Genomic DNA, 144,179 nt, shown 5'->3' on the forward strand with positions numbered 1-144,179 from the left:
GTAAAAATAAAACTACAGATGGTTTATAAAGGTGACTCATCCTTCCCCCAACCCAACTCCTTTACTTTACTTTTCTTTCTTTTTATAAAACATTTTGATTGTGAAATCTCCACTAAAAGCGCACAATCTCTATATTCTTCTAGTCAAGGCAAGAAGGTTATACCACTGGAAACCCGTTCCTAGTCTCTTCTAATTGCCATATCTGATTTTAAAGATTTTTTTTTCTAATGTGGAAATTTTTGCAGGGATCTCCTCCATCCCCCACACATACATTTTATACCCCATAGAAGCAAACTTTTCTTGAAAATGAGATAAACAGATCACATACTGAAATACACAAATACGCTGCATCAAAATATCATACTTGCCTTCTAAGTCGACCAGACTATCATACTTGCCTTCTAAGTCCATCACTTAAAACGCATCCAGGGACACAAGCATAGCACACCCCCTGTGCATACGGCTGGCCTGCTCTGCACAGGTCTAGGTGGTGGTTGAAATAACAGGTAATCAGTTTTACATGAAAATGTACTTACCGAATTGGTCTGCATATATACAGTCATCACTGTCTTTGCCGAATTAGAGATGGCATACTTTATGAACAGGACAAATATCCACTCACTGGATATTTGGGGTCAGGGAACTTGAACCTCTCATTGGCTTTCATGTTTGCAGTTGAACAACCTGCGCGCCAGTTCCCTCTGTCTCCCATTCCCCCCACCCATGGTTCTTGCCACCCCCTCCCCACAAGCCGCTGTCCGGAGCCCCTTGCCGGACTGGCTGGACTAGTGGACGGGGCGGGCCTTGGCCGGGTGTTCTCGGGCCCGGTCTGGTTTTGCTCGCGCAGCGCCCGCGCAGCCCGCCAGGGGGACCCCGACCCTCCGGGCGGCATCTGGCGAAAAAGCGTCCGAGGGGCGTGGAGCCGGGGTCCTGCGGCGCCTGCTCTGGGAACACCCCGAGTCGGCTGGAGCTCCCCCGCCGCTCCGGAGAACTGGGGGAGCCGGGTGCCTGGCTCCTGACCCGTGGTTCCGCAGTAGCGAGCGGCGGGCCCCGCGGGTGGGTGTGTCCGCTTCCGCACGCCGGCCTTCCCGCGGGGTAAGAGCACCTAGAAGCGGGACTTTGTTCCTAAAGATGGGTTTTGTCTGAGGGTGATTCGGTCTCTCCAAGTGCAACTTTGTGGCCGGGGCGCGGATCGGCCGGCTTGGGGTCCCGCAGAGGGAGGACTGGATGCTGCCGCGTCCTCCAGGAGGAGGGTCGGCAGGACCGGGGGTTCCCACAGGTTTGGGGCGGCGGCGAGCTTGGCTCCGTCCGGGATCGCCGGCGCGCAGCGACGCCCCTGGAAGCCCGCCCCGGCCCCCGCCCCCAACCCGCCTTTTCGGGGCTTTAAGGCGTGAGGTTTGGGGCTGGAATCCATCTGGAGCCGAGCAGAAAACTTTTCCCCTCCCAGTTCCCGGTTCCTTTTGTCTTTCTTGGCCGCGGCGGCGGCGGCGCCTGAGCCGGGACTCCCTCGCCCCTGCCCGGCTCGCGGCGCCCAATGCCCTCCGAGGGCAGGCGTGCCGGGACTCTGCGCCCCGGTGGCGGCGGCCCGTGTCGAGCACCGGCAGCGGCGCGTCCCCTGTCCGGAGGCCACCGGTGCCCGCCTTCCCCCGGCGCGGGCATAGGGGCACCCCCACCCTCCGCCAGCTCGCGCCCCCCGCCGCCCGCCCCCTCGCCTGACTCATCAGCCCGCGGTGGCCGCACGAGCCCTGGGATGGGGAGGGAGACCGCGGCTGCCCGCGGCGGCTGACATTCCCGCTGACGCCCCCGACCCCACCGCCTTCTTCGTCCGCCTCCAGAGGCGCTGGACGTCCCGACAGCTCCTGAAGTGAGATCAGGACTGAGAACCAGGAGAGGCGACCCGACCCCCAGGACCCGGTGCTCAGGACAGGTGAGGGGAAGGAAAGGGTGCTGCCGGGCGTGGGGAGGTGGGTGGGCGGCCACCGCAGCCGAAATCGGGCACTTCCCTCCGCTGCAGCCTCCTGAGTTAGGTAAATGCTGTCTCTACTGAAGTTTGGGAAATAAACCAAGTCCTCCATTGGGTCGGGATTCCCCAGTGCCCAGAGCGCCAGAGAAGCCGTGCCGGGCAGCCTCGGAGAACCGGGAGTCCTGGAGCGCCCAGCTGGGTTTCTCCAAGCAACACCCTCCTTTGTCTCGGTTCCTAAGAGTCAGCATTCTCTGTAATGTCCACAGCGTTAATTTATGATTGAGCAAAGTATGGTCAGGGTTTCCTAAAGCAGTATCTGGATGGAGTAGAATCTACACAGGCAAAATGGAGAGGCAAAGCAATTATTTGCAAAATTCAGCACTATTCTCCCTGTATGGTCTTGTCCGTAAGAGAAAGGGCTGGGGCTTTCAAGATTTGCTTCATTAATCATTCTTTTGCGATAAATTGTTCAAGCCAACACTTCACATTGTGTAGGCGCAAGGTCTCTGTGTGTGCTTACCACTGTTTGATTTAGAGAAATGTGTGCGTGTGTTTGTGTGTGTGTTTTTAATAACAATTTATTGTTCAGTACCAGGCATTGGTAATGTCAGAGAGAAAGGCAGATGCAGCACATACATGTAATTGACTAATTGGAATCAGCCCCGTTCAATTAAAAGCTAACTGTTGTATTTAAAAAATAAATACTTAGTTTTAAAACTAAATATGTTGTCTGGTGTATTTAAAAACTAAATATGTGGGAATAACCTGTCTCTTGCCTTGTCTCTTCTGAATACCTTCAGAAGTAGTTATGGACATCTGCGTAGAAAACATTTCAAGAATCGATAATTGTTCATTGTGAGAAAGAATATTGAACTCGGTTTTGCCGTCAAACCAAGTTTAAAGGCACACGTTCTGTAGAGCTTGTGAAAGCTAGTTATTTTGTCATTTCTTGAGTTATGGAAACACTTATCAAAAGACCTTCAGTTTGATATTTGGCTATTGACACTAGAAATATTATCATTTTGTGAAAAGTAGACTTAATTTTGAAACTTCCAAAATCTTTATTTTCCCACTACTGTTTGCCTACACAGAAGCAGATGATTGTAGTTTCTTCTTTTTAAATACCTCAAGTGAAGAACATAAGTCCTTCTAAACAAAATAATGCTTCCATTAAGTGGAAACTATAGTTAAATGTTTTGACAATTTAACATTATGATTTTTTTACTTTGAAAATACACACTGAGGTGTTTAGAATGATTTTATAAACCAAGTCCTACTAGACAGCTCATAATTATGAGATAATTTAGCTACAATTTGTAACCCTAGTTATAATTAACTTCGTGAAAAGCCTTCGGCAAAGCCAGTAATTTCCAGGCAGTTAGCACAGAAAGGCTTCACCTGTTGCTTTTGAGACAGGTTTAGGTAAATGTGTATAGTGTCTAAAGACACCCATAATCAGAAGGGATTCTTCAGGAAAGATCACTGTAAAGAGGGATGGCTGCACTTGTTATTTTAACTTAGAGGAATTTTTAGTGAAGCTTTTGAATACTTCAAGAGTTAGATTGCTATATTTGGACTTGTGTAGTTTCAGAATTTTGACAATAGCTCATTGGACAGAAAAGGATAACTACTGACATATAGAGGGCGTGGATCTGAACTGATTGGTTAAATTCTCTACTTATGACTCTTATCATAAAGGAAAGAAATTCATATTTATCTGAGGAAGATAGATAAGAATAAAGATAAAAGCAAGTGTCATCTTTTACATTTCTTAAGCAAAATTAGTAGAGGATAAAAAATAAGTCCTTCTAGTCATACACATTACTTATCAAATAGAGGGTAGAATTTAAAAGAGGAGGCAGTTTAAAAATATATTTCATATAGTGTTACTCTCCCTAAACAAGATCATGGGGAGTCTTTGTTGAGCAAATCACATCTGGAAAAATAACTTGTGTAGGGACAGAAAACCAAACCTGCAATGAGATGGACCTCATTTTATTAAAGAATGTATATATGATTTACAGTTTTATCAAGCAGACCCACTTGTTCCTGGACTTACACTATATTTATCTGATATGTGCTCAAAAACTAAGAAAACGTCAATGAGTGCTTGTTGTGGTGTCATCCTAGCTACCCCTCCAAGACTCTGCTATGGGCTTATAGGCTGATGGAGAGAGGGAACTGATAAATGTACACAGATCACCTGGAAGCTGAGGTGGTCTGAGAGCATCTGGGACCAGTGCAGACTGGGGAGCAGCATGGTGGGTTGTAAAGGGCCCTGGATGGGGAGTTGTCATCTTGACTGAGTCACTGATTAGGTGGCTGTGGGTAAGTTCTTCCGCCTTTCTGGTCCTTGGTGCCCTCTTCTGCTGAATGAGGGCTTTGGACTGGTGAGCTTTATGTTCTCTTTTTAAAATGCTGCAAGGCAAATTCTGGCAGAATTAGAGAAATCACATGTGTGGGAGGGTGGTTTGTAGGGTTTTGGTTGGAGGAAGACAGGCTGGAGGTCTTTCTTGCTAGTTGTATTGAAAGGGAAATGGCAGAGAAGTAAAAGATGTCTGGCCTGGAACATCTAGCCTAACATTGGTTATCTGAAGTGAATATACATAATAAAATAATAAAAATTTATCTTAGTACTGGGTGGTTTTCCACGAATTTTCACAAATAATGGCAATCGATTTTCATAAGAACCCTCAGGAGTAATTAGAGCAGAAAGGCGATGAAGCCGGGACTATGCTGCAAAGCACAACTGCACCAGTGTGCTCCACTGCCTTTCTGCAGGATTTGTAGAGATAGGAGAAGCTAGAGCTCACTTTGGAAACTCTGAGCAAACAGGAGAGAGATAGAAGGTTGGCGTCAGATTTTAGGTGAGGTTGAATTTCTGAGTAAGAATTTAGGTTACATTCTGGAACACAGAAGTCTCCAGTTGAGCTCAAGACTTCCTGAAATGCCTTGAATTCTGATTATTGATGTTTAATCTGATTGCTCCTGTTCTGTCCCCACTCTTCACCTCAGGTCCCCCTCCCCACCCCCCTGCCACTTCCCCAGCAGGAATTCTGGGGGTTTGACTATCACAGAGTAATTGGTATGACTCTTCCAGGAGCTTTTCATGATGCTGGAAAAAGGAAATATATGTATTTCATATTGAGGATTCTGGGGCCATTGTATCATTAATTATTAGGATGCGTTCTGCAAGTTGTGCTTTGGAAACTTTGTCATCAGAGGTGAAATTACACAGAAGGCATAGAAATCTAGCAAGGTGTAGGATGAGCATCTGTACATTCCTTCCTTTAGAGCCCTAATCACTCTGCCCTGAGCATGAAGTGCACCAAGGGGGGACAAGTCCCTCCTTACCACCCAATTCTGTGCTCACCAGCCTGCTCTGTGTTCATGTAGAAGGGAGTTATTCAGGATTCATTTACTTGCATGTGTGAATATTTAACTAGGTAAAGCAAATATTGGCTCATGTGACCAGAAAATCTAAAGATGTTCCTTGCTTCAATCATGGCTGGAACAGAGACTGACACAACTTTGCTGGGGTTCTTTCTTTCCCCCTTTCTCGGCCCTACTTCTCTCTGGATCAGCTGTATTCTAAGGCACTCTTTCTGTGCATGGAGAAAGATGAATGTGGGTAGTTCTAAACCTACATTCCTGGGCTTTTCATCTATGAGAGAGACAGAGGTTGTTTTTCTTCCAGGTCCCAATTATATAAATCTCCTTGAAGGGCTCTGATTGGCTCTGCTCCGTGGTAATTGAATCGGTCTCTGTGTCTAGCAGAGAATGCTACTCTGATTGTATTGGACTGGATTGTGTGCCCAACTCTGTGTATATGTGGTTCCGGTGCTGGAATGAGGAGGAGGAGGTAGGGCACCATGATAGGCATTTCTGTCAAGATTACATAGAGGTGTGGTTCTCCTAAGAAAATAATGTTGCCAATCAAAAACAATATGTCTATTATTGGGAATAATTTCTTCTTTTTTTTGGGACAGCCCTCTGCACAATGCTGTGGAGTTTGCACATGGTAGCAACTGAGATGCCCAAGGCAATGCATATCCTATAAGTGGGACCTTCCTTCCAAGCAAGGTAGAGCCCAGTGATGAAATAATGACCTCACATTTAAACTTTATTAAAAGGAGGATTGTTTTCAGAATGCTATTGAATGGGAAGCCACCATTTATTTATATCTATGCACTTCTAGCAAACATCCCTGTACCTTATTTCCAGCCCAGAGATTTTGTTTCCAAAAGCCCTGCCCATCTAGTGATGATGAGATTGGAGATCCCCTACTTTGGCCATTGCAAAGCCAGTGGAAGTTTGAACGGGGAGCTGAAGTGATGAACACAGAACTATTGTTTATGTAAATTCATTGGATTGTTGGAAATGGGCAGAGGAGAGTGTCAGGCACAGATTAGAATTGTCACTTGGAGGCATAAGATGATGATTGGTTTCCAATTAGAGTATTGGCAGTGAGAATTTGTGAGCAATATTATGAAGTTCTTGTGAAGTCATATTTCAGGATGAAGGAGCATCTGTGTTGACAGAAGCCTTTTTGGAATGAAAGAAACCAGGAGGGACTAGACTAATAAGACAGCCGGGGCCAGTAGGTAAAATGGCTGTGCATGGCAGATAGGTTAATAGAAAATGGATTGTTTAGACAGGAGGCCTGTGGTCACCATGAGTCCTAGGGGCATGTATAGAACTGACATTTGTTGAGGATCTCCTTAGTATGATAGGTTCATGTTGCATACTTTAACGTTATTATATTAATGTTATGTAAATCTCACAGTAGCCCTCCAATGAGAGAAAACTGAAAGTCAGGTAGGTAAATAATTTGCTGAAGGTTACGAGGTCATTACACGGTACAGCTGGAATTCAAACCCTGTGTAGTTGGACAACAAAGACTTGCTTTAACCACTTTGCAATACTACCTCTCAAGCCTAAGGTCAAATCCACTGTATCAGGATAAACTGAAGGACCAGCTAAAGATCGGCCCTTCTGATAGGAAATGAAATTGCCAGAAGTCCAGGTCGAATAGAAGGCATAGAACAGAGGTTATTAGGGTGGAAGTACATAGCATCCACGCATGCTCAGAGCCAACCTGGACAAGAATGCCAAGGTAAGACATTCTTGGAAAGGAAAGAATATCACATGCATCCATTCTGGGTTTGGGGTTTGGGGTATAGCAAGGGGAAGGAAGAATTATCAGGAAGTCGAACAGATGGACGGATCAATAGAACAACTGAGGTTTGATTGTTGATCTGAGAAAGGAATTCTACCATCTTCTGTGGCTTTAAGTATCCATTCTGGTGTAAGTCAATAAGAATACGGAATGGGCAGCTCCTCAGAGGGAGACAGGATTCTATTAACTGACAGGCATTATCAGGGAAAGGAGCTAACATTTGTAGGGTCATGTGCCTTAGATATGTAAGTTCACTAAATTTTCATTATAGTCCCAGAAAGGTAAATATTATGCCTTCCCACCCCCACCACTTTTCTTGAGCCAGGAAATGAAGTCTCAGAAAGTTAAGTGACTTGCCTGAGCTCCTGGAGCTAGACTGGACAGTGAAAGAGCCTCAGAACTCATGGAACTCAGATTTGTTGGAATCCAGACCTCTTCCTGGATCTTCAGGGAGTCATCCTGGTGCTAGCAGGGCAAGGTCAATATCAAGTCTGAGAATAAAATGGGGAAATCAGCAGGGGCATGTGTTGTGCAAGAAGACAGCTAACTTTTAGACATCTGAGTGTAAGATAAGAGCAGACGGTCTGAAGAGAATTGTCCAGCAGGATTATATCCGGCTTTGGCAGAAAACTTAATAATCTAGTAGGTTTTTTCCCCTCAGTACAGGATCTCTATCATTATGCAGGGTAGATACGTCAGCAAGTCAGATGTTTGGAAGGCTTAATTTAAGTCACCGATTTCAGTTAAAGAGAAGGGACCTCTGCCAGCTGCCATGGCCTGAATTTACCTTTATACATGCGGATTCTCTTCCCTGAAATGTGAAAAATAAGAAGTAGATCCGTATAGAGAGGGAGAGAGAATACTCGCTAGCACATGCTGAATGTAGTAGGTTCCTGAAACACACTCTAGTTATAAAGGTGTATACTTGAAGATACTCTCAATAAAATGAGTTACTAATAGGATGTGAGTGACATCATATCATTCCCCAACAAATGCAAGGTCAAATTTGTATCTGCTTAAGTGTGTGACTGGATGTGTGTGCAATTGACTGTGTATATATGTAGGACAGGAAGGGGAATGAGAGGGTATATAAAAATAGACATATTTATGAGAACCTTGTAGCCTCTTCGGAGAGGTAAAACCATCATGTGTAAAAGTTTTAAAACAACTCAATAGAATAATATGTAAACAAATGATTGCAATGCTTTGAAATAAAGCTGGTAGAGAGATGCAGAGTATTAAAGGCTCGTGATACAAAAGCAATGCCTAATAGGAGTAGGCTCTTTTTTGTGAATAGTGAGCTAATCACAGAGGTGCTGACAGACTAGCAGCTGCTGGGGAGAAAATAAAATATTTTTCTTTTGAGAATCAACATCTTTGGGTTTAAATGCAGGGTGAATCCAAAGAATCTCAGCACCATCTCTAAGCTGAGGTTGGCATTGGAGAGAGACATTTTGTTTCCCTTGGTAAAGGAAGTCTGATCGGCTTAGTGAACATACATGTGCAAGTATTTGTAATAAAATGGAGTAAGCATTTCCAGAGAGATATTATATTTTCTAATCATAAAGGCAATACATACTCCCAATAAAAACCTTGGAAAATACATTAAGTATAAAAAGTCAGGGAGAAAATTTGCCTGTAATCCTATGACCCAAAGGCACTCATAACATTTTGGCAATTTCTTTCTCCTTATTTTTAATGATTTTTTCCATATTGCTTAATGGCATATTACAACCTACTCTGTTTGCTTATTCTTATGTCCTAAATATTTTCCAACTTCTAGGCAAGCTTTATTAATGTCAGTATGATATTGAATTATGTGGACATAGCATAATTCATTAACTATTCCCTTAAAATTGGACCTTTAGGCCATTTCCAAATATTTAGTATTATAAATGGCACTTTGATGAATCTTTATTCAAATTTCAGATTCTCTTTTCTGTGCATAAGGGTTATAAATCTATTTATATTCCATTTTATGTATGTTTATCAGATTACTTCTTTAAGAAAGATTCACGGAAGGATAATTCTTGGGTCAAAGGTTATGAACTTTTCGGTCTCTTGATACTTAATGCCAAACTGATTTTCAAATAAATGAAGTTATGACTGACAGTGCATGGAACTACCGTCCACATGCTCTCACTAGGTGGTGGTTTTTGTTTTTAAATTTAAAACTACCATTTTGAAAAAAGGAATAGTTTATGCTAACTGCTGATTTTGTTCCTTTGTTACCAAAATCTCCCTTTTAGAATGTAGACTGTGATTCATTTGTAGATATTGTGATTCATTTCACTTTAAAAAATTTACTTACAAGTGTTTCTGAACATGCAGATAGGGGCCCATGACAGAGGGAAAAGTAGCCAGTGAATGATTTTTTGAAAGCCAGTGTTCTTCACATCCTGTGGGGGCGCTCTTCAGACCCTAGTGTGGAAAGCCTATGAGAGAAGATGATTGATATAGGATGAGAGCCCCTTTTGGCAGAGCTAAACCCCTGACAGCCCCGCCTCTCTACCTTTGGATATTAGGTCCTAGTAGACGTGGAATTTTCTAAATGCACTCTCCACTGGGGCTGTCACCCAAGTGAGAGGAGGCCTGTATCTGTTTTGTCCATGGCTGTATCCTCAACAAGTGACCTTAGACCAAGTTGTACTGGGAGGTAGAATCTGAAAATGCTGGAGTTTTTGTTTCTTTTTCAGACGGGGTCTTGCTCTTTCATCAGTCAGGCTGGAGTGCAGTGGCATGATCTCAGCTCACTGTAATCTCCGCCTCCCAGCTTCAAGCAATTCTCCTCCCTCAGTCTCCCGAGTAGCTGGGATTACAGGGGTACACCATCATGCTTGGCTAATTCTGTTGTTTTGTTGTTATTTTTAGTAGAGATGGAGTTTTACCACGTTGGCCAGGCTGGTCTCAAACTCCTGACCTCAGGTGATCCACACGCCTCAGCCTCCCAAAGTGCTGGGATTATATGCGTGAGCTACCACACCCAGCCATGAAAATGCTTGAGATATTTCCCCTAGAAAACTTCTGTGTTAGTCTCTGATTGGCCAGAAACAAACAAAGATCCTGAATTTTGAAACTTCTGGTTTTACTCTATTTTCCAAAGAAAATTCAACCACGTCACAGTACTTAGTTTTTATGGCAATGAACTTTGACTTATTCCAGAAGAAGGAATTTGGATGTTACACATACCTTTGCGGGATATTTTATTGCCTAAAAAACACTTATTGAGAGTAAAGGGAACTATTAAACTTACTGTAGCAGTCAATTCGAGGTGGTTTTTGAGTGCCAATTTCAGTTTTTCCACAACGATTACATTTCTACAAAAATAATTTACAACTAAAATAAAAAATATTTTGGTTTTCTTCTAAAAGTTGAAGGACAGTATTATTATATTGTAATAACTATTCTCCTTTATGGTCTCAGAAAGTAATTTTGAACAAAATTATTTTCATTCATTCGTTCAACAAATGATTAGGGAGATTCAGCAGGTGCTGTTAAATTATATTTATGACCCATTTTGTCAAATGTGAGACAGATCTTTTTATACAACAATAATGCAGAACCCTGTATAGGAATTCATGTTCTATACATTTGTTTGCTTACTTACAAGACACCTAAAAGCTCTCATAACATGTTTAAAAAGTAAACTTGACTCAGGAGAACATTTATTAATTAATAAGAGATTCATTAAATATTTGTGCTGGCAGCTGGGGATCCAGTAAGGACCAAAATGAAGAGTTATGGAGGAGCTTATATTGTAAATGGAGGAGACAAACAGGAAACATATAAATGAGCAAGGCAATTTTAGTCAGTCAAATGTGCTGTAAGGGAAGTCAAGAAATCTGATGTCATGGAGAGGGCATGGGCTCATTTAGATCAGACGGTCAAAGAGGACCTCTCTGCATTCGACGCATTTGAGCTACAACCTGCAAGATAATAAGGAGCCAGCCTCACGTATCTGGGGAAGGGGGCAATTAGAGTAGGTTTTATACTCAGTGCACTGGAAAGCCATTAGAAGGTTGCTCTTTTGGAGCATGATGTTTGAGGTCATTTATTAAAAATCAGTGTTGAGATGAAGAATGCAAAGTAGTATTTCACTGTAATGATGATATTGGTATTGGGAGCAAAAACAGTGCTCACATTAGAGGCTACATGTAGTTATGCTCGAGATGTTATATATCACTCTATGTATGTCTGCCCACAAAGGAGTTTTAAAATAAATATAATGTGAATATATTTAATAAATATATAAATGAAACTAAATATAAATAGCAATTTCAATAGAACATAGAGAGCTTAGTAAGTCCACCACAGAATTTTTGTTAGGTAAAGCTTGTATTCTTCAATTGAGCCTGGCATTATGACTTGTACATTATATGCATTTGGTAAATGTTGCTGAATTAACCATATGGAATATTCTACCTTTAAGAAAAAAAATTACCATAAGATATAAAAATCACATTAAATTAATTAAATTAATTATTTTCACATTTAATTATTATTAAATAATTTTAACATTCAATTAATTATTTATTTTTTGAGACAGGGTCTTGCTCTGTCACCTAGGCTGGAGTAGAGTGATGTGATTTTGGCTCACTGCAACCTCCCCCTCCCCAGTTCAAGTGATTCTTGTGCTGGGACTCCACAATCAGCCTTCCAAGTAGCTGGGACTACAGGCATGCATCACCATGCCTAACTAACTTTTGTATTTTTAGTAGAGATGGGGTTTCACCATGTTGAGCAGGCTGGTCTTGAACTCCTGACCTCAAGCAATCCACCTGTCCTTGGCCTCACAAAGCGCTGGGCTTATAAGTGTGAGCTGCTTCACCCAGCAAAATCACACAAAACAGTATTTTTAATGAAAAGACTAAGCCATTTTTTTTGAAAAAAAATGAGATAATATGTTGCTTATACTCTAAATGTTAATTTTAAATTGTATTCGAAATGTTAAAAACGGAAATATTGAAAAATAAAATACACAACTTTAATCGTCTTCCTCACATACATTTCTTTTCTTTCCTGGTTAAGTAGAAATCTCTGGAAAGTCCACATTTTAGATAAAGATTTTAGTAATATCACTTGGTCTTATCACACTTTACTTAACATGTGGAAATTCCTTATTTTGTGAGTCTCCCAGTTCTCGAGCTAACCTCTATTCAGAAATTTCTGTGCATAATTGAATATAAGATGATAATAACATGTAATTGAGGCTTGTTAATAAATATTTAGCTCAATGTCTTCTGGGAGATCTATTCAAATATACTTACTAAGTCATCAGACATTTATGGAGAGCATACTTAAGTGCTGGCCATTGTGTTCTCTGCTAAGAGCATCACAAGCTTTTCTCAAGAAACTCACAGGCTAGAGAGCCATCAGGTAATACTCTAAGTACTTAGAGCAAGGGAAAGAGTTTTGCAATAAGATGATATATGGACTCCCTGAGTCTAAGTTGGGGTGGCAGTAATGAGCAGTGAAACGGAATTAATTCAGGAATTCCTTAAAAGTGATTTCAAAAGACATTACAAAAAAGAAGTCAAAGATAAAAAGGCAGCACATAGGCCAGGCGCGTTGGCTCACACCTGTAATCCTCGTACTTTGGGAGGTCTAGGCGGGTGGATCACCTGGGGTCAAGAGTTCTAGACCAGCTGACCAACATGGAAAAACTCCTTCTCTACTAAAAATACAAAATTAGCTGGATATGGTGGCAGGTGCCTATAATCCCAGCTACTTGGGAGGCTGAGGCAGGAGAATCACTTGAAGCTGGGAGGCGGAGGTTGTGGTGAGTCCAGATCGCACCATTGCACTCCAGCCTGGGCAAAAATAGTGACACTCCGTCTCAAAAAAACAAAAAAGAAATAATAAAAGCAGCACATGCCATCCATCTCCAGGTTACAAGGCCACACACATCCCAATTCTCATTTCTAGATCTACTGCCCTAGGGATTCCCTGTTCTCCTGCCCCAACTGCCAGAATCTCATCTGTTTATTTGGCAGGTGACCCATCTGGCTGCAGGCCTCTGGGACTCATCCCTACCTAGAGTCCCATGACCCCAGCCCTCCCTTCTTCATCCTCCTGCATGTGGGGCTGCATATTGACTCTTTTGTCTCAGGGTACAGTGACCTAAGCTTTTCCTCCAAGTCCTCCTGCAGTTTTGGATTGGAAGAGGCCTCCATCCTGCTGCTTTCATTTCCAGTAGAGTCTCACTGATTTATTCCTTTATTTATTCATTCAATAAATATTTTCTGAGTATTTACCATGTACTATTTTAGGCACTGGAAATGTAATAGGAAACAAAACAAATTTCCTGTCTTTATGAGCCTTATACTCCAGCTGGGGAAGACAGGCAGTACACATATAATTTATTGTGACAAATAATAAGAAAAATAAAGCAGAGCCCAGGGACTAAGAGCAATTAGGATGGGGGTAGAGTGGCATGGCCAAGGAAGGCCTTTCTGATAAGGTCTGACATTTGAGCAGAGACCTGCATGATGTGAGGGAAGAAATCATTAGAATATCTCTGGAAGGAGTGTGCCACAGGAGGAATAGAAAGTGCAGAGGCCATGTGGAGTTGGCGTGTTGGGTGGGAGTTGGCTTGGACTGTGGGATTAGCATTAGCATAGAGGCCAGTGTGATTAGAACAAAGCAGGGGCTCACAGAGGGTCTTGGGGTCACAAGGAAACTTTGGACTTTACTCTGAGCTGTATGGGAAGTATCTGCTAGGAGGCTACCTCTATCAATGCCATTTTCATGTGACCACATGATTTCTAAGAATATCGAATTAGAGTTCAGGCCCATCAGTAGGGGTTTTGGTGGGCCCAACTGTCACTTTTATTGTGAGTCTCAGAAGGAAATATACAGTGAGTAAAATCCCAGGTGTCTGCATTGGTTACGGGCCCTGCCTGATGGGGCCTGAACTCAAATTCAATGTTCTTAGAAATCATGTGGTCATGTGAAAGTGATATAGCCCAGAGAATTCCCAAGCCTAATGGGAGATATTTTACTTTGGATGATGTTTTGGTTTATTTCATGCTGCTATAACATGAATATCATAGGGTAATTCAAGAAGAAAAGAAATGTATCATGTTCTGGAGGCTGGGTTATTACAGTGCTGTCAATATCAGGGTGCTGGCAACTGGTGAGGGCCTTCTCACTGTATCATCTCATGACAGAAGGCCGAAGGACAAGAGCATATGGGTACAAAAGAAGAAGAGGCTTGAACACATTCTTTTCATGAAGAAACCATTCCTGTAATAACTAACGCACTCCTTCCATAATGGCAATAATCCATCCATGAGGACAGAGGCCCTTGTGGCCTAATCACTTCTCAGCGGTCCTACCTCTCAACACTCTTGAATTGGGGATTAAGTTTTTAATACTTGAAGTTTGGGGGACACATTCAAACCATAGCAGGTGTGTACAAAATTTTGTTGTTGGTTGAGAGTTGTGAAGAGAATTTTTCGGACAACACTGTGTTAAATTGAAAAAAATTACAATTCTGAAAAGAAGAGGAGACTTTCTTATAAAGGGTTACAGCCTGCAGGGTGGACATTCTGACAGTCTGGGAAGCATAGCCTCCAGCCAGAAGCCAGAAACAGATACTCAGAGGGAGGGACAAAGGGCACAGGAATTTATGCTGAATGTAGTGGCCAAATAAGCATATTCAATAAGCCATAGGAGGAGTCATAAATATTAATGAAGAAACATGCACATGCGCAGTTGAGCTTCATGCCTCTCCATGGGTCTCATATACAAAAAATGGTGGGGGTTAGCATGATCTGTGGGTGGACCTTTACGTCCTCCATTGTCAAATGGTGAAGGACAGAAATGCAGAGGATACAAAAACGCTTACTGTGCATTCTCTGTAGACTGGCTAGAACCAGTCCATATGACTAGTTAGGGCATGAGTTCAGTACCGCTCACATTAAGTTTGAGATGCCTGTGAGACACCTTAGGAGAATGAGCACAGATGGGACAGATGAGGCAGGACCTCAGAGGAGATGAGGCAGGAGCTCAGACAGACAGATGGGGCTGGTGCTCAGATGAGAAATACAGAATGGAGACATAAATTTAAGAGTCATTAGTATGTAGCTGATAAATAAAGTGGAGAGAATAGAGATTGAGAAAAGGAGGAGGCTTAGGAACAAGCTTTGGGGATTTCTATATTTCAGGGTGGTTAGAGAGCACACCAAGCAGCAGCAGCCCTAGTAGTAGGAGAAAAGCTGGGATGTGCTGCCACTAATGAAAACTCCATGATGTTAGCAATAAAGCTTTGTTTGCACCTGGTCCTTACTGAAGCCCTTTTTGAATATTTGGGTTTAGTTTCTTCAATTTACTCTGTAAGTGCAACTCTTAGGCAGTATAACCTTAAATTTTTTGAGTGAAATGGGATTAAAAATTACTGAAAATCTTTTTTGAATTCCATGTCATAGTTGTTGATACTGTTAGAACAGAATAGACATAGTCATACCTTCACAATAAAGTAATGATAGAAGGTCGATTTCATGATCATGCTGATGACAAATCTATTCTTTTTTTTTTTGTTAGTCCATCATTTTATTTTTTTTTAAAAAAAGAAAAAGAGAGAAAGAATAAAAAGAGAGGAAGAAAGAGGAAGAGGAAGAGGGTGAGAGAATGGAGTGTTGCTTTATTCCCCTAGCTAGAATGCTAAAAATGGGTATTGAAAACCTCTTTTATGCCAATAATTGTGCTTACTAATGGAGACAGGAAAAAATGAGGGAAGAAAATAACAAATTAGTAGCCATCCAATGTTTCATTTAAACCTATGAGTAGGTGTGATGTGGTACTGATAAGAGTGTATATTTTGTGTATTTAAAGTGGAGAGCTCTATAAATGTTTATTAAGTTTACTTGTTCTGGATCTGAGTTCAAGTCCTGGATATGCTTGTTAATTTTCTGTCTTGTTGATCTATCTAATATTGATGTTGAAGTCTCTCACTATTATTGTGTGGGAGTCTTAGTATCTTTATAAAAGTCTTATGTATCTGGGTGTTCCTGTATTGGGTGCGTATATATTTAGGATCGTTAGCTCTTCTTGTTGCATTGATCCTTTTACCATTATGTAATGACCTTCTTTGCCTCTTTTGATCTTTGTTGCTTTAAAATCTATTTTATCAGAGGTGAGAATTGCAACTCCTGCCTTTTATTTATTTATTTATTTATTTTTACTCTCCATTTGGTTGGTAAATCTTGCTCCACCCCTTTGTTTTGAGTCTTTGTGTATCCTTGCATGTGAAATGGGTCTAGATGCAGCATACTGATGGGTTTTGGCTGTGTCTTTTGATTGGGGGATTTAGTCAATTTAAATTTAGGATTAATAATATATGTGTTTATTACTGCCATTTGATGTTAGCTGGTTGTTTTGCCCATTAGTTGATGTAAATTCTTCATTAGGTTGATGTTCTTTGCTTTTTGGTATATTTTTGGAAAGGCTAATACTGGTTGTTTAATGCTTCTTTCAGAAGCTCTTGTAAAGCAGGCCTGGTGGTGATGAAATCTCTGAGTACTTGCTTGTTCACAAAAGATTTTATTTTTCCTTCAGTTGTGAAGCTTAGTTTGGCTGGATATGAAATTCTGGGTTGAAAGTTCTTTTCTTTAAGGATGTTGAATATTGGCCTCCACTCTCTTCTGGCTTGTAGGGTTTCTACTGAGAGATCTGCTGTGAGTCTGATAGGCTTCCCTTTGTGGGTAACCTGACCTTTCTCTCTGGCTGCCCTTAGTATTTTCTCCTTCATTTCAACCCTGATGAATCTAACGATTATGTGCCTTGGAGTTGTTCTTCTTGAGGAATATCTTTGTGGTGTTCTCTGTATTACCTGGAGTTGAATATTGCCCTGCCTTGCTAGGTTGAGAAAGTTTTCCTGAATAATATTTTGAAGAGTATTTTCCAGCTTGGATTCATTCTCTTCATTGCATTCACGTACACCTATCAAACGTACATTAGGTCTTTTCATGTAGTCCCATATTTCTTGGAGGCTTTGCTCATTCCTTTTTATCCTCTTTTCTCTAATCTTGTCTTCTCATTTTATTTCATTAATTTGGTCTTCAACCTCTTATATCCTTTCTTTTGCTTGGTCAATTCGGCTGTTAAAATTTGTGCATACTTTGCGAAGTTCTCGTGTTGTGTTTTTCAACTCTGTTAATTCACTTATATTCCTCTCTATATTGTCTATTCTCGTTAGCATTTTGTCAAACCTTTTTTCAAAGTTCTTAGTTTCTTTGCATTGGGTTAGAACAAGTTCTTTTAACTCCCAGAAGTTTCTTATCATCCACCTTCTGAAGCCTATTTCTGTTAATGGAACACAGTCCTTCTCCATCAGGCCTTGTTCCACTGCTAATGAGGAACTGTGATCCCCTGTAGAGGGAGAGGCATTCTGATTTTGGGTATTCTCAGCCTTTTAGGCTGGTTTCTTCCCTTCGTTATAAATTTATCCATCTGTCTTTGTAATTACTGACTTGCTAATTAGGTTTCTGAGTGGACATTTAATTTGTTGATTCCCAGTGCTGGAATCTGAGCAACCCACTGCCCGGCTAAAACAGCAGCATTAAGATTGATGGTGCTGGCCAGGCGAGGTGGCTCCAGCCTGTAGTCCCAGCACTTTGGGAGGCCGAGGTGGGTAGATCACAAGGTTGGCAGATTGAGACCATCCTGGTCAACATGGTGAAACCCTGTCTCTACTAAAAATTACAAAAAATTAGCTGGGCCTGGTGGTGTGTGCCTGTAATCCCAGCTACTCAGGAGGCTGAGGCAGGAGAATTGCCTGAACCCAGGGGGCGGAGGTTGCAGTGAGCCAGGATCGCGCCCTTGCACTCCAGCCTGGGTAACAAGAGCGAAACTCCATCTCAAAAAAAAAAAAAAAAAAAAAAAGATTGATGGTGCTTTTCTGCCCAGGAATCTCCAGTCTGGCTTCCTTCTTGAGTCCTTCCTTCAATCAGCTGAATAGGCAACTCTGCTTTCCCGGAGCTCCAAACGTCGGCCAAAAGGGGACGCAGTCCCGTTTACTCTGCACCAAGAACTGCCACGGCAAGGCGTTGGCAAACCACCACGCTGGTCACAAGAGTCGTGCTGGCAACCCGTGGGGCTCCTCTGCTGGGAGTCTCCTGGTCCGTAAGCAACAAAAATTCGTCTGAAAGTGTGGTGTCCTCTCATTCTCTGAGCTTTCACTGGGAGCTACAATCCCGAGCTGCTAGTGATTGACATCTTTTATTAGTAAGACTAATCTATTCTTACTGTCAACTCCATTGCTTCCTTCCAGTTGAGTAGGCCTTTATACTTTTTTAAAGCATCTGCAGGCTTACTACCATGTGATGTATTATTTTTTGTTATAGATGTTTTTAAGCCACAGATAGAATTTTAAGCTATTTGTCAGGACACTATAAGGAAAGTATAAAATTTAAAAGAGAGGTACTGGAATAGCTAGCAGAAGACTCTGAAGGCTATCCTGGCTTTTATTATGAATGCATTTTAGCTCATTAAAATTGACAAGAAAATACAACTTTTATTGGAGGTTGCTTTTAGCCTTTCCATTTGGGAGCTTATCTTGGCCCATTCTGTATGTGATGGTGGACCCTGAGGGAACATAACATCCTTATTCTTATTTTCCTATAGTGAAATACACACCAGAGAGTCACTGGTAGTACATGACATGAATATGAAAAAATTAAAAATCATCCTTGTGTGCGCATTGTCAAATTAGGGGGTGACTACATTTATTTTACATTTCTCTAATCTACCAATGTAGCCTTTTCATTTTTTACAGTTTTTATACTATTAAAAAATTAAGGCTGGATGTGATGGCTCATACCTGTAATCCCAGCACTTTGGGAGGCCAAGGCGGGAGGAATGCTTAGGTCCAGGAATTCAAGGCTGCAGTAAGCTGTGATCATGCCACTGCATTCCAGCCAAGGCAACAGAGCAAGGCCCTGTCTCTAAAAATATAAAACTTAAGTTTCAGAAGTAATTTTTAAAATGAAGTTATCAAAGCACCTAATAATGTTTAATATACCTGCAGTACTCTCTTAAGTTATGATTTAGAAGTATAAAGTGAAAACTCCCCTAGACATTGGTTGTCTGGGTGTTAGCACGGTGCCATTCAGAGTCTCCTGTTTAATAAGAAGCATCCAGTCAATCCTGTGGCACCTTTCTCTTCTTATCCGAATGCTTAGAAGGGGAACTTATCAGTGGTCCTATCTGTCCTGGCATAAGTATCTGTTGGTTATGGATGACCTTTATCAGCAATGTGTCATAAGAAGCAGTGCTGGATATTGCTGGCTGTATTTGATGATCCATCCTCTTGTCAGCCCCTAACCAAGAAAATATAATTTTGTTTTTTTAAATCTGAGCCTTTGGGTGAACCACCTCTGAAGATGGCCCATGAGGGGAGTGGAGCTGTTTTCCTGATCAGGGAAGATATTTATATTTGTGGAAGTTGACTTCCCTTTGGACACGTACATCAGTTGCAGAAGTTGAGTGAAGAACAAGTATCAGCCTCGGGTTACAGTGCCAGACACTCTAATAATTCTTCTCCCAGTACAATGATCAGAGAATGTCCACCATGTTTCTGTGACAACGGCAGAACGTGGAGGGCGGTCCCAAAGCTGCCTTGTGCTATGCCACACAGACAGGATGATATTGTACCTGGACAATGGGAGGCTCTACTTTCTTTTATTCTGTTGAGATACACAAATTAAAAGTTTATGGAAGGACAGCATCATTTTAATGTTAGCTCTGCCTAGATGGGAAGTCTTTGCTGGGGAAGCATTTTTTGCTCTTCCAGACCCACCTTCCGTTAGTTCATCTCTTCCATGGAGTCTTCTCTGACCTGTCTCAGGAGAGTTGGTTCCACCTTCTAGCACCTTCAGCTTTGCTCATGCCAGCAGCTAAGCTTGTATGAAATTAGAGTAACTGGTCTATCTTCTGTCTTTAGCCTAAACCCAGGGCTATAAGTGGTAGAAGTGGACCTCATGTCCTTAGGACTACAAAAAGAGTTGAGTGGAGAGTGAAACATGAATGATTTTTTTTTCCATTTAGTGATTTTACCACTGGCAATGTTACCAAAAATTAGAGCCCATTTCAGTTCTGTTGATGGAGAATTGAGCGCTTGATTTTTGGAGACTAGTGGATTGAATCAGGGGAATGACTGCAGCCCCACTGAAAGTATCCCCTTTCCTCTGGCCTTCAAGAACTTCTCCCTCCAGCTTCTTGGGATAGAGGCGAGGCAGTAGCACGAAGCAGGAACATTTGTGCTATGTGTGAAGTCTGTGGCCAGGTTCCTCGAGGCACCTGCTTGGGCTCCCTAGTGACTCTAGACCAGGAAGCAAACCATCTCATTCAGGAAACTGTGTGAGTTCCTTGAGGCCACGCATGATGTCACACTGTGTCTGCAACTCCTCTTTATGGCCCCCATCTATTTGTTCAGGCATTATTAAATTTGTCACATTCAATTTAATTAGGATGGCAGCTCCATGGGATTCATTAGTTGTCTGTGGCATCGGGCAGGATGGTGTCATTCAAGTGAGGAACATGTCATATCAAACCAAGGGCATTAATGAGCTTAGAAAAAGCCACCCTAGGCTTAGTGTTTTTCTATTCCTGATTGCTAGGAAGTCAGCAATGTTATCCTGGAGAGAATGAGACACTGTGAGGTGAGCAGCAAGTTCTAGCATGCTGGCATTCCACAACAGCCAGATGGGGAGTATTCATGGCAGGGGATAATCCGCTCCCATTCTTGACCTTATTCACTTTGATGTTTTGAAACATGCATGATGCTATCTTAATAAAATTGAAATGGGAACACTTGAATGCCTGTGATGGAAAATAATCTGGTTCCCATAGCCATCTTCACTCAGCTGTGTATCCAGACATGGTTTTTTGGGTCTCTGAAAATACTGATCAGTAAATTATGAGCTGTTGTGATTTAAAAAAACCAGTAAGTATTTTTAGTTTCCTTTTAATTTTTAGTGTTTTAACAAATCACATTTGGTTGGCATCGATATAAAAATGAATACCAAGACGTGGTAAATATTGTCTTCATTATGAGTACAAAAGATTATATTTTCCTTTTTAATATTTTTTGAATATTTGACAAGTATTAAAATTTTGAAGGCCATGAGACCCAAAGAAGTTTGTAGGAATGATTTATTCAAATTATGTGAGAACAGAAGAGGCCGGGTGCGGTGGTTCATGCCTATAATCCTAGCACTTTGGGAGGCCGAGACAGGCAGATCCCTTGAGATCAGAAGTTCCAAAACAGCCTGGCCAACAAGGTGAAACCCCAGCTTTACTAAAAATCCAAAAAATTAGCCACGCATGGTGGCGCATACCTGTGGCCCCAACTGCTTGGGTGGCTGAGGGACGAGAATTGCCTTAACCTGGGAAGTAGAGGTTGCAGTAAGCTGAGACACTGCCACTGCATGCCAGCCTGAGTAACAAAGTGAGACTCTGTCTCAAAAGAAAAAAAAAAGAATAAAGAGAAAAGAAGAAATCACTTGTTAAGTACTTTCTCAACATTGTAAGCTGTTTTTAACCTTTTATAAGGAATAAGCTTACTGTTTGTGAATGCTTTTTTGTAGTTTATTGTATGCATTTATTATGTTTTTTTGTAAACATGAAATTTTTGTAAGCATGCCTTTCTAAAGGCTGCATAATGTTCTGTTACCTGTATTTTTTATTTTTGTTTCATTTATTTATTAAGGATTTTACTCTGTCTCCTAGGTTGGAAATCAGTGACGTGATCATAGCTCACTGTGTCCTTAAATTTCTGGGTTCAAGTAATCCTCCTGTCTCAGCCTCCCGAGTAGCTGAGACTACAGGTGTATGCCATCACACCTGGGGAATTTTTTTAATGTTTTATAGAGATGTGGGGGGGGTCTTGCTATGTTGCCAAGGCTGGTCTTGAACTCCTGAACTCAAGTGATCCTCCTACCTTGGCCTCCCAAAGTGCTGAGATTATAGACGTGATCCATGTTACCTGACCAAAAAATTGTTTTTAATTAATAAAAAAGGAAATGTTAATTGTTGTGAAACTTCAAACTTTCCTTTGCAATTTCCTTGATTCAGAAAGGAATACCATGTTTTCGATATGTAATCATTCGATATTTTTATTTTCTATCAAGCTTAACCTTTGAAGTGATGATCAAATCACACTGGTCAATGGGTAGATATCTCTCCTCTAAAATTTTCTAGCAGAATAGTTTTCCTTTTTCTTTAAAAGTTTGAGAATGTTAGACAGTTTGGGATTATTTTTGCTTGTCTTCTAGTATACAAAAATTTACATTTGAAGTATATTTATTTGTTATCTTTTTGCAAATTGATTTATCTCTATCATAGCATCTCATCCAGTGGCAGAGAGAAACACGTGACCATTCAGTCATTTCTGACATATTCTTTTGGATGCAAATATGGAAGAGTAGTCAGAAAAAAGTAGTCTATATCTAGAAAGAGGCTTTGCCTTGTTGACATTATGCTTCATGCGTGTGCATCTGCAACATTGTCAGTTATGGAGCTCACATAATAAAAGTTCTTAATTTCTTAGCACATAGAGCCACTGGAAAGGACTGAAGAGAGCCAGGGCTCTCCATCAACAGCAGGGAACGATGTCAGGGACCTGGGAGACCAATCACCACCTAGATGGTGACTTTTTATGATAATTTTTGTAATGGATTTATTCTTCCAGTGATCTGACTGAGTTTATTTAAATTCTAAACAGAGTTTATTGGTGGAACTTTGTCAGGCACTTCTTTCGTTAACTTGGTTAAATAAACCAGATGTCTTATTTGGACATTTCTAAGTTCCTTGAAATAAGCACTTTTAAATTGAGATAGAGATAGGTCTCTGCTCTGGTAAAACACTCACTGTAAAAATAAGTGTATAGGTCATTTTATAGCATAGGCTGTTTTAGCAAGACTGCTCCTCATTCCTCTAATTCTTTTCTCTCCACACAAATCCCCAAGAGAAAGGTCCTTAATTAGAAGCTTATTGTCTACAGAAAAAAATAATTTTCTTTGCTCCTCTGTAATTTCAAAATTACATTTGTTCTGCTTGGAATAAAAGGAGGTTTATAACCTTGTTAACTGTAATCTTTCATGCTGTTTTTCTTTTTGGAAACTTCCTCTAAGAGTCTGAGCATTAGCCATTTCATGATGTTATGTTATCTCACATTATTTTACACAAACCGTAGAAATAATTTTCAGATGAATTTTTGGGGATCACCTTTTGCCCTTTTGGTAAAAGGTGCCTTCAAATGAAAAATGAACAGTTGAGAAAATAATCCTTCAGTTGAAGAAAATCCCATGTTTCTGAAATAATGTTGATATATGAAGAAAATTGTTTTGTATATTTGTAAGGGGACTCTTGAATTATGTAGAATTTTTCTTTATTTCACTTGTGTGTATATATCTAGGTGTGTAACTTGGCTTATAAAACAACTAACATTTAGTTTTGGGAAAAAATAATTTATTGAGATGGCTTTTTGGTTTTTATTCTCTGAAGTAATCCCAGCCTCATACCTCGAAGATAAATGATCTCTAATACAGTAAATCCAGGAGCTTGAACAGGGACCAATCTCGTTCACTGAAGCTCAGAGGAACGGTTAGAGGTACATGGGAGTGGTTTCTGTGTGCGGCACTTGAGTGTTTCAAAGTCTTGTTTGCTAAAAGGGGTAGCCACTGAGTTCGCTTAGAACAGGGCTGGAAGCTGCTGTGGACTAGAATTCTGCTTGTCAGAGCAAACTGATTGCTCTAAAGATGTACTGTTTATAAGCTACTCTGAGAGTCACTAAAGGAAACTGTTATTATCAGCCAAAGACTAGCGTATGGGAATTGAAATTGATGATCTTTTTAGACCAGTAGAGAGAATCTAGGAAAGCGCTAACCTCTTCATCTCAGATGTCTGTTTGTTTTTTCCCTCCACATGGATACAAAATTAAATCCTTGCTCCTTTTAAACGTCAATGTCTAGTGCAGAAAGGAAATCATAGCGCTTTAGATTAGCATTGAGATTTTGTTTTCACCAAAAAATTCCAACAAACAAACCAAAACCCCCCCCAAGAACTAAGAAGAATGTCATCTCAAGAACTAGTAAGAATGTCCTTCTCAGATAGGAACTTGGAGCATTTTCAATTAAAACAAATTTGCCTTGTGTTAACATACTGTTACTTTAAAACTGTGCTGAAAGGCGCATTCCTTTTTCTTTGCCAGCATCATTTGGAAGCCATGTGTTTTATAAGGCACTCCTGTGGTACTCCCAGGCACTTTTTCATGGAGAACCTATTTCTAAACCTGAAACCTTCCAGTTGTGGTGGAGGCAGTCACACAGTTCATTCATCAATAATCCTCGAATGCTATTGAAGTGAGTGGGCAGAAGATGGCCATTAATGATCAATGCTAAAAGGACTTGACCTTTAAGATTCTAATTCTATAATTTTGTGACAATATGTTTCTTATATGAAGGTAGTAGTGCAAGACACTGAGATGCCTAAAAGGAAAGAATGCTTTTTACCTGTGTTTATAGTAAAAATGATATAACATCATTAAAGGCTGTTGTAAAATCTTCTGTAATTCCTTTGTAGCAGAATGGATATTTTTATTTGGATAGAGGTTTTTTTTTTTGTTGTTGTTGTTTGTTTGTTTGTTGAGACAGAGACTCCAGCTTTGTCACCCAGGCTGGAATGCAATGGCATGATCTCGGCTCATTGCAACCTCCGCCTCCTGGATTCCAGTGATTCTCTCACCTCTCCCTCCTGAGTAGCTGGGATTACAGGCACCCACCATAATACCTGGCTAATTTTTGTATTTTTAGTTGAGACAGAGTTTTACTATGTTGGCCAGGCTGGTCTTGAACTTCTGACCTCAGGCGATCCACCTGCCTCCGACTCCCAAAGTGCTGGGATTATATGTGCTAGCCACTGCACCTGGCCTGGTCAGAGTTCTTAAAAGGATACACAACCCTTTTATTTTCTGTTTGAATGCAATCATGTGGACTTGGCCACACGGCTTCTTAAGTCTTGATTGCCATTGGTTAAGCCAACAGACTTCAAATGTGTAAAGGGAATTCTAGATCAAAATTGTAACTGTAACTTAGTTTCCATACCCTTAATTATGTTTCCCAGAAACAGTTATGCATGAGGCTCCTTGGCTACTAGACTTGAGAATATTTAGGTTTAAACTTTCATACTAGAGTGGTTTATTGCCCTATCTAACTTCTGGTGTCTTTTTCTCTTAAAAAGCTTTTAAAATCCTGTTTGCGTTTTTGAAGGCAGGAAAGAATACAAAAGAGTAAGCGTAGGTATTCCTAAGTCTTAGAGCATTGATTTACAGTTAGTTTCTGATTCTCAGAATAATTTTCCTTTCACAGGTAGAAGTTTTCATGATGAGTTATATGGGAGTTGAAGGTAGCATGGCAAGAGCCGCTCAGTAAAGGGGAGAATAACAGTTTAAAACTTAATACATTTATTATACTATGCACTAGTGGAGATCCCTTGGAGATTACTGTGTCGCTTTCAGTAATTAATAAAAAAAGAAGGAAGTGAAGGAGTTGAAGTTCTAGGCAAGCAATAAGGCTTGATTAAGAAGTTGGAAAATGTGAAAGGAACTAGGATTATTCCTGAGAAGAGACGGCTTGTATTTATGGCTTTAAGATGATGTAGGACTCAGATATCTACTTTCTTGAGGAATAACCAGTTAAAAAGGAAATATACTTAAACTACAACATTAGGATATTAGCTATGCAGATGTTTCCCAATTTGATAACTCTCCAGACTGAATTATCAAGAGAGGTGTTATATCTGTCCTCAGTAAGAAACATGAGGCATAGCCTCAGGGTGTGACAATTCATTGTTTAGATAAGTTCTGTTTCTGTAGAGGTTAAAAGTGGATTCTTGCTTGTGCATGTTTTCATTCATGCATAGTATTTCATAATTAAATTCATATGTCCTTTTTTTCTATGTCTTTTAAGATGATTGGTTCTTTTGCTGAGTGGCATAAGTAGATAATCATATTTCTCAACCTTGTCACCAGACATGATGGCTATTCATTTTATATTTGTAAATACACAGTTGACTTTGACAGTAACTTTGACAGTAATCCAGTGCATTACTCAGTTGTAAATACTGAAATTGCCAAGAATGAAAAAATAAAACATTAGAATATCCTTATAGAAAGCATCCGTTTGTGGGAATTGTATCAACACTGCAGGTATGTGTGTTTATAAAATCACCTAACTGATGACATTTGGCACATCAGTAAGTGGCAGTAATTTTAACATCAATTATTATATTTAAGCAAAATTATTTACAAAACCTAAATTATGTTTTAACAATGATTTCTTGAATAAGTATAAGATAAAATGAATTTTATAGAAAATATAAAATAAACATGAAAGTAGCACTATGTTTTAGCTCCATTATCTTTAGGTAAGTCTGTCTTTCAACAGAGTAGCACTGTAAAATAGTTTTAGATTAGAACTATTGATTGTTAGATTTGGATAGACTAGAAGATCTTGTAATATAGTCCCGTGGTTTTACAGATGAGCAAATAAAGATTTAGTACTGGTACCCAGTCATGCAACAAGATATGAGTGGAAGCAGAGGCAGTTGTGGGCTCTCCTGATTTCCACCCCTCGGCACTCTCCTCTGTAGTGCACTGACCAGAAAGTCAAGTGCAGATTTTGAAATGGGCAGTGAGGGCGCATGCTGGGACTCTAGATGCTGAGGAGTGTAGAAACTTTACTCTGCTTGTACCATTAGGTAAAGAGAAGAAACTGGTCATGACCCGGGACCAGGAACTGCAGTTCACCAGCCAAGTCTATTGTACACATGGAAACTCTGTGGAACATCCTTTTAGTATGAAGGGCTATGTGAGATAAAAGTTACTTTAGATTTTGGATTTCATCTTTCTGCGAAGGTAAATGGCTAACATTTATTAATGTGAACTCTGTGTACTTTGCTAAATATTTTTTGCATGCCTTCTCATTTGATTCTCACTCTACTGTGTGAGGTAATGATACTCCACCTAAGAATTTTCTGGAAAGGTGAAGGGACTTGCCCTTGGTTGCCTACTAGGGAAGGTGTCTGTCACCTAAGCTCTTTCTCTTTTACTGTTGCTTCTTCCCTCAACTCACAGCTCTATATCCTATGTAAGGAACAATCAGAGAGAAAAGAGGTTATAGGCTTGAAAGTGATAAAGTTAAATGTATCCTAGGACCCTCTACCAAAATATTTTGAATAGGAGGAAAGCAATAATACAGATTGGTAGAATTTAGAGAAATCATTAATTTTAGATACATACTATCACAGGCGGGATTTTAACACCAGCAGTGGGTTCAGAGAGACACAGAACTTCAGATTTTCTCAGATATTTCAAAATTACTCAGTAAAACTTCCAGGCCAGTTGTGCCAATTAAGGGACTCAGTTCAAGATTCCCTGGGTTTATTACATGGGCTTCCATTGTTAAAATTCTAGGATCTCTATCCAGTTCTATGTTAAAATGTTTTACTTAAGAACAATTAGCCATGTAAAATTTGCTCATATTGATACCTAAGAGTTACTAATAAAAGTTATTTTGCTTAAAAGTTTATTAGACACTTGTCAAGAATGGCCAGAAATGTGTTTTGGTTTCTTTTTTTTTTTTTTTTTCCTTTGAGACGGAGTTTCGCTGTTGTTACCCAGGCTGGAGTGCAATGGCGCGATCTTGGCTCACCACAACCTCCGCCTCCTGGGTTCAGGCAATTCTCCTGCCTCAGCCTCCTGAGTAGCTGGGATTACAGGCATGCGCCACCATGCCCAGATAATTTTTTGTATTTTTAGTAGAGACGGGGTTTCACCATGTTGACCAGGATGGTCTCGATCTCTTGACCTCGTGATCCACCCACCTCGGCCCCCCAAAGTGCTGGGATTATAGGCTTGAGCCACCGCGCCTGGCCGTGTTTTAGTTTCTTAGATGTTCTGTTTAACCATGAATTGCTGTAAATGCTTATCAGTTTTCAAAAAAAGCATAAGAAATGAAATGCCCAACAACCCTCAAATCATTTTTGAATGTAATTTAACCTTTTATTCATTTATTAAATCTCAGAATCTGATAGAGACGATTATGAGTCATACAGTTTTGCTTAATTAATCTCAGTGGTTTGAATGCTAGAGGAATAAGATCTCATACCTCTGTGTCATCTATTACAGTTTTAACCAAGGAGCATTCTGAAGTTCTGTAACTATAGCTGTAGAGCAAATTCAAATGTGCTGTGTTTTGGTGAAATGACCACGGCTTTTTGCCATATCATCTGAATGTAACACACATTGTGTATCAGAGCAGCCCTGTACGGGCTGCGGTATGTCATTTAATCTCAGGGAGCTTTTTCTGACTTCACAGAGTAAAACTAGTACTGCCAACTGGATAGGACTGCTGAGGTGTAAATGATAAAGTATGTTAGAAAGCTTGGCAAGCCTTAATATTCCTTATACACTTAAGGGTACAAATCCTGTTTTTTTATGAGTGTTTCTCTTCCATAGCATAGAGGGCAATGTGTTACATAGAATAGTATTTCTTAACAAATACTGATAATGGAGTGAGACCATGAAAAGCAAATACTGTATAGAAAAAAAAAAAAAAAATCAGGCACTGACACATTAGCCTAGCAAATTGCGCCTTTTGAAGTCAGCTTCCATGTTGGTGAGGCTGCTTTGAACCTCCCAGGTGCCTTTGACTTTTTGTTGACTGCTCTGCTCTTGATCAGCTCACCTTCATCACAGTACGGTTTCTCAACCTCTACACTGTTGACAATTTGGACTGAATAATTTGTATGCATTGTAGGGTGTTTAGTGCCATCTGTAACCTCTATCTGCTAGGTGCTCGTAGTGCTCTACCCCAAGGTGTAGCCAAAAAAAATGTCTCCGGACATTGCGTAGTGTCCTCTGGGGGACAAAATTACCTTGGAATTAGGACCATTACAAGCATACAGCAGTCGCTGCTTTGTGATGTAAGTATCAGTTTACCTGTGCCCCTTCTCACCAGACTGCCAGCCCCTGGAGGGTAGTGCGGTGTCTTTCTCTGGTGCCACAGCTCACACACATGTAGAAGTGCAATAAATATGGAAAGAGAAAAAGGTTTAAGAAAGACTTAAAGAAGTCATCAGTTATAATACCTGTGTTGGTTCATTATATGCAGTGGATTTTTATTTTCTTCTGGACTGAAAGGGCAAGGACTCACTATAACCTCAGATTTCTTTCCTCAAACCATTAATGCCACCACCTTCTCAGATCTTTCTCTTGCTCATGCCCCATCATTGATATAATTAGACAATGTGTTCACTCAAAGAAAAGGGTAATCAGGGATTGGATACCTGAAATGTTAGGCTTCAAGGTCCAGGCAGAAATTAAAGACATCTTTCTCTCTCCCCGTCTCTCTTAAACTCTGTAGTAATTCCCATACCCAGGCTCCAGCAACCACCTATAACCTGAAGATCCCCAAACATATTATCTCTAGCTTAGAACCTACCTGTTAGCTCCGAGTATTACTAGAGGTCTCCTCTTACATTTTGCAAGCTCCAGAAACAGAAACGCAGTATGCATAAAACTAAACTCACCATCTTATTTCACTTCTTCTTTTCTTTTTTTTTTTTTTTTTGAGATGGAATCTTGCTCTCTTTCCCAGGTTGGAGTGCAGTGGCACAATTTCAGCTCTCTGCAACCCCTGCCTCCCAGGATCAAGTGATTCTCCTGTCTCAGCCTCCTGAGTAGCTGGGATTATAGGCACCTGCCACCACGCCCGGCTAATTTTTGGATTTTTTTTTTTTTGAGACGGAGTTTGGCTCTTGTTACCCAGGCTGGAGTGCAATGGCATGATCTCGGCTCACCGCAACCTCTGCCTCCTGGGTTCAGGCAATTCTCCTGCCTCAGCCTCCCGAGTAGCTGGGATTACAGGCATGCGCCACCATGCCCAGCTAATTTTTTGTATTTTTAGTAGAGACGGGGTTTCACCTTGTTGACCAGGATGGTCTCGATCCCTTGACCTTGTGATCTGCTTGCCTTGGCCTCCCAAACTGCTGGGATTACAGGCGTGAGGCACTACATCCAGCTGTCACTTCTTTTAAACCTACTTCAAGATTCTGTGTCCCAGGGAATGGTGTAGAGGCTCTGGAGTGAGAATCTTGCTTTGCTATTTCATAACCCAGTGACCTTGTACGGATTACCTACCCTCTCTTTGTCTCATTTTCCTCATCTGTCACATTGATACTGATCTTCCAGTGTTATTGTGAAGATCAAATTAGGTGATGCATATAAATTACTTAATGAGATAATGCATATAAATCACTTAGAAAACAATGAATAGCCTGCTTAATAAAGGTAGTTGTTATCTCAAAACAAGCTTTAACAAAATACTTGAGAGGCATTTCTTACTTTTGCCCTCACCATTTCTCTGTTCCCACTCAAGTTTCTACATTTTCTTTTCTTTCTTCTCTTTTTTATTTCTTTTTTGAGACAGATACTTGCTCTGTTGCCAGGCTGGAGTGCAATGGTGAGAGGCTCACTGCAACCTCTGGCTCCCAGGTTCAAGCAATTCTCCTGCCTTAGCCTCCTGAGTAGTTGGGATTACAGGCACATGCCACTATACCCAGCTAATTTTTGTATTTTTAGTAGAGATGAGGTTCTACCATGTTGCCCAGGTTGATCTCGAACTCCTGACCCCAGGTGATCCACCTGCCTCAGTTTCCCAAAGTGCTGGGATTACAGGCATGAGCCACTGCGCCCTGCCTAGGCTTCTACATTTTCTTTATCCTGCCTCCCATTCAGTGAAGTAGGCACAGTTCATCCTTATCCATTTCATTTCCAGTGCAGTGGTTTCAGTGCAGACCTTGATCCTTACTTGACCAAATCATTACAGTAGTAGCCTCTTAACAAGCCTTTCCACCTCCAGTTTCACTGTCAGCCTATCTGTCCGGTTTCTTGATGTCTGGAAAGAGATATATTTTTTAGTGTCTCCCATTGCCTAGTAGCTCAAATCCCAACATGCTTCTATGCCTTTGTGCTGGCTGTTCCCTCTCCGTTTTCTTCTCTTTTCTTTGTTGAGCTAACATGTACTTATTTTTAAGATACAGCTCAAGCATTTCTTCATCTTAGAAGTAACACCTAACCACCCTGCCCTGAGATCATTGCTACACTTTGTGCCTGTCTTCTTACCCCAATAACACTTTGTGCACATGTACTTTCTAGCACTTACCATTCATAACTGTGTTTCTTGACTCCTCACCTGTAAATTTTGAGTTTGCGACATCTTATTCATTGTGGTTCCTCATTTGTTTTGGTTTCTACAGTGAGTAGCACATTTCTTGACATGTAGTAGGTGTTTAATAACTATTCGTAGTTGAATACAGCTAGGATTCCATAAGATTGAATCAGGCAGTATAGACATACAAAATCACAGGAACAAAATTGTATAAGAATTCATTGGTGAAATTAACCAGCCAAATGATGAATGAATAAACCATGCAGGCAGCTCTGTTAGATAGAACGAGGAGATCAGTAGATACCCAAAGTAAAGCTAAAAGCTAGGATCTAGTCAGAGATCCGAGCTGAGTAAGTTAATCTGCAATAGGAAGTAGGGAAGGGAAGACCAAGGGCCTATGTATTAAGTCATGCCAGCTTCTTTAGTTGTCCCTAATTTTAAGGAATTTGATCTTGTAAGGGAGAAATACAGAAGAAAAAAAAATTCTAACAATAGAGTGCTATTTAAAAAATATATACCTAGTGTTATGGCAATAGAAATGAAGTAATTTTTCGACAAATGGTGTCATGTCATTGCCTGTGGGCCAGAAATGACCAGTTCAAATATCAGAGGTGAGGGTGCAATGGGCAGCTGTGTCTCATCAGTCTTAAGACCTCCAGTGTCAACACAGCTTCACATGGTAGCCTAAGCAAAGATCACGTTCAAGGGGTCTGAATGGGTTGAGATCACATTGCTTCAGCTGCCAATGGTGATAGCATTTTGTCATTTTCTATGTAAGCATAATTTTTAGATTAGTTTGCTGCTAGGAACAATAGTCTCAAGAGTCATTTTTCAAGATTATTTTCCAGGCCTGTCATGTAAAACAGGGAAATGGTGTACAGTTTTCTCAGCACTGTGGAGATAACCAAAACACCATTTAGTAACATCACTAACCATTTAATGCATGATTTCTTCAAAGAAACCACGTTGTTCTCTTTGGCCCAGGAAATAGTTGCTGCATTGTCTAAATACATCCTCTTTAAAATTACATTTGAAACATCTCTAACCATGGTTTATTTATTGGAATCTCATATCCCACCTTTTGAGTAAGGACTTTTCTTCCTGTCTTGATCCTATAGATTGAATATCACCTATGCCTCTTTGATTGGAATAATGAATGAGTTTCTGTTCCCATTATGTTACGCTGCTTTGCTGTTGAGGTGAAATAGCAATGAATCACATCCCTAGTTGCATTTAGTGATTCAATAAACTGTACTTGGGATTTCGTTGTTAGGGTTCGAAGTCAGTATTTGTCCGTTTCTCAAAACCTTGTACCAATCTCAGAATATTTGGATCTTGATTGTTCTATATTGAGGGAGCCAACATCCTTCTCCTGAACCCAGCCTAGAGTCTCTAAAGCTGAGACTGCTTAAAGAGAAATGCTGAACTGCTATGCAAAAAAAATGAACCTTTATCAAGGCTTGATGTGATCTTTGCTGTTTCACAACTGTCATATTGAAATTCCCTTTGGCACCCACAGAAGGGAATACTTACCTCTGCCAGCAGGTTTCTGTTGGGAGCTGGAATGCATCCCCGTAAATACTCAGAGTGGCAGGGGTGGCAGAGCTTTCTTTTCTCCCCACGCTGCTTCTGCTTTTGGCAAAGGCTTGAATATTGGCAGGGGTGCCCGCCTCTGCACAGTCTGCTCTGGGGAGGTGGGGGATTCCTCTTACTTCCAATTACCAGTTTCTCTATATGTGGGAGGACATTTTTTGGCCAGATTATCCTCTTCTCTTCATGTCTGGCTGACAGCACCCTTGCTAATTTATTTTTTTGGCATCCCTTATGCATGTGTTAAGATGTCAAAAGGTACATGCAAAGCACTGAAGACTGCATTTACATTCTGGAGTTTTCAGTAGGCATGCATGAGATGTTTGAAGCTGTCTGTCTGGTATAGAAGGTATGGTACAGGGTAAACAGAGGATAGTGGGCATGGTTTACTTGCCTTCTTGCAAAAGTCTTAAGGCTCCTTAGTGAACAGTGAATCACAGAATCCTAAACTTGTATGAGGGTAAGGATGTGAAAGTTTGTGTGATCTGTTGCCTCTTTCTCCTGGAAATTGGGGCCAGGAACCGTTACATGGCTTGCTCAAGTCCATCCAGCTGACCCATGCTAGAGCCTCCACCAGGATTTGGGTCATCTCTCTTTGTCCTGTGTTATTTTCACTGCACTGTAATGTTTTGAAAGTAGTAGACACTCGGGAAATATGTATTTGATCCACTCAGTACCTGTCTTCACAGCTCCTTCCTGCATGTAGGTTGGGAAAAATTCCACTCCCCCTTTCCGTCAGAAACATGCACACAAAAAATTCGGAGAAGCTGTCTAGCCATACTGGTTGGATTGCTTATGATTCCTCTAGCTAGATTGAGTTGCCTAGGAAAGTGGTCATTTGAGTAGTTTTTCCCTTCCCAAGTAGGATGGAACCCTTAGTTGAAGAGCTGGTGTCAAAATCAATCTGTCATTTTGGAGGCTGTGGAAAAGCAGCTCCAATCACCTTCCCTGGACAGTCTGTTCTATTAAACTTTCTCAAACGTGAATAGCAGATTTGTGAAGGCATACTCAGAATGAACAGATCTCAAAAACAGTCTCTTCAGAGGGAATAATTATTCTAAACAGCGAATTTGAGGGAATGTAGCCCTGAAAATGTTTTGGGTTATGGTTGAGAATCTTAAGTAGTCAAGTAATTTTTTTAAAAAGCTTTCAATAAACGATATTAGGAAGCGATTAAAAAATAAACAGTTGAAGAACTAACTTTCTGTTTATAACAATTGCTTTTGGATGACTGGTCAGATGGAGAAGGTTTTGTTGTTAATGGTGATAGAACAGGCTCATCCTCCACACTTTCTTGATGGGACTGCGTTACACATCCAAGAAGGTAAGTCAAGCTGGATCAAAGTCATTGAATTTAAAGCAAGTGTTACGCTTAACAGCACTTTAAAATACTGAGGTAGTAGTACTGTGGTCACTTAAGACAATCATTTTGTGATGGCAGTTCTAAAGAGGGCTTGGGTATCCAGCTTGTCATAGTGCCTTTAGTGGCTAAAACTTAACATTTAGACAGCTCCAGCTTTCTCTCTGGAGTAAATATGAAAAGGGATACTTGATGTTGGAATCATTTTCAAAGAAAGGTCTTAGACATGCTTTAATTGTAAACTGTATGCAAAGCTGATACGGTTTAATTCTTTTTCTTTTTGCCTAAAAATAACAACTAAAGCTTTTACAAATTTCTCTACTCCCAGACTTTTTACCTATTATGTGAGTATTTCTAATGCTTATGAACATGGGCCCGCAGTTGCTTGCATGTAATGGGTGCTCTGAAAATGCTAGTGATGATAGAGATTTTTAAAAACTTCAGAAAAACCTTTCGTACTAGTTTTTCAGGTATGTATTTTTGTTTGTTTGTATTTTTATTGGTGCCTCGAAACATGACTGAGAACTTATTTTGGACTCTGATCAGTCTGTTTTCTTTTTAAACTAAGAATATTTTCAATTGGTGAGATAAAGGTTGTAGAGAGTAAAATATCTTAGAAGGAAAGGAGGGAATTTCTTCTTTTGTTGTTAGCTTGGTTTTAGGAAGATAATACTTTTCTTTTTTAAAAAATCAGATAATTTGGAAAAAAAGTAAATAAAAATTGGAAGTAATCCATATTTTGAGCATAGCCTTTAAAAAGTATCAAAACCGGGCTGTGGACGGTGGCTCACGCCTGTAATCCCAGCACTTTGGGAGGCCGAGGCAGGTTGATCACGAGGTCAAGAGATTGAGACCATCCTGGTCAACATGGTGAAACCCCATCTCTACTAAAAATACAAAAAATTAGCTGGGCATGGTGGCGCGTGCCTGTGATCCCAGCTACTCAGGAGGCTGAGGCAGGAGAATTGCCTGAACCCAGGAGGCGGAGGTTGCCGTGAGCCGAGATCACGCCATTGCATTCCAGCCTGGATAACAAGAGCAAAACTCCGTCTCAAAAACAAACAAAAAGTATCAAAACCATATACGTTTTATATATATATATATATATATATATATATATATATATATATATATATACACACACACACACACACACACAATGTATATGTATGCACATACATTTATACTTAGTATATTTTTAAAAACTGGAATCACCCATACTTTTTAATATGCTAAGGTTTTATATTTAATGGTAAAATATTTCAGATATCCAAAACATAGAGGATAGAAGACACCTATGTACCCACAGTCCAGGTGAAATTTAACATTTTGTCATTAAAAACTACGTGTAAATACTTTTTAAGTGAGAAAATGAGGGCACGGAAGGTACTATTGGAGGCTTCTTCCCCCCACATTGCATGTTTCCCCCTCCTGGCAGGCAGCAGGACCTGTGCAGCCTTCACTTCTGCTTCATACTTCTACTTTCTATGTTTGTATTTACACTTATTTACAGCATCGTCTTATGTATTTTTAAATTCATATAAATGATTTCCTAGTTCACATGCTCTTTGCACATTTTGTCATTAAATATATTTTTTGAATTTAACCAGATTAAAACTTGTAGCTCTAGCTAATTATTTAAACTGCTGTGTAGTGTTAGATTACATGGTTATATCATCTGTCCCTTATTGATGGGCAACTAATAATAATTTATTTCCAGTTTTTCTGTATTACAAACAATATTGCAGAGGACATCATGTCTCCTTGTACATGCATGTAAGATTTCCTAGGATTTACATTTTCAAGTAAAATCATAGATTAAGAGCAGCTTTAAACTTAACTAATAATTGCAAATATGGAATTTAAACTGATTATACCAATTTATATCCCCATTACCAAGGATCAGTTTTTTTGTAACTTAGTCCGTTTTTGCTTTTTATATTTTGAACTCATGTTGTTGGATAAACATAGATTTAAAATTACTATATTTTAATGGCAAATTATTTCTTTTGTAATAATTCTTTTCATCCTTAATAATGTTTTCCCCTTCTTTGGAGTCTATTTGGTATGTTAATATTGCTATACAAGCTCTCTTTGGCTTAGTATTTGTCTTTTTCTATTCTTTTACTTTGTGTCATTTATGTTTTAAATTTGGGTGTGTTATTTTTAATCTAATCTGAAAATGTCTGGCTTTTATCTGGTAAATTTAATAAGTGTGGTTTTATTATGATTACCAAAGCATTTGGATTTATTTCCACTATGCTATTTTGTTTCTCTTTTCACCAGGCTTTTTATATGTTTATTTATTGCTTTGGTTACCTTTCCATAGGTTTTCTTTTTTTTCGTTCTGTTGCTTTGGAAGGTATACATTTTAATAATAATCATATCCTTTTCAATAATTTTTATATGCTAATTATATAAAACAATATAAACTATAATTGTATAAAATACAGTAAAATTTTTATTTTAGTGGGTATTCCTAGATTTTTTTACATGAATTATTTTTCTTTATAGATGTTTCTTTTCTCTCTCAACTTTTATTTTAGGTTCGGGGGGTACATTTGTAGGTTTGTTACATGGGTAATTTCCATGTCTCTGAGGTTTGGTGTACAAATGATCCTATCACCCAGGTAGTGACACAGTACCTGACAGGCAGTTTTTCAACCTATGTTTCCCTCCCACCCTCTTCCCTCAAGTAGTACCCAGTGCCTGCTGTTCCCATATTTGTGTCCATGTGTATTCAATGTTTAGCCCTGCTTAGAAGTGAGAACATGTGGTTGGTTTCCAATTCCCACATAGTTCTCTCAGGGTAATCCCTTTCAGCTGCATCCCTGCTATTGCAAAGGACATTATTTATTTTTTGTATGACCATGTAGTTTTCTCTGGTGTATATGTGGTCACATTTTCTTTATCCAGTCTACCATTGGTGGGCATCTAGGTTGATTCTGTGTCTTTGCTATTATGAGTAGTGCTGTAATAAACACAACTGTACATGTGCTTTTTTGATACAATGATTTCTTTTTCTTTGGGTATACACTCAGTAGTGGGATTGCTGGGTCAAATGGTAGTTCTGTGCTAAGTTCTTTGAGGAATCTCCAAACTGCTTTCCACAGTTGCTGAACTAATTTACATTCCCACCAGTAGTGTATAAGTGTTCCCTTTTCTCCACAACCTCACCAACATCTATTGTTTTATGACTTTTTGGTAATGGCCATTCTGACTGGTATGAGATGATATCTCATTGTGGTTTTGATTTGCATTTCTCTAATGATTAGTGTTGATGAGCGTTTTTTTCATGTATCTATTTGTTGACCTCATGGATGTCTTCTTTTGAGAACTGTCACCATCTAATGATATTATAATAATTTTATAGTAAGTTCAGATTGCTATTTAGTGATTAGTTTACCATTTTCTTCATTCCCAATTGCCTCTCATATCTCATTTTTTTTGGTGGTTCAATTTCCTTCTACTAAATTATATCCTTTAGTAGTTATTTCATTAAGATCCATGAGTGTAAACACAATCTTAGTTTGTCTGAAAAAATATTTATGTTTTTCTCTGACTTCAATGGTAGTTTAGCTGGTTTCTTTTCAACACCTTCAAGTTCCCATTCCATTTAACTTCTGACTCTACAATTTCTTATAGAAAATCTAGACTCGGGCCGGGCGCGGTGGCTCATGCCTGTAATCCCAGGACTTTGAGAGACTGAGGCGGGTAGATCATGAGGTCAAGGGATTGAGACCATCCTGGTCAACATTCTGAAACCCCGTCTCTACTAAAAATACAAAAAATTAGCCAGGCATTGTGGTGCATGCCTGTAATCCCAGCTACTCAGGAGGCTGAGGCAGGAGAATTGCCTGAATCCAGGAGGCGGAGGTTGCGGTGAGCCGAGATCACGCCATTGCACTCCAGCCTGGGTAACAAGAGTGAAACATCATCTCAAAAAAAAAAAAAAAAGAAAGAAAAAAAGAAAGTCTAGACTCACATTATTGTTCCTTTGTGTGTAAACTTTTTAAATTGTTTTCAAGATTTTCTCTTTTTTGTGTAATGTTTTACTTCACTGTAAGTAAGTCTACATTTAAAAACAATTATTCAGAACTTAATATATTTCTTCGACCTGTGAAGTCATGTTTTCCATCAGCAATGGAAGTTTCAACCACTATGTCTTCGAACTGCCTCTTTCCCATCCTTGCTGTTGTTTCCTTCAGGAACTCTTAATAGACCAATTTGGATCTTTTGATTCTAGCTACTATGTTTTCTAATTCTTTATTCATGGCATTTTCCTCAGAAGCATCTTTGTGTACCACTTTTATCCCTAGCAGTGACTAATCTGTAGCTCAGTCCAGCCACTGAGCTTTTCATTTATATTTTTCATTCAACAAATTCTGTTTAAAAACACCATTTCTTTTTTTATAGTATATCATTTCTACTAATGTTTTCTAGTTCTTTTTTTATTTTATTTTTTCCCTATTTATATTCAAGTTAAAAACATTTCCATAAGTTATTGGGGTGCATACAGGTAGGTATTGGGGTAGATACTGGTAGGAATTTGGTTACGTGAGTAAGTTCTTTAGTGGTGATTTGGTGATTTGTGAAATTTTGCTGCACGTACCATCCAAGCAGTATACATTGCTCCATATTTGTAGTCTTCTATCCCTCACCCCCCTCCAAGTCTTCCCCCTCGGTCCCTAAAGACCATTGTATCAATCTTATACTTTCGTGTCCTCATAGCTTAGCTCCCACATATCAGCGAGAACTGACAATGTTTGGTTTTCCATTCCTGAGTTACATCACTTAAAATGATATTCTCCAGTCTCATCCAGGTCATTGCAAATGCTGTTAATGCCTTCCTTTTTTATGGCTATGTAGTATTCCATCATACATATACCAGAGTTTCTTTATCCACTCATTGACTGATGGGCATTTGGGTTGGTTCTGCGATTTTGCAATTGCCAATTGTGCTGCTATAAACATGCATGTGCAAGTCACTTTTTTGAATAATGACTTTTTTTTCCTCTGGGTAGATACCCAGTAGTGGGATTGCTGGATCAAATGGTAGTGCTACTTTTAGTTCATGAAGGAATCTCCACACTGTTTTCCATAGTGGCTGTACCAGTTTACATTTCCCACCAGCACTGTGAAAGTCTTCCCTGTTCACTGCATCCACAGCTTTCTCTATGGTCACCTTCCTATTTTTTTTTAATTATCTCCAGTCCTTGGGGTTATGAGTCCTACTGTTTGGGGAATCTCCTGACTCTGTCATAATGACAGTTTAGCTCCTATACTTTTTAAAAAAATTGTGAGCTTATCTTTAACTGGGACTATTTTCATATGTAAGCCCTGAATTATAGTTGTTTCAATAGACTTATGTTTATTTCTGCTGGGTTTTGAGGAGTTTCTTTAGTCCAAGATTAGTTTTTTTAACTATAATTTTGTGACGTAAGATTTTTGTACTTCATTGAGAGTTTAATTTGGTTCTGCCTAGCCACATACTTGGAGCTTCAGTCAAAGATAAGCTTCCTTGTCATTTCACTGAGCCAGTGACTGAAGTTTTCTTGTCTCTTTTCAGCATAATTGACTGTCCAGGGCACAGACTCTATTCTAGGGTTCTAAGTCCAACGCCCTGCCTGTGTGGCCTTCTCATCACACCACCTGACCCCACACAGCGGTTACAGAAGCAGACAAATAAATAAATAAGCAAAATGTAGTCATTGAGTGATGGACCTCACATCTAGGTCTGAAATTTCCCTGAGATACCTTGCCATCAGCTGAAATTTTTCATTCTGGCTTCGAGTACCTCTTCATTTCTGGAAATAAATGGGGAGTGGGGATGTCTCTTTTCTTCATCAGAGCTCACCTGTGCAATAACCTTGTTTGTTTTTATTGTTTATTCAGCAATCCTGTGTATTTCTGGCAAGGAAGTCCATCCTACCTCAGAGTGCCACCTCACTGTATCCAGGTGTCATGTTGTTTAATATCTTGCATTTTTACTTCTTGTATGGTAGGCATCTTTTTACATCAGTAAAGTATTATTTTTATTAGCCTTTTAGTATTCCATTGTTCAGCTGAACCATAAATTATTTGACTAATCTCTATTATAAATCCCTTCCTTCCCTCCCTCCCTTTCTTCCTTCCTTCTTCCCTCCCTCCTTCCCTCCCTCCTTTCCATCCTTCTTCCCTCCCTCCCTTCCTTCTTCTTTCTCTTTCTTTTCCTTCCTTCCTTCCTTTCCCTCCCTCCCTCCCTCCCTCCCTCCCTCCCTTCCTTCCTTCCTTTCTTCCTTCCTTCCTTCCTTCCTTGTTGCCTGCCTGCCTGTGACAGCCAAGATTCCTTGGGATATTTTTTGAGTATATTCATGTAAATATATGATAAGCAGAAAGGATCCTGGGGTCAAATATATGAAAATGTATACCCTCCCTTGGTAATCTCTTTCTTTTCTTTTCTTTTTTCTCCCCTCCCTCCCTCCCTCCTTCCTTCCCTCCCTCCTTCCCTCCTTCCTTCCTTCCTTTCTTCCTTCCTTCCCTCCCTCCCTCCCTCCCTTTCCTCCCTTCCTTCCTTTTCCCCTCCCTCCCTTCCTTCCCTTCCTTTCTTCCCTTCCATCCCTTCCATCTCTTCTGTCCCTTCTGTTCCTTCTGTCCCTTCCTCCCCTTCTTCCCCTTCCTCCCTTCCTTTGCCTTTTCCTTTATCTTTCTTTTTCTCTTTCTCCTTTTCTTCCTTCCCTCCCTCCCTCCCTTTTCTTTCCTTCCTTCCTTCTCTCCTTCCTTCCCTCCCTCCCTCCTTCATTCCTTTTTTTCCCTCCCTCCCTCCTCTTTCCTTCCTTCTTTCTTTCCTTCCTTCCTTCCTTCCTTCCTTCCTTCCTTCCTTCCTTCCTTCCCTCCCTCCCTCCTTCATTCCTTTTTTACCTTCCTCCCTCCTCCTTTTCCCTCCCTCCCTTCCTCCTTCATCTCTCTCTCTCTCTGTTTCTTTTTCTTTTTAACTGTATTAAACAGTGCTGCAACCAGGTATCCATATACACATATTTTTGTGTACTTGTCAAATAATTTTGTATATTAAATGCCTAGAAGGCTGAGCACGGTGGCTCATGCCTGTAATCCAACTCTTTGGAAGGCCGAGGCAGGCGGATCACAAGGTCAGGAGTTTGAGACCAGCCTGGCCAATATGATGAAACCCCATCTCTACAAAAATACAAAAATTAACTGGGTGTGGTGGCAAGTGCCTGTAGTCCCAGCTACTTGGAAGGCCGAGGCAGGAGAATTGCTTGGACCTGGGAGGTGGAGGTTGCAGTGAGCTGAGATCATGCCCACTGCACTTCAGCCTGGGCAACACAGCAAGACTCCATCTAAAAAAAAGTATTTCAAGGTGTTTTCCTGAAAGTTTGTACCCAATGTACTTCCACTTCACACTTTTTCCATACTTTGCCATCAGTAGGTCTTTTCAGTTGTTTTAAATGTGTAAATTTGATAGGTAAAAACAGTGATATCTCACTGATTTTCTTAGTATTTTTTTTATTAATGTTTGTCTGTGTGTGTTTATGAGCTTTTTTTCAGTTTTTCTCTTTTGTAAATTGCCTGTTTATGTCCTATTTTTCTACTTTTCTTAAATCATTGATTTCTAAGAACTCTTTATATGGTAAGGACAGTGTATCTTTGCCTGTCATGCAGTTTTTTTCTGTTTGCTGTTTGTGCTCTAAACTTGACTATGGTGGCTTTGCCTTACAGGAGTTTAAAATTTTGTATCTTCATAGATGCCTTTCTTTAAAGAAAAACCTTAAGTCTTTTGGTTTTATTACTATGACTACAAAACTGAAAAGAAGGAATTTATGAATTGCTTTTATGGGAAAAATTTACAATTTGCCATTCATATAATAAACAAATGGAGCATTATGCAAAAAAGACATAAAATGATGATATGATAAAAACTTGAAAGTGAAACACAACAGTTTCCAAGAAATAAAAATGGAAACACTGTATCCACTGGAGAGAGTACAACACTGTTCAGGGAAAATGGGAATCAGTTGAGCAAAAAGTAAAAAAAGGTTGAGACTCAGTGGATGTAAATAAAAGACACATAAAAATGACAATCAATTTATCTATTTTTATGTTATAGGGATTTATTACTAACTGGATAAGACCTACAAAGGAACTTTTTATTATACTTATAAGAGTTACTTGGGGTCTATTCAACTTTAAATAAACTTAATTTATTATTCAAAAAACATGTACTGATTACAGGCTATGTTCCAAAAAATAATTTTTGGGTGACAATTTTGGCTTACTATATTGATCAGAATGAAATTGCTGATGTTTGACCACTTTCGACCTGCTCTGTCAGCAACTTTATGTGGTTTAACATAACAACAGTTGTTTAGTTTCCTTTTTCTCTCCTCCAGCCTCTTATCCATCCCACCCCAGCTACCAGGAGGAGCCAAAGCTCTTTATCCATCTCAAAATTCCATAGTTTGCCCTCTCTTCCAGAACTTGACTCTGTCGATTCTTCCTGTCTTTTTATACCTTTGATATTTCCTTTCCTTTCAGCTTTCATCCTTCAGCATATATGATAGCGAAGACTTTTCTTTTTGCTATCTACCTATAGAATATACTGCAGACACAAAAGAGGAATATAATGTGTGTAAACAACTCATAATAAACTCAAGGAATTTCTATAAATCTTTGGTTTTCAACTTTTGTAATTGTACAGGAAGTTGATATACAAACTTTATTTAAAGTATGTATGTTAGATGAAGTGAAATATCCCTATCCTCTATTAGAAGTTTTATTTATAAATATCCCTATCCTCTATTATAAATTATATCATAAATGTTTGTTATTGTAAAAATGTAGCCTCTTTATGTTATCTGCATGTATGCAAGAGTCCATTTCCATCTCTTTATGCCCCCATATCACTTTTAACTGCAATTTTTGCAGCTTGCTTCTAGTTACCACTCTCCATCTTCCAAATCTGCATTGGCATAATTTCCATCCCTGGCTGTCCTGCTTCTTTCTTTATATCTCTAAGTGCAGCAATACCAGGTAAAACCACTTGTTTTAACAGTGAAAAACATTTGGGTAGAAGATGGTCCCCTCCATTCTGAGGGGCATCCGTCATGTGACTACATTAATGATCACTAATTACTAAATTGAACTCTGGATAAATGTAGCAAGCTATTCATAAGCCATTTTATAATTAATTTCAATGAGAGTAGATCACAGATTTTCTTTTCTGATGTTCAGACAGAAATGTATGGCCATAGAAGATAGCACTTTCATACCAAGTAAATTTTAGATATTATAATAATGAATTCTTCTTAATTATTGTTCTTATTTTGATAAGTGGTATCCAGAATTAGTTCAGTTTTTAACTTTGAGGTATTTTTAACCTGCTGATTCACATTGGTGATCATTTATATAATCAGAACATTATTAGAAGAGGCAAATTATATGTTTTATAGAATTTTGAATGAAAAATTTATAATATTTGATAACATATTTTTATAGTGGGAAAACCTGGATCATCTATAGGTTTTTAGTAAATCCTTCTTATTTCAGAAACTTTTTTTATCATTTTGCTATTTTTTTTTTTCAACATGGCTTATAGCCTTTTAAAACTTTTAAGTTCAGGGGTACAAGTGCAGGTTTACTGCCTAGATAAACTTGTGTTATGGGGGTTTGTTGTACAGATTATTTCATCACCCAGGTATTAAGTCTACTACCCATTAGATATTTTTCATAATTCTTTTCCTCCTCCCTCCAACCCTTCAGCCTCAAGTAGGCCCCAGGGAGTGTTGTTCCCCTCTATGTGTCCATGTGTTCTTATCACTTAGCTCTCACTTGTGAGAACATGCGGTATTTGGTTTTATGCTCCTGTGTTAGTTTGCTGAAGATAATGGCCCCTAGCTCCATCCATGTCCCTGAAAAGGACGTGATGTTATTCTTTCTTATGACCACATAGTATTCCATGGTGTAAACGTACCATATTTTCTTTATTCAGTCTATCACTATTGGGCACCTAGGTTGATTCCATGTCTCTGCTATTGTGAATACTGCTGCAATGAACATAATATATGTGTATGTGTCTTTATAATAGAATGATTTATATTCATTTGTGTATATAACCAGTAGTGGGATTGCTGGGTCCAATGGTATTTCTGTCTTTATGTCTTTGAGGAATCACCACACTTGTTTCACAGAGATTGAACTAATTTACACTCCTATGAACAGTACATAAGTGTTCCTTTTTCTCCACAACCTCACCAGCATCTGTTATTTTTTGACTTTTTAATAATAGCCATTCTGACTGGTGTGAGATGGTATCTCATTATGGTTCTGATTTGCATTTCTCTATCGCTTCTCAGCCTTTTGGCTAAGATCAAGTGTGATTTGCATTTATCTAATGATCAGTGATGTTGAGCTTTTTTACATATGCTTTTTGGCTGCATGTATATCTTTTTGAAACATGTCTGTTCATGTCATTTGCACACTTTTTAATGGGGTTGTTTGTTTTTCTCTTGTAAATTTGTTTAAATTCCTTATTTTTGCTGGATATTAGACCTTTGTCAGATGCATAGTTTGCAAAAATTTTCTTCCATTCTGTAGGTTGCCTGTTCACTCTGATAATAGTGTCATTTGCTGGACAGAAGCTCATACCATTTGTCAATTTTTGCTTTTGTTGCAATTGCTTTTGGCATCTTCATCATGGAATCTTTGCCCATACCTGTGTCCTGAATGGTATTGGCTAGGTGGTCTTCTAGGGTTTTTATAGTTTTGAGTTTTACATTTAAGTCTTTAATCCATCTTGAGTTAATTTTTATACATGATGTAAGGAAGGAGTCCATTTTCAATCTTTTGCATATGACTAGCTACTTATCCCAGCATCATTTATTGAATAGGGGATCCTTTTCCCATTGTTTTTGTCAGGTTTGTCAAAAACACAGTTTTTGTTATATAGTTTTTGTTATAGTTATAGTTTTTGATAGTTATAATTGTGTGGTTATTTCTGGGATTTCCATTCTGTTTCATTGGTCTGTGTTGGTACTATTATCATGCTATTTTAGTTACTGCAGCCCTGTAGTATAGTTTGAAGTCGGGTAGGGTAGCATGAGGCCTCTAGCTTTGTTCTTGTTGCTTAGGATTGCCTTGGCTATTGGAGCTCTTTTTGGTTCTAGATGAATTTTAAAGTAACTTTTTCTAGTTCTGTGAAGAATCTCAATGGTAGTTTAATAGGAACAGCATTGAATCTATAAATTGCTTTGGGCAGTCTGGACATTTTAACAATATTGATTCTTTCTATCCATGAGCATGGAATGCTTTTTGTTTGTTTGTATTATGTCTGATTACTTTGAGCCATGATTTGTAGTTCTCCGTCTAGAGAATTTTCACTTCCCTAGGTAGCTTTATTCCTAGGTATTTTATTCTTTTTGTGGCAATGGTGAATGGAAGTTCATTTTCTGAAATTTTTAAGGATTGCTCTTATCACTTAAATTTGACTACTGCAGCAGTTTTCTTTTGGTCTCTTCTTAGTTTTCTTTCCATTAGTTGACTTTGCATCACGATGGGAGAGCCATTCTGAGAATGAGGAATCATGTGTTTTCATATTCCTGGGAACACTCACTTTCCTCTGGCAACTGGGTTGCTCAGTGTTCCTAGAGAAAATCATGCAATTTAGAGGGTTATTGCCATTACACAGTCATGGTTTCTAGTGCCTGTGTGCTTTCAGCCCTGCTCAGCAGTCCTCTTGTGCACACCTGGAGTGGCCTCTCCCCATGCTGGGTCTCACCGCCTCCCCAGGCCTCCTGACACACTGCTAGCTTGCAGTAGATGGGCTGCTTCCTAATCCAAATGACAGACACTGCACACACTGAACACCTCACTGGCAGGTTGCTTCTTCATGTCTTGAGTGGACACATACGACACTGCCCATATTTGACTAGATTTTGACTTGCAAAACCATCAATTTTATCTGCTTCAAACTAATACAAGCTTATCTTCACCCTCTATCATTCCCTGGCTTCTGGGAATAAATGACCCTCTTCTCCAAAGTTAATGCATTCCTTAGGAAGGAGCTCATACATCATTTCTCCTCCAGGACTTGTCTCCATCAGATCCTTGTCTTTTCATATCTTCAATATCTAACTTTTCCTCTTGGCATCTTTCCATTTGCATATAAGATAACCAAGTTTTTTTCTGTCTTAATTATATTTGATTTTTAAAAATATATAGAATATACCCCATGCACAAAGGAGAAATATAAACTATATGTGCAGCTTAAAGAAATATACTAAGTGGCCAGGTACGGTGGCTTACACCTGTAATCCCAGCATTTTGGGAAGCTGAAGCAGGTGGATCACAAGGTCAGGAGATTGAGAACATTCTGGCCAACATGGTGAAACCTCGTCTCTACTGAAAATACAAAAATTAGCTGGGAATGGTGGTGCATGCCTGTAGTCCCTGCTACTCTGGATGCTGAGGCAGGAGAATCACTTGAACCTGGGAGACAGAGGTCTCAGTGAGCCGAGATTGCGCCACTGCACTCCGGCCTAGTGACAAAACAAGACTCTGTCTCAAAAAAAAAAAAATCATACAGAGAAAAACACTATCCAGCTTGAGACTAGACCCTTTTAAATATAGCTGTAGCCCTTGTGTGCTGTGATCCCTCCTCCCACATTCCCCTAAACAATATCTTGTGTTTTATATTTATTCCCCCTTGCATTTCTTTATAGTTTAGTCACATGTATGCATCTCTTAAAAGTCTTGTTTAGTCTCACATATTTTTAAATATAAATGGAATCTAAATATATATAGTCTTCTGAAACTAGCTCTTGCACTCTCCACTGTGTTTATGAGATTGATCTGTGTTATGTTAATACTGTGACAGTTTTTGCTTAACCAATTCCCATTTTCCAGGTGTATTGCTGTAGACTCTATACCTGATACATAATGTCCTGAATTCTAAATGAAAGAACTTTCCTTCTCAGTCTTACACCCTGGAAATCGTTTGTTCGGTTTGACTTTGTTAGCCTTGTGAGAAGCAGTTCTTCTGTCTTAAACACAAGCCCAATCCTCTCTACTTAATTGTGTATCCATCTCTAACAACTGCTCTTTCTCCTTTCCTTTAAGACCAAAATCTTAGTGAGAGTAGTTCATACTCACTGTCTTTACGTCTTGACCTCGCATCTGGGCCTTGTTTGATCTCTTGATGGCTGATCTCGCCATGTTTTTTAAAGTTTCTCCTTTAGTTTCCTGAACAAAACTCATGACAGCCTGTTTTTTCCTGTCTGCTAAATGCTAAATGTAAACCTTACAGTTTATAATCTGGTTTTCTTAGTTTTGAGCACATTCTACCTGATTTTAGTGTAGCTTTCCTTTTATTTTCACACGGTGGGGAGCGAAGTCTCCATTACATAATGTGAAAGGTGCCTGGAATTAGAATTGTATTCTGGAAGTCTTGTGGTGTTGTAATAAGCCTATATGGATGAGGGAATGAGGGGAGGCAGAGAAGCTTGACCTTGCATCTGAAAATGCTTAAATGTATTTTAAGTACCATCTGAACTATGGTCACAGAAGCAACATTAATTGCAAGAAATCTAATCTAATATTTTCTTTTATTTAGGGATTTGGTTCATTTTGGTTCATTTGGGCATCAAGATTATAAAATATGACAACAGGATTAGTAGTTTCTTCTCATTTGGGCAAGGAGCTTGCTACAGAAGTATTGTTAATGGTCAGGAGATATATTCTGTCTGTATTTACAGACTTTAGCAAGGAGAATTTAAATAATGATCTAGATAATTCAAAGCCAAAACCCTTGTTGCCTCAGTTATCACTCTTTGGAGGAATTATCTCAATAATCATTTACTCAGATCCTTTTACACAGGTGTATCCATAGAGAAGCTTGATTTGGTCAATATCATAAATGCCTTCTATGTTTAAAACACTGATCGGTGCTTCAAGATATGTAGAGATGAAAGACAATAAGCTCCAAGTTGCTTCTAATGTAGAGGGAAAAAACTAAGCACACAATTAATTTAAACTGCAAATTAGACTACAAATAACATTTAAGAAAAGTTATATAAAGGGTCACAGGAAGGGAGCTTGACTCCCACAAACTTTGAATTTATTCTTTTTGGAAGTGGATTTAAGAGACTGCGGTCGGGCCTGGTTAGGACTTGGATGGGAGACCGCCTGGGAATACCAGGTGCTGTAGGCTTTTGGCTTTTCTGCTCCCTGCCTTCTTCCCTCTAAAAAAAAAAAAAGCTGCATCTCAGACCTAGTCTCTGAATTTTACATCTGCTATTATTTTTATTTTTATACAAGTATATTGATGTGTTATTTACATATCATCTATATGGTTATATTTGTGGTAAATGCCATTCATTCATCAAACCTATTTTGAGTACTCACCATGCTCCATCTGCAAAGTGTGGGGCATGCAATGGTTAATAAGGCATGGTCAAGGAGTTTGGAGCAGTACAGAGGCAAATATGGAAACAGTATTCCCAGGATAGTACTAAAAGTGCCCCATAGTGCCCAGTACTGTAGTGGCCCAAAGGAAGGAGTGATGAATCTTGATGGATTGGGCAGAACAGACTGTAGAGGCTTCAGAACCCAATAAGGGTCTTGAAGAATGGATGGGAATTTACCAGGGGGATCAGGAGAGAAGCATTCTGGGTTTTCTGCCCAGGTAGGCACTTCCCCAGATATATTCATCCAACTACATGTGAGGCCAGAGGAAGTCTATGATAAACCTCTTCCCAGACCCTCCTGAGTATTTGAGACACTGCTTCTGTCTCTGGCTTCCATCATCTGACCCTGACCTCTTCCTTATCTACTTTCCATAATCCCCCTAGCCTCTTGATGGCCCCAAAGGCCTGAATGGATTTGGCAGGTGTTTCATCTTAGATGGGGTTGGGGAATCAGATACAGACAAAGAAAAGAGCATTTGAAAAGTCAAGGGAGACATGTGCGTGGGCATGAGGAAATAAGTGTGGCTCAAGTGTAGGTAGTAAAGTGCTTATGGAAAAGAGGCAGGAAATGGAGTTGACCAGGAAAGCAGGGTCCAGATTATGAAAGGTCATGTGCTTTGTGCAAGGGTTTGGGTACTATTATGTGGATAACGGAGAAGTTTGACAGGCTTTCAAGTAGTGGAGTGATATGAAACTAACTGTGTAGTATATGCATGCTAGGTTTGGTTGTTTTTTTTCTAGTTTGGTTGTTTCTGCATTGACGTCATCGATGAGGGTGCCACTCAGATCTCCCTTTCGCGGAAAATGACCATAGGAGTAGTTGGCCAACAGCCTGCAGATGCCACATCTGATCCACAATGTTCACACAGGACCACTTCCCACTCCCTGACCGTGGGATGTTCCCAGCAACTAAGCATGGTGGGATACGAGGGCCAGGCCCGCTGTCTTGCATGGGACTCCTCTAATGGGCAGTCTTTGCTTGATACTTTCTCAGAGCCACATGCATCTCCTTTCTTTCCTTCTCACTCCTGCTTCCTTTCCTTCCTTTCATGGGTGCCAAGGCTTCCTGGTGGTCTCAGGTTTTCTGTACCTATTCCTGTATCCTCTTTTCTTTATTTGTCACAAGTGTTTTCCCAACAGTCATATTTCTAATTCTCTCTTGACATCTGCTTCCCATTGGACATGAACTGACAGATGATACCTCAAAGTTTTATTTTTAATGATTTATCTTTAATTGGTTATGTTTTACTCTTTGAACAAGCATGCCTCCCTTTATATGAAATAAACTTTTAAAAATAAAGTCAGAAATAATCTTAAATAAATGATCTCAGGACTGATTGGACCTTTGAGCCATGCCAGCCTTCTCTACACAAGTTTGTCTCTACAGCTACCTGGGATCTGACAGGCTTCCAGGGACCAGTGTGGAGGTGCCAGCCTTTGCTTAATTCTACTTAGTGAACTATTTCCCACATTCTATCTATGACAGAATTGCCTCCAATTCAAAGATTTGAAGGACGGGTAATGCTTCAGATAGATGGGATTTTTTTTCCCTGTCATTCTTATAATACAAAGTATTTTGATATCTCATGACTAGCAGGTGGCTAGATAAAAGAAGAGGATAATTCACCATCTTAAAAGCCAGTGACCTAGAATTTGTGAGGCCAGGATTAATTATAGTGAATCTTGATATGATTTTTGAGGCGTTGTTCTCTATGGAATAATATGCCTTATGTATGAAAGGCACTTCCTTTCTGTCTCTCAGTTTTTTTTTTTAATGAAAACTCACTGTTTAAGCAAAAACAATGAATCATGTTCTTGAAGTATATTGCCATCTTTAAATATCAGAAAAGTATGAGGAGTTAATTTTTAGTTTTTAGAAGATTTATGATATTTATTGCAGTTTATATAATATGACAGCAAAACTGCACACTACATTTCTTTAAAATAAAATGCTGGATTGAATATCATATATTTTGAAACTAAAGTGAATGCGTTTGAGTTAAGTTATGGAATCGAGCCTTAACTTATCTCCTGGGTAGACTTTTGGGTATTCCTGTGATCAGAGTTTCTTTGTGAGTTCTCTGTGAGTGGGAATTCCCTGTGTGGTCTGGCTGATTTAGGAAGGGGCTGAAGACCAAGCTCATTGCTTTGGCTTCGCTGCTTTGCTCTCATCTTACACATTAGAAATCAGTAAGAGACCACTAAAGGGCCAGTGAAAGTCAAATGAATTCAAAATCTGTGGAGTGAGATAAGGTCCTTTAACATTAACGTTTTCATTTTTAAATGAAATGTCTAAGTCTAGATGATCTCATGGTAATTGTGGGCATTTTCCTAACAGTTTTTGTTTAAAAGGAATATATAGAAGTTGCTTAAATAGAAAAAGAACCATGTAAAGAAAAACCTCATATTTCTCTGAAATTGTCTACTAGTGCTACAAGTCTTTTGGGTGAAAAGATTTCATATGGTCTCATAATTTTGTAGTATTTAGAACCTATGTACAAAAATGAGTCATCGCTCCTGTTGAGTGTGGCAGATCTGTTGTTTCAGCAAAGCTAAGTGATAATCAGAAAACATGACAAGAATTACCACTTCAAAAGCCCAGGTGAAATATTGATGAACTTATGTCTTAATTTTGATAAGATTGGATTTTAGGAGCATGACCTTCTTATTTAATTAAGAATAAGTTGTCAGTGTTACTGAAGCTCTAGGAAAGCCACAGTGGACTCTAGACTTGACTACTGTAGGGAGACTGCATGCTTGAGTGGAAGTTTTGGAAAATCAGGATGGGTGTGGTGGCTTACACCTGTAATCTCAGCACTTTGGGCAGTCCAGGCAGGCGGATCAACTGAGAGGTCAGGAGTTTGATACCAGCCTTGTCACATGGTGAAACCCTGTCTCTACTAAAAATACAAAAATTTGCCAGGTATGGTGATGCGTGCCCATAATCTCAGTTACTCTGGAGGCTGAGGCAGGAGAAGCTCTTGAACCCAGGAGGTGGAGGTTGCAGTGAGCTGATCCTGCCATTACACACCAGCCTGGGCAAGGAGTAAAACTCCATCTCTAATTAAAAAAAAAGAAAGAAAAAGAAAAAGAAAATAAATATGGCATTTTACATTGACTCTTGAGATTTGTTTTACACCAGTTGTTGACCGTGTTGGGCTGAATGTCTTAGCTTTTGGGGTACCAAGACAAATCAATGCCATTTTTAAGAGTTTTTTAAAAATGTTATGCTTACAGAAATTTTGCAAGTATAGTACAAAAAACTGTTTTCCTAAAACACTTGAAAGTAACTTGCTCTCACCTCCAGGTACCTTAGTGAACATTTCTTATAAAGACATTTTTATGTAACTACAACATAACCATTAAATTCAAACCAATAACATTGGCATATTACTACCATTGAATTCTCAGATCCCTCTTCAGATTTGACAGTTTTCCAGTAATGCCTTTTATAGCAGAAGCATCCAATCCAAAATCATGTATTGGATTTAGTGGTCATGTCTCTACTCTGCTTCAGTCTGGAATATTTCTTCAGTATTTACTTGACTTCAATAAACTGGAAGGGCCAGTGATTTTATAGAATGTCTCCTAAGGTGAGTTTGTTTGGTGCTAGCTTATTATTGAATTCAGGTTTGGCAGGATTATCCCAGAAGCGGTGCTGTCTTCTCATTGTGTTGGTTACTGCATTTCAGTTTGTCCCATGATAATGAAGTTCCCTTTGACCACTTGATTAGGCATGTCCACCACTGTAAAATTGCATATTGTTTTACATTTTTAATTACTAAGTTTTTTGTAAAGGGGTAAATTGAATGTATGTAAATATCTTGTTCCTTCTTAAACTATCAATGTATATGTTTGTTTATATTATCATGGTCTTGTGGTTTAATTGGTAAAATCTGATACTATCATTATTTACTTTGATGATCAGTTATCCCATATTTGACCAGTGGAAATTCATTCAAGCCATTTTGACATACTCCATCATTCTTTGAACATTTCTGTGCCTTTATTTATTTATTGGCACTAATCGTTGTGAGCTCATCTTGTCCTTTCCCTGCTCTAGCTCTGAAATTAGCGACTTCTCCCAGAAGCCTGATTTTTTTTTTTTTTTTAGTGGAAAATGGTATTTAGAAACCAAGGTCTGAATGACGGGTGTGCTTGTTGCTATCCAGGTATTACTGCCACTCACAGGCCCTCTGTGTGGAAACCATCTCCCATCCCTACAGCCCTTCCTCCACCCCACAGGGACTCCCGCCTCTCACTGTCAGAGCTGATTCCCTGCAGGGCTGTGCCCCCCATTGCCACTCCTCATCCACCTTGCCCCTCCCACAGGGAGTCCCATCTCAGCTCCCTCACATACTAACACCTTGTGCTGGCCCACAGTCCCAGATGAAGTAGCTTCTCCCTCAGCTTGGGCTCTGAAACTTTGTGCCTAGACACCCCTACTCCCCTCCCTGTGGGGATGCCCTCTTTAACCAGCTCAGACTTGAATACCCCACTGGGGCTACCACCCCTTTGAGTAACCATCCTCTTCATGCTAGCCAAGCCATGACACCCACTTTTGGTCACCAGGAATCCTCTGCTCTGCTGTAGATTCCTGCTGTGCTCACCCACTTTGAATGTTTCAGGGATGTGTTCTTGAAGGAGCATGGGGCTCAATGCTAGTTTGGAATGTTAACTTAGAAGTTACCTAACGGTTTGCCAAATGCAGTGTATCTGTGCTCTTATTTTGAAACCAAGATTTTGGAACACATAATTGAAGAGAAATTATTTTTTAAATGTCCTCATATCAATTTACTTTTTAATGTGAAGATACATATTTTAATAAGGTAAAACTTTGATGTCTGATTAATTCTGCATTAAGAAATGAACATATATTTATAACATACCTTCTATAAAATATATATGTACATAAATTACTTAGGAGTAAGTTGTCTTCAGAGGATTTTTAGTCCAAAGTAATTCATGGTGGAAACTTCAGAATCAAGTACCAGCAGTTCTTCATTTGCCTTGCATCGTATCTGTGGTCTTTTAAACAGAACAGAGGTTTAGGGTTGCTCTCATTCTACACATGGAATATGTGCTGCTAATTCCGAGTTTGTATTCCAGCCCAGATTTTGGCCTTGGAACTGCCTGTGAAGTCCTCTACTTTGGATTGCTCTTTTGTCTCAATTGCATTAAAACTTTGTCATTGAGATGCTTGTGAGATCAAAACAGATGTTGAGTAGGCATCCTGGGGCTTCATGTACCTGTAGCCAGTATCTATGTGACATCTGCATTTTCTTTTTGAGATGGAGTCTCACTCTGTCACTCAGGCTGGAGTGCACTGGCTCAATCTTGGCTCACTGCAACCTCTACCTCTCGGGTTCAAGTGATTCTCCTACCTCAGCCTCCTGAGTAGCTGGGATTACAGGTGTGCGCTACCACGCCCAGCTAATTTTTGTAGTTTTAGTAGAGACGGGGTTTCAACATGTTAGGCTGGTCACAAACTCCTGACCTCGTGATCCACCCACCTCAGCCTCCCAAAGTGCTGGGGTTACAGGCATGAGCCACCAGGACCAGCCCCTGACATCTGCATTTTGATGGGAGAAGGACAGGTATTTCAGACCCACATGCCCACACCTGGACTCATGAGTCTCAATACCGACTGTCCTCTTCTGGCCAAATATTCTTCCCACTCACAGTCTTCCCTGTGTCAATAAATGGCACAGGCATCCCCCAAGCCAGAGATCTGGAAGTGCCCTTTATTCTTGTCCTTCATCCCCTATGCAGTGCATCCTGTCTTCTGTTCCTTTCAGCCTCTCCTATCACAACCCTGGTCCAAGCCACCAGCATCCCTCACCCAGTCTACTTCTTGCTTCCATTCTTGCCACTTTGGGATTCATTATCCTCACAGCTGCCAAAGAGATTTCTGCATATCAGATTGTGTCATAAACTTGCTGAAACTCACCTAACAAATCACACACTTTTTATCTAGGCTGCATGACCAGCCCCTTGTCCCTCTCTGCCTCAGCCACGTTGGCCCTCTTTCTGTTCCCAGAACATATCAAACTTTTTACTGCTTTAGAGCCTTTGAGCATCATGTGCTTTGAATATCATTATCTTCCCTCTTCCAAATAGGAGTTTTAAATCTTCACACTAGAATTAAAAGCTAACTGATGTGTATGATTTGGGAGCTAATTTCCGTTCTCTTAGAGTATTATTTATTTTATACTTAAAGGAGACTCTTTGAAAATTAATATGAAATAATTGTTAAACTTAATTTACTATTAAGAAAACAACAAAACCTGCATCTCACTATTTCTAAAAGTCTTAATAAAAATCAGTGTAATTATGACATTGAAAATATAAAGAGACCAGGTGCTATGGCTCACACCTGTAATCCCAGCACTTTGGGAGGCCAAGGCAAGTGGATCACTTGAGGTCAGGAGTTTGAGACCAGCCTGGCCAACATGGTGAAACCTGTCTCTACTAAAAATACAAAAATTAGCTGGGCGTGGTGGCAGGCACCTGTAATCCCAGCTACTCAGGAGGTTGCACTAGGAGAATTGTTCAAATCCAGGAGGTTAAGGTGCAGTAAGCTGAAATCATGCCACTGCACTCCAGCTTGGGCAACAGAGTAATACTCCATTTAACAAAAAAAAAAAAAAAGAAAATATAAAAAGTAAAAAGCTGCAATATCTAGAAATATTAGGTATATGGAATACTTTAAAACTCTGGAAGAAGAGGGAACCTAAAGTGTTGTTACCAAATTATTACTGGTTTAATTTTCAAATGACTCATTCTAGTAAAGATGAATTTTCATTACCAGTGCTTGTAAATACTGTAATAATTTGTCACATCTCCATAATTCAGTACAAGAATATATGCGTGGTCTCTCTTGAAATTCACAACCTCATGAGCACAGAATAGTTCAATGACTCCTATAACATCTTTGGCCAAGTCCAGTTCTCTGGATTCCACCTTCATTCAGTAAATGTCATATGAAGCATACTGTGTGTCAGGTACTATGCTTGGAACTTGTGCACAGAAATGTTCCCTTTATAATCTTGTGGAAAAGACACATTGTGAACAAGTAAACCAGCGAATACATATCTATGGTTTGAGGGCTGTTTTCCTTTGCTCTGCACAGGCTGTTTTATGGGGCCGGTACCATACTGAACTTCCAAACTCACCTTTGGATAAGAAATATAAAGGAAAGGAAGAGTCAGAGGCTCCTTAGCATATTCCTTGATAGGAGGTCAAGTATTTGGTTCAGTATGAAATGTTTTATAGATGTTCTACTGATGGGGACAGAAAGCCCATCCCTACCAACCTATATGGAATACAATTCAATGGAATGGAAGGACTTGCAGAATTATCCTCAAGGGAAGCAGAGGGAAAGGGGTTACTCTGAGGAAGAGAGCCCAACAGGGAACTTAGGGACCATTAGGGGCTGGAAAGAAGAAAGGTTTGACCCCAAAGAGAGGGTTTTTCTTTTCCTACTGAGCACATAATGTGCTAGGACTGGAAGATTTGAGATAATGAGCAGAAGGTCCTGTATACCCTGTGAGACTAAAAGATAAATTCAAACCGGGAGGAATGCATCCTTTCATATATTCTCCTTACTTTTGTATATTTGACTTGCCAATAGTAAGCTTCATTATTAATGAATTGCACTGTTCCTTGGTGAAGAAATCGGTTCTGTATAATGAAAAGAAAACTATTTACCAGTAGTTAGAAAAAGAGCTGACACCTCCATAACATAACAGATCCTTACCTTTTGAGAGGAGCTGGGGGTCTCTTTGAGCCCTACATTCATTGTTTACTAAATTACAGGAAATCTGCCCACCCCTCCCATGCTCATGAGACATCCTTTCCTCTACCCATGTGTCATGAAACCCTCCTTTTCCTGCTGCCACAAGGCAGTTACTGAAGGGTGTCTGCAGTTGTGCCCAAACCTAAAAGAAAAAGCTGTGATATGATGTGTAGGTGAATTACTGTGCTATGTGTATGTAAGGAAGTGTCACACTGCAAGCATCATTAGTGAAAATTCATTATCAATGTTGAAACAAGTCATTTGAAAATCAAACTAGTAATAATTTGGTAACAATACTACTTTGAATTTCAGGGTTTCAAAGTGTTTTATATACCAAATAGTTTCTAAATATTGTGGCTTTTTTCCTTTTATCATTTTAATGTCACAATTACATTGATTTTTACTAAGATTTTTTATTTTGGAAGCAGTTGGAGGCAGGCTTTTTCTTGTTTTTTTAATGGTATATTGAGTTTAACAATTACTTTACACTACATGCTATCACAGTTCTCCTTCATTATCAAACAAATGGTGATGTAAGAGAACAGAAATTAGTCCCAAATTATACTCATCAGTTAGCATTTGATTCTAGTGTGAAGATTCAGAGATTGTATTTCACTAAGAGAAACAACATTATTATGATTCATAGTCACTAAGCCTCATGCTTATTAGTAGATTAAATTTTTAGTTTTGATTATAGGATTGTGCGTGCATTCTCTCTCTCTCTCTCTCTCTCTCTCTCTCTCTCTCTCTCTCTCTCTCTGTCTCCGTGTGTATGTGTGTCTATATACATAGTCAATTAACAGCAAGTCTCTAGGAATGTAAGAATCAATGATATATTCAAAACTAAACTCTTCAAACAGCTTCTTTTCATTTGTTCTTATTCCAGTAAAAGGTGCCATCATCCATCCAATTGCTCAAGCCAACAACTGGGCATCATCTTGATAGCTGCTCATCTTTTCTGCCCACATCCAATGTCAAGGTCTTTGTATTCTGTCTTCTAAATAGCTGTTTGTTCTGTCCACTCTGTTCACCCTACTGACTGCCACCCTGGTTCAAGCTACTATCATCTCTTTCCTGTTGCTGTCGGGGCTTCTTAAATGGCCTTCCCACATCTATTTTTTGTACATTTCTCTACAGCAGCATGAATATTATAAAAATGCAAATCTGATCCTGTTCTGTCTCTGCTAGAAGCGTACTCATGGTGTCTCCTAAGATAGAGTTCACACTCCTTAATATGATCTATGAAATCTCACATGACCTTGCCCTGCTATCTTTCCACTCACCTCCCTGCCCAAGCCACATTGTTTTTCATTCATTTCTTTGAAACCAGGTACTCTAGTATTTGAGGCTTGGCACATGCTATTCTTTCCTCCCTTCCCTGCACTATCAGTTTAAAGCCACTCTGTCAAACTGCCTTCTAAAACCTTCCAGACTAAGATTGCTCACTTTGGTATTCACTTCCACACCATACTACATTTTCTCTTTTTAATACATATCACTTGTAAAATTTGTTTGTTTAATTTCTGTCTTTCCACTCAAGATTTAGATTTAAGAAGGTGAGGATCGAGTCTTGAGTTGTTCATCATTTCATCCCTGGGCCCCTGGCAGAGTGATTGACACATAGTTGATGCTAATTAAATATTTGTTAGATAAATGAAAATATATAAATGCAACAAGTGAGTGAACAAAGAAAGACCGATTTGATTGTTACTCAAACACTTACTTTTGGTGTTGAATTATTCTGACCGCTTGAGTTTGAAAAAATATTAAATTATGAAAATTTGAGCACAAATGGTGGTACTGTTTAAAAATTAGTTTGAAAATATCAACAGCTTTACCCAGGTTGAAGTTGATTTAGCAACATATAAGTGTGTATTGAAAGAATCTTTTCGGTGGAAAAATTTAAATATATTGGTAAGCCCTGTACAAGTGGAAAAAATTCTTTATGAATTCTTTGTATTTTATGGAATGTAAAATCTAGAACAGATTTTTCCTCTACTCCAATGCTACAACATACTCAACAACTCTTTAACCATTTAAAGGCCAACATAGTGTCATAACTTTACACTTGATGGACCTTTGCTTATTAAGGAGGAAGCAAAATCAGGAAGTAGACATACACACACAAAATTTAAAAACACAAGTCAAATAGATGGCATAAAGCCCAACACGTATGTATACTCAGTCTTCACTTCAGTTTTGCTCGCTCTTAATTTACACACTTCAATAAGCCTGTTTACTTTGTTATCTCATTTCCAGGGCCACAGCAAATTAAAACCTTCAGTCATGAATTGGACAGGAAAAGCAGTTGCAGTAGCCCACCAGTATCAATGGTGGTGTTGGCCTAGTGGCCATCTCTTCCTCCTCCAGACTCCTGCGGACCTTCACTAGTGTGAGCATATTAACCACATTTTCCTCTTGGCATGATTATGCCTTTAAAAAGGCATTTCTCATTCTCGATTGTATGTAGATAAGCTTCTTAAGGAAAGACCTTGGCTTTTCACACAGCTGTCAGAGTATTGCACAAAACCATGTCCTGGTTGATAGAATCAAAACACACCAAAACAACTGTGAGTCATCAAAAGAAAATCAAATTATGTTTAATACTGTTTGAGGAGCCTAGAATGAAGTATTAGTTCCATCACAAATAATGAAAGTAAAAAGCTTTTCTTCTAAAGAGATGAATGCAAAATTACTTTTTTCTAGAGCCACTCACAAACCAGAGTGTCTCAGAGCTGAAATCTTATGATTTACTACTTCTAATTCTTTGATGTCTGATTTGCACAACTTTTAAACTCAGCCTAGCTCATAGCAACCTGTGAGGAAGAGAGTGTAAACATTCCCACTTTACAAATAAAAACCTGAAGCCATTGCTTATATTATTACCTCAAGATTAGTGCTATTAAGGGAATTGAGACCAGAACTCTTAGTTGGTTTAGGGTACGTTTAGCCATGAAAGCAATGTGGCATTGTGACAAAATAACAGTCTTTAGAGTCAGAATGATCTGGGTTTGGGTCCTTCCTTTGGTTTGAGTCACACTGGGCAATATGTTTAGCCTCTTTTGATGAGGGTCATTTCTTTAAAATTAATATATATTTTACATATTTCTGGGGTACATGTGATATTTTGTTACACAGAGAATGTGTAATGATCAATTCAGAGTATTTAGCATACCCATCGCCTGAAGTTTTTATCATTTGTATGTACTGGGTATATATCAAATCCTCTCTGTATTTTGCTTTTATTTTTATTTATTTTTGCAGGGGGGAAGACTGAGTCTCACTCTGTCGCCCAGGCTGGAGTGCAGTGGCGGGATCTAGGCTCACAGCAGACTCCCACTCCTGGGTTCAAGCAGTTCTGCTGCCTCAGCCTCCCCAGTAGCTGTGCTGGTACTACAGGCATGCACCACCATGCCCAACTAATGTTTTGTATTTTAGTCGAGATGGGGTTTTACCATGTTGCCCAGGCTGGTGTCAAACTTCTGAGCTCAGGCAATCAACCTGCCTTGGCCTCCCAAAGTACTAGGATTACACACATGAGCCACCGCGCCTGGCCTATAATACATTGTTAACCATAGCTGCCCTACTCTGCTATGGAACATGAGAACTTCCATCTAACTGTATGCTTATACCCATTAACCAGCACCTCTTCATACCACCACTCCCACTCAGTCTCTTCCTAGGATGGAATCCACTATCCTAGTCTCTACCTCCATGAAATCTGCTTTTTTAGGTCCCACAGATGCATGCAATATTTGTCTTTCTGTGCCTGATTTATTTCAGAAGAGATCAGGTGCGTGCAGGGTGGTATGGCTGTAGACAACTGACTTATTTCACTTGACATAATGACCTCCAGTCCCATTCATGTTGCTGCAGATGAAGGGTTTTATGGTTGTTTTTTTTGTGTGTATGTGGCTGAATAGTATTACATTGTGTGTATATACCACGTTTTCTTTATCCATTCATCTGTTGATGGACACTTAGGTTGATTCCATAACTTTGCATTGTGAGTTGTGCTGCAGTAAACATGGATGTACAGCCATCTTTTTGATATACTAATTTCTTTTCCTTAGGATCAACAACCAGTAGTGGGATTGCTAGATCATATGGTATTTCTATTTTTATTTTTTTGAGAAATGTCTGTTTCCCATAGTGGATGTACTAATGTACATTTTTACCAACAATGTGTAGGACTTCCCTTTTCTCTGCATTCTTTCCAGCATTCATTATTTTTTGTCTAATTGAGGGCAATTTCTGATCAATTATTAGTCATGTGATATAAACATATATCGATATGGCAAAGTATGAAATAGAGCTACAAGAGGGAATCTTTGCGGAATCAAGTAATTGCATTTTCTTGGCTCCTGAAGCCAAAACATCAGGAATTAAACCAAAGACATTTACTCAGTGACACTACTTATCTTCATCTGTTCTTGCTGCTATAACAAAACACCACAGACTGAGTAATTTATGAACAACAGAAATTTATTTTTCATAGCTCTGTAGGCTAGGAGACTCTCAAAATCAAGGCCAGCAGGCTCAGTGTCTGGTGAAAGCTCCTCTCTGCTTCCAAGATGGTACCTGTTGCTGTATCCACATATGGTGGAAGGTAGAAAGGCAAAAGGGATGAAGGCTATGTGAAGCCTCTTTTATAAGGGCATTAATCTTCATGCAAGTGGAGCCCTCATGGTCTAAAGGCCATACTTCTTAGTATTCCTCCTAAAGGCCATACTTCTTAGTATTATTATCACATTGGTGATTAAGTTTCAACATATGAATTTGAATTTTGGTGGAGGGGACACATTCAGACCATAGCATCACCTGTCTGTATTTTAGTAAGTTGTTTTAATCTTTTATTTCTTTATAGATAACATTGGAATATTACTAATACCTACTTGTATCAGTCAGAATAGGTTATGTGCAGTAACAACCCCTAAATATCAGTATCTAAAACAACAAAGATGAATTTCTCACTTACTCAGGTCCATTGTGGTTTGGCCAGTCCCTCTTCCACATCATCCTTACATGAGAGCTTGAGTTGACTGACCCATTGCTATCTGGAAGGTTGTTGGTCACTATGGCATGGGGAAGGGATCACGTCATGTCACACACTAGCTCTTTAAGGTTTTCACTAGGAAGAGATGAACATCTCTCCACTCACATTTTTCTGACCTAAGCAAGTCACCTCTTTATGCCTAACTTCATGGGGTTGGGAAACTGCAGTTAAACAATGGACCTATGGGAATATGTGACTTCAGTTGGCATTTTCATCTTAAATGAGTTATTCTGGCCTGTGAGCTCCTCTGGAGTACAGATTCTGGCATTCCTCAGCCTAGGGTCCTTAGTTCCCATTTATGTCTTTAAGTAACAGTGAGTGAAGAACGGACTGAGTGAACAACAAGAAGCGTCGTCCCCGTTAAAAGGAATTCTAGGCATAGGGAGAGCACAAGGGGACATTTTCTCAGTGCAGGGCTGCTGAAATCCTATTTCCTTTCCTACTTATTTCTTCTTCCATCCTTCATGGCCAGGCTGTGACCACTAGGGAAGCACCAAGAAGCCTCCCTGATCCTAGAGGACATGCTGGAGACTGCTGCCTCAAGTCATGTTTCTCTAGTAACAGCATTCCTTTCCCCACCTCCTCCCACCCTCCAAAAAGAATCTTGTTTTAGAAAGTCCCCTCCCCTTCCATTTCATCTGAGTAGAGGCTGCATCTGTGCCAGACATTCTTCCATCTCAGTGGCTCTCAAATTTCAGCAGGCATCAGAATCACCTAGAGGGCTTATGAAATCAGTTTGCTGGGCCCACTTGGTCCAGTGCTTCTGATTCAGTAGGGAGAAGTGGAACCATGAATTTGCATTCCCGACAAGCTCACAGGTTATACCACTGTTGCTGGCCCAAGGATCGTACTCTGGGCAACGTTACAACATCTGAACTCTTCTTGTTCTCTTACCTGCTTACATCCCAAGACTTGCTGATGCTAGTTTATTCTCAGATACTGGTTTTGCTTATTTTTTTTGTTTTTTTGTTTTTAATGAAATTGTATATATTTAAGGTACACAGCATGATGTTTTGATGTGCATAGACACAATAAACTGATGACTATAGTCCACTAATCAACACATCCATTCCTTCACAGTTACCTTCGTGTGTAAATGTGTGTGTGCATGCATGTATGTTAAGAACACTTAAGATCTACTCTTAGCAAATTTTAAATATACAACACAGTATTATCAACTATATACAGTCCCTTGGTATACATCTCTAGAACTTAACCATCTTAATGTAACTAAGACTTTGTACCCCTTTGACCATCTCCCATTTCTCCCTTTACCCTGCTCACCACCATTGTACTCTCTGCTTCTATGAACTTGACGTTTTTAGATTCCATATGTAAGTGAGATCATACAGTATTTTTCTTTGTGTCTGGCTTATTTCACTCAACATAATGTCTTCCAGATTGACTCATGTTGTCACAAATGGGAGGCTTTCCTTCTTTTTAAAAGCTGAGTAATATTTTATAGTGTGGGTGTAGGTGTGTGTGTATATATATATATTTTTTACACATGTTTATCACATTTTCTTCATGTGTGACTGGACATTTAGGTTGATTCTATATGTCTTAGCTATTGTGAAAAATGCAGCAATGAAAATGGGACTGTAGGTATCTCTTCAGCATACTGATTTTATTTTTTTGGATAAATACACAGAAGAGAGATTGCTAGATCATATGGTAGTCCTATTTTAAATTGTTTGAGGAACCTTCATACTTTTTCAATAATGGCTGTGCTAATAATGTACATTCCCACCAACAGTGTACAAGGGCTCCCTTTTTTCCACATCCTTGCCAGCACTTGTTATCATTTGTCCTTTTGGTAATAACCTTCCTGACAGGTGTGAGAAGGTATCTCATTATTATTATTATTATTATTATTATTATTATTATTTTGAGACGGAGTCTCACTTTGTCACCCAGGCTGGAGTGTAGTGGTACAATATTGGCTCACTGCAACCTCTGCCTCCTGGGTTCAAGTGATTCTCCTGCATCAGCCTCCTGAGTAGCTGTGACTACAAATGTATGCCACCATGCCCTCCAAATTTTTGTATTTTTAGTAGAGACAGGGTTTCGCCATGTTGGCCAGGCTGGTCTGGAGCTCCTGACCTCAAGTGATCTGTCCACTTCAGCCTCCCAAAGTGCTGGAATTACAGCTGTGAGTCACAGCACCCAGCCTCACTGTAGTTTTTAATGTTGCTTTTGAACTGTTGAAATGATCCTAATTATTTCCCCTTTGAATATCATAATACTGGTGTCTTTTATGAGTCTTCCTGAATGTTGTTTCGATTCATGGACTGTGAAATCCAAAACTTAGAAACTGTTTTGTACCAGAAGACCTTAGAGAGAGTTTTCCACTCTACAGTTAATGAAAGTTGTATATGGTCATAATAGTAAAGACATTCGGACCCTTTCAACCAACTATTTGAAAAACTTATATGAGTGTTCTTATTATATTTCTGGTATCTAGCTAATTAGCCAGTTGGCCTTTTTGAAATCATTAAAAATGAGTATTCATAGAAGATAAGATTAATGTATCTGTAATTTTGACATGGAATTTTATCATTTAATTGATTAATTAAGCTAGAAATTCATAGTTGTAGCTCTCAAATGGCATAACAACAAAGTAATTTGACTTTTTAGACTAAAGACATATGTGACTTTGAAGAAATGAAAGGCTGTCTTTTAAGTGGCCTTCTGTTTGGGGTCTTAACTGATGAGGAAAATTAAAATTATATTTAGTTAGACCATGGAGTGAGCTCTTTTTCAAATGGCTTATCTGGGTATTTTCTCTGTGTATATCTTTTCTCCTGTGCCTCTTGCTACTAATGAGACATTTGTGTTGCTGAATCAGCAGTCAATATAGACAGTTGTGTATATTTTGGTATCTATTATCCAGCCATGTGTATGTGTGGAAAAGTCTCAAATAAGATTGCTTACCATATTATATTCACTTAACATGTTTACTGAACATTTCTTCCTATCATTAAATGATGTCTTACATTTTTAAATGATTACATAGAATTCCTTTATTTTAATACACCCTAATTAGTTGGAAAATCATTGCTTCAAAATAATTGAAAGAAAAAAAGGTGCATGTTGCCAAATTACCCTCCAGAGAGAGAGAAAATATATATACAAATGTTGCCAACCAAAAACCTTTTGTTAATATTTCTGTGTGAAACTTTAGGAGGAAAATGAAATTTTAACCTGATTAGGTTTAAAAACATCAGTCCGTTTGGGGTGATAGAAGTCCACTTTTAATATTCTCTTAGCTTTGGAGACAGATGGTCCAATCTATAGCAATAAAGCAATAAAAACAACAGAAATTATGCCTCCAAATAACGAGATACATAAGAAACTAAATGGATTATGTGTTGTCACCATTACATGCTATTTGGAATATCTGGGCTCGATTTATGCATGGGGTGGTATGTGTTTGTTTTTGCTTCTGTTTTGAGGTGTTTGATTACTTCTCACATACAGTTTTGATAATTTTTTATAGCAGTGAGTTCCTTTAAAGGATATAAGTTGAACTTATTTTGTCCTCAGCAACAGTTGCAAGTTATCAAGGGCAGGGCATTGTGCTGTGCAATTCGGAGATGCATTTGGTTTCTTTCTTTAAATAACATATTTTTAAAATGTTTTCTTTAGCATATTTTTTATATCTGCATTCTAAATTCATAAAGTCTTCTTTCTTTCTCATCTGTTATCTCCCAAAATTTTCACTTATGCTTCCTTCTCCTAAACCTTTTTCTGTTAAATGTGTGGTCTGAGGAAGAGAAAATTGTGTGTTCTTTAAGCTAAATGGATCTGGATTTGAAAGCTTTCTCTTCCACGTCCTAGCTGTGTGACATTGAACGAATTACAGACCTTTTCTGAGCCTAAATTGATTGGAGCAATTTTTCCTCCTGCATTTTTCTGAAACTAAATTCAATAATATATATTGACTTGCTAAAAACTAAAATCAGCATTCAATAAACACTAGTTCTCTTCTCATTTCTAATTTTCACTCTTTCTTCTCATTTTTCATGCTTTCCCCCAAAGTCTCCAGATGAATAATTTAAAACTTCTTGGCAGTTCTTTAAGGAAAGATTTAGGATAAAATTTTGTTTCTTTCTTCCTGGACATTATCATTATTAAAAAGTCTCCATTTAACTAATATTTACTTTGATCTAAGTCTGCAGACCTTAGTTTAGTGAACTTTATTTAATTTCAATTTGAATGAGTCCTGAGCTCACCTTTTAAACAGTAGATAGTCTTCAACTTATCTTATGGGATGAAATTATTATCCCAGGATCACCAGGGATGGGAGGGGGAGCTGTGATGGTGACTGGTGTCTTCAAGTAAAACCTAGAGATATTACCAGTGAATTCTATTTTCCACTTGGCAATTGGTGATGGAAGGGTATGCTTCTTAGGTCTAAACCCCAACCAGTCTGAATGCATGCAAATCAAATTATGCTATGCTAGTAGCCATCTTCTCTTGATTTTTCTGGCTAGTAATTCCTCTCTGCCTCGCTGCTTTTCCTCCTCGTTTCTTTGAAAACAGCTTGAGGGTCACCTTCTTTGTGATACCTCTCCCTCCCTCTTACTCCATCCCCAGAAGTCTTTTTCTGGCCTTCTCTGTGCCCCATGAATACTCCCATCCTTGTGCCTAGAATGCTTCCCAATAATGCTCGTCTTCCTGCTTCTAGACCCTCAGTACAGTTAGAGCACAGAGGATGTTGGATTCAGTGGCAGACTGGTCATGACTCATGGCAGTGCTCAGCAAGCATCTATTGAATATTTCTGCAGAAATCAATGTTAAACATCACAAGACTTTAAGATCAAAGTCATGATTCCCTTAGATAAAGGAGCATAGAAGTTTGAAGTTATAATTGTTGGTCTGGATTGAAAACAACACAAGCAGAGCTAAATAGAGATGAGTTGGAGTCTGCTTCTAATTATAGTGAACTAGAAATTTGAACCAATTATCAACATTGTTCTGGAAGAATTAGGAATGCTATTTGATTTACCTAATTACTTGATTTCATTGTCTTATTCAGGTTTAGGAAGAAAGAAGAGTCCTCTTCACCACTCAAAAATATAAAAATAATCCAGACACCCCATAAATATATTAAAGCAAAGGATATTGAAACCTGAGAAAGCTGAGCAATTATTTCAATTCTCTACATCATTTTCATTTTGAAGACACAGTCAGTTCGGAAGTAATATAGTGGCTGCGAAAGTTGTATAGTCAGAACTTGAGTTGAAAGAGCTGCTGAAACAGCCACTTACATACCAATGACATATCCTCTTGGACCTTAGCTCATCTGTCTAAGGGGATGTTGATAACCACTTTTCAGGGTTGTTATGAGGATTAAGTGAGCGAGTATGTGACTAAGCCAACAAACGTTCCATTAATCTCCAAAAGACTACAGATAAATATATGGTTTTGCATGAAGCTACAGCAAAGCTAAAAAAAAACCCAGAGTGTTACAGTGAGTTGTGCTCATCTGTGGATCTGATACCAGTGAGGATCAAGAAACGCAAACAAATGCTGAATATTTGTTTAGAAAGCATTCACGTATCAAAAACTCTTCATAACACTATTAGTATTTGATTTTGATGAAAAAAATCAAGAAAACTTTGGTTGAAGTAATTTGAATGTAGGGGACTGCTCTCCCTTGTCATAAACTCATTTTAAATAAGCCCCAGGGATTGTAATGCTTTGAAGAAAAGTCAAATGTAAATACTCCTTCTGTAGATTGAGAGTAGACAGGGAAAAGCCTCCAGGGGGGTAACCCCTGAGTGCAAGGGACAGCGGCCTCACACTTCCTCGCCCAGCTCCAGCCCTGAGGCCTTGATGAAACAGACCCTTGCCGACTGGGATGACTCATGGGTCTCTGTAGAAACAGGGCTGTGCAGCACACAAAAAGTGAAACAGGGTAAACAGAGGGAGTGGAATGGAGATTTAATTTCAAGGCATGAAAACTAAATAAAATTCAGTCTTGCTTCACCATCTTAATGAGATGACTGTAAATGAGGTTAAGGGGAAGAATTGTTTTTGGAGCCCCAGCTCAGTTTCCCTCTCATCACAAGGCTGAAGATCTCTGTCCAGCCTCTGTGGCTGCTTGCTTTAATAAGAGTAATCATTCTGAAGTCACAGAATGTTCTCAGAAGCTGTTTCCATATGTGAATCAAAGCTGTAGGATTAGAGCAACCAAAGAACACTGATGAGCTGGCACGAAGGTAGGTAGAAATAAACAGTGGGAACTGAGCTCTGGGGAAAGAAAGCAAGCCACCTCCTTTTGGAGACCAGAAGAAGCTGTCGATAAGTTAGGATGACCCAGGCGCAGGGAAAGTTCATCAGTGCTGTTTAAGGCTTACTTCTCATTTGCTTTACAATGCACAGCATTAGCCTTAAACAGATTATTGAGTATAAGTTTCATAAAGGCACATACTAATTCTTAATTCATCCTCTATGTTTCTTTACACCCAGTAGATTCAGGTGTTATCCAAGTGGGTAGAATTGTTTTCAGTGCTTCAAGATTATAATGTGTCATAAATAAGTCTTTCTTTTCTGAACTTCTCATTTAGTCTGGTTTGTGATTTTAGCTAGTTTCTAGTTGTTTTGGTCCTGCAGTTTTGCCTCAAAGGCTTCATTCCACCCGCTTTAAATGAGCAAGTACACCTAATAAGTACCAGACTGGTTTTCCTTTTACTCTTAATGTTCCTGGATTCAACATCCTTTTTTTTGCTCTGTATTTAGAGTTCCAACTTGGAAATGAGATAAAAGCAGTGAATGTTCCTTGCATAAGTTCGGTAATACGGTTACGTATAAGTGAGCCTTCTGCTACCTATCATCAATAACATTCTGTATATTTGCCATAAACAGGATCTAACTCTTTATTTCGGTTCTACAACCTCAGAAATGTCATGTGAATATTTTTCATTATTAGTGTATATTAATCCTTTTAAATAGTGTATACTATTCCATTATATAGAGGCGGCATGATTGATTGAACCACTTTTCTGTTCCTGAGCATTTAAGTTGATTCCAAGTTGTTGCCGTTACTATCGTGCTGCAGTGAACATCCTTATACGTAGTTTCATGTATTCTTGGGCAAATCTTTTGAAAGGAGGATTCATAGAAGGGAACTTGGCAGTCAGCAAGCAGTGGGTGGCAAAGGGAATGGACATTTCAATTTTTGAAAGTCTTTCTCACGTTACCCTCACGAACAGTACCAATTTGTCCTCTCATTGACAGCTTATTAGAGCTTCTTCCTTAAACCTCACCAATAATGGTCATAATCAATCTCCTTTTTTGTTTTCATTTTTGCCAGTTAGTGAATATTTTTACTTGTGAGGTTACCTTCGTTCACATTTCTTTGCTCATTATTCTTTTCATTTTTTAACAGAACATTTATGTTTTTTTCTTCTGTGAATCAACTATCAAAGTTTTTTGCCCACTTTTCTCTTGGCTTGCTATCTCTAGCAGGATGTTGCAGAGGAAACAAACCATTATAAATTGTAACAGATACTTGAGGTTAAGAATATCTGAGGCATGATTCCAAATTACACTATCCTTGTAGAAACTGGTAGTATGTATATATGTATGGTGTTTCTAGAAACACCGTTTTGTCCTGTTATTGTTATGAGGCTTCCCTTGAACTCACTTCTATTGCTAAGCATTCTTTCTGATCTTTTGTATTCCTGACATCTTAGGCAATTTATCATTCTCAGTTTTCCCTTTTCAGATCATATATTCTGTAGATAATTCAGTAATCTTGAAAATCCCAGGCAGAAAATTCCTGTCCTTAGACACGTTTTTTTCAAAGAAGATACTGTTTTTAAGAAGTAAAGACATTTAAGAAGGTATATAGGAATTCTTATCATGCTTTCCAATATTTAATGTTGTCATTAAACCATGGTTTTCTCCTCCCCCAATACAACTATCTCCTTCTCTTTATGATACTTTATCATTCACATTTTTCTTTTTTCTTCTCTTTGCCCTGTCTCTGCTCCTTTGTTCCACTTTCTCTGTTTTCCTCTCTAGGTAGAGAGCTTTCTCTCTGACAGCAACTCTGAACCAATTAATTTTGTCTCCTGGAATTCTAGGTGAAAACTCTTAATAAAGCAGGCCCCTATTGATTGATACTTCAGTGGCGAAATAATAGGTGTGCCATTAAATTCAGGAGCAAGGCCAGGATGTATACGTTCATCCCAGGTGTGTTTCCCTTTGCTCTGGAGGTACTAAGTGATACAGTTAGAAAACAGCAATTGTAGGTTTTAAAATTAGGAAAAGGGAGGCAAATAATACTATATAACCTATTGTATTTCTAGAATACTTGAGAGAATGAAATGGAAACCTTTTCTTAAATAGCTAGCAAGTTTAGAAATGTGGTTTACTACAAAATCAATGCACAAAATCTGTAGCCTTCCTACATTCAAACAACTACTAGAAAATAGAAATGAGAGTAAGAGAAATATACAATACCAATTGTATTGTATACCAATATACAGTAGAAACCCAATGACAACATACCCAGGAAATAAAAAGTAACAAGAAATGAGAAAGGTCTATGTTAAAAAAAAAAAACTATGACACGAAATTACTTATTGATAAAATACTACAGCAGTGTAACAACATCAATTTTCCATATATTTATGTATAGATTTAGCATGATTCCATAAAAATTACTAATTAGGTTTTTAAAAATCAAAGTCTAAAGTTCATGTGCAGCATAAGATATGTAAGAACAAACCGGAAACTTTTGACAAAGAAAAACAATGAGCCCAGGAGTGGTGGCTCATGCCTGGAATCCCAGCACTTTCGAAGGCTGATGCGGGTGGATCACCTGAGGTCAGGAGTTCAAGACCAGCCTGGCTGACATGGTAAAACCCTGTCTCTACTAAAAATACAAAAATTAGCTGGGCATGGTGGCATGAGCTTGTAATCTCAGCTACTCAGGAAGCTGAGGCAAGAGAATAACTTGAACTTCAGAGGCAGAGGTTGCAGTGAGCCAAGACTGTGCCACCGCACTCCAGCCTGGGCAACTCTATCTCTAAACAAACAAACAAACAACAACAAAAAACAGAAGCAATAGAACTCACTGGAAAACACCAAAAAATCATAAGATATGAAAAAAATGAGAATAGGCTAATCTTAATCAGATATTCAAATATATGTTTGGTTCTGCCATGTTAATTTACAGTTTAATGAAACAGAATGGTAACTCCTAATATTGACCCAAATACATACTGGATTTGGTATACAGTACAAATATATGAAATTGATATGTAATGTAGGTAGTATTTCAAACCAAGGGAAGCGAGATTGTTTACCTGTAAACAATAGTTAGATCCCTGCCTGATTCTTACACAAAAAGAAATTTCAGTACATCAGAAAGTTTAAATGCAAGGAATTAAACCATAAAATTACTGGAAAGAAACATGAGAGAATGTTTTAAATGTAATCTTAGACTGCAGAAGATTTTTCTAATGATGACATGAAACCATCCATGAACATACTGATAGGATTAACCATTGAATATACAATTGAATTTTCCTGTACGATAAAAGATACAGTCAAATAAAAATATAAATTAAACACGCTTGCCATGCATATTACAATCAGAAATCTGATTTCCTCAATATGTAAAAAACTTGTAAAAATCGGTTCTAGAAAAGTAAATGAGAAAACATTTGTCTCTCTTCTCTGGATATAGCTCTAAGAAATCTAACACCATGCTTATGTTGGGGAAAGGGAACTAGAGGCTGAAGTGATTCCCTCTTCATTCTGCACTGCTGGGTTTTTACCATGAGCATGTGGAGTGTCCTACTTTGTTCTGACTGCTATAACAAAAACATTATAGACTGGATGGCTTATAAACAACAGAAACTTATCATGGTTCTGAAAGCTGGGAAGTCCAACATACCAGCAGATACAGTATACCTGGTTCATAGATGCTGTCTTCTTATTGTGTCCTCACATGGTAGCAGGGGTTAGGGAGCTCTCTGGGACTCTCCTTAGAAGGGGACTAATCCCATTCACGGACTCTGCCCTCAGGATCTAATCACCTCCCAAAGACTCCGTCTCCTAATACCACTACCTTGGGGGCTAGGATTTCAACATGTGGATTTTGAGGAGACAGAAATCTTCAGTCTATAGCAAGTAGTTTCCAAAGAGAAATAGATAAGAGAAAAACATACTGAGAAATACATTTTAAAAATTGAAAATCTGAAAATCTATGATTTCTTCAATTCACCTTGCTGCCACTAACCTGCACAAGTAGAAGAGAGGAAAAGGATGAAAACAGAAATAGTCCAGAGATAGTTGCAGGCATCTCCACTACGTTCCTTTTCTTTTTTTTTTAATAGTACATTTATCATTAAGGTTTCATCTGTGGGATTTCTCTGAAAATGCTGTCTTCTTCTTGTGTCCTCACATGGTAGAAGGGGTTAGGGATCCCCTATGTGATCCTCAAATGCTAAAAGAAATTTGTATTTCCAAGTGGGACCATTCTTGTGAGTGGTGGGAAGTTTGGTCTTGCCATACCTCAGGAAGTCTCCCTTCACACCTCTTTCTGCCTTGCTTTAAGGACGATCTTAAATTTTACTTATGGAAAAAAAAAATGTAAAGTTCTCCAGCAGAAATGATGTAATTTGAACCATTTTCTTATGTTTGTATAGATTCATAAGAATGCTTTACTATTAATTGAGCTACCATCAATTGGAAAACTTCTTAAGAAATTTAATGTACAGTATATTAGTCTGTGATTTAAAAGATGGCACAACTCATTGCTCATTTAGATGGTGATTTTGTCTTGGTGAGAAATGGCTCCTTATTTGGAGCAGTTAAGCTCTAACAGTATGGACACAGCTGTGTTACTTGCCAAAGTGTAGACTTATTTATGCAAGATATTTAATAGTAAGTAGAGCAACTAGAATTTAAATTGCTACTATCCCTCAGCTTTCTTCCTTGTCCTGTAGGAAAGCCAACAGTGTGTGGGATTTCACAGGTATTTAAAATCACTGGAAAGGATATTAATACTCATTAGAGTCTCACTATTCAATGGTGTCTCCAAAAACATAGCCACTATCCTCTAAGTGAAATTACTATATGTTTTCCTGCAGTGGAGAGATCTCTGTAAAAAGTCCACTTTGTGATTTTAAATGATTCAGTTGTTCATCCAGGAATATCTCAGCTACTGTCCTGCATCTTAGTAGATTGGTGACATTTTTAGTGATGGTTTCTCTATTACCAGTTTCAAATCTCCTTCCTGTCAGGAAATGCAGAGAATGGGGAGTGTGACAGTGATTGTATAAGAGCTTGTGCAGATTTGAGGAGTTGGGATGCGGAATGGAAAGCATATTTCTACTTGGAGGGAAATGGCCTTCTAATTTCTCGTGTTCCTGCAGAAAATATCTCCCACAGGGTCTCAGCAGGGTGTTTTCTGAGCTCATTATGGATCTGTTACTTAGCCTCCTGGAGACATCTGTATTCTACGGGCTTCTGGCTTTTAGTCTTTGGAGAGCAGTTGTTCTCTGTCATTGTTACACTGCTTATAATTGGTGTGGGCCCATATTTTACGGTTTGTCAGGCTGGCAGGTTTTGAAGGCATTACTAACAGAACAGGTATAGATTTCCAATCTAGTCTCTATTTCTAGCACTTTCTGCAGGCTCAAGATGTACTTGACCATAAAGTGATATTTTACATTTAATGACTTGAATGTCATTTTGTAAATTATCTAAACATTTTGTATTTCCTTTTAGTTCCAGCATTTATGCAAATGTAGAACCATACTGATTATTGAGAAACAATTCTCTCCAAGGTAGACCAGCAAAGATCTTCAGAATGTGTCCTTAAAATCATAGCTTAAACTTGCCACAGAATTAACATTTTGCAGATTTTCACATCATATCACCCTTAAGGCATCTTCTCTACTCACCATATGCCCGGGCCCCATATTACTCTTCATTTGCAGTTAGTTTTATGCCTGGGTCTCCCAGTGGAAACAGAATAGTGCTTGCACAATTGATCAGATTACTCATGCATTTGATCCAATTGCATCACTAAGATAACTAAAAACATCACATGGACTGGTTTAGGTTTTCCTACCTTGTTTTTCTTATTGCTTTTATGTTTGTCACAAGACAAGTCTCCAAATATGAAGAAATGGAATGAATTTTTAAAAGGTATGTTTTATTCTTTCTGTATCTCCCAACTGCCTTTCTCACATAAATTCAACTATTCTTTTTAACTACAAATTGTTAATGCTTTTGCCACTGAAATATACAGATTCCATTCAGACGGTTTTTTGACTCTAAGTCTCAGAACAAACTTGCAGTCCTCTTCATGGACAGCAAGCCATCCTTAATTACCTAACTTAGTACATTTTTAATCTGCCTAGCAGAGCAGTAAAAGGATAATGTGAGCTATGAAGAGTTAGTAATAGCTATTGTTTATTGAGAACCTCTTATAATCAACACAAAAGTAAGCATCATATACATAACTTATTTTTGAAAACTCCTTGTAGTCAGACCCAGCTGATATCACTAATGTCACTCAGGTAGACTTGAATTGCCAGACACGGAGCTGTCCTTTGCATTTATTATCTCCTCTGCTTCCCAACAGTCCTACAGGTACTGTTAACTATACCCATTTTACAAATGAAGGAACTGAGACTCCAAGAGGTTGATTCAGTTCAAGTGTGGTTATTAAGTGCTGTGTAGGGATTCAAGCCCCCCTAGGTCTTCTGCCTCAAGTGCACTATATACTGTGTGTGTTAAAGAAGGCTTTGCCATTTTATAGATGGAGGAACTGAGATAAGCAAAGCGACTTGCATGGCTACCAAGTAAGGAAGCAAAGATGTGGGCTCCTGTCTCTGATTCCAATATTGATGTGAAAAACCATTATGCTACACTAAAATATTTTGTTTGTTTGATGTTGAGACAGTATCACTCTTGTTGCCCAGGCTGGAGTGTAATGGCATGATCTTTGTTCACTGCAACCTCCACCTCCCGGGTTCAAGTGATTATCCTGCCTCAGCCCCCTGAGTAGCTGGGATTACAGGTAACTGCCACCATGCTCAGCTAACTTTGTGTCTTTTTAGTAGAGATGGTGTTTCACCATGTTGGCCAGACTGGTCTTGATCTCCTGACCTCAGGTGATCTGCCCACCTCGGCCTCCCAAATTTCTAGGATTACAGGCATGAGCCACCATGCCTGCCAAAGAAGATTTTTATTCTATTCTTATTTTTTAAACTTTATGTGATTGAACTCTTAGTAACCCATATGAATTTTCTTTTTTCAATTCCGGTAAAGATATAGGTTAAAAATCCTATTCTAAAAGTTTGAAATGTCTCAACTGGGAAGAAAGTCCTAAAACTGTCCTAGCTTGAACAGAAAATATTTCCATCTGTCACATTTGTGGATACCACATGGGGTTTTTATGTAATGTTTTTGTTTGGTACTCAAGGCATAGATTAATTTTTACTTCCTTTGGGCAGAGAGACTCACATTCTGGTGAATTTTTAAACCTCCAGATAAAGATAAAAATTCAAACATATAAATAAGTCAGTATCAACTATATTTAAAATAAGTCACACTTCAACTGGAAAGATGATGAAAAATCAGAGGGCAGGGACCCTCATGAAATGTCAGGAACAAGGATGAGTTAGAATCTATCTGCATGGCATACCCTCACTGGTGTGCCAAGCCTTCATTAACTGCCACCACTTCTTGGAAGCCTCTCCTGATTCCTCCAGATAGTATCAAAGAACATTCTCCGAAGCTCCTGTAACTCCATCATAGCAATTATTTTAAATGTTTACTTCTATTGCTTTCCCACTGGATTCCATACTCCTTGAAATCAGGGACAAGGTTTTATGACCTTTGTGTCCCTAGTGCTTGGAACATTTTAACCATGCTCAAGGTTTCATCAACTCAGTTCACAGTCAGCAGATACTGAGCATTTCGTATACACCAGGCACTCTGCCAGGCACTGGGACAGCATGAAAAAAAAAAAAACAGTAGAAAGGGAAACATGTAAACAAGAACGAACACTGGACTGGGAGTCTGAAAACTTGTCTTTCAATTCTATTCTGTCTGCTAATTCAGTGTTTGATCTTCAGTAACATTCCTGGTCTTTAGTTAGCTATAAAAAAAAAAGTCTGGAACCAAAGATATCTAGTCTCTCAACTTGTAAGTCTATGTAATTATCATTATCTCAAATATAACTGAACCATGTCTAATGTATTATAGGCTCACAGTGTGGTCAGAATAGTGGGCCAGTGTGGTCAGAAGATCTAAATATATAGGAATACACTTCTGAGTGTGGGAATACTGAAAACTGGATGGATTAGTGCCAGAAAAAGCAAATACCAGAATGTGCTTAGGCTTGTAAAAAGGGTAAAGAACAACAGCAATAAGGCTTTTAAGATTAGTATGAGAACAAAAATAGGAGAGGTAAGCCTGAAGATTAGAATGAGCGGTATGTGGTGTACATATGATACACAAAGCAGAAATCTTCTCGATGAGAAGAACTTTTATCTGCAAAGGGTAAAATAAGCAAGGCTCAAGAGAGGCACACAGACAGTGGGCTTGAGGGCAGGCAAGAATACATGTCTTTCTAGTGAGAAAGGTGGAAAATAAGATTTCCTGCAGTTGATTTCCAAGACCCACAATGACTCAGATTTATGTAAGATGGCGAAGGCCTGGAGATAGCCCAGCAGTATCCTAGTTTGCAAAGTAAAGAACACGTGTTTTGTGAATTTCAAGCTGGTAATCTTGATGTCTATTGCTTAGCAAAATTGTGGCTGGTTTATGAGCAGGGAATGAAAAAAAAAAAAGGATGATCAACATGTGGCCAAAAGCTAGCCCAAACTAATTTTGTATTTTTGGTTGTCTGCACAGTATATACATATTTGTCATTTTTTTAAAATTAAGAGACACGGTCTTGCTATGTTGCCCAGGATGGCCTTGAATTCCTGGGCTAAAGCAGTTCTCACGCATCGGCCTTCCAAAGTCACTAGGATTATAGATGTGAGCCATCACGCCCAGCCCATATTTGCCTTTTAACTCGGCCTTTGACGAAATCATGATCTCTTTTTAGAGTATATGGAAACATTAAGTGTGGCTGGCCTTCTAGTTAGAGTTACTTATAACCAGTTGAATGATGTCATCAAAATGATGGTGCTGATCAATACAGTCTGAGGCCAGGAAACATATTTTGAGCCCAGTGTCTACTTTGATGCCAGGTGTCCATTTTTATTGGAATTACATGAATATCTAAACAAATGAACAATATCTACCTAGAAAGAAGTCTCTAGTGTAATATCACAGAGCCTTCTTTGCTCTATGCTTTAATTTCCAAAAACTTGGGTGAAGCTTTGGAAGTCAGATTTGTAATATTTGCAGATGAACACAAACTGAGAGGGACAACATGACTTTGGAAGCCAGGCTTAGGATCCAAAGAGACTGTTAAGCAGAAATTCTGTGCCCAAGTTAACAAAATGAAATTCAGTGGAGTAAAATCCTTCACTCGGATCTTTGAAGGAGTAAGTCCCAGCCCTGCCCTATCAGCCATGGTGAAGAGCAAAGAGGAGGATGTAAAGGTAGAGATATGGTCTCTTTTGAGTCTGTGTCTTCATACGCTAAAGGGGATCTGGACACGTGCAAGAGGCCAGATACTCACCCAAGGTGAAGCCTTCAAACTTATGTACTCCCCCTAGCTTTTTTTAGGCAATCATTGGGATTTAAAAATGGAAGTTGGTTGGTCCACAGGCCTAGTTTTAAAGGCCAAGCAGCATTCTTTAGCATTTGGTGTTATTACGGAAACAGGAACCAGAATAAGAAAAAAGAAAACCTCAAATGAAAGCAAATCTGGAGGCCCCTCCCCATCTCAAATACTCTAAGACCACAGGCTCTGGAGCCACCTCCCAGCTACGTGACCCTGGGCAAGTGACCTAAGCTCTTTTAGCCTCAGAAACATGAAAAATCGGTATTACAATTAGTACACCTCCAGAATCGTTGTGAGAATAAATGTTTTTGTACTGAAGCATTTAGAACAGTGCCTGACCATTAATACCATTATTAATGTCCGTTATTACTAACATTAAAACTTAGAAAAGTATGGCTTTTATAAGGAGGAGACTAGTTAACAGGGTTCTTAAACCCTCATGCCTTGGAAAAACATACAAAATGAAAAGCAGTAATAAAAGTGTAGGATGGTGGGCATGTAGCTTTGCAGCATTGACAAAAAAAAGGTATTTTGTTTATTTTGTTTGGGTTGTTTTTGCATATAGTGAACACTGTGGACCAACTGGCATTACAGTTTGAAGATACAGAGCTTGTGGATTCACTCACTCTAGATTTTACAGTTGCACAAGGCTCCTTTTTTCTTTTTTCTTCTATTTTTGTTATACTTTAAATTCTGGGGTATGTGTGCAGAATGTGCAGGTTTGTTTCATAGGTATACATATGCCATGGTGATTTGCTACACCCATCACCCCATCATCACATTAAGTATTTCTCCAAATGCTACTCCCCATCCCCCCTTCCCCTGATATCCCAACAATTGTCCCCCCCCCTCCAACAGGCCCCGGTGTGTGATGTTCCCCTCCCTGTGTCCATGTGTTCTCATTGTTCAACACTCACTTTTAAGTAAGAACTTGTGGTGTCTGGTTTTTTGTTCTTGTATCAGTTTGCTGAGAATGATGATTTCCAGCTTCATCCATGTCCCTGCAAAGGACATGAACTCATCCTTTTATATAGCTACATAGTATTCCATGGTATATATGTGCCATATTTTCTTTATCCAGTCTATAATCGATGGGCATTTGAATTGGTTTCAAAGTCTTTGCTATTGTAAACAGTGCCGCAATGAACATATGTGTGCATATGTCTTTATAGTAGAATAATTGATAATCCTTTGGATATATACCCAGTAATGGGATTGCTGGGTCAAATGGTATTTCTAGATCTAGAACCTCAAGGAATTGCCACACCCTCTTCCACAGTGGTTGAACTAATTTACACTCCCACCAACAGTGTAAAAGCATTTGTATTTCTCCACATCCTGTCCAGCATCTGTTGTCTCCTGATTTTTTAATGAACACCATTCTAACTGGAGTGAGATGGTATCTCAATGTAGGTTGATTTGCATTTCTCTAATGACCAGTGATGAAGAGCATCTTTTTATATGTTTGTTACCTCATATATGTCTTCTTTTGAGAAGTATCTGTTTATATCTTTCACCCACTTTTTGATGGGGGTTGCTTGTTTTTTTTCTTGTAAATTTGTTTAAGTTCTTTGTAGATTCTGGATACTAACCCTTTGTAATGGGTAGCTTGTAAAATTTTTTCCCATTCTGTTGGTTGCCAGCTCACTCTAATGATAGTTTTTTTTTCTGTGCAGAAGCTCTTTAGCTTAACTAGATCCAGTTTGTCCAGTTTGGCTTTTGTTGCCATTGCTTTTGGTGTTTTAGTCATGAAGTTCTTGCCTATGTCTATGTCCTGAATGGTATTCCCTAGGTTTTCTTCTAGGGTTTTTATGGTGTTAGGTCTTATGTTTAAATCTTTAATCCATCTGGAGTTAATTTTTTTCTGAGGTATAAGGAAGTGGTCCAGTTTCAGCTTCTGCACATGGTTAGCCAGTTTTCCCAACACTATTTATTAAATAGGGAATCCTTTCTCCACTGCTTTTGTCAGGTTTGTCAAAGATCAGATGGTTGCAGATGTATGGCATTACTTCCATGGCCTCTTTTCTGTTCCATTGGTCTATATGTCTGTTTTGGTACCAGTACCATGCTGTTTTGATTACTGTAGCCTTGCAGTATAGTTTGAAGTCAGGTAGCATGATGCCTCCAGTTTTGTTCTTTTTGCTTAGGATTGCCTTGGCTATGCCAGCTCTCTTTTGGTTCCATATGAAGTTTAATGTGTTTTTTCCCAGTTCTGTGAAGAAAGTCAATGGTAGCTTGATGGTGATAGCATTGGATCTGTAAATTACTTTGGGCAGTACGTATATTTTCATAACATTGATTCTTCCTAACCATAAGCATGGAATGTTTTTCCATCTGTTTGTGCCCTCTCTTATTTCTTTGAGCAGTGGTTTGTAGTTCTCCTTGAAAAGGTCCTTCACATCCTTTGTTAGATGTGTTCCTAGATATTTTATTCTCTTTGTAGTAATTGTGAATGGCAGTTCACTCATGATTTGGCACTCTGTTATTGGTGTATAGGAATGCTTGTGATTTCTGCACATTGATTTTGTATCTTGCGACTTTGCTGAAGTTGCTTATCAGCTTAAGGAGATTTGGGACTGAAACGATGGGGTCTTCTAAATATACAATCATGTCATCTGCAGATAAAGACAATTTGACTTCCTCCTTTTCTAATTGAATACCCTTTATATCTTTAAGTTGCCTGATTGCTCTGGCTAGAACTTCCAATACTATGTTGAATAGGAATGATGAGAGAGGGCATCCTTGTCTAGTGCCAGTTTTTAAAGGGAATGCTTCCAGTTTTTGCCCATTCAGTATGATATTGGCTGTGGGTTTATCATAAATAGGTCTTATTATCATCAATATCTAGTTTATTGAGAGTTTTTAGAATAAAGTGGTGTTGAATTTTGTCAAAGGCCTTCTCTGCATCTATAGAAATAATCATGTGGTTTTTTTTCTTTGGTTCTGTTTATGTGATGGATTACATTTATAGATTTGCATATATTGAACCAACATTGCATCCCAGGGATGAAGCTGACTTGATCATGATGGATAAGTGTTTTGATGTGCTACTGGATTTGGTTTGCCGGTATTTCATTGAGGATTTTTGCTCATCAATGTTCATCAGGGATATTGGCCTGACATTTTCTTTTTTAATTGTGTATCTGCCAGGTTTTGGTATCAGGATGATGTTAGTCTCATAAAATAGGTTAGGGAGGATTCTCTCTTTTTCTATTTCTGGGATAGTTTCAGAAGGAATTGCATCACCTCCTCATTGTACCTCTGGTAGAATTCGGCTGTGAACTTGTCTGGCCCTGGCCTTTTTTGGTTGGTCAGCTATTAATTGCTGCTTCAATTTCAAACCTTGTTACTGGTCTATTCAGGGATTCAACTTCTTTCTGGTTTAGTCTTGGGAGAGTTTAAGTGTCTAGGAATTTATCAACTTTTTTCTAGATTTGTTGGGGTTTTTCTTTTTGCATAGAGGTGTTTATAGTATTCTATGATGGTAGTTTGTATTTCTGTGGGATCTGTGGTGATATCCCCTTTATCCTTTTTTTATTGCAACTATTTGCTTCCTCTCTTTTTTCTTCTTTATTAGTGTAGCTAGCAGTCTATGTATTTTGTTGATCTTTTCAAAACATCAGCTCCTGGGTTCATTGATTTTTTTTTTTGAAGGGTTTTTTTGTATCTCTATCTCCTTCAGTTCTTCTCTGATCTTAGTTATTTCTTGTCTTCTACTAGCTTTTGGGTTTGTTTGATCTTGCTCCTCTGGCTCTTTTAATCACGATGTTAGGGTGTCAATTTTAGATCTTTCCTCATTTCTCTTGTGGGCATATAGGGCTATAAATTTCCCTCTACACACTGCTTTAAATGTGTTCCAGAAATTCTGGTATGTTATGTCTGTTCTCATTGGTTTCAAAGAACATCATTATTTCTGTCTTTATTATTTATCCAGCTGTCATTCAGGATCAAATTGTTCAGTTTCCATGTAGTTGTTTAGTTTTTAGTGAGTTTCATAATCCTGAGTTCTAATTTGATTGCATTGTGGTCTGAGAGACTGTTTGTTATGAGTTCCATTCTTTTGCATTTGCTGAGGAGTGTTTTACTTCTAATGATGTGGTCAGTTTTAGAATAAGTGTGATGTGGTGCTGAGAAGAATGTATATTCTGTGGATTTGGGGTGGAGAGTTCTGTAGATGTCTATTAGGTCTGCTTGGTCCAGAGCTGAGTTCAAGTCCTGAATATCTTTGTTAATTTTCTGTCTCATTGATCTATTATTTTGTAGGTCATTAAGAACTTGCTTTATATATGGGTGCCCCTATATTGCATGCATATATATTTAGGATAATTAGCTCTTCTTGTTTCATTGATTCCTTTACCATTGTGTAATGCCATTCTTTGTCTCTTTTTATCTTTGTTGGTTTAAAGTCTGTTTTGTCAGACTTTAAAAAAAGGATTGCAACCCCCTTTTTTTTTCTTTCCATTTGCTTGGTGAATCTTCCTCCATCCCTTTATTTTGAGCCTATGTGTGTCTTTGCATGTGAGATGGGTTTCCTGAATATAACACACCAATGGGTCTTGACTCTGTATCCAATTTGCCAGTCTGTGTCTTTTGATTGGGGCATTTAGCCCATTTACATTTAAGTTTAATAATGTTAATGTGTGAATTTGATCTTGTTATGATGCCAGTTGGCTATTTTGCCTACTCAATGAAGCAGTTTCTTCATAGTGTCAATGGTCTTTACAATTTGATATGTTTTTTGCAGTGGCTGGTACTGGTTGTTCCTTTCCATGTTTAGTGCTTCCTTCAGGAGCTCTTGTAAGGCAGGCATGGTGGTGACAAAAATCTCTCAGTAGTTGCTTCTCTGTAAAGGATTTTATTTCTCCTTTGCTTATGAAGCTTAGTTTAGTGGGATATGAAATTCTGGGTTGAAAATCCTTTGCTTTAAGGATGTTGAATATTGGCCCCCACTCTCTTCTGGCTTGTAGGGTTTCTGCCAAGAGATCTGCTATGAGTCTGATGGGCTTTCGTTTGTGGGTGACCCAACCTTTCTCTCCAGATCCCCTTAGACACCTAGCTTGGTGTCTTCCCAAATGGCCACCCAGTTTTATACTAGAAACCCAGAGTGCTCATGTTGTAGCACTGGAGGGAATCTCCTGTTCTGCGGGTTGTGAAGACTGTGGGAAAAGCACAGTATTTGAGCCAGAGTGCTGGGAAAATCGATAATGGCTTCCCTTGACTAGGCAGGGAGTTCCCCAGCCCCTTGCACTTCCTGGGTGAGGTGACCCCAGTCTGCTTTGGCTCACCCTCCTTGGGCTGCAGCCACTGCCCAACCAGTCCCAATGAGATGAACCAGGTACCTCAATTGGAAATATGGAGATCACTCACCTTCTGCATTGTTCTCACTGGATGCTGCATGCCAGAGCTGTTCCTGTTTGGCCATCTTCCCAGAAATCAATCTCTCTCTCTCTCTCTCTCTCTCTCTCTCTCATTTTTTTCAGAGAGCCAGGCTGAAGTGCAACGGCATGATCATAACTCACTGCATCCTCCAGCTCCTGGGCTCAATTGATCCTCCTGCCTTAACCTCCTCAGTAGTGGAGACTATAGGCATGTGCAACCATGCCTCGCTTACTTGCTAAGTTGCCAATGCTGGTCTTGAACTGCTGGCCACAAGTGATGCTCCTGCCTGGCCTCCCAAAGTGCTAGAGTACTAGGTGTGAGCCACTGCACCCAGCCTTCACTAGGCTCCTTACTGTGAAACTGCCTTTAGCATCCTCATGCCATTTCCCAGTATTGGTCCCCTGTTCATGCTTTCATCTACTAGTTAATTATTCTAAAATAACAACAGCATTATTTATGTCTTACTCCAACTCCATGGCAGATGTGTATAAAATTCCAGCATTTAGGAATAGTATTTGCTAACTCCCAAGACTTGACTCTCCCTCTTGCTCTGACCTTACTTACCTAGTTGACTTCCTGTAGCACTGAGTTGTGTGCTGGCTGAGTTCCTGTTCCCTAGCCTGCTTTCTTTCCCTTGACCTTCCTGAAATGCTGCTCACCTGATTTTTGACTGTGATCTATGTGCCACCTCCTGTGTGAAGCCTGTTGAACGATCCTTCCTTAATGGAAACTTTGATTCTAGGAGTTACCACATTCTGTTTTATGTGGATCTGTTAGCTCCTTCTAGGTTTCAAGCTCTTTGAAACTGTGATTGAATTTTCACACCTTTGCTTTCCTCTAGGGGTCTAGATTGGGACCCCGAATCATGATAGAGCCTTGTGTAGTACTGAATTGCCTTGAACAGAATTAAGGGACATTGGCACCAAACTTGATTTTGCTATTCTTTGAGCCTGAGCAGGGTAGAATGGCTGAAGAAACTGTGATCCCCCCATCCATTATATTCTTTATTTCTGAACTACTCTGGAATTTTTTGCCTCTTTTTGTTTCTATGCATTTTTTATACTTTTAAACTACCCTTGTTTTTTCTTCCTGTCTCACTTTTCTTCTCATGCTCATATGCAAGCTCAGTCATCCATCTCTCTTTTTCACCTTTCCTTCCTCATATATGTTTCTTAAAATATCTTTTTCTCTTCTAACCTCATTTCCTCTATCAGCCTCCTGAACAGAAAATGGTAGTGCTAATATTTTAAAAAGTGGGGGAGGACTAGAAATCTGTATGGAATGTAATTCACTTTTATTGCTTTTAAATTAAATGAAAAGCTTTTGCCCTTGTTTCTATTCTACTCAGAAGGATTTTGGACTAAATCCTTAAGCCTGCCATATGGAAATAACTGGGCTAGATGGCTGCTATCTAATCTAAGCATTTAATTGAAACATTTGAAATGGCTTTTGGTTCAAGAAAACATAGGTTGACACTAAGCTTTGTTTTAGCAAAGGTTTGGGAAGGTTCTAATCTGTAGTATGTATACTTTGATAAATTTCATAGACTAGAGCAACAGATTACAATGTAGTTTGTTCTTCCAACATAAAACTATTTTAATCCTAGTTATAATTTAACTGAAGACTGGATTTACTCACTGGCTTGTTGAAACTGTAGATACCAACCACAACCCTGTCATTTAAACACCATTTAGAAATCATAAAGAGAAATCCAAAAGGAGAGCTCAGTGCTGCAAGATGAGATTTGATGCCCTGAAGAAACTCTCTCTGAAATTCGCCAAAGACCTGTGGGACTTAAAATATCTTCTTGTTTCCTACCAGCTAGATATGGCAGCATGAGAACCATTTATTATAAATCAGGATAGATATTTTACCAAATGTTGATCTTTGTTTGGATAGTTTGTTCATATTTTCAACTAGGAAAGTTAGTATGGTAATATGGTAGTCATTTATCCCTCATTCAGCATTTTAGCAAATATTTCTTGAACACTGGCCATGTGAAGTCACTACAGTGAATGTTTCTGGTAATAAAAATAAGAATTAAATTTGATGTTTGATCATAAGAAGTAGAAGAACCGTGATATTATATTATGAGTGCCATAGAAAACCTGCCATTATAAAGTGGTCTGAGGAATAAATGCTTGCATGGGGTGCAGTGGGTCGGCTAGAGAAGACTTTATAAGGAAAGTGGAATATGAGCTTTGATGCCTAGCCAGTTGTCCATATGTGAAGACCAAGGGTGGGGAGGGGGTGGATTCTGGACAGCTGGAACATTGTTAACAAAAATCTCAGAAATTATACAACATGGAATATGAATGAGAAATACAGATCATTGCTTAGATTTTAGTTTTATGCAAATTAAAGAGAAAAGTTAGAGACAAAGTCATTGGGTCTAGAATTTCAGCTTAAGCTTTGATAGGTAGTGGAGAATATTTTGTCATTATTCTGCTCTTTAAACAAACTTCAGAGATGATTAATCCTGATTGTAAAGGAAGAGAAATTGTTTGTTTGGAAGACCAAACAGTTGGGGGTTATAATAATGGTCTAGTAACAGGTAAGAAGATCTGCACAAGGCTGGGAAGAGTAGGATTAGAATGGGGTGGGTAGTGAAATTAAAAACATCATGTAGTGGAAATTTCTGGGATTTAGAAACTGTTTGGAAGAGGAAGATAACTGTAAAGAGCCAAACCTGAGAACTAACCCTTCTAAAAATGTCAGACAAGTCAAGTGCTGCAGCTGGTGTGTGCTAAAAGGTAAGTTCTGCTTTGCTAGCAGTACATGATGTGTGTATGTTCCCTAACGGGCAGTGGAAAGTGTGAAATTGAAACTCAGGATATGACCTGGAATATGGACTTGGGACTCATTAGCATAATGGAAATAGTGGAAGATGTAGGAACAGATATGAATGCCAGGGGAGAGTATGGAAGAGAAGATGGCCAATGACAAGAATCTAGGGAGAAGTTCTACTTTTAGGTAAGTCTATTGAAATAGTGAAGTCAGAGCAGAAATAGGAGAACTTCACATCATAAAAGACTAGGGAAGAGAGAGTGTGGAGAAAGAGGGGCCGATAATATCTGTGGAAGCAGAGAGGTAAGGATGAAAATTGAGAGAGAGAAATTAAATGTGGTAGCTAAGAATTCATTGATGACTTTCACAAGAGAGGTCTTAGAGCCATGAATTGCTGAAATGTATCCTCTTTGTCAGTCTATAGTGTTTGTTCAGTGATTTAAAATAGCACAAGTAACTGTGTGTGTGTGTGTGTGAGAGAGAGAGAGAGAGAGAGACAATGCATCAGTCTTGTGGCCAGGTGACTATTTTATAAGTGATAAAATTATTTAAACAAAATATTCCTCTAGCTCACATTTTATCCACAGAAATGTAACTTAAAAAAAAAACAAATATTCACTTAGTGAAAAAAGAAATCAAGAAATTTACATTAGTCAATAAATTTTGTACCAAAACTATGTCAATTTTAAAGATATTCTACCGCATTTAATCACATGAAACTGTAGCAGCAACAAAAGTTCTATGTAAACAGTTGTTTAATTGAATTGATGCTGATACCCCAAGAACATATTTAGATCATCTTTTTCCTTTTTTTTTCTTCCAGAATAACAGGCCAAGCTATGATAGCAACTGGTGGAGTGATAACCGGCCTGGCCGCCTTGAAAAGGCAAGACTCCGCCAGATCACAGCAGCATGTCAACCTCAGCCCATCTCCTGCTACCCAAGAGAAGAAACCTGTCAGGCGCCGGCCCCGGGCAGATGTCGTGGTTGTTCGTGGTAAAATCCGGCTTTATTCCCCATCTGGATTTTTTCTTATTTTAGGAGTGCTCATCTCCATTATAGGAATTGCCATGGCCGTTCTTGGATATTGGCCCCAAAAAGAACATTTTATTGATGCTGAAACAACACTGTCAACAAATGAAACTCAGGTCATTCGGAATGAGGGTGGTGTGGTGGTTCGCTTCTTCGAGCAGCATTTGCATTCTGATAAGATGAAAATGCTTGGTCCATTCACCATGGGGATTGGCATTTTCATTTTCATTTGTGCTAATGCCATTCTTCATGAAAACCGTGACAAAGAGACCAAAATCATACACATGAGGGATATCTATTCCACAGTCATTGACATTCACACGCTAAGAATCAAGGAGCAAAGGCAAATGAATGGCATGTACACCGGCTTGATGGGAGAAACAGAAGTAAAACAGAATGGGAGCTCCTGTGCCTCCAGATTGGCAGCAAATACGATCGCCTCTTTCTCGGGTTTTCGGAACAGTTTTCGAATGGACAGCTCCGTGGAGGAGGATGAACTTATGTTAAATGAAAGTAAGAGTTCTGGGCATCTTATGCCCCCTTTGCTCTCTGACAGCTCTGTCTCTGTCTTTGGCCTCTATCCACCTCCTTCCAAGACATCTGATGATAAGACCAGCAACTCTAAGAAATGCGAAACTAAGTCAATTGTGTCATCATCCATCAGTGCTTTTACATTGCCTGTGATCAAACTTAATAACTGTGTTATTGATGAGCCCAGTATAGATAACATCACTGAAGATGCTGACAACCTCAAAAGCAGGTCAAGGAATTTGTCAATGGATTCCCTTGTGGTTCCTTTGCCCAACACCAGTGATTCCTTCCAGCCTGTCAGCACAGTGCTACCAAGGAATAATTCCATCGGGGAGTCATTGTCGAGTCAGTACAAGTCATCTATGGCTCTCGGGTCTGGGCCTGGACAGCTCTTGTCTCCTGGGGCTGCTAGAAGACAGTTTGGGTCCAATACATCCTTGCATTTGCTGTCATCACACTCAAAGTCCTTAGACTTAGACCGGGGTCCCTCCACTCTAACTGTTCAGGCAGAACAACGGAAACATCCAAGTTGGCCTAGGTTGGATCGGAACAACAGCAAGGGGTATATGAAACTAGAGAACAAAGAGGACCCAATGGATAGGTTGCTTGTGCCCCAAGTTGCCATCAAAAAAGACTTTACCAATAAGGAGAAGCTTCTTATGATTTCAAGATCTCACAATAATTTGAGTTTTGAACATGATGAGTTTTTGAGTAACAACCTAAAGCGGGGAACTTCTGAAACAAGATTTTAGTGTTAAAAGAATATATCATTTTACAAGGGTATATATTTAAAAACTATTTTCACTGGTGTTTCCTTCTTAGAGCATTGGCTGTAAGCCTTTTTTTAAATCAAATGGTTTGTAGTGTATTAGAATTGGCTGCTTAGTTCTGTAATGAAGATGGTTGTATGTTTGGGTTACTTGTGACTGCAGTACTCTATATTATCACATATGATTTTATTTTCTCTTCCTTTGAAAGCATGATCTCTTTTAGTAATATGAATGCAAAATACTTGCATCCAAATTAAAACTTATTTTCTAAGTTCTTTGATTGCCCTATTTATAAAATGAAATGTCCAATATGGAAAGCATAGGGTACCAAAGTATGGACCGGGAGGACAAATTCAATCCCAATATGTATTATGGATGACTATGAGTGCAAACTTTAGGATGTGATTTTCTGAATAATTGTTCTTTGTAGGATTTGGTTATTTAAAATGAAAGAGATCTAGTTTTAGTGTGAGCTCAATGATGTGAATTGGTTAAGTTCATTGTGAATCCTGAGTTTTAGTTAGGTAGTATTTTTTTCAACATCAGTTCTGTTTTCAGTGATGTTATATCAAGAAACAATATATTCAAGAGCCATCGCTGACAATGCCAGATATACTTACGGACAAATATCAAAATGCAATTATAGTAGCTATAACTTTAGGTATTTAGAATCAAAATTCACAAGCTGACTTGATAAAACAAATATACTTTGTAGAAATACTATCCTGAAATAATTATACACATGAAGGCAATGTTGACTAATGAATGAAGATACATTACATGCTAGTTAATGCTAACTAGTCTCAGTACCTTTTTCTAGCCATCTGTTACTTCCAATAGCCCCTCATTCCCACATCCTATTTTCCCCCAATATGTTTTAGATCCTGGGATTTGGAAAACAATCAGCTAACCTTGACATTTCTTTTCATCTTCACATGCCACTAGCTTGGTAATTCAAAAACATTTAGTTCTTGATAAATTGCCTTGAAGTTTTACCTTGTGCTGGAAAGCCTTATGATAACTCCAAAGACTTTCTTATGGTATAATACATTTTTAGGATTGTGTTTCTTAGTTACTGAAGATAATAAATATTAAAATGGATGTTTCCATCAGAAAATTTTCATGTTTTCCTTTAAGGTAAAATAATTGTAAGAACTGTTAAATAGAATACTCAGGAAATTCTACAGGTTTCTCCCAATACCTAAGCATTTCTGAACATCAGTGTTGCGGTTACGGAAGAGCAGGAGGATCCATTTGCGTTGCTTCCCAAAATTCCACCTCGCGTTTGCATCACAAGTTTCCCTCAACTGAGACACAGTTTTGCTTGTTAGAACATTAAGCCTGTGTATTGTAATAGAGTGGACTCAATATTTTATGATAAAGCATTTAATAAACTTCTGTTAATAGAAGTTTGTGTTCTTCACACCTTTGCTACTGCTTTTTAAATAAAATGTACATTTCTGCTTAAAGTACTGCTTTTTACACTTTCAGATATATTCTACTGCGGGCACTTGATACCTATTACATGTACTGAGTATCTCAGCTTTTATGTTTTGCTTCTATTAAGTTAAAGAGCTAAGTCTATCCACCTATTTAGACTGTTTTTAAATGTTATCTTGGGATTGTTTTCACTTAAAGTTTCATTTTTTCCTAAGGAAAAAAACCAAATACAGCATCCAGCAAGCTGTATTTCTCAGTAGCACAGAGATTTGAAAACAGTGTCTCTCAACATCCCTGATGTGACAGATGACTGAAGCCATATAATTTGTTCAGTTCATCCCTGAAAGAGCTCTAGAAATTTGAAGAGGATTAAACATCATGGGTCTTAGATGAGCCAAATAAAGGAATTGGAGGTTTAAAGTAGTGGTTCCTGCTCAATCTTCTCTTCATCAAAACGCCCGAGTTTTTTATTTATCAAGCAAATCAACTTTGTTAAATGATACATAATTTTCTCATTTTAAATTAATCAAGATGTATATTACTAATTAAAGTTTCAGATGCATATGAGATAGCTGATGTCACCACATTGGTATAATTCTACCTAAAAGCAATGAAACCTGGAATTCTAGTTAGACCATATTTTGTGCCTTTTCATTAGGCTTTTATGAATATTAAAAATTATTTAGAAAATACACCAGCCATAATAGATTAGAACTGCACTCTAGATACCTTGTTCAATCTTAATTACCTCTTTAAATCTCCAAATATGGTTATTCTGAGGGGCAGGGAGTTGGGACTTCAACATATGAATTTTAGGGAGACACAAAGTAACCTGTAACATGGGGATGTGGAGAGGTGAGTAAAGGTTCTTAGTCTAGAGTAGGTGAGAAGGGTGCAATACACCCTCAGTGCCATTGCCACCCTGGCTATGTAGCCTTGAGCCAATCACTTAATCCCTCAATTTCAATTACTTTTTTAATGTCAAGCTTTGAATTCCTCACCTGTGAAGTGAGATGAGTAAGAACTATAAAGTTCTTTCTAACTCTAAAGGTCCAGCGTTCTTGATGCTCTCAGATGGAGATCCACGGCCTGTCCCAGTCTCACTGTAGCAGGTTGCTTCTCAAAGTATGAGGGCAGGACCTTCAAGAGAGCAGAGCGGCGGAACGTGTGAATTTTGGAGCCAGAAGACCCGGCATCCATCACTTGTAAAGCTTTCGGGCTTACATACATGTTTCCATCTGTATAATCTTCAAAGAAGCAATGGCAATATAAAACAAAAAACATTGTTTAACACAAGTGTGTATCAAAATGGATACTATAGTAGCTCTTAACAATTTACTAAATTTTGAGTTCCTTGTTTAGCAGTCAGCCTTTATATTTGCCACAGATAACTAAAATAAGTAAAATGTATAAAAAAGAAAAAGATCCAGTAGTCTATCAATAATTTTCCTATAACATTTTAAATATTAGAGTGCTGGCTCACCACTGACATGCATCTGCCTACTGCGGTGTTCAGGTTGTTCAGAGATCTTCATCACTTCTTCTCTAAGTAGGAACTGTGAAGTGGTACTCAGTTATCCTGTCTCTTACTTTTGACAAATTGCTCTGTCACCCTTCCTTGACCCTATATGTAATCCTATGTTAGACCTTATATCAAGCTTTCAGTGTGTATAACATTGTTATTGGATTATTGAAGGCCTTTTCTTTAATCTTCTATTTGATGATTAAAGTCCTTTGTGAGGTGTTTTCACACTGACGTAACCCATTGATTTCTCTCTATATGCTGTTTTTTCCAGGATGATGGCATAAGATAAAAAAAAGGCCCACTTCACTGAAGTGCCTTTTACTTAATAGTTGATGCCGTCTTAAGATAGCAGGTTAGTTTTCTAGGGCTGGTATAATCAAATGCCACAAACTGGGTGGCTTAAGCAATGAAATGTATGTTCTTATAGTTCTGGAGGCTGCAAGTCTAGGAAAAGGTGTTGGTGGCTTTGATTTCTCTTGAGGCTTCTCCCCTTGGCTCGCCAATGTGCTCTCATTTGGTTTCATACATCCCTGGTGACTGTGTATTCCAAATTCCTGTTCTTATTAGGATACCAGGAAGACTGCATTAGGGCCCATCATGACAGCCTTATTTTAACTTAATATCCTCATTAAAGGCCCTATCTCCAAATACAGTCACATTCTTAAGTACTGGGGGTTAGTTCAACATAGCAATTGGAGGTGGGGGAACACCTCATTTCATAATGAATAATAATTTAAAAATAATGCCTGCCCAAGAGCAGGGCTCATTAAAGTGACGAAGTAATTCAACCCTCATATATCAGCAGATCAATTCCTGTTCTTGAGATACATTTTAGGTAAACTACATTTTTATTTCCTCTCTTACTGTCAGTGTATAAGAAAAAGGAAGTAATAAAGAGGATATAAGAAACCTCAGCCAGGCAGGGTGGCTCACACCTGTAATCCCAGCACTTTAGGATCCCAGGCGGGCAGATCACTTGAGGTCAGGAGTTCAAGACAAGCCTGGCCAACATGGTGTAATCCCGTCTTTACTAAAAATACAAAAATTAGCTGGATATGCTTGCTTGAACTCAGGAGGTGGAGGGTGCAGTGAATCGAGATTGTGCCACTGTGCTGAAGCCTGGGTGACAGAACAAGATTCTGCCTCGAAAAAAAAAAAAAAAAAATAGTATCTTGTTGTTCTCACATCAAGGCAATTTTCAGTGAACTGGGCAGAATCTTCAGCTTGGGCTATTCTCTTCTTGTTGCAATCCTTTATTCCTGGTTGGTCCATCAGTTGTTTTATCACAAAATAACAGAGGAAAAATATCACTCTTTCTTTGGTCTTCTCCCTTATTAATTCACAGTTTAAAAGTGTGAGACTTACAATAACTTTTTAGTTCTTTCTCATTACCAAATAGTATGTGTTCTGTCCCAGGAGCATGTGTACTCTACAAATTAAGTATAGAGTTATATGTTCAGCTCAACTGTGTGTAATGTGGACAAGCCCACAGTATAGTACAAAAGATGGAATACTTTGCTAATAGAAACAAACACCTGGAATTTGGAAGAAACAGGTCATTAAGGCTGACACCCAGTGCAGCACTGAAGTCAGCAGTCAAGACCTGAATTCAGGACTGTTGATTCCTAGTAGTATTTGCATCAGTTAGAATGAAACCAAGTTTTAAAAAACACATACGCACAAAATCTGTTGATTAGATTTGGGGTTTCTTTTGACCGGTAAAGAGGGAAGTATCTATAATTTCTGGAAGGAAACATAGTGTTGAAATGTCCCACACATCTTGTTGGGTTGGGGTTAAGGTTATACTTGGGACTGATACTGGAGACAGCACCAAGCTTAGAATGGGAATTTTTCATATTTTACTTTGATTTCTCATGTTTTAAAGTATTAACTCGCTAACACTGCTATGAAAATTGTGCCATTAAGCCCTTCCAAACCATTATGTTGTCTTTCAGCAAGATGTACGGAACTAAAATAAGACATTTGCATCCATATTCAATAAACCACATGTACAGGAAGGAAGGCAAAAAGGCAAGGGGGAAGGAAGGAAGGAGTGTGGTATTTGGGAGATAAGAGAGGAGGAGAGAATGCCATATGTTTTTCCTACTTATTAAAAACACATGCATAGCAAAAGGCGTTCCATTTATACTTAATTTTGGAATAAAACCAAGCTTATAATTTTTAATCACTGAGGCAGTGAGAAAATATTCTTAGTGGATTTTAAAATACATTTTAGTAGGCATTAACAGTGCTTATTATCTAGTTCATTTGAGTCAGTCACCCTAAGGGGTAGTGAATTAATCATTCATTTGAAGTCATCAGCTAATGAGTTATCAATAGCTTAAAGCTGTTAAGAAATTATTATTTTTAAAAATAAAATCACTTTTTTTCCTGTACTCAGATATTTTCTATGTTTATTAGGTGTGTATTTTTCCCTAAAGCATTTCCAAATTCCAAGTGTGTTAACATTGTAAATGATAACACAAGGTAATAACCTGAAAAGTCAAATTAACATTCCAGCCACTTAGTTGAAGAGTTAAGGAATTATTTTTCAAAGGCTCTTGCATTTTATGAGTTTGTTATTCAAGTCTCTTACTGTTTCAAGGCCTGAAGAGGGTCAAATAAAATACATATGAGCAAAAAATATGAAGGACATCTAGAATCTGGAACAAATTGAATATATGGATATAATTAATTATTCCTTACTGTGTAATATGCTCACTATAATTTAAATGATAGGAAAAATTTCTCTTCTGAAGTAATGTAAGTGAAATACACTCTCTTTGGCATGTGAACACCACATTGTTTTATATTGGTTACCAAGGCATTTAGGAACTTACAAAGTACGTTTACTATAAACCAGTCTTTTCTTACCAGGCTTTTTCTGGCAATGATATACACTAAGAAACTCTGACATAAAATTACTGTATGTTATGAAATTCCACCAAAAAGATCTAGTTCTAAAAATATGGTCTGCTCTCAAATATTTAAATACTTAATATTTAATCTGTGGTTCATTCAGCCCCTTCTCTTTCAACTATTTGTTTGTTTATTTTTGTTAACCCAATTTTATGGCTGTGTTCTCTCGTTGATAGGTTAAAAGAGAGGTCGAACTGAGTGTTGACCATTTTACAATGTGATGGTGACACTGGCCATGGGCTTACAGTGGAAGTAAAAGGAGAATATGTGAAAATGTCCAATGGACAGAAGAAGTATAAATAAGTATATCTTTCATATGTGCTGTTTTCACTCACCCACTTCTATTGCCATAGTCAAGAATTGGCTCACTGGTCAAAGGAAACTACTGTCAATCCACATATGTTTCTGAATTATCTGTATACCAAAAAGCCCAGAAAATTGATTTTAACACATCAAGGTCTTACCCAGTGCTGGTACCTACTGGGTTCCCAAGGAATGTTGGTGGAATTAATTCACTTTTTAGTTCATGATGGAAAATACAAGCTAAATTTCATTGTCCCATACTTAGGGGTTAGTTTGCCAAAGACTCTATGACAGGAAAGGGAGAACATATGTGGCTGGTTATAAAATTTTATGTTTTACAGTGATATAAGGCAGTGATTGGGTTATAAACCAATTGCAGGGAGTTAGAGGAGGCATGCATGCAATGGTCCTCTGGCTCATTTGAACACAGAATGAATAAGGAAAGGAATTTCAATGGCTGTGTATATCTTTTCAAAAAAATAGAAAATATAAAAGCTATTGCTGAAATGCAAAAGGAATTCAATACTTGTAAAATTGGCCAAAGACCTTATTGACACATTAACTTTGTATTATTTTTTTAATCCCATATATTTTCAATTTAACCTTGAGGCCCATCCCCTATCTGAAATAAAGGAACTACTACCTTCATTCTATCAATGAAACAATTACTCCGGTGTACATAATATTTCAATTTCATGATTTTGTAAGTCAAAATGACCATTTTCAGTTAGTTTCATGAGAATTGCAGATTACATGACATTTACCAAGGTCCTATCATTGGTACAGCACATTTTTCTCATTCTCTAGTCTCCCAGGAATTCTAATATTACCTGTATATGCAAATTACCTTCATTTCCTAGATGTAAACCTGAAATAGAAACCTACTCTCAATGAAATTTTACACATTTACACGTTCTGGTAACAGCAGATACCAGAAAAGTAGGAAAATAAATTTTAGATGTAAATATTCACTCTTTCAAATTGAGTAGGGAAGTATTTTGACATTATTAACTTTACTAAACAGGTAAAGAACACATTTTTAAGAATACTTTCAAGTGTCATATGTACACTCATATAACTTCTAGTTATGGCATTGGGAACCAACCTATGAGACTTGTACTATCTTTGACAACCTGAAGGAACATTAAAAAGAAAGTGGTGCTCTCTGGATGAAGCAACTTGAGGTAGACTTTGAAGGATTTGTATGAACCAAGGAAATATTTCAAAGACAATCTTACAGAGGGTAACAGCAGCCAAAGTTAAGACCTAGCATTAGGAACAAGTAAAGCCTATTGCAGAACATGTGGCCTGCCTGGAGTATTGCATTTAAATTGGAGAGGAAAAGAAGGTAAGGTTGGAAAGGTACTTGGAATTCAGATGAGTAACAACTTTAAAAGCCAGGCCAAGTAACCAGGTTCTGTGGTAGTGGTAAGACTTTCTAAGCATAGGAGAACTATATTAGGAGTGGTTCTCTAGGAATATAAACTTGGTCATGATCTGAGGTTTGGAAAATATTGGAAGCTAAGAGAAAAATTAAGGATAGTTGGGACCTGGATCAATGTAGTAGCAAGAAAAGTGGAAACATTTTTGATTCTGTCATCTCAGCATACTAGCTACCTTTCTTTGTGTTTCTCTCTCTCAGTCTTGATTTCCAGGATGCCATACCCTCCCAGGTTTTTTTCCCCCTACTTTGCTAATCCCTTCTTCCCCGTGTCTACCGCTGGGTTTTCCATCTTCACCAGCACTTAACAATGGAGTTATGTTTAGAGCTGTCTTTGTTTCTTTTCTGAATCTACCCTCATTCACTGTTGATCTAATGGCTTTAAAAACTATTGAATGCCAATGACTCCCAAACTCTTTTTTTATATCAGTCTCTTGTTTTTTCTATTTAGATGTCTGATAGACAAATGAAATTTATCATAGCAAAAACTGGACTCTATACCTTTCCTTCTAAATTTAGTCCATTTTAGTTTTTCTCTTCTTAGTGTTGACAACTCTATCATTCAAACTGCTTAGCTTGAAACCCTCTGCATCATCATTCACTAGATTTTATTTCATGCCCCACATCCAATATTTCCATTAACTGTTCCCTGTCTAGACTCTCAACTAGGTCTAGATTTTTCCTCTTGACACAGCAAGCTATTGCTTCACCATTGCTTTTAAAACTTTAATTATTATCCATATACTTAAAATTATTTGTATAATATCTCTGGTTATGGAAATAATGTGTGGTAACTATATAAAAACACATTCAAATTAAATGGACTGTATGACAGAAAATGAAATGTCCCCCATGATCCCACCATCAGATAGCCACTGTCCAATCGCTTTTTGAGAACCCACTATACATCAGGCGTCATGTAAGGTGTTGAGAAAACAAAGCCAAATAAGACATCACCCCATCCTTCAAGGAGCTTACAAGATTTAAATAACCAAATCATCCACTCACAGTGTATGGATGTGGCCGTGTGCTATGACTTTTAGCTCACTTCCCACCCTGGACACTAACCACTCCCTCTGGCCTGGATCATCCTCCTACCTTGGGACCTATGCTAACCTCATTGATGCAGACAACCCCCTCCTGACAGTGTGAAGGATGAGGAAATGGAAACAAATAATTCAGAATGAAGAGGCTGGATAAGGCCAGGAAGACCAAAGGCAAACAATTTTGAAAAGACTGTTTCTGAGATGATCCAGAAACTCAACGATGATTAAGTCGTGTTACCTGTAAATGAATGGCTCTGAGTAATTTCTGGGGGTTTTGCCTTCTCAGTGAAAGATCTTCTGAGAACTAAAATCATTATTTGAAAAAAAAAAGAAAACGTCCCTTAGGCTAACACAGTCTTCTCATAACTTAAGAAGCAAGGTAGCATATATTCTTAGCTACACTTTGAAAAAGCACCCAGGCCAGGAGGTGTACTTGACCCAGCCTGGAGGAGGCCCCTGGGGAAATTTTTAATATATGTGTGTTTGTTCTACAGCCTTCACTATTCTCCCCTTCCTATCTGTCATGAGAGCAACATCCTTCATCAGCTAAGCTCCCAAGAGAAAGAGATCTAAGATGACCATTGATGCTTGTTAATTAATTGCTTCCATTTTGATTTGGAGCCTTTTGTCTCTAACAATGAAATGAATATATTTATTCTTCAGTAAATGGTTTTACCCTTTGCAAGCATACACAAAATCTCTTCTACTTGCCAGATCTTTAAAAGCACCCATTCTTGTCTTCAGTACTATTTCTAATAGTATTATAGTCTGCTATTAGCAAAGTCTCCATTGTTAATGAGATTTTTTTTTTAAGTGAAGGTCTCACCCACTAGACACTGAATTATTTTGGAGCTAATCCAAGATATCCTATTTCATCTGTAAATATCTCAGTATCCCCAAAGAAGTCTCCTCTCATTGTAATTGAATCACAGTGCTATTGTCCCACCAAAAAAAGTAACATTATTTTTTATTATCAAATATTCCACTTGGTATTAATATTTCCCCAGTAGTTTTATAATTCTTTTTTTTCCTGTTGGTTTCTTTATATCAGGATGCAAATAAGGTCCACACATCATAGCTGGTTAACTATATCTCTTTAATATATCTCTTTTAGTTTTTTCCTCATCTTTAATTTTCTTTGTAATTTCTTTGTTAAAGAAACCAGGCCAATTTGTCCTGCGTCATTTTCCACCTTCTGGATTTAGCTGATTGCTTCCTTTTAGCGTTGTTTGTATAAGTTTCTCTGCCCCATATGTTCTGCATACGGGTCATTTGAGCAGGTAGGGCTTTTTGGCAAGAATATTTTATACATGGTATTGTGTACTTCTTATTGGATCGCCTTAGGAAACACATGATATCTGTGGTCTCTTCCTGTGATATTAAGATGAATATTAAATTGGATATTGTTGGATTTGAGAAATACTTTATTGGATTAAGCCTCTAAGATTTCCATGATTTTCTGTGACAACAGCCAAGTTACTCATCATTACTAACATACATATAATAACATTGCTTTGCCCAGAAGGAAGTATTGCAAAGTAAGTTACAGGCATCAAAATAATTTTGATGTGCAATTTTTAATAATATTTTCATAATGTAACCCTCTTTATCTTAAAAGCATAATTGTTTTTATTATTTCTACCCGATACTGAGATTTCTAAGAGAAGTGTGTTATATTGTCTTTTCAAACAAGACAGCCTAATCTCTACCCAGCCACACCAGATAACGTTTTTTTAATTGTCTCTACATTCTATTAAGAACTCTTTTGTTTAAGCAATAACAATTTCTTCGTGTCCAATAATGAATTTTTTATAATAGCATCATGTATTTGATGGTTTGGCAAAGGTCTCTGAAGCAAGGCAATCTCTGTAAAAGCCAGAAACATTTAAAACTTAAAAGAAAATACAATAGAGAAGAAAAGGGGAAAGTGCTTGTACGTAAGTACAAGGTGGATTTTCATTATCAAACCTTCTCTACTGCACCCTGAAAAACATGTTCCAGACCCCTAAAATTGTTCTGGGAAAAAGTTGTTTGCCAACTGAAAATCTATTATTATAAACCAAGACAGCCTAATTTTATTCACAGTGAACAAATCTTGGTAGAAATTTTTAAATGGTCTGAAAAAAGACTTTGGCTCTTTTGCCTTTATAAAATGTTTTCTGCTTTTCATTTGGTCATGATTAATTCGGTCGGAAATGCTGTGATTGCAACCTCCACTGTTAGCCCTACTGGTATTAATCATCTCCAAGGTGATCTCTGTTTCCGTGGAAACTGTAATATTTATTTTTGCACTATAGCACTGGCTGGTCTCCGATGGTTGGGATGACAGAGTAACCCTGAAATGTTTAGTCTCAGTCACAAATTTCTCACATCCCTGATATTAGCAAAAGATTTTACCACTTCCAAGTATTACTACTAACCTGTATTCAGACAATTGCATTACAAAGATGTCCTGAGCCAATCCTGTTGCTTGATTTCAGGTTACCAGGCTTTAAGGTCCAAAGGATTTCCACTGACTAAAGCAGCTCTTGGTATTTGCATCCAAATTTTCATAATAACTTTAAACATACATAAGGCATCACTATCACATTCATGTGGAAATAAATTGAGCAGTTCTAGGTATAACTCCTCCAAGAAAAGGAAAATGTATGTTAGGTACATCTCTACATATTCTTCCAATCAAAGATATCGATCAAACCCAACTGACATTAAGCTGAAATTTCAGAATTTTATTAAAATTAATAAAATTCAAGAGTAAATTATAAATGAGAAAAAGTCGCTAATCTTTCCTGTTGTCATCAGAAATAATCAAATTATACTAGATTCCAAGATTTTCCTAGAAGGAGTCTCTGGAACAAAGGACTAGAGCAGGTTGCCTTACACCTAGGTGAACACAAAGGTGACAGCTGTTTTTGAAAGACAGCTTAGGACAAAATTCTGGATTCTTGTCCCCTTGAATAAACAGTTTCTATTCCTGTCACTTTTCTCCTAGTTCCTTACATCCTGCACATCTCGTAAGATATCTACTAAACCCCTTGGACTGACAAACCTTGACGTGCTCTCTCTCTAGGCTTTCAAAAAGAAAATTGTGGCATGTAGGCATCTTTCATTCTTCCAATGCTCAAAATTGCCCCCATCTTTTTCTCTTGCCAAGGATGAAAATGGTACCACAGAATGACACATGGCCCTGTTAGAAACCTATTCTTATCATCCAGGGAACAGGAGCAGGGAAAGGTTTGAGTAGGGATAGAGAGGGGAAATCATGAGGACATTGGGTGAAATCACCGATGCCAGACTAGCCACTTCCTAGGGTCACACAGCTGTGGGCATTGGAACCCCTACTCTGTCCTTTTAATGAGAGTCCCTATCCAAATTCCTAAGTGTTCATACCTGGTGCTGTAGTGGTTGTGGAGGATAAGAGGTTTAGGGAGGCTAAGCAAACAGGAGTCTTTACCCACCAGGTGCCCAGAGGATACACAGTAAGAAGATGGAAGAAAAGCCTAGCAAAGCAAAGGGCACAGCTTCAAACAAAGAGGAATCTCACAGTTTCCACATATCCAGACTTAGATTTTTTTTGATTACGTCCCTTAATCGAGAGACGGTGAGTATCTCCAAATATGAAAACATGCCCAAACAGAATGAATCCCATCCTAAGCCCCTGCTACTTCTCCCAGAAGTTGAAATGCTATGATTAAGTTATCCTATTTCTTTCTTTCAATGCTTCCAACATAAAGGGAGTGAGGGGCAGTGTTTGGACACAGAAATTAGGTCTGCTTCTCTGTCTTGTTTTTATGCTCCTATCTAGGAAAATCCCCATGGAATCTAGGCAGATTTCAGAGTCCGCTGTCATCATGATAAAAGGAATGACTTGAATAAGACATAAATATAATTAGCTTTGTTCTCTTAAAGGGAGCACTTTATCTTTGAGGTGGCTATTCAGAGAGTGGACACTCCCACGGGAAGCCTTTAAAATAGACAAGATGATGTGATACAGAATCTGGGTTCCTGGTGGTGTCTGCTCTCTACTTGGTGAATGGAAATATGGATTTCTTGACATCACTTTCAATTTTGTCTCCACCCCCACCAGAAAATGAGTCCTTTGCGGTATGTGAACCCAAAATATCTGAGACAGATCTCAATGAATTTAGAAAGTTTATTTTGTTGAGGTTGAAGATGCACTCCGAGCGCAGCCTCAGTAGGTGTGCTGGTGACAGCTCCAGGTACAGCTTGCTTTTAGATTTTAAAGAGACATGAGACATCAATAACTATGTGTAAGATGACGGTGAGGGCAGGTGCTTCCAGGTCATACGTAGATAAGAGACAAAAGGTTGCATTCTTTTGGGTCCTTGATCGGCCTTACACTAAATACACAATTTAGTTTGGCTCAGGGAACCTACATTTGTACACAGATAGTGGAAGCAGTCAGATATGCATTTGTCTCAGTTGAGAAGAACGATGACATTCTGTCCCACACCTGTGATGAGAAGCTATCAGTTTGCATTGCCAGAGTGAAACTCAACAGAACTGTTTTAGGATAAAGATTTTGAGGCTCACAAGGAATTTCCTTGTGGGCACATTGTGAGGGAGATATGTAGCTTTTTTATCTTTACAGATATCTTATTTAGGAATAAAATACAAGGCCAGTTTGCCTGATAGAGCTCCCAGCTTGACTTTTCCTCAGCTTAGTGATTTTGAGGTCCCAAAGTTTATATTCCTTTCAGGGGTACAAACAAAAGAAACCAAGGGTAGTCAGCTTCCTTTATTTCGCTTCAACTTGAGCATTTTTCTTTTTGTGTGGTAGATATTTCTCTGTCCCTAATATAGGGACAGTCACCACAAAACACTTAACAATTGTTGAAGTGGAGTGCTTACAAAGTACAGACAGGATGGCCTTGGGATGAAAGCCTCCCTGCTGACTTGCCCCCCAGCACGGAGGATAAGTGGCTCACTTAGAGCCCAGAATTCTACCCCAAGTATAAGTGTAAGTGCATCAACCTATAACAGCAAGACATCTTGAAGCAACGACATGAAAGGCCTTGAATTGCAGCATTTTGGACTTGCAGGTGTCTTACAGGATGACCTCGTACAGAAAGAAAGAAAGGAGAAGCAGCCACAGGACCCTGTCCTCTGGCAGTTTTACCCACCAACCTTTAGGCCAAGCTCTGGCCCTCTTGCGGGAAGTGTGAAGCTGTAGGTGCATGATACATTTCAAAGACCAGTGACAGCTTGAGTTTATGTTCTGACTGGCACTTTATGTGTAACTTGGAGAACTTGAATTTTGGAGACCGCAAGCAAGACACCCACCCGGTAATATAGTGTACTGGCAACTGTAAAAGTCACATTGCTGGCTGGGTGCAGTGGCTCATGCCTGTAATACCAGCACTTTGGGAAGCCAAGGCAGGTGGATCACTTGAGGTCAGGAGTTCGAGACTAGCCTGGCCAACACGGTGAAACCACGTCTCTACTAAAAATACAATAAATTAGCCAGGCGTGGTGGCGGGCACCTGTAATCCCAGCAATTTGGGTGGCTGAGGCAGGAGAATCGCTTGAAACTGGGAGGCAGAGGTTGCAGTGAGCTGAGAGTGTGCCATTGACTCCAGCCTGGGTGACAGAGTGAGACTCCATCTCAAAAAACAGAAAAAAAAGTCACATTGCCATGACTTTACTTCCCTGTCTGAGGAGGCATTGTGTTTTCCAGACCAGGTGAGCAGGGCGAGCAAAACCAAAAGAAGTAAAAGATTCAAAGATGAAAAAATATCATGAAAGCACCGACTAAACCAACACAACTAAATTCTTTTTTTTTTTTTTTTTTTTTTTTTTCAGACAGAGTTTTGTTCCTGTTGCCCAGGCTGGAGTGCAGTAACACAATCTCAGCTCACTGCAACTTCTGACTCCAGGGTTTAAGTGATTCTCCTGCCTTAGCTTTGCCACCATGCCCAGCTAATTTTTGTATTCTTAGTAAAGATGGAGTTTCACCAGGTCGGCCAGGATGGTCTCAATTACAACCAAAGTGCTGGGATTACAAGCCTGAGCTACCGTACCCAGCCAGTAAATTCTAATACTAATATACTTAATTGGATATTAACTGTATGATCTGATCAGAATACCATGTCTTCATTCTTTCTCTCTCTCCCTCCCTCTTTCTCCCTCCTCCTGTAAATAAAGCAAGTTTTCTGCCTCTTTTTTGAAAACACTCTTCAAGGAGAACTACAAACTACTGCTCAACGAAATAAGAGAGGACATAAACAGTTGGAGAAACATTCCATGTTCATGGTTAGGAAGAATCAATATCGTGAAAATGGCTATACTGCCCAAAGTGATTTACAGATTCAACGCTATCCCCATTAAACTACCAATGACTTTCTTCACAGAACTGGAAAAAACCACCTTAACCTTCATATGGAACCAAAAGAGAGTCCGCATAGCCAAGTCAATTCTAAGTAAAAAGAACACAGTGGGAGGCATCACACTACCTGACATCAAACTATACTACAAGGCCACAGTAATCAAAACAGCATTGTACTGGTACCAAAACAGACATATAGACCAATGGAACAGAAAAGAGGCATCAGAGGTAACACAACATATCTACAACCATACAATCTTTGATAAACCTGACAAAAACAAGCAATTGGGAAAGGATTTCCTGTTTAATAAATGGTGTTGGGAAAACTGGCTAGCCATGTGCAGAAAGCAGAAACTGGACCCCTTCCTGACACCTTCCACTAAAATTAACTCCAGATAGATTAAAGACTTAAACATAAGACCTGGCCCCATAAAAACCCTAGAAGAAAATCTAGGCACAACCATTCAGGACATAGGAGTAGGTAAGGACTTCATGACCAAAACACCAAAAGCATTGGCAACAAAAGCCAAAATAGACAAATGGGACCAAATCAAACTCCACAGCTTCTGCATGGCAAAAGAAACAGTCATTAGAGTGAACCAACAACCAACAGAATGGGAAATAATTTTTGCAGTGTACCCATCTGACAAAGGGCTGATATCCAGAATTTACAAAGAGCTAAAACAGATTTACAAGAAAAAAACAAACAAGCCCATTCAAAAGTGGGCAACGGATATGAACAGACACTTTACAAAAGAAGACATACATGAGGCCAACAAACATATGAAAAAATGCTCATCATCACTGGTCATTAGAGAAATGCAAATCAAAACTACATTGAGATACCACCTCACGCCAGTTAGAATGGTGATCATTAAAAAATCTGGAGACAACAGATGCTGGAGAGGATGTGGAGAAATAGGAACACTTTTACACTGCTGGTGGGAGTGTAAATTAGTTCAACCATTGTGGAAGACAGTGTGGCGATTACTCAAGGACCTAGAAATAGAAATTCCATTTGACCCAGCAATCCCATTACTGGGTATATATACAAAGGATTATAAATCTTTCTACCATAAGAACACATGCACACGAATGTTCATTGCAGCACTGTTTACAATAGCAAAGACCTGGAATCAACCCAAATGCCCATCGATGATAGACTGGACAGGAAAAATGTGGCACATATACACCATGGAATATTATGCAGCAATCAAAAATGATGAGTTCATGTCCTTTGTAGGGACATGGATGAAGCTGGAGACCATCATTCTCAGCAAACTGACACAAGAACAGAAAATGAAATACTGCATGTTCTCACTCATAGGCGGGTGTTGAACAATGAGAACACATGGAGACAGGGAGGGGAGCACAACACACTGGGTTCTGTTGGGGGGAATAGGGGAGGGACAGCAGGGTAGGGACTTGGGGAGAGATAGCATGGGAAGAAATGCCAGATATAGGTGAAGGGGAGGAAGGCAGCAAATCACACTGCCACGTGTGTACCTATGCAACTATCTTGCATGTTCTTCACATGTACCCCAACACCTAAAATGCAATTAAAAAAAAAAGAAGAAAAAAAAAAGAAAACACTCAGCTCTGATAACCACCTTCCTTGCTGGCCTGACCTCTCTCTCCTCTATAGTGACTGGTGGATTCCCCTAGGGTCCCTCAGGGCCCTAGAGCCTTGGTCTTCCCTGAGGGGATTCACAGCAGGAAGAATCACTTTGAATGGTCTTCCTCTTATCCCTTTTATGTGAATGAATTCAGATGAAAGAGCATGTCTTAGAGGGAGACAGGAGGACAGGATAGCGTATGCTGCATAGGCAGAGTGTAGACAAAGAATCAGGTTGCTAAGAGCTGGTGAAAGGGCTCCAACCTTCTAGCCTATATTTGCAGCAGATGGGATACCTGCCCCCTCTTCCCCAGTCCCTGTGGCTCCAGGCCCTTGCTTGCCTCCTGCTGGACTGCTGGAGCATGGGCCCGGTGACTCCAGCAACAATCTTCGCCCAGTCCTGAGGAGTTTCTTCTTCCGAGTCCCCACTTCCCTCAGCACTGCTCCACTTCTTCAAGACCATGGTAGGCAGATAATGATGCCGATAGAGTAGAAGCTCAAATTGTGAACTACGTCACAAGCTGTTTTCATATAACAGATTAACAGCTACATCTATGGAGCCTGTCTGAACCTTTGTCCCCTAGAGGATGTTTTGCAAGTTAAATTATTTGGAATCCAGGCAACCTATAGTGGTGTGATTAAGAGCCTACGTTAGAAGGATAGACCTACATTCAGATCATAGCTTTGCCTCTATACTTGAGTTTTCCTAACTACAATGGCAAATAATAAGAGTGCCTTCCTCCTGGTGCTGTTGAGGGGATTAACTGAGAAAATGCCCGTTAAACACATAGGAAATGTGTTAGCAATGTTAGTTGCTGTCATTGAGTCAGCCTTAAGAAAAATGTTAAGGCAGGCTCTGCTAATTTTTAAAGTCTTTTTGTTCTTCTTTCAGGTCTTCTACTTCTTATTGAACAACTTTAACCCTCCAATTCCCAGGGTTCCGTTGCCTATGTACTGAATTCCCAGTAACCACCACCACCCAGCAGTTCAATAACATCTAACCCCCTTCCCCAAATTAACCAAGCACATAGTACCCAGAAATCATACACTCCATTTATCAAAGAATGTTAAGACTGAAGTTGCCTCCACAGAAATCTCTTGAGGTTGGCTGGTTAAAAATAACTTACTTTATATTCAAAACTCAAAAACCATCTCATCCCTCATCTAAATTTAAATGTCTATTTATGATTCTTCCATGCACTATGCTAGGCCTAACCTTAAAACTAAGTGATACTAAGTTGTAAAGAGTTTTCTCGACCAGATAATGTTTCTATAATCATGGATTTCCTTGCCCAAACTTCTATGAACATCGAATGGTAGGACTTGCAAGCTGTGCTCGCCAACTAGAGTAGAAGGGACATTGATTGGTATAGGAAGGAAGGTCAGGGCTATGTGGATGGCCACACTTTATGTTGGAAAATACTATATTAAGCAGCTGTGCAAGGGTTTCTCATGATATCAACAAGCCCTGTCTTTCAGGGCACAGAAATAGAATTCTTAAACAAAATCCTACATTTAAAGGAAACTCATTAAAATAGAATTTTCCTTGAAAATGTCATGAAGATATATTATTGGACTATCAAAAACAAAAAATCCCTGCTTCAAATAGTAGTGAACACTATGGGTTGCAAACTTCACATATATAATACCTTCTCCTGATGCTCATTGAAAATACAAATGCTGGGATCACAGTGATTCTGGGATGGCCTGCAGCATTCTGCATTTTAATGAGTACGCTATGTGTTTCTCTTGCAGGTGGTTTAAGAATGGTGTTTTGAGAGAAACTACTGTAGACACATTCTCTACAGCTGTAGTTCTGTACTGGGGGCGAATTTGCTACCAGGGAACATGCGGCAATGTCTGGAGATATTTTTGGTTGTCACAACTTAAGGAGAGGAGGATGCTGCCAGCATCTAGTGGGTAGAGGCCAAGGAGACTGGAAGCCATGGAACAATGCACAGTACTATAACCACCCACAACAAAGAACGATCTGATCCACAGTGTCATGGTGCCGAACTTGAGAAAACCTACCTTACAGCCATGATGACCTAGTTAGACCTCAGTCTATGACTCAGAACATTCTGCTTTCCATCTGCCATCCCCGCATTGGCCAAGCCTGTGAGTGGTACCTGATCACCAGTTTCCCTAAACCCATGTTGGCTTAGTCCCAGGGGTTGCTATAGAACATTCTGACAACCTTGCTTCAAAGATTTAGGTTGAAAAATGCTATCTCTGAGCCTTTCGCAACAATTAAACTCCCAGTCTTGAAGGACCATCGGCTCCTCTGAGGCCACTCCTAAAACATCACTGCATTTGGCAGATCTACTGATGCTGGAGAGATTTCTCTGTGGATTTCTATTCTGCATGTGGTTCTGAAACAGTGGAGTTGGAATCAAAGTAGATGATAGAAAAGCATGGTTAAGCGAGAAAGCTGTGGAGGCTTTGCTGACCGATTATGTCTGTCTGTCTCATTTCAACTCAGCAATTCAACAAACTGTTCTGTGCCAGGCAAAGCGGAAGGTACGGGGAAGGATTCAATATTGGACCAGACAGTCATTTCCTCAAGGAATCCAGCCTTAGCGTCCTTCACCTCTCTCCTCTCTGCTGTGCTCTTCCTCTTAACCCTCCTAACATGCCCGTCTTTGTGATTTCCTTCTATTTGTTGCCTGCTTAGGATCAACAAGCCTAAAAGGATGCAAACAGACCAATCTAGAAGTCCCAGAAAAGGCAACAACAAAAGTCCCTCTTTATAGGAAAGTTCCATTAAGTTATCACTTGCAAAGTAACAGCCTTCAATGGGGCTATTAAATACCACATTTCCACGTAGAAGAACGATCTCAGTTAATGCCTCTAATTTGGAGAAAGTGCCCAGTCAAGAGGTTACTCTGCTAATTTGAGTGCAGTCCTAAGACTCTGGTTCTTTAATGCAAAAAAACATTGAATTGTAAGATACAAGAGTCAGAATAAAAACAGGGACCCCTGCCATCCCCTCCTCCACGCCTTACCTGTATGCTCAGAACCACCCAAGTGATCTCGCAGCACTAAGAGGCTAGGTTATGGTTAGAGTAGACAGAAACTCCATTCAGGTTTTCTTGAGGAAGAAAAATCACTTCCACTCTCCTCTCGCCCACACTATGTGTTTTCCTTTGCATCCTTTTTAAAAGAAACTGCAAATTTCTGGGCTGCAACTTCAGGATAGGAGAAGTAGTAAACGGGAGAGAAGAGGAAAAGGGACAGGAGGAGAGGCGCACCCAGGGAGCTTCAACAGTGGGCAGTGTTTGTTTTCTAAAGGTAGGTTGTGGGTCTGTGAGTATTTGATGTATTATAATACACTAGCCTTTAAATATATGCTCCATAGATTCCTTGGAAAATATGTTTCATAGTAATGAAATGGAAAAAATAGTTCCCCAAGTTAATTCTTATGGGCGGCCAGATTGCACTTGGGTGTTGGTTTATTGGTTCGCTCTTTTTCCAAACCCACATGCCTCTATTACCTATCTCCTGAACCCTCTCTTTCTCTCTCTCTCTCTCCCCCTCCCCTTTTCTCCCTCTCTTTCCCTCTCCACCTGCCACTTCCTCCCACTGACTCCCCTTCCCTTCTGGCTGGGCGTCCCATTTCTGCAAAACCTCCTACTCTTTCCTCCCACAGCCTGGGCAGCTGTGAGGAGGGAGGGGCTGGTATGAGCAGACCATCAGGTTAATTCTAGACCAAAGTTTCACTTTACGATTGTCCCCATGGTCCCTAAATCCTCAGATATTTTTATAATGATACTTCTTTAAAAGTGTCCATTACCTAACTTACTGCACCACAGATTTGAGACTATTCACAAAGGTACATAGGTTACAGAAGGGATGAATAACGTTTGAGAGAATCAGCAAAGTTCTCACCACTTTTGTTCAGTTGTGTTTGTATTAAATGGTCCTGTTATCAACTTAATTCAACTGGAACTACATTTCCTAGAATCCCTATCCTTGAGGTGCTGCTTTTACCTGACTAGCTCCGTGTAAGAAATGGACTAATGAGAACCTTATACAAGAATTGGGAGGCTGAAGTAAGCAGCAACCTCCTTTTCTGAAGGTCATATGGTCAGAGGTGCCAAAAGGCTCTAGCTTCAACTCACTCTCCTCTGCTTCCCTTCCAGCCATTCTTCCTGACTTCTGACCAGCAGGAGCCCCAAGCCTTCCCTCAGACCCTTGGCTGTGGATCCATAGATTTTTCCTGTAGGCTTTTCCACCAGCTCTCCCTTGGCAACCCACTTCGGCAGCTAGACATATTTGACTTCTTGGAATGACTGGCTAAGGACTCTTGATCATCATTCCCCTATTAGCCCATCCATCCCCCAGCACCCTCTTCCTCCCCATGATTGTGAAAGGTCTAATTCCTGTAATAAATCCATTGTCTTGTAATTCTTGGTAGATCAGCTTCCTGGATTGATACAGTGATAGATAACAGTGTTCCGAACCAAAGAGACACCGTGCCAATCTGACATTCTTTTTGAAGCGTTGACTGTGAGCACCATAGACAGCATCCAATCCACCAGTCTTATTTTACAGATGATGAACCTGAAGTGCAGAGACACCAAATTCAAGTCATTATCAAGATCATGCAACTGCACCGTCAGGTATGGGGACAGGACACAGCTACCGGCTTGAATGGTTTTAACAGTTTAACAATGACTGTAGCAGTGTTTTCAGTTGTTGACTTTTAAATCTGTTTACTTTTTTTAAAAAATATGTCAAAGCAGTAGTTAATACTTTGACATTGCCTAGAGCTTTATTTTAGAAGATAGAGAACTGTTACGATTTTGTTTAGTATCTGACAAAAAGCTGGATGGTGTATCAGACAGGTTCTAAATTTTACCTTCTTAAATAAAAATAAATAATGAAGGTTATTAGAAAGAAAGAAAATATGGGCATATGAGAACCTCAAAGTTGATTCTCAATCTAAAGTTACTATGGCAACATTACTACCAAAATTATATATATATATATATATATATTAATTTTGTGGTTCACTAAAGATATTAGCATCTTCAGGATTTAAAAATAAATGTTAGACTCAAGATGTTCCTGTTTATATTTTTAACAAGCAGACATGTATACCAGGCAGTGTATTTTAGCTGTCATTAAGATAGATACACAAACACTGAAATTTCCTGACTTCTAACTTAGCATTTTTCCCCCTTACTGTCACATTTGCATTTATAACAATATAAATAGAAAATGTGCTGATGGAAACAGCAGTAATTGCATGAAATTATTTTTTCGGTGTGAAAGAAGAGAAAGACTGAGATTGTGCAAACTGCTGTTCATGTGGTTCCTGCGCAGGGCCCAGGTCAGATCCGAGCTGGGCTGTCCCAGTGCTGGGTCCTGGGACTGGTCCTCAGGCTGTCCTGGGTAGAGCAAAGTGCTCTGAATCCCACCCCTGTGGTGGGGTTCCCTAACTGCAGCCCTGAGTCAGTCATGTCACCAGCTGCTCTGAATTGTTGCCTCATCTGTGCAATAAGAGAGTAAATCTGGGTAAGCTCTGAAGTATCCTTCCGTTCTTCAATACCCCCCTTTTTTGTAGTGTCAGGCTATATAATAATGGTATTAATGACATTTGTTGGAGATACTGTGCTGTATAGATGTATTCTACTTTTCCCTAACTCACCGAGTTATAATTCTGACAAATTTTTAATTACTATGGCAATCACTAGCAAAAAGTAACTTTTAAGGGGAATCTATTATGCAGGCATGATTTACCATTGGAGATTTTTTGTTGTTGTTTTTGTTGTTTTGAGATGGAGTCTTGCTCTGCTGCCAAGATGGAGTACAGAGGCAGGATCTTGGCTCACTGCAACCTCCGCTGCCCAGGTTCAAGTGATTCCCCTGCCTCAGTCTCTGGAGTAGCTGGGACTAAACGCAAACACCAATACACCTAGCTGATTTTTAAAAAAATATCTTTAGTAGAAATGGGGTTTCACCATTTGGCCAGGATGATCTTGATCTCCTGACCTTGTGATCCACCCACCTCAGCCTCCCAAAGTGCTGGGATTATAGGTGTGAGCCACTGCACCCAGCCCAGAGCTTTTTTTGTAAGGTTAAACTGAGCCCCATCTCAGATAAGAGTGAGTTTTGCAATCTCAAGCACCCACAGTTCCCTGTCAAGCATTCACAGAGCACGGTGATGTGGGTGCTGTCTCACAAACCCCTCTTCCTTTGTCTTCCCTCTACCGTGAGAATCCAAAATGATAAAACACTCAGCTCTCCAGGCTGTCTTGTTTCTGGAGTGGCACTGTGGCCAAGTTCTGGCCAATGGAATCTAAGCCGAAGTCACTGGGCGGGCCTTGGGAACATGCTATGGAAGAGACAGGCAAGCTGCCATTCCTCGCCACAAGACATGGACATGAAGGTACAGCACGCTCTTGAAAGCACGAGGCCAAGGGCACACAGTAAGGAAGGGAGGCAGCTAGTAGGACTCTGGGCCTGGTGGCATCTCTGAACTGCTGTCCAGCTTAACATGACCCAGACACCTCATTGGAGAGGACAAACCCCCTGGTAGGTTTGAACTTTGGCGGTTTTATTCCTTGTAACCAAGCACAGTTTTAACTCAGACATATGGACTCTGCAAACAGTGTTCAAACAGGGCTGTTGTAACTCACATGGCTTAAAGTAGGGAAAGGGGACAAACACGTTTAGAACGCTATGCTTCAGTGCCATTATTCACAACCACAGATTGTATATACATACATAGCAAACACAGGAGCAGTTACAGACAGAACTGCAGAATGGATGCTGATGCTTTGTAAAGAAGGAGCAAAGCCACGGAAGGAGGGAGTGGAGCAGTGAGAAGGATCCTCCTGGGAGAGGTGGGAGAGTAAATCCCTCCTCTTCCTTCCCTTCCATAGAACTGTACCTAAAATAGCAGAACAGTTGGAGAAACATGTGCTTTTAAAACTGTTGGTTAAAAGCAAACACAAGTTTCAAAACTTTGATCATAATAATTCCTCCCAAGCTGGCAGAGCCAAGTTATGCCCAGGGCCAACCTTAGACAGTTTTAAGGTAATAACCAGGCAGGCTTGTTTCAGAACCTTCCTTTGGCTACAGGTGACCCTAATTCTCCACAGAGGCCCAGGCCTCCCTACCCTGCCTCCCTCACTCTCTCTGGTCCCTTTCATCCTTTCACTTTTGGTACAAGGTCTCTGTTCTATTTTCCTTAGTAATAAGGTCTGCTTCTCATGCATCCTAGTTCATAAATGAACTTGTCAGTATAAAGTGATGTTCAAGAGTCCAGGCTTTGGAGTTAGACTGATAAGATTTGACTAATTACTATCCATGTGGTCTTATGCAAATTAAGCTAGGTGAAGTAATAAGTATCCTCATTTGGGAAATAGGGATAACAGCAAATACCTTATAGGGATAGAATTGAGATTTAAATATTTGCAAAGTATTTAGCATAGGTACAGAGTAACACTCAGTAAACATTAATAATAAGTGCCAATGACTTGGTGATATTTCACTTAAGTCATTTGGAGTTTAAAAAGAACTTTTTCAAAAAGCCACCTTAACACAAATTAGTTTGGGTTACATCAGGGCCAGGAGGATCTTCCTTGGCCCATCATATCAATCCGTCAATCTATATGCAGTAGGCATCAGCAATATGCTCAGTGTTGCAGTCAGCCCTGGAGCACAGCGTGGATGTTTGTGTGCTGTATTACCCATTTTGCGTTGCCATAAAGAAATACCTAAGGCTGGATAATTTTTAAAGAAAAGAGGTTTATTTCAGTTCACGGTTCTGTAGACTGTACAAGAAGGATGGTGTCAGCATTTGCTTTTGGTGAGGCCTCAGGGAGCTTACAATCATGACAGAAGGTGAAGGGGAAACATGTAAGAGACGGGGCAAGAGAGAAAAAGAAGGAGGTTCCAGGTTCTTTTTTAAACTACCAGTTCTCACATGAACAAAGAGAGTGATGAGAACTCACTCATCACTGCAGGGAGGGAATCTGTCCCCATGACCCAAACACCTTCCAGGAGGCCCCACCTCCAACATTGGGGCTCACATTTCAACACAAGATTTGGAGGGGACAAATATCCAAACTATATCTTGTATATGTAGAGAGGGGTTGTGTGGGGTGTTGGTGGGGGCTGGTAAGGGGGCACAGATGAATGAGGAGTGGTTTCTCCCCTTAGGATTTCACCTTGCCAGAGGCCATTTGGGCTTCTCCCTCCAGGGTCAGCCCACCCAAAGAGACCACCTAGTGCCCTGGGTGGGGTTGAGTACTTGCAGGTGTTTTGAGTAGGCTGGGAGATGATACCTCGGACTTCTGTAACACTGCTGGAGGACATAACCTGCTGGATTTGGGGCTAGATGGCAGGAATGCAACATGCTCTGTTTAGCACAAGTCAACTTTATGGTCTACCTACTGTTAGACAACAGAAGGATACTTCAGTGCTCTTAGGTAGCCACTTCCTGAAAGAAAAAGATACTTTTCTGAAGTCTAGAGTATAATTACTTGTGTTCCTAGCCTGTGATGCTCTTTCCACTATGAAAGTGATTTTCCTTTATCAAATACCCGAGATTTTAGTCCAACAAGTTGAACTAGTCATAGGGGGTAAGTTGGGGTTAGAACGAAAGACTATGAATCAAAAATAGGACCATTTCCACTGACATGGAACAGGAGTGACAAACAGGTAATTAAGGCTAGCATGTTTCTAATTAAAACTCTAATCGCATCAAGCTTTTCTGACCCAAATTGCAAGCCACAATTCTTACTGCTTAATGAAAGCAAAATTCCTACCAATCGATGCTCCACTCTAACGCTCATTCATTTATATAAAGGTCAATTGCCACAATAATATCCACAGCTGATTGCCACCCACAGGAAAAGCAGTGGGAGGGAAGAAATGCGTATGATGCCAGTTATTCTTGCCTTGCTTTCCAGCTTTTAAAAATACCTGCATCTGTGTGATGACTACACCAGGAGGCCTTGATTGCAGCCCGTTTTTATATAATGGAGTAGAGGCAACTTTGCTTTGAGCTGTTATACTCTGATATTGGCCTATAGCAACAGGACAGTAAGTCTTTTGGTTTGTTGTCATCATCATCACAGTTAGTCATACATAACGAGTACGTAAGTGCATGCAGCTCGATTTCTTAAAATGCTTCTGGTGCTCACTGGAAAAAGCATTGCCAGACCCGATTCATGTTCTCACCTGACGAATAATTCAGTCTTATTTTCAAACACTTGTAGAGCAATATGAGATACCATAACCAAATCAGAAGACAATAAAGATCTCAAAGGAGCTGGCTGCTGAATCACGAAGCAGAATACTCCCTTCTGTATGCTTACCTAATTTTTATGCTAGAAATTTTACCTGCTCTGCTACTTAGCTGACCGTGAACAGAAAAGCAACACCCCAGGACCCAGTAGAGTAAAACCTTATAGAGTATAATACAAGGAGCTAATTTACTTTCATCAGAGAAAAACAAATGTGTTGACGAAGCAAGTTTAGCAATAAGGTCACATACTTGTATTTTGAAGCAAATTCCAAACTTAAGAAGAAAATGTATTTGAAAGTGCTCTTCTGAAAAGCAGAAGGGAAGCTCTGTGAATAAATACATTTGTCCCTGCAAACGAGAGCGAAGTCATAGTCTGGGATGGAGTGAGCTGATTCAGAGCAACTGAGATTGCTGATCTGGTCAGACACACCAAGGGCATGCCACCTGTGTGTTCCCAGCCAGCAGACAGTCTGAGTGTTATACTTTCCACCTGGTTCTTTGGGGACTCTGATTTCCTTTCCTAAACAGAGCCCACTGTCAGGGTAACCAGCTCTCACTTCAAGTACCTGCCCCTCTCTTTCCATCCTCAACCTGTACGTGGTTTCACAAAATCGAACATGTAGAACTTTCCCTAACCAAGAGTTGCTTTTTCTATTTTTCTCAGCAGATGCTCTTAAACTGTTAACTTCAACAAACCCATTTCGCCTAAAGTGTGTATGGTCCTTAATGGCTTCACTGTGTTATAACACTCCACCCTTATTTTTACTATCACCAAATGTCTATGTAAAGTTAAAAAGGAGCTTTCTCAAAATAATATCAAAATGTCACCATATCTTAAAAATAAAGCACATGTTATAAATTGTCCTTTGAGCAAGCACTGTCCCGCTGAATCCCCACACCTGTCTCAAGACCACAAGGCTGCTTAGAATGACCACAAAACCCCAAAGCACCCACAGTAAACAGGAGGATTTGGTAGCTGGGATAGTCACAGCCAGTCACTGTTAATATCTTATAGCTGCAGGAGGACTGAGGTTGCGGAGCATGAATTCAAAGAGCACTAATAGCTGTGGGCTGACAAAGATTGCAAATCCCTGCTCAAATTCAGCCTCAGCCTTTTGTGGGGAAGATTTGCATATGTATAGGTGAACTCAATTTTTCCTTCATGTCACTTTACATATTGTACAGGATTTTAAAAACACTATTATTGTTGCTGCTTGCTAAAGGCCAGAATGGTCTTTTAAAGATGTAAATCTGATCATGTCACTAAGTGGCTCAGAACTCTGATGCCCTTCTGTTCTTTTAATCAAGGCTACAGTCTTTAAGGTATCCTAGGAGCCCCTGTCTGGTGGGGCCTGGCCTGCCTCCCTCGACTCTATTCTCTCTGCTTCCTTCTCCCTCCTCTCCTTGTCTTGTCACTCCTCACTCTGCTCTTGTGAAAACTGTGAAGAAGGCAGGCCTTGTTCAGCACCACTACAGTAGACATCAAAGCTATCACAACAGGGGAGAGAGACGGAGCTCAATTCCAAGTACAGTAAGGACAAGTGGGGACTTACAGCCAACAAGCAGAGCAAGGGGTCTGTGCATGGAAAATTAAAGAGGAGACAGCAAGGGTAGGGAGATTTTGTCAAAGGCAGGTCAGGGGAATCGGGTATCGGGGTGGAGGGTTCTTTCTTAACTGACTGACAGGATTCTTGCTGAAACCAGGTTAGGCCAGTCAAAGACAGGACATGGCCAAGGTCAGAGCCTAGTCAAGAAAAGGACCCAGAAGAACCTGACTAAAGGGTGGTCAGGGAGACAGTCTCTGTCACTCTCCACCCTCCACACAGCCTCCCTTCAGGTCCTCTGCTCCTGGAGCCCCCTCATCAGAGGGAACACTCTTCACTGCTGCTGCTCCCACTTTAAATTGTTTAACCATAATCACCAATGTATAATTTCAAGGCTTGGTTGGGAAATATGCCATATGATTCAAATAACCTGTTAAGCCCACACAAGAGAAAATATTTCAATGTTTCCAAATCAATTATCTTAAATGAGGATTGTGTAACAAAAGGACAAACTAATGATGTCAAACACCCACTTTAACTTAGTAAGAAAATCATCTATGGTAAAATATTTATGTGCTTAGAAACATCACCGGAAATCGGACTTTTCTGAAGTTTTCAGTTACTATTCGTTAAGAAGGCTCAGAAATTGAGCAAACCTCAGAAGGAAGACAAAATTGGAAACTAAGTTGTTGTGCCTCCTCCTCACTTAGATCTCAGTTCCCAGCTTCCCTCCCTTTAGAAGACTTCCTTGACCCTGAAGACCCTAGGCCAGGTCTTCGTAGCTAAGGATCACCAGGGAACCATCAGAGTGTGTCCTGTATTAGCAGAATACAGGGCAGAAGCTCTTTATTAGGAACTCAGCCTATTTTCATGTCATTCACCCCTGGAAGCAGTGTTGGCAGAGCATGAATACAGAAAACACATCGTGAGATTCCTGGAAGCCTCCTTGGGTATTTGTTTAAAAGGTTTAATCAAGTTAATGAAAATTACGTGTTACATACTTTGCAATTTAAAGATAAGGAAGTTAAAAAATGATGTAGAGAACTCAAGTTTTTGGTAAGATTCAAATCATGGTTACTCTGTTGCTTTGAACTCCTAGTTCTTTACCTAGCTATTAACCATGCCAATATCTGCATTAATTTAATAGTGTCTGTGGATGGTTGCTATCATTTCATGTAGAAAGCAGAGGTTTTTTAAAAATAGTAAAATTAACCATAAAAGGCAATGTTATATTTCTACAGTGTTTGACAGTATTTTCATCAGCATTTCATGATATACTCTGGTGTGAGCGTGCTTTTCTGATGTTTTCATTCTAAGCTGCCTGACAAGAAAATGCTCATAGTGTTTTTTAAAAGCCCAAGTGATGCAGTTTAGCCTCCAACTTGTCTTCTGAAGTTGGCTCAATTTCTGAGGCTTCTTAGATAATCATTGTAACTGAAAACTTCATAATGGTTCAGTATTGGGCGATGATTCTAAGCACATAAATATTTTACAACAGATGACTTTTTACTAAGTTAAAGTGGGTGTTTGACATCCTTACTTTGTCCCTTTGTTACATAATGCTGATTTAAGACAATTGATTTAGAAACATTGAAATGTTTTCTCTTGTGTGGGCTTAACAGGTTGTTTGAATCATAAGACATATTTCCCATCCAATCCATGAAATTATACATTGGTGATTATGGTTAAACAATTTAAAGTTCTGAAATGGCTATTTGCCTGATTTGCTAAATTATTGATCAAAGCATCTTGTACATCTCTTTCAATGTGAAAACAATACAATTCTGAACCCACAGCCATGTCCAGAAATGCCCAGTGTTCACTTCACCCACAGCCATGTCCAGAAATGCCCAGTGTTCACTTCACCCACAGCCATGTCCAGAAATGCCCAGTGTTCACTTCACCCACAGCCATGTCCAGAAATGCCCAGTGTTCACTTCACCCACAACCATGTCCAGAAATGCCCAGTGTTCACTTCACCCACAGCCATGTCCAGAAATGCCCAGTGTTCACTTCACCCACAGCCATGTCCAGAAATGCCCAGTGTTCACTTCACCCACAGCCATGTCCAGAAATGCCCAGTGTTCACTTCACCCACAGCCATGTCCAGAAATGCCCAGTGTTCACTTCACCCACAGCCATGTCCAGAAATGCCCAGTGTTCACTTAACCACTACTTTTCTACCCACACAGCACTAACTTACATGTTCCCTCTTGGACACTGTTTCATGTATTCAAGCCTGAAAGCCCCATGTCATAAAAACTGTGCTTTGTTACTATTATTCTTATTGAAAATACACGATCTTAAATTTGTCATAATTAAAATTGTATAATTTCGTGGACCAGCCAGTTGTGAATATTGCAGCCAACAGTTGACAGTCCTGCTCTTGAGCTAATCACAATCATAAAAAGAGCTAACATTTATTGAGCACCCCCCATATTACAAGTACTGTGCTAAGCATTTTATATACATTTTCAGCATAATCTGTTAAGGTTTTAATTATCAGCTGATGAGGAGATTCTCAGTAGAATCACTACAGTCTTAAAAAGCATAATACTAACTTTAATTTATTACCCATAATAATCCATTTCTTTTGAAATCCCAAATGTTACAAGAGTGTTGGATTTTTTCCCCTCAAAAGAAGCAAGGATGAAAACGATTGAGAAACATTATTTTAAGGGAATAAAATAAATACACAAATAACTATAATAAAAAGCAGAAAAAGATACATGCCACAAAAGATATGAGCAGACGGTCTCATCTGGCTCAAGAAGGGAAGAAAGTTGGTAAAAAGAAAATATTCACGTAAGAGGTCATAGTGGAGAAAAGCTTTGTATGGCCAGTGGCATTTTTTTTTTAACAGACAAAATTTGCCACCCCTCAGGAAGGTAGGGCAATTGATGTAGCAGAAACAGCACAATTATGGAGGCAAGAAATGAATTGGGGGGGTTCAAGGAACACAAAGAAGATCTAGTCTGGTTGACAGCTAGAGGAAAGGTAAAGGAGAACAGAGGGAAGATTCTGGAAAAGGAGGCTGGGGGCTGGTGCTGCGAAGGCTCCCCACAGCAGCAGATCAGGAGCTGGGGTTGCGTTTCATAAGTAGGGGGGGTACCTGAAAGCTTCCAAGCAGAGTCATGACGGCATCACCCCAGCACTAAAGGAAAATGAATCCTGCAGGGTATTTTGAAGGCGCAGTTCAAGAGGGGACTGACTTAGAGGAAATCAGCCAGAAGACTATTAAGGTGGCTCAGGTGAGAGATAATGAGAGCCTGGGCCAGAGTGTTGACAGTGATAATGAGAAGTAAGGAAAGAACCAGCGGCATGAGGCTGAAGACCCTGGTCTCCACAGTAGCCCTTCAGTTAATGGGTAAACAACATGCAATGCCCTCCCAAGCTGGGAACAACTCATGATTCCACGTTTAATTCAGCAGATCACTGCACATTTTCAGTGCAGGGTAAAGCTTTTCCTTGTTTACTTTTAATGGAAGCAATGGGAAATTTTTCAAGAGTAACTTTAAAAATAGGAATAGGAATTTGAAAAAAAGACCTCCAATATTTTAATTTATTTCTGAGGATTAACAACAGAGTAAGCCAAGTGTATGGAGCCCAAAGTTCAATGAATGCTCTGGGCACAAAAGCCTGTTTTATGGTACGTGCGTGTGACTGTATGTGGCCTACATAACAGACAGTTGTGCTATATTTAACTTTCTGAGAAAAGCATAGTTAAGAGGAGACAATTCTTACAAGATTTTCCTTTTGTTCAAACATCACAATTGATTTTGAGTTCTCAAAATGCACAAAGAAAGAAAACTGAAGTTTCTGAGACATGCCTATAATAGAAGGAAAGGCCAGTACCTACAACATGATTAATTCACATTATAATTATGTTTTTAATTAAGTTACACTCAGTTTCTATTCCAGTTCATAAATATATATTAAATACGCCATGCTTTATAGGCCCAGTTATCAACATTGATAACCTTCTGGTTTGGAAAAGGTTGAATTTGACCATTGCCATTAATTCTTCAGTTCAGAGGAACTCTCTGATGGGTAATAGCAGCAGAATTTTATAGTTGCTTTTAAATTTTCTAATTCTCTTACCAGTGGCTCATGCTGTGTAGTTTGTTACTAAGTCTTCTTGCCCAGTTTCTGTTTTTCTTTGTAAGTGACAACCTGGATACCAGAAAAGAAAAAATGAGGGTCCTAAAGCTGGGGTGCATGTGTCTGCACTGGGTATGGGAAAGAGAATGCCCCCATCTTTTTACACAGCAATTTCCTTTTCCTCTCCTTTAACCTCCATTACCCATATACTTAAGTTGTGAGCAGGCAGACATTATCTGTGAGCAGCAGAAGGCTGAACACGGCAGAACAGAGTTTGATATTATAATCAGATGAACTTTGCACTGAAAAATATCTGCATCTTCTAACTGATTAAGCATCATTGGTCACTAAGGATTAGCTAGTAATCCGTATGAGATTTACACAAACTCATTTGACAAGGTATTTTGTTGTTATATGTTTATTTCCAAGTAGCTATAGTTTTTCATTGGTATAATAAATTTGTTCCCTTGCTCTTTCTAAACTGTTACCACCATGCAAAAGAAGAAGAAGAAAAAAACCACCACACACATATACACAGAGAGAGAGGTTTGTATTTTCCTCATAATGTCAAGAGAGATCCCTTGTCCAAAATGGAAGCTCTCAATTCCTGCCCACCCTCTCCGAGATCTTCCCTGAGCCTGCTTCCCTGAGTCTCATGTCTTCATGCCACCAATACACTCTTAATTAGCTTTCTTCAGCCAGAAACTTAGAAATTCTCTCTCAAAACACTTTTTCTCCTTTACCCTCAGCATCCAAGTCCCACAAATTTTGCTGTTAGATACCTGTGGAATTCCTAAAGTTTTGTCAATTTCTACTATCTCATAGCTCAGGCTTATCTTTTCCTTGATCGATCGTAAGACTCCAGCCTTCTTTGAAGCCAGAAATTCAACTAAATCACAAACCTGAACTTCCTACTAGAACTTGCTTGATTACTTATAAATTAAAGGCTCTTTTCCAGAGCATGGCATATGAGTCTGCCTATGACCTGGTTTTGCTTTTTCTCTCTGTAGTCTCTGACTCATACCTTAAGCTTTAGGAATCAAAACAAATGGGAGTGGGCTTCATGGTAAATGAGTCCTAAACATCTTCCTCCAATATTCCCATCACCTGGTTATTCAGTCAAATACTAATCTAGATACTGCTGGGGCAGTAGATGCTGCAGAGGTAATTAAGGTTACTAATCAGCTGTCCTGAAGATTCAGAGAGTATCCTGGGTTATTCAGGTGGGTCCAGTGTAATCCCACAAGGCCTTAGGGGAGGGTAGTGACAGGGAGGGAGTGGGGAGGGACAGGGAGGAGGGGGGAGGGAGGGAGGGAGAACACTGGGAGAAATGCCTGATGTAGGCGACAGAGGGAGTGGGGAGGGATGGAGACAGCAAACCACTATGGCATGTATGTACCTATGTGACAATCCTGTAGGATGCAGGAAGTACACATGTACCCCAGAGCCCAAATTACAATTTTAAAAGAGAGAGAGAGAAAAAAAAAGCACAGAACTTTCTTCAGCTGGAGGAAGGTCAGATGAGGTAGACAGATTTGAAGCCTAAGAAGGACTCAACCCACAGTTGCTGGCTTTGAACATAAATGGGACCATTAACCAGGAAATGAAGGCTGAGCACTACCTCATCCAACAGTCCACAAGGAACCAGGGACCACAGGCAGAACTGAATTCTGCCAACAACCCAAAGGAGAACTAGAAGCAATGTCTCCTCCAGAGCCTCCAGGTAAGAGCTCAAGCTGCCTGATACCTTGATTTCAACCTTGTGAGGCCTGGACCATAGAAATCAGCCAAGCCCATCAGCCTTCTGTCTTGTAGAACTATAGGATAATAAACATATGTTGTTTTAAGATGTTGAGTATGTTCATGTAAACCATCTTTTTGATTCTATTAAATGTCCTAAGTTCAATGCATATGTTTGAGTCTCTATTACTTGCTGAGTGTTATGCTAGATGCTGGTGTGTGTTTCTCTGTGTGTGTGTGTGTGTGTGTGTGTATGTGTGTGTGTGTGTACATATACATTTAGGCATCACTTAGTGACAGGGATATATTTTGAGAAATTCATCATTGTGCAAACATCATAGAGCATACTTACACAAACCTAGACGGGATAGCCTTCTACATACCTAGGCTGTATGGCATGAACTATTGCTGCTAGTCTGCAAGTCTGTATAGCATGTTACTATACTGAGTATTACAGAGAATTATAACACAATGATAAATATTTGTGTATCTAAACATATCTAACATAGAACAGGTAGAGTAAAAAATACAGTATAAAAGATAAAAAATAGAATACCCATATAGAGCAGCTTCACTGTAATCTCATGGGGCCACCATTGTATATGAGTTTGTCATCGAGAGAAACGTCCTTATGTGGTGCATGGCTGTATATATGACCACTAGGTGTGTGTGACCTCATGGTCATATACACATTCGACCTTACACAATTATGAGAGCTGGTTACGCAGTCTAGGTAAAGATGTTCTTCTTGCATCTGTGTTGAAGCTTGAAGTCAGTAGGGCAAGCAACTGGGAGGAGAAAAATAACGTGTGAAGTGACAGGAACAGAGAAGGCAAACTGGAACCTACAGTATTTACTCACCACCTTCAGTAGGATGATAAGGTGTTTTTTTAATGGCAAAACTAAACACACATCTGGCTGAAGTCCAAGAAGCTGAAGGAGGATATGGTGGAAGCTGGAGCACCTCCATGCCCATCGTTGCCCAATACTGACAAGGTGAGCTCGCGGTGGGAGAAGCACCAACATCAACATGGATGAGCTGCGGCAGGACCTGGAGCCTCTGAACCTACTTTCTAAGTGTTAAAGGAATATCATTGCCTCTTCTGCCTTCCAGATCTTTCCCAAAATGTCCCTTGTGACCCATGCTAACATGGAATTTTGGAAGGAATGAAATTTTGGGAGAGGTGGTTTTGGCTTAGCTAAGTTGACACAATATAAATTCTTTATATTCCACTGTTAAATTTCCATCAATATCCACCTCCTTAACCATGTTTAACTTACAGATATGACAAGATCATGCTTCTGCCTAACTGAAAACACAGTGGCCCTTTCCTACAACAATACTGAGTCTGTCTACCCATTTTTAGTGATGTGCATTCCTCTTGATATTCTGTAACTTAAATACTGAGATACAGGGGAAGGAAAAAATTTATTTTAATATCAAAATAAGAAACAATCGAGCTATGATAATCTCTGTAACTCACCATGTGGCTGTTGCTGTAAATGAAACTACCACCTTCCACTATCCATTTCCTATTCCCTTTGCCCTTAGCAATCACTTCACATAGTCATGGTTCCTTGCCTGATAAAGTCACGTTAGCCTTCATTCCTGAAGCATCTGGGCCATTAGCAGTCCTGCCTAAATTAGGTTGATATACTTTTTATTGACTTAGTCCAGAACAAAGGAAAATGAGAAAAGCCCTATGAGGTCTCCTGCATTCCAGACATGTTCCTCCTTACCCCATTAAAAGTAACAACCCATTTCCTCTTGATAATCAGGATCGATCTTCCCAGCCACCACTGTAGCTCCCTCTTTGCCTGACAATTTGCTGACATGAGTTGTACAAAGAGGCAGGTGGCAGCCTCAACTTTCAGTTTTGTGAACCCACTGCTGTGTCTCCTGGTAGGAGCATTCCTCACTTGGAATGTAATACATCTAGGGATCATCAGAATCATAAGTCATGAGTACAGGAAGCGAATTTACTAGTTGACTGCTAAAGTGAAGCACTACCCCATTTCTAGCCCTTTGATTCCTAGGTCTGTGAATATTAGCTCTAGGAGAAATAGCTGCTACTTGTTGGTCCCTGATATAAAGCATATACCGCATTTTGGAGGACATGACTCCAGCCCTTGTATTGCCATCCATAACTGAGACTTCAAAAAGCCATTCTGCCATTCCATTTGGCAAGATGCTTCACAGTGATAAAGAATATAATCAACAAATAATCCCATTAATAAGTAGGTAAAGGACAAAAATAGACACTTTTCAGAAGAAGACATACATGCAGCCAACAAGCATATGAAAAAAAAATCATTAGAAAAATGAAAATTAGAAACACAATGAGATACCATCTCACACCAGTCAGAATGGCTATTATTAAAAAGTCAGAACATAACAGATGCTGGTGAGGTTGCAGAGAAAAGGGAACGCTTATACACTGTTGGTGGGAGGGTAAATTAGTTGAGCTGTTGTGGAAAGCAGTGTGGTGATGCTTAAAAATCTTAAAACAGAATTACCATTCAACCCAGCAATCCCAATACTGGATATATGCCCAAAGGAATATAAGTCACTCTACCACAGCATGCATGAGTACATTCATTGCAACACTATTCACAATAGTGAAGACATGGAATCAACCTAAATGCCTATCAGTGGTAGACTGAATAATGAAAATGTGGTATCTATACACCATGGAACACTATACAGCCATAAAAAGAACAAGATCATGTCCTTTGCAGCAATATGGATGGAGCTGCAGGTCATTATCCTAAGCAAACTAACGCAGGAACAGAAACCCAAATATCATAGGATCTCACTTATAAGTGTGAGCTAAACAATGAGAATACATGGACGAATAGAGAGGAATAATAGGCACTGGGGCCTACTTGATGGTGGAGGGTGGGAGGAGGAAGAGAATCAGAAAAAAATACCTATCGGGTACTATGCTTACTACTGAGGTGACAAAATAATTGATTACTACGCTTATTACCTGGGTCACCAAATACAGCTGTTTGGTACAATCTTTACACCAAACCCTGCAACGTACAGTTTACTTATAAAACAAACCTACACACATACCCTTGAACCTAAAAGTTAAAAATAATTCTGTTGAAGAATATAATCACATCAGTGACTTCCATGAGCTTGAACTCATCACCATACTTCATTCATTAGCTGTTTTCACCAGGAACAAGGTCACTAATGATGACCAAATCCAGTCACATTGGAGAATTCATTCTGTTAACACAAAACCAATTCCAAGAATCTACTCTTAAAATTCTGCTGTGAAACCACTTCCTGAATCAGTCAAGATTCAATCAGAGAAACAGAACTACTGGGATTGATTAAAAGAATTTGACCTTACATATTTGTGGGAACTTGTTAAACATTCTATGTAGTGTTATTATCTTTATAACCTAGGGTGGGGATTTGAGGCCACTGGAAAGGGAAATTGAATGTGAAGATGAGAGAGAGGAGAGGAAAACCTGAAACCCACAAAGATGGGGCTAGAAACTGTGTTGGTCTCTCATTGGCTTCAAGCCTCCAATTTTGATGACCTGGGTGTCCTACAGGAGGTACAGATGCATTTGGCCCAGAAATCAGACAAGCTGATGGAGCATCTGGTAGGAGCTAGAGTGGCTCCATGCCCAGTACTGCCTGCCACACACCAGCGAGGTGAGCCAGCACAGAAACAATAATATGTGAGAGCTGCGTCAGTGCCTTGTTAGCCATCTACCACATGTAAATGGATATGGCTCCTGCTTCTGCCTTCTGAATCTCATGCAAAATCACTCTTGTGGCCCATGCTACAGGGAACTATCCAGAGAAGGGGACTGTGAGAAACATAGTTCATTGTCACTAAGTTAGAATAATACAAATCCACCAGAATATGTAACCTTTGTAGCTAACATTCTGAACTGCAGATCCCCCTAATGAGATAGCAGCCTTTTGGGCTAGTTTGAGATAGCTATGGTATGCTAGTTTTAACTTTTTCTGTCATAAATGTTGTGAGCACTTTTCTGTCTTACAGATATTCAGTGAACTATATCGGCTATCCTGATTATTTTTAGAATTGTTGCAAGCAGTCAAAACCCACATTAAATAACCCAATCTCTGCAGTTAATGGTACATTATGTTGAATAGACAGAGTATGCTGTTTTGAACAGAACATGGAGGTTTAATTGGACTGTGGCCAGATGGCTTTCTATCTAAATATAGTTCAATGCAGATAGGATCTGTTTCTTGTTAAAAGTTTTTACATCTGCTCTCTAAACAGACTTTTTTTCTCTCTTATTTTCAAAGGGAATGTGATTGTATATTTACCTTTCCAAATTCACATTTCCATGTTGAAGACTGAGCATCCATAAAGGGATAAAAGTGATGCCTACTTGAGGACAATGTTGATTCCTATGTTATAGCTATTGTTAGAAGTTGAGGGGGGGTAGTGGGGCATGAAAAAACATCCTTATTCCCAGATTCTAACAAAATAAGAGAACAGGCTCACAAACTATCAGCTTCATTAGTTGTTAATCACCCCTGGACTTCGAGGTTTCTGTTAACTGTGGTGGTCATATAGCTTAGATTAAGCTAATGGGACCTCCTTCCCCCTGATTCTTGGGGATTGGCTGTGGGCAGAGCCAAACCTACAGTGCAGCTATCAAGTACACTTGCCTACTTGATAGATAGGTCTCCATCATCTTCACCCCTTCTGGGTAGAGGAACAGAAGTTCTTTGTTATGCGAATGTGAGGTGGAAGGGATAAGGACTGTCTAACAGACACTGATGTGTATAGCTGTACAGTTACAAACTACTTTTTTTTTTTTGAGACAGAGTCACTCTCTTGTCCACACTGGAGTGCAGTGGCACGATCTTGGCTCACTGCAACCACCGCCTCCCAGGTTCAAGTGATTCTTCTTCCTCAGCCTCCCTCAGTGGCTGGAACTACAGGAGCGTGCTGCATGCTGGGCTAATTTTTTGTATTTTTAGTAGAGAGAGGGTTTCACCATGTTAGCTAGGATGGTCTTGATCTCCTGACCTCATGATCTGCCCACCTCTACCTCCCAAAGTGCTGGGATTAGAGGTATGAGCCACCACGCCCAGCCTACAAACTACTTTCATATAAATATCTAATTAATCCTTCCAATCATTTTGTGAAGAAAGCTGTTTTTCCTATGAAAACAGCAAATATATTTTATTCAACCAAGGTCTGAGGAGGCTAAATGGCTAGCCCAAGTCATCCCAGTATCACTGTTATTATAAAACCAGGACATAAAATAGGTCTTCGGATTGCAATTCACTCTTTTGTACCAAGACATTTTTTCAGGAAGGAATCTTAGAGATCATCCTGCCCAAGCTCCAGAAGGCAAACCTCAGGCAATGGTGAATCTTCTATGATTTTCTTGGGGCGTGCAATCTCAGGGAAGCAAGAGTGAGGGAAAAGGGAAGTTGGACAGGAGAGGAGTGAGAATCAAGTGTTAGCCACCACTTTGTAGCAAGCTAATATGGTATTTGAGGATATACTCTTTGTCAAACACTGTTATAGGATTTTACATGTAATAACTCTTTTAACCCTTGCAACAGCCCTATAAGCTATGTACTGTTATTATTATTTTATACAAATAAGGAACTAAGGTGCAGAGAGGTTACACACCTTGCTCATGATCACTCAGCTAGCAAGGGCCAGGCTGGAGCTTGAAGCCTGCTGTCTGATGCCAGACACTGTGCACTTAACCCCTCTGCTCTCCTGGCTCTCTAGTAGTGGAGCTTTCACACACAGATGATAAGTGGAAGAGACAGGACTTGGCCCATCCTCCCATGACAAATCCAAAGCATTGATTAGTATGTATATACATTATATGCCACCTAACCCTAAATAAAAACTGCCTTAGGACAGAAACTGTTCAATTCAAATCTACTGTATGAAATCTATCTCACCACTAGTAGAAGCGTACTTAGACACAATAGAATACATACTTTAATAGAATACTTCTATTGTATTAAAGATGTTTTAAATTATATTTAAGTTCTGGGGTACATGTGAAGAATGTGCAGGGTTGTTACATAGGTATACATGTGTCATGGTGGTTTACTGTACCCATCAACCTGTCATCTACATTAGGCACTTCTCCTAATGGTATCCCTTCCCTAGTCCCCCACCCCCAACAGGCCCCAGTGTGTGATGTTCCCCTCCCTGTATCCATGTGGTCTCATTGTTCAACTCCCATTTATGAGTGAGAACATGTGGTGTTTGGTTTTCTATTCTTGTGTTAGTTTGCTGAGAATGAAAGATTGTTTTAAAGTTTTGTTTAGGCAGGAACTGAGGAGCAGAGAGCAAGGGCTGCTTTCATATCTAGGATATATTCTTTTACAAGGGTCATTCTGATCAAAATTCTTAGATAATCAAAAGAGACTGATTTTTAGCCATCAGCACACTTATTTCTCTTGGTAGAAATAACACAATCCTAGAAGAAAAAGTAAGACAGAATCGGGGCCATGGAGTCCTCTTAGCGATGAGAGGATAACACTACCACACAAAACCCCAAGATTGCCTGGTATTCATTTATAGGTGTGTTTTTGAAGTGGTTCACTCAAGCAGGCATATTTTCATTGACATTAATCGCTGTAAAGTCTGTTCTGAAAGGTGTAATCACAAAAGCTAGTTGAGAACCAATCCCGAGTCTCCCAGGAACAGGTAGCACTCAAAATAGATGACATTTGTCGTACAGGTGTAACAAAGGCTGCAATGTCTTGCTTACAAGTCTTTTTCAGAGATTTAGTAAATCTTTGAAGAATTCAATGTCCTCTGAATTAAGAGGAGCTTCAGGAACACTTAGGAATGTCACAAGATAAAAATTGCCTAAGAACTACTAGTTTTTACAGGAAGCATTCTTAGTGTTCAACCATTGATTTACCTTATGTAGGTGACACCAGAGATCACAGCACGCTATCCAGAGACTTCTGAAGTATAGTGATTTGTGGAGAATAGCATTCTATAAAATCCATTTCTAAAAACAACTCTGCTTGCATCTCTAAAGCTGTAACTAAGTCAACGTTTTAATTTCCTCGGCTCTGACATTTTAAAACACATTTCCTCCATCAAAAGCAGGGACTTTAATTATTTAGTGTATTCCCAGTGTGAAGAACAGTCAGGCCAGTAGAGATGTACAACATGTGTTTGTAACTGGCTTAAGTCTGGCTGCTCACCACTCAGAGGCAGGATATAGGAGAAGTGGGGTATAGTGAAAGGAAAGCAACTTTATTCAAATACTAGCAGTTGGGGAATGACCCGGCTCAGGCACTTAAGAGACCATTACAAATGTCAGGCCAGGGGAAGGGCCTTTCAAAGAGGTTAGGCTTGGCATGGAAATATGCAGGAGTCATGCTGGATACAGGTCTGCATGGCGTGCTCCAAGGGCTACCTTGAACTATTGTCTACCTGGAATGCTGGCTGCTGCCATCTCAGTTGTAACCAGGTTGTAGATTATTCATCTTGAGGGTTATCTCCAAGTTGGGAAGAATTCCACAACTGGGCCTCCTTTCCTGATGTCTTATAAAATTAGCCCGTAAAATTTCTTAACAAGTATGCAGTTAGATAAGCATGCATGGTGCAAGGGATTGTCTGGTGGGAAAGGGAAAGAAGCAGAAGTACCTTTTAAGGCTGTGTTTTCAGACTAAGAAAAGTGTCTATAGTCTGTTTTAAGATTACATCTTAAGACTAGAGAGAAAGAAGGGGGAAAAAGGTTTTAAAATGCATTTTGAAGCTAAAGCTACTCAGTTACATAAGGAATGAAAGAATGTGAATAATTCTGAAAGAGAGAAGCATTTTCATGTGCAGTATGGTGATGCTAGTTGTATTAAAATTAATGGCCAAAACGATTATTTTGCATCACCCTAATACTTAGCACTGTCCTTTGGAAAGTGAGCTCTGGAACAAGGAACATCACGAAGAGCAACCTCTTCACCAGGGATGAGGACAGCCTCAGTCTCTCTTAATGGAGGCCCTTTACCATATAGATCACTCAATTTCCTTTTGTTTCTGATTTATACCGACCAAGCAATATTTTGAATAGAGTTTAGTTTCCCGGGGAACTCTTGAATTTAGTAAGAGACTGTGCTAAATTATTGATTCAAGCCCTCTAGTCTTTCTTGTCAGTTTTATTTCTCATTGTATATTTATAAATTATAACTCTTAATGAATCAGTCTCCTGTGAATTTGATGAATATGAATCTGGTGTCCATAAAGGTCCTACCGGTTTTTGATATACTGACAAAAATGACCTTTTAGCCTTGCGTAGTTGTAGGAAAAGACGTCCTTTTTGGAGGGAGACAGACCTGAATTTAACTCTTAACTTTAATTACCTAACGTGTGAGCTTAAGCAGGTGGCAATTTTTCTGAGCTTCAGTTTCATGATTTCCTCTTATGAAAATGTGGACAATATGTGGGGATAAGATGAGATATCACCAGCGAAGTGCCCAGAGATGGCTTATCGTAAATGCAGTACATTTACCTGTCCTCTTTCTCCAAAAAGATAAAAGAACAGATAGACTAGTACTTGCTCACCCAAAAATGATGCTGCCTGCCAGCATGTGAACAGAAGAGCCTGCGGGTATTTCAGATAACACTGCTTCTCTGTTTTTAAACTGGGATGGCCTAGATGTCATAGCACAGTTCACAGACTTCAGATGTAAGCTCCTGCTTGATCTCATTGAGCTCATTAGATATTAAAGAGTCCTTTACAACCTACAGTCAATCCTGTCTGGCTTCTGTCAGTTCAATTCCTACCAGCAGGTGGATCTGGAAATACTCTTTGCCCTAAGCCTACTGTAAGCCCTAGGGTACTGAAAGCTTACCAGGCTACACTATCCAAGTTTACCAATGTATTGAAGCCTGGCCCTTGGGTGGCACCTGTTACTTAGTCGTGACCCTCATCCTACCCACTTCTCACTGATTACTTTTGTCCACCATGAGGTCCCAGACCACCTTAAAGGTGGCCTTATAAGAATATTTCTGACTATATGAACAAATATATTTCACTTTAATTTTTGATATATCTAGTGGGCCAAAAAGTCTTATTTTTGTGATACAGCAACTTTGCTTTTTAAGATTTGAGTAGGAGAGAAAACAGATGGTTTGTATATACTGAGACATACAAATATAAAGATTAGCTTTCTTTATGTATTTATTTATTCTTACCCTTTAGCTATGTATAGTTATTTCTGTGAATTTATTTACATGTAATTAAAATACCTACAGTTTTTAAGGACAGAATACATCCTTATTCCAAACTATAGAAATAAAATGTTGGAGGCTTTTCAGGAAATAAGGAAGGATAAAATGGGAGAAAAGTATCAGAGTTCAATTTTTAAAAAATAATTAACCAATATTTTCAATGCTTCCAAACAGATTTTTATTTATGTTTACTCCCAACTTTTCAGTTTAGGGGTACATGTGCAGGCTTATTACACAGGTAAATGTGTGCCCCGGTGGTTTGCTGTATGGAACATCCCATCACCTAGGTATTAAGCCCAGCATCCATTAGCTCTTCTTGATGCTCTCCCTCCTCCAATCCCCCACCCTCTGACAGACCCTAATGTCTGGTGTTCCCCTCCATGTGTCCATGTGTTCTCATCTTTCAGCTCCCACTTAAAAGTGAGAACATGCACTGTTTGGTTTTCTGTTCCTGTGCTATTTTGCTGAGGATAATGGCCTCCAGCTCCATCCATGTCCTGCAAAATACATGATCTTGTTCCTTTTTATGACTACATAGTATTCCATGGTGTACATGTACCACATTTTCTTATTTCCAGTCTATCATTGATGAGCATTTAGGTTTATTCCATGTCTTTGTTATTGTGAATAGTGCTGCAATGAACATATGCATGCATACATCTTTATAATAGAATGATTTCTATTCCCTCTGGTGCATACCAGAAGCTTGTTTTTACTAGAATAATGATTAATGATATACCCTCTTCCTCAGGTAGGTAATTGGTACCAATTGGAGAATTTTACTGTATCCACACTGAATTTAATGACTTCATTTTGGTAAATCCTTTATAATTTTGTCATTTGACAAATATTCAGCAATATCACTTAGAGTTTTTAAAGCCAAACTTCATGCAGCTATAAAAAAATCATATCCTTTGCAACAAGCTTCATCTTAGAGCTATTTTAGGTCTCTATTTTCTGTACTGATTTTTGTTTTGTTTTGTTTTTGAGGTGAAGTCTCATTCTCTCACCCAGGCTGGAGTGCAGTGGTGTGATCTCAGCTCACTGCAACTTCTACCTCCCAGTGATTCTCCTGCCTCAGCCTCCCAAGTAGCTGGGATTACAGGTATCTGCAACCATGCCTGGTTAATTTTTGTATTCTTTATAGAGGCAGGGTTCCACCATATTGGCTAGGCTGGTCTCGAACTCCTGACCTCAAGTGATCCACCCACCTCGGCCTCCCAAAGTGCTGAGATTATAGGTGTGATCCACCCTGCCTGGCCTATATTGTTCTTAAACTATATACATGCTCTCTCAATTCTAGTTAGTTATGTCCAAGATACACAAAACTAACATGGATACATGTTAGATCAGAAAAACCATGCCAAACAAATATGCATGTGAATAAGTTGTTTTAACTGTATATGATTGAAGGGCAGGTACATTTCTGATCTGTAAATTAATGAACCATTTATCCTACCAACTCACAATATAAGCATAATTTATATTCAAAAGAATGCACATATTTTAAGTGTATAGTGCCATGATATTTGCAAATGTATGTAGTTGTGAAACCACCATCACAATCTTTTTTTTTCTTTTGAGACAGAGTCTTGTCTTTTGCCCAGGCTGGAGTGTGGTAATACGATCTCAGCTCACTGCAACCTCTAACTCTCAAGTTCAAGCAATTCTCCCTGTTTCTCAGGTAGCTGGGATTATGGATGCCGGCCACCACAACCAGCGAATTTTTGTATTTTTTTTTTTAAGTAGAGTTGGGGTTTTGCCATGTTGGCTAGGCTGGTCTTGAACTCCTGATCTCAGGTGAAGATCTCAGCCTCCCAAAGTGCTGGGATTACAGATGTGACCCTGGCCACAATCTTAGAAAATTTCCATTCTCCAAATCTCCCTCATGCCTTCTTGCAGTGAAGTTCCTCTACCCTCTCATCTTTTTAGGACCAAGTAACCACTTCTTTGGCTTCTGTTACTCTAAGTTAGACTTCTCTTTTCTATATTTTCATACAAATGGAATTATACAATGTGTATATTTTGGTACCTGGCTTTCTCTCAGCACAATGTTTTGGGGACTCTTCATGCTGTTGCATACCTCAGTAATTTCATTTCTCAGCAGTATATCATCGTATGGACATAACACAATTTATTTCTCCAATTACCCTATTGAATTAGACATTTGGATTGTTTAGAGTTTGGGGCTATTATATATAAAACTGCTATTTGTGTACATGTACATGGCTTTTTGTAGACATACTTTCATTACTTTTGCATCAAATACCTAGGAATACAATTGCTGGGTCATGGTAAATGTATGTTTAACTTTTTAAGAAACCATTAAACTGGTTTCCAAAGTGTTCATGTCATTTTTAAATTCCATCTTGTGTAGAGTTCCAGCAGTTCTGCATCCTTGACAAACTTAATCTCAGACATTCTCTAGGATGTATAGTGGTATGTCATTGTGATTTTATTTCATTTTTATCCGATGACCATGATGTTGCACATCTTTTCCTGTGTTTATGGCCATTGACCTAAATTCTTTTGAAAAATGTCTGCTCAGATTTCTTGCCCACTCTTTTGTCAGAAATAGGAGCTGGAAATGTTTTCTCCCAGTCTGTGCATTGCATTTTTATTTTCTTAATGCTGGCTTTAAAAGAACAGAAGTTTTTAATTGTAGTGAGGCCTAATTGATTGCTTTTATTATTTTATGCTTTGTGACTTTTGTATCCTATTTAAAAAGTAGTTGTCTAATCCAAGGTAGTTAAGATTTTCCCCGATGTTTTCCTCTAGAGTTTTTATAACTTTTCTTTATTTGTTTAGGTCTGGGATCCACTGGAAGCAATTTTTGCACATAATTTTAATTTATTTCCATATACGCACATATCAAATCACTTTGGCATCGTTTACTGAAAAATTATCTTTTCCCCATTGAGTTATCTTGACTCTTTTGTACAAAATCAATTACTGTATATGTGGGGTTTATTTCTGGTTGCAGTTTTCCATTCTACTCATCTGCCTTTCCAACAATACCACATTGTCTCAATTATCGCAGCTTCTGGCAAATCTTGAAATCAGATAGTGTGAGTCCTGCAACTTTGCTCTTCATTTTGAAAATTGTTTTGGCTATTCTATGTTTTTGGCCTAGTCATAAAAATTTTAAAATTGCTTTCTAGGGTCTATCAAAAAAAGCTGTAAATTTTGATTGAGATTGTGTTAAATATATAGATCACTTTGAAGAGAATTGACATTTTAGCTATACTGAATTATTTAATCCATGAACATGATATATCTCAATTAAGTCTTACCTAATTTTTGTTATCAATGTTATCATTTTTATTGTGAAAGTCTTACACATACTTTATTAAATTTATTTCTAATTATTTTATTTTTAATGCTATTCAAAGGATATTTTTAAAATTTAAATTTTCTTTTGTTAGTACACAGAAATGCAGATTTTTTGTATGCCTACCAGGTGCACTGTGCCATTGCAGAACACACTCTTGCGTGCCGGAATAAACTGCAATAATTACCTTTTGTTATTTTTTTCAGTATTTAATTATTATTTTTAAAATAAAAAAAAGTCTAGGACATTTACCCCCTTATTACCATTGATGTTGCTCTTAATTGTGTAGATCTTAGCTTCCATCTGGATCATTTTTTTTCTACCTGAAGGATTTCCTTTAATATTTCTTGAAGGCCAGGCATGGTGGCTCATGCCTATAATCCGAGCACTTTGGGAGGCTGAGGTGGATGGATTGTTTGGGCCCAAGAGTTTGAGATCAGCCTGGGAAACACGGTGAAACCTATCTCTACACAAAATACAAAAATTAGCTGGGCATAGTGGCATACACCTGTAGTCTCAGCTACTTGGGAGGCTGAAGTTGGAGGATCACTTGAGCCCAGGAGGTTAAGGCTGCAGTGAGCCATGATCCAACCACTGCATTCTAGCCTGCGTGACTGAGCAAGACCTTATCTCAAAAAAAAAAAAAAAAAAATTACTCGTAATCCCATTCTAATCAATACAAAGATAAAATTAAAATAATATTTCTTGTAGTGCAGGTCTGGTGCCAGAAAGAAGTACCTAAGCCCGTGGCTTCACACAGCAAACCTGTTTCCAATCCCTCACTTATATATCTCAGTTATATAATTTAGATTTATATGTAGATTTATATATATATATATTTATTTAACATAGATTTATATTTATAAATATCATCCATTTAAAAATATTTATATGAAACTCTGGCTCCCTTTACTGGCAGAAATGAGATATCTGAACACCGCTGCTTGCTTCTGGAACAAGATCTCAGAATACCAATGGTCTTAGTCCCAGTTAACAGGCTCACTTTGGTGTAGTTTTGGCTCATGAAGATGTTTATCTTATTTTTTGAGCCTGGACATATATTCTTGGCTTTCAATTTTTCTATCATTGCTGTCAGTTTGAAGCCTAAGCTAAATGTATAACTCAATTATGCTGTCTTGACTGCAAAGCGCAACAAGAGACATTTTCTTTTCACCTGCATTTGTATTTAACACAATAAAATAAGAATATTTCCTTTTTATTTCATATATTTCAATTATGCTATCTTGACCAGAAGCATTGGCAATGGTAGACATTTCCTTTCACCTGCATTTGCATTTATATTTCACCTGCATTTGTATTTAATGCAGGTAGCAAGGAAATGTCTACTGTTGGTCTTCCTGGTAAGATAGCATAGTTGAGTTATACATTTAACTCAGGCTAAATGTGAATTGGTGAATGAATCTTACTAAAGAGAAGAAAAACACATCAAATAAAAGAAAGGACAATCCATATTATATCATAACTTGGTAAAAACAGTATGTCCAATTTTTAAATTTAATTAATTAACTGTAATATGCTTAAAATACTAATACGTATACCATACTTTCTAATGAAGTATAATATAGTTATAACTTTCTGTGTAATGGATTTTCTAACACTTATGAGTATTATCTAGGGATACTCCTTCTTAAAATACTAAAATATGTTGTAAAGTATAAAATACCCATGCAATTAATGTGTCTTGAGAAAATTATTTATAACTATCTGCCAAGCTTACAAGACATTCCATTTCTCCTACCCACAGCTATTACATTACTACTAACTGATGTTGATGAACATTTAGGAAAAAAAGGAAGCAACAGTGAAAAGAAGCCCATGCTTGACCAAGTCAACAAGGCATCAAAGGTAGTCAGGTGCAGCGGCAGAAAGATAATGCACCTATGAACTCCTCACATATTTCACTCCTGTTCCATACTTTAAAAAGAATTTTGCTGAAACTGTGCAGGAGAAGAATTTGAGAAAATGAACTGCAAATTTACAGACTATCTTCTATAAGCATACAAAAATGATAAATGGAATATTCTGTCATGTTTCTCTTCATTTTTAGATTTCTTACTTGAAGTTACACTCTTAGCTAAGAACGATAACACATTTAGTCAATTATCTCTCCTGCTTATACCCTAATATACTGTGTCCTCTACTACTGTTCATGTACATGTGCTGCATGGAGAGATCTGGCTCTCTTTCACTTCCTGTAATAAGAGTGAACAGTCAACCCAGATAATTCCAGACAAATGTTCCACTGGAGCCCTGAAACAGCTAGCTTGTTATTTATATTAATCACATTAACTACCTAATTGCCAAATCCCTTTGTCCTGTATGGTATTGAGGCAATGTTAATGTTTTATTATTATTCGATGTTAATTCATTTTTACCTGATTAGCTTGTCTGCCACAACATAAGATAAGCATTATTCAGGTAAAGAATTGGCAGGGTCAGACATCGAACCTATTTTTCTAGGATATGGGTTCCACATCTTAGGGATTAATAAAAAAGTAAACAGATTTGCTAAGCAACAATCATATTTCCCCTATTGGTTTTATCCCTATGACAAATCAATAAAAACAAGAGAGTAAAGACAAGTTGTACATATTTCCAGTTTTAAAAAAATACCTATTCAATTTCTGCAATCACAGCACTATTAACATTTTAATCCTTTGTTTTGGTGATTGTGGAATGGCTAGCAGCATCCCTGGTCTCTGCCTACTAGATGTCAGTAGCACCCCCTTCTTCTTCCAAGTTAGAACCATCAAAAATGTCTCTGAATATTGCCAAATGTTCTCTGGAAAGAGGGTTAAAATCACCTCCTATTGAGAAACACGGCTTGGATTTTGTATTTTTTCAGGAGGATATTGGTGCATTTTTCACCTTCCAGTCCCTTTAATTTACGATTATAGATGTAACCTAAAACTTTGTCTATGCAGACCTAGTCCCTATAACACTATGTTTTTTTTTCTATTCCATACAGATAATACATGCTATGAATTTGCAATCTGAGATATTAACGAGCTATTCTTGTCTGTTTAGTCACCCCACCAGCAACCATCCTCAGACAACAATGTGAGAGCTGCCATTTCCCCAGAGGCTGAGAGGGGAATCTTAAACACTCGGCAAAGATATTAAAATCTATGCTCCTTAGAATGCAAAGCTATCTGTGGAGATTCAAAAACCAAGTTTAGATTGGCACATAAATCCCCTTAATGACTAAAACTTTATTGCTATTGTATTTGAAATAAGCAAGATGAATTTTGCGATCAGTTTGACATTTACATTTCAAGAGACACTTGATGTATATAAAATATCAGTGTTGCTAGACTTGCATAAGCAATTCATCTAAAACTCTATGCTAACTCTTTATAAATTGGATATAATACAGATATTTTACATGAAATGAATAATTCAAACGCATAATGGTTTTCTTGACCCTTTAATAGAAATTGACTTAGTTTCTAAAAGCAGGTTGATTGCTGTGGCTTTCTCATAAATCCAAATGCTACTCTTGTATATCTATCTATTTTTTAGGCTTCTTTTTGAAAATCCTGATATGTGACTTAATTTAACTTGCACATCAATATCCTTAGATTGTCTCTGCAGCTCTTGACTCAGTTCTTTGAAGTATTTTCTAATGTTTATAGAAACAGTCCGTAAGCACAGTCTATAAACACCCACACTGTCTGAATAATGAAGTGAACTAGAAACACCAACAAAGAGTGAAAGTCCAAAGGAATATGGACGTGTTGGATACTGTTCATACTACAAATGTGGCCAGATAATTTTATAAGACTCTCTAACAAAACAGACCTGATAAAAGAATAGACATTTAGTACTGCATGTGAAAAAATAATCACGTCTTTTTTCATAAGTGTAGATACATATAAGCATCAAGTTAGAAATAGAGGGAATTAAAACAAATGCATGTAGAGTTATGCTTATTTGTTAATTCTGTCTTTTTCATTCTTTTTCTGGGATTTGATAAGCAAGACAAGTAAGCAGAGAAAGGAGGTAATTCAGAAATTAAGAAATAAAATTAGAAACAAATTTTGAAACATATACAACCTAGCTGGCAATCAGTTATATGAAAATTAAACCAAGCTGCTATTCTTGTTTATTAAATTATATTCAGCTTGTAATATCAAACATTGGTGACAGTTTCTCCCTAACTTGCCTACATTTTAAGGCATTATCAATTCTTTCTTTTGAAAAACAGATTGTGAATTGTTTAGAGAGCAATATATAACACTCAGTCCATTTTCAAATGTACACATGATTTAATCTGACAGTTTTACAGTAATAAAATTTATCTTAGAGATATGTTATGATTTCTGGGTCAGAGGCATATTTTATCTTAATCCTAAAAATACAGTAGCAGTTAATTTATCAAGAACCAAACATAGAAATCTATATTAAGTAATAAAATCTGAGCTACAAGAAAGCTATATGAATAATAATGTAATCACTGTTTATTAAAAAAATCTGAAAAAGCCAGGTTTCCTATTTTAGGGAAATGTTTAAGTAAATTACACAGATCATCCACTGAATGAAATATAATACAGCCATTAAAATATATTTGGAAGTTATATATGTCAAGTGCATGTAATATATGAAATACAAAATTATAATTAAGGAATAAAAGAAGACTATTTAGAAGAAAGTGACATAGAAGTAGCAGTGCTGTTACAGCAGAAATGTATGCCTTCCCAACCCAGACCACACATCTGATGTGCATGCAAGATGAAACACAGGAGGAATTTCAAGTATTTGGCATCTGAAAGACTGAGTCTGGTATTAATAAAAACAGACTGATGCATTTTTACTTGCTTTGCTGAGAATTATAAGACTGAGGAGGGAACAAGGGGAATGACTCACTCCTCAGCAGGATATAATGCATAAAGTGCTTTACATTTTGCAAAGCAAGCTCCTTCACATTCAATGTTTCATCTCAATTTTGACCAATCTCATTAGTGAAGCACTGTTTCAGGCTATGCAAGTGACAGTGATTTTGGGAGTAGGTGACTAGGCTCTCTTAAGGGTCTTAATAGTTAAGGAAGGGAGTCTGGGTATAAAATCATGTATTTTGCCAGTCTTTGTAAAGTGGATTTCAAAAAGCTCAATATAACTGGAAGGTGAGAGAACATAGTGAGAGAGGAAAAAGAGAAGATGGCTTATGGGTTTACGGGGCAAGGGTGAGGGTGTCTACAGAACTGTATTCTGATGATGTAATTATCACAATGAGAAAGATTATGGGAGGGCATTTAAAGAGTCATTGTGGATTGGGCACGATGGCTCATGTCTGTAATCCCAGCACTTTGGGAGGCCAAGGTGGGCAGATCACTTGAGGTCAGGAGTTTGAGACCAGCCTGGCCAATATAGAGAAACCCTGTTTCTACTAAAAATGCAAAAATTAGCTGGGCATGGTGGTGGATGCTTGTAATCCCAGCTACTCGGGAGGCTGAGGCAGGACAATCATCGCCTGAACCCAGGAGGTGGAGGTTGCAGTGAGCTGAGGTTGCACCACTACACTCCAGCCTGGGTGCCTAAGACTCTGACCCGCCCCTAAAAAAGAGTCATTGTGACTGCTCACTGTGGCTGATGCATCCAGAATTTTTAAGTGTACTGATGAATGGCAAAAGGAGGGACAAAGACAGATGAGAACAAAAGGAGGACAAATGAGAATTATGTAAGATTCAATCCTAAGATGTGCTGAGTTGTACTCTAATACTAAAGACTAAAAACTATTTCCAACCATGGAAAGGAAAGAAGGAAAAGGTTACTTTTTTGGGCTTTGTGGTATAATTTTAACATATAGCAATCAGTGGCATTTCTCAACATTTTCTCCCCCCCTCCACCCCTCACTTAGGTCTTCTCTATCAAGAAAATTTTCAAACTGTTAAAAAATAAGATAAACCTAGGCAGGAAGGAAGTGGAGTCCAAGATTTAATAAGAAACTAGTGGAGCACCTGAATGCTTTTCTGTATCTGAAGACCATGACACAAGCCCATAGCCTGGAACTTTTTAGAAACAGAATTCCAGGACCCACCCTAGACCTCCTGAATTAGGATCTGCAGTTTAACAAGATCCTCAAGTAATTCATGTTTTAAAAGCGTTGGACTCAACAACTGAAGTCTTCAGACTCTGATGAAATGCAACAACTGATAGTCATAGTTCTTTTAACGTTGTCAAATATTTTAAGAACACAGCAAAAAAGCCTAAAGGTGGGTAAATGTCCTGACTTACCAAGAAATGTACATTCCAAAAAATGCATGGTAATATTTTATACACTACAGAAAGGAACATTTGTAGGAGTTTAAAATAATATGACCTTTCTGAAAAGTAATTTGGCAACAGATACAATACCAGCAATCCATTTCTAGGAGTCTGCACTAAGGAAATAATATAAATTGAAAAACAAACTAAGAAAATGCTGTAGTTTCAAAGATATTCAGTTTACATGTTTAAAATAATGAAAATTTGGAAGGATCTAAATATTTAGCAATGGAGAAGTTATTAAGTATAGGACATGACAACGTAATATTAAAAGAATTTTCTTCTTAATGTACAAAAACACTTGAATACTTGAATGTATATACTACAATGTGAAGTTAACAAATGAAAGCAGGAATAAAACTTTATACACCAAAATGAGAATGATTTTTCTTTATATTTTATAGTATTTTCTACAAAGAGTATGTCTATCATATTCAGGGGAAAATAAACATTATTTAAAATATATATAACACATGTATAAAAGCCTGAAAATACAGCAAAATATTACTAGTTTTTGGTCACTCTCTACATAGTGGGATAATCAAGTTTCCACACATTTCTCTACATTTTGCACATATTTATAGGATACTATTATATTCATATTTGTAATCATAAAATATCTTCTTTCAAAGGGAAACCATAATATTTTGCATAAATTACCTTCAATACTTAGCAACTGTGTAAGAATTTTTAGATTGGCATTTGAGGGAACTCATTACTTAGAGAGTGCTTTCATTTTGTCACAGTCTCTGGCTCAATAAATTCTTATGCAGCAATGGATATTTAATTAAAGCTATTATAATCAGAGAAGTGCATAAAGCAAAGGAATTTTTAGAGAATTAAAAGACCTTGTCCAAAAAATATTAATAAATGGACTTATGTCAAACTGAAGGGAGTTTTCTGATGTTATGGCAAGTGGTTTTGCCTTGTGAAGTGTTTCACTTGGATGATGACAGAGGCATGCTTAGCTCATATGATTGTGATGCAACCCTAGAAAAGCTAGCAGGAGGCTCTGTGACAGAATCAAAATTAAACATTTCAAATCAATTGAATATGATAAATACAATGAAAAAAAAGCTAAACAGTAAACTAGATGGTTTAAAATATTCATGACTACAAATTATCCTTGTTTGGCAATGATATGATCACATATTTGGAAAACCCTAAAGACACCACCAAAAATCTATTAGAACCAAAAAACAAATTCAATAAAGTTGCAGGTTACAAAATCAACATACAGAAATCTAGCACTTCTATGTGCCAGGAGCGAAAAATCTAAAAAAGACATTGAGAAAATAATCCCATTTATAATAGCCACAAATAAAATTAAATACCTAGGAATTAACCCAATAAGTAAAAGAACTCTACAGTTAAAAACTATAACACACTGATCAAAAACATTGAGGAGGACACCAAAATATGGAAAGATACTTCATATTTATGGATTGGAAGAATCAATATTGTTAAACTTTCCATACTATACAAAGCAATCTACAGATTCAGTGCAATCTATATCAAAATACCAATGATATTCTTCAGAAAAACAGAAAAAAATTTTAAATTTATATGAAATCACAAAAGACCCAGAATCGCCAAAGCTATTCCGAGCTAAAGAACAAAACTGGAGGAATCACATTACCTGACTTCAAACTGTAATACATAGCTATAGTAACCAAAATGGCGTGAGACTGGCATAAAAACAGACAACGTTGACCAATGCAACAGAATACAGAACCCAGAAAAAAATCCACACACCTACTGAACTCATTTTTGACAAGGATGTCAAAGACCTGGGAAAAGAATTCTTTTTGGTAAATGATGCTGGGAAAACTGGATAGCCATATGAATGAAACTAGACTCCTATCTCTTGTCATATATAAAAATCAAATCAAATCAAAATGGGTAAAGATTTAAATCTAAGGCTTCAAACTATGAAGCTTCTATGAGAAAACATTGGGGAAACTCTCCCGGATATTGAACTGGGAAAAGATTTCTTGTAATAATCCACAGGCACAGACAACCAAAGCAAATGTGGACAAATGGTATCACATCAAGTTAAAAAGCTTCAGAACAGCAAAGGAAACAATCAACAAAGTGAAAGACAACCCACAGAATGTGAGAAAGTATTTGCAAACTACCCATCTGACAAGGGATTAATAACAATAGTATATATAAGAAGCTCAAACAACTCTATAGGGGAAAAAAAATTAACAATCTTATTTTTTAATGGGTAAAAGATCTTAATAAACATTTATTTTTTATTATATTTTAAGTTCTGGGATACATGTGCAGATGGTGCAGGATTATTACATAGGTATACACATGCCATGGTGATTTGCTGCATCCATCACCCTGTCATCTACATTAGGTATTTCTCCTAATGTTATCCCTCTCCAATCCCTCCACCCCCTGCTATCCCTCCACTAGCTCTCCCAACCCCCAACAGGCCCCGGTGTGTGATGTTCCCCTCCCTGTGTCCATGTGTTCTCATTTTCAACACCCACTTAATAAGTGAGAACATGCAGTGTTTTGTTTTCTGTTCATGAGTCAGTTTGCTGAGAATGATAGTTTCCAGCTTCATCCATGTCCCTGCAAAGGACATGAAGTCATAGTTTTTTATGGCTGCATAGTATTCCACCATGTACATGTGCCACATTTTCTTTATCCAGTCTGTATTATTGATGGGCATTGGAGTTGGTTTCAAGTCTTTGCTATTGTAAACAGTGCCACAATGAACATAGGTGTGCATGTGTGTTTATAATAGAATGATTTATAATCCTTTGGGTATATACCCAGTAATGGGATTGCTGGGTCAAATGGTATTTCTATTTGTAGATCTTGAGGAGTCACCACACTGTCTTACACAGTGGTTGAACTAATTTATACTTCCACCAACAGTGTAAAAGTATTCCTATTTCTCCACATCCTGTATAGCATCTGTTGTCTCCTGATTTTTTAATGATTGCCATTCTAATTGGTGTGAGATGGTATCTCAATGTGGTTTTGATTTGCATTTCTCTACTGACCAGTGATGATGAACATTTTTTCATCTGTTTGTTGGCTGCATAAATGCTTTCTTTTGAAAAGTGTCTGTTCATATCCTTTGCCCACTTTTTGATGGGGGTTGCTTGTTTTTTTTCTTGTAAATTTTTAAAATTTATTTGTAGATTCTGGATATGAGCCTTTGTCAGACGGGTAGATTGCAAAAATTTTTTCCATTCTGTTAGTTTCCAGTTCACACTAATGATAGTTTCTTTTGCTGTGCAGAAGGTCTTAAGTTTAATTATATCCCATTTGTCTATTTTGGCTTTTGTTGCCATTGCTTTTGGTGTTTTAGTCATAAATCCTTGCCTACCCCTATACCCTGAATGGTATTGTCTAGGTTTTCTTCTAGGGTTTTTATGGTGTTAGGTCTTATGTTTAACTCTTTAATTCATCTGGAGTTAATTTTTGTGTAAGGTGTAAGGAATGGGTCCTGTTTCAGCTTTCTGCACATGGCCAGCCAGTTTTCCCAATACCATTTATTAAACAGGGAATCCTTTCCCCCTTGCTTGTTTTTGTCAGGTTTGTCAAAAATCAGATGGTTGTAGATGTGTGGCATTATTTCCCAGGCCTCTGTTTTGGTATTAGTGCCATGCTGTTTTGATTACTGTAGCCATGTAGTATAGTCTGAAGTCAGGTGGTGTGATGCTTCCAGGTTTGTTTGTTTGTTTATTTATTTTGCTTAGGACTGTCTTGGCTATGCAGGCTCTTTTTTGGTTCTATAAGAAGTTTAAAGTGGTTTTTTCCAGTTTGGTGAAGAAGGTCAATGGTAACTTGATGGTGATAGCATTGAATCTATACAGTTCTTAAAAGAAGGTATACAAATGGCAGACAGATATATGAAAAGGTGCTCAAGATCACTGATAATCAGAGAAATGGAAATCAAAACTGCAATGAGATATCATCACACCCCAGTTAAAATGGCTTTTATCCAAAAGATGGGCAATAACAAATGTTGGTGAGGATGTGGAGGAAAGGGAACTGTTGTAAACTGTTGATGGGGACATAAGTTAGTACACCACTATGGATAACAGGAGGGTGATTCCTCAAAAGAAACTAAACATAGAGCTACCATCTGATCCAGCAATCCCACTGTGAGGTATATAACCAAAAGAAAAGAAATTAGTATAAATCAAAGGGATATCTGCACTCCTAGG

The 144,179-nt window shown here is 38.9% G+C and overlaps 1 protein-coding gene across 5 annotated transcripts; it reads left to right on the forward strand.

Moving 5' to 3' along the window:
- Positions 1-864: 864 nt before the first annotated feature.
- Positions 865-89,321, forward strand: TMEM200A (transmembrane protein 200A). 5 transcript variants are annotated; one of them, XM_078370084.1, is made up of 4 exons: positions 865-1,095; positions 1,836-1,927; positions 18,051-18,262; positions 86,343-89,321. In XM_078370084.1, exon 4 carries the CDS (start codon positions 86,359-86,361, stop codon positions 87,832-87,834), a length of 1,476 nt encoding a protein of 491 aa, XP_078226210.1. In that variant the 5' UTR covers positions 865-1,095; positions 1,836-1,927; positions 18,051-18,262; positions 86,343-86,358; the 3' UTR covers positions 87,835-89,321. The 5 variants fall into 5 exon arrangements, with proteins under 5 accessions (XP_078226210.1, XP_002747000.3, XP_054110407.1 ...); XM_002746954.6 differs by lacking the exon at positions 18,051-18,262; XM_054254432.2 differs by lacking the exons at positions 865-1,095; positions 18,051-18,262 and adding an exon at positions 58,836-58,968 and having other exon boundaries at positions 1,413-1,927.
- The last annotated feature ends 54,858 nt before the right edge of the window (positions 89,322-144,179 follow it).

This window comes from Callithrix jacchus, chromosome 4, assembly GCF_049354715.1.
Source record: "Callithrix jacchus isolate 240 chromosome 4, calJac240_pri, whole genome shotgun sequence".
NCBI classification, from domain to species: Eukaryota; Metazoa; Chordata; class Mammalia; order Primates; family Cebidae; genus Callithrix; species Callithrix jacchus.

Bases quoted from the DNA above. Each gene is read 5' to 3' on its own strand.
- TMEM200A (XM_078370084.1), top strand. From the start codon at position 86,359: ATGATAGCAACTGGTGGAGTGATAACCGGCCTGGCCGCCTTGAAAAGG.